This window comes from Molothrus ater, chromosome 27, assembly GCF_012460135.2.
Source record: "Molothrus ater isolate BHLD 08-10-18 breed brown headed cowbird chromosome 27, BPBGC_Mater_1.1, whole genome shotgun sequence".
In the NCBI taxonomy this organism is placed as follows: domain Eukaryota; kingdom Metazoa; phylum Chordata; class Aves; order Passeriformes; family Icteridae; genus Molothrus; species Molothrus ater.
In genome coordinates, this window is record NC_050504.2 from 5,116,472 (window position 1) to 5,245,000 (window position 128,529).

A 128,529-nucleotide genomic window follows, 5' to 3' on the forward strand; every position below is an offset into this window, starting at 1 on the left:
CTACCCGTGCGCGCTCCCGCGCTCTCTCGCTCTGTGTGTGTCACCCCTCCCAGCCCGCCGTCATCCGTGCGCGCTCCCGCGCGCGCGTACCTGCGGTCCCCGCTGCCCTCGGCCTGTGGTGCGGGGTGTTTTCCCCCCTCCTTCCTTCTCCCCCGCCCCACATCACGGTCTGTTCCCTCCCCGCCTCCGCGCGCTCCCGCACACGCGCACTCACACGCTCACTATACACCCCCATCCCCCCCCCCCCCGCAACCTTCCCGGCTCTTCAACCGCGGCCTCGGCCCGCGCGCGCTCCCGCCGGGCGGGCGCGCTCCCCCGCCTGCCCCCCCCCCCCACCTCCCCACGCCACCCGCGCGCGCTCCCGCCGCGCACCGGTCCGGGCACGGGGCGCGCCCCCGCCATCCTCCCCCCACCCCCCCCACAACGAAACCCGCGCGCGCGCGCCCCCGCGAGGACCGGCGGCGGCTGCGGCGGCGGCCACGTAGCGCTGCGGCGGCGGCCGAGGGGCAGCGGGAGCCGCGTCCGCCCGCCCGCGGCGGCAGCGCCTGGGCCTGAGCGCCGGCCCCGGGCCGAGGCAGCGGCGGCGAAGGCCACTGGAGCGCGGGGGCCGAGCGGAGGGGCCGGAGGCAAGGCAGGGAGGGAGGGCCCCGGCCGCCCTGCCCTCCGCCCTCCGCCGCCGCGCCCGCCCGCGCCCCCCTCCCCGCGCCGCCCGGCATGGACGGCGGCGGGGGCGGCCCCGAGGGCACCGGCCTGGGTGAGTGCGGGGCCGCCCGCGCGGCCGCCGAGCCCCTTCCCCCTTCCTTCCCCCCGGGCCTGGCGGCGCAGCCCGGCAGCGCTAGGCCCGGCCCGGCGGTGGGCGGCGGGGGGAGCGGGGCACGGGCGCCTCACGGCCCGCAGGGGAGCGGGGGCACCGGGGGAGCCCCGGGCAGCGGGAGGAGGAGCGGGCGGGCGGGCAGGGATGGGGCCGGGGGGCTCTGCCCGGGTCGGGGGGATCCCCTGGGGCTGGGGGCTCTGCCCGGGCTCCGGGGGCTCTGCCGGGATCGGGGGGTTGCCCTGGGGCTGGGGGGCTCTGCCCGGGATCGGGGGGTTCCCGCGGGGATGGAGGCTCTGCCCGGGGTCTGGGGGCTCTGTGCGGGCTCCGGGGGCTCTGTGCGGGCTCCGGGCGCTCTGTGCGGGGTCTGGGGGCTCTGTGCGGGCTCCAGGGGCTCTGTGCGGGCTCCAGGGGCTCTGTGCGGGCTCCAGGGGCTCTGTGCGGGGTCTGGGGGCTCTGTGCGGGCTCCAGGGGCTCTGTGCGGGCTCTGGGGGCTCTGCCCGGGGTCTGGGGGCTCTGTGCGGGGTCCGGGGGCTCTGTGCGGGCTCTGGGCGCTCCGTGTCCCCTCCCGCGGGTAGCGGGGCCGTGTCACCTGCCCGGGGGAGGGAAGGGAAGCTGAGATCCCCCAGCAGAGCGGAGGGACGGCAGCATTCCTGCGGGACCGGGGTTTGGATCGCGTCCCCTCGGCCCCTGCCCTGTCCCCGCCGGTGTCACCGCGGTGCCGCTCGGCTCTGGCTGGCAGCGGTGCCCGGTGCCGTGCCCTGGCTGTGGGTTCGGGGGGGTTTCTGTCCCTCTCAGCCTTTTCCTCCAGGTGTTTTCCCCTTTCCCCCCGCTCCCAGCTCGCGGTGCGCTGCGTGCGCCCCGGGGTTGGGATTTTGGGCGTGATTTTTTTGAGCGCCTTCCGCGCAACTTTGGGAAGAGCCGAGTGGCATCTCCTGGGCTTCACCAGAATTCCATCAGGACCTTTAATCGCAGGCCGGTTTGGTGGAAGTGGCTGAAGGGAGAAGCCCCGGAGGTGCCGCGGGCAGGGGGGGTGAGGAGAACGGGAATTTTTATCCTCCCGGGGCTGGCACGGGCCGGGGATGGCGAGAGGAGCTTTGGGAAGCACCTGGGCTCTGCCCAGCTGGAAGTTCTGCTCTGGTTCTCTCCCTCGCCGCCTGATCTGTGCTAAAAAATGGATTTTTGAGACGGTTTTGAAAGGGCCGCGGGGCTGCCAAGTGTGATTTTCAAAGGGCTTTGTGTCTGTGCTATCTGATAATTTCCCTCGCGTTTATCAGATCTGATAATTTCCCTCGGCTTGGGCGTTCTCTCTCTGGTTTTACCCCTCCATCTCCCCGCCGGTGTGCCAGGTGCATTTCCCTGCTGCTTCTGTGCCTTGTCACCCACCCCTGCCCCGGGCAGGCAGCGCTGCCCCTCCAGATGTGATCCCAAAATCTGGGTACGGCTGCCCTGCGATTCCAGATGTGATCCCAAAATCTGGGTACAGCTGCCCTGTGACTCCAGATGTGATCCCAAAATCTGGGTACAGCTGCCCTGAGACTCCAGATGTGATCCCAAAATCTGGGTACAGCTGCCCTGTGACTCCAGATGTGATCCCAAAATCGGGGTACAGCTGCCCTGAGACTCCAGATGTGATCCCACAATCTGGGTACAGCTGCCCTGCAGCTCCAGCTGTGATCCCAAAATCGGGGTACAGCTGCCCTGTGACTCCAGATGTGATCCCAAAATCTGGGTACAGCTGCCCTGCAGCTCCAGATGTGATCCCAAAATCGGGGTACAGCTGCCCTGTGACTCCAGATGTGATCCCACAATCTGGGTACAGCTGCCCTGCAGCTCCAGCTGTGATCCCAAAATCTGGGTACAGCTGCCCAGGAACTCCAGCTGTGATCCCAAAATCTGGGTACAGCTGCTCTGGAATTCCAGATGTGATCCCAAAATCTGGGTACAGCTGCCCTGCAGCTCCAGATGTGATCCCAAAATCTGGGTACAGCTGCCCAGGAACTCCAGATGTGATCCCACAATCTGGGTACAGCTGCCCAGGAACTCCAGCTGTGATCCCAAAATCGGGGTCCAAGCAGGGCAGACAGGGGCTCTGAGAGCTTTCCCAGAGGCTGTGGGAAAGGAAAGTGCGAATTCTTTTGGCTTTTTGGGTTTCCCAGCTGGGCTGTGGTGTTTCCTGGCCTGCCAGGGGGGTTGAGGGCTGGTTTAGAATTTTATCATTTCTATTTTCTGTGAGAGGAAGCTCAGAGCTGCAGGAATGGGGGTCTGGGGCCATGCCTGGCATTATTTGTTTAAACACCTTTGGAATATGGGTGTGATCAGAAGAGGCTTTGGTGTTGGAGGTGATTGTGAGTTTTGAAGGCTTTCATTGACTTTATTATCTAATAATGATACAGGGAGCCTGTAACTGATGTTTTCAGAGGAAATCTTGCTGTGGGAAGGGAGGAAATCGGGGTAAATAATGCAAAAATAGGAGATATTGGGGTGCTGTGCTTTCTTCCCCTCTGCCACAATCACAGGACGCGGGGATTTTACCCCAAGAGCCGCCACTTCACCTGAAAATGTGAAGTTTTTATCTCTCCAAAGTCCCTTTCTGGGCTCAGAGCAGGAGATTCCCTGTGGGAAGGCCTTGGGAAGGGTTCCCCGAGCCTGAGGTGGAGTTTTGCAGTAAACAGGAGGAGCAGGGCCATGCCCAGAGCACACCTGAGATGGCACAGGTGGATTTCGGGTGCTTACAAAACTCCTCTGCTCGCTGACCCATTTCTCCCTGCAGCTCTCAGGGGCCTGGCCATAAAATAAAAAAATTTTAAAAAATTAAATTAAATTTATTTTATTCCTGGTTCCACAAAAAAAAAACAAACAAAAGGCAGAACTGAAAGGAAGCAGCTGAGGAAAGGGAGATTTCTCTGATATTCTGTGAATAATTATTATATTAAAATATTTTCTAATATATACAATATATAGCATTATATATATTTTATATGTTACATATTGTATATTCATATATAGTTTGATACAGATATGTGTTATGTATCCCACATTATATACTGTATATTATATATGTAATATAATAAAATATAATGTAATGTAATATAATATAATATAATATAATGCAATATAATATAATATAATATAATATAATATAATATAATATAATATAATATAATATAATATAATATAATATAACAAATATAATATAATATAATAATATAAATATAATAAATATATAATAAATATGATATAATAAATATAATAAAATAGAATATGTATTGTATTCTTTATAATATATTATTATATGATATATGACATATAAAATTCAATATTTCTCTTGGTTCATTTCCTCCAGCACAGACTCTGCTCCCTCCTTGCCAGATCCAGGCTTTCTAAAAAGGGAGATAAAGTAAATTTTTAAAGACAATTTTACTTTTCAAAACAGCACTCGTTTGCATTTTGCTAAATCTGTGCTGTTTGTCCTTTCAGGATTTTATTAAATGAGTGTTTGTAGCTTTTCCCCCCACAGTAATGAAGGGAAAAAAATGTGGATTTTTCTGCAAAGTTCCTTTTATTCTCACAAAGTTTAAATATTGAAGCAGATCCAGGTGGGATCTCCCTGCTCTGTCCTGAGCTCCCTCAGGGGAACGTGGCTGAGTTTTTCCAGCGTTTTCCACCAAAAAAAACGTGGATTTTTTAACCCCTTCTTCCCTGGATCCCAGTGCCTCATTCCCGGCTGGAAACACAAGGCCTTGAAATCCTTCCCAGCAAAATTTGGGGAATCTCCGGAGCCCAAGGGGGTTCCAGTGGGATCTGTCACAGCCTTGAAGCCTCAAGGAGCGTTTGAATCAAATCCCGATTTTTCAAAACCCGTCCCCATGGACGCGAGGCGAATCCCACCCCGATTTGTGCCTTTCCAGGGAGTTTTCCCGGGATTTGGGGGCAGAATTCCCAACATTCTCCCAATCAGCACAGAGTTCCCCAAAACCCCAAGTTCCCCCTGCCCAATCCCCAAATTCCTGGCGTTTCCCGGCTGCTTTTGAACCTGGGGTTTTTGTGAGCTGGATTTAAAAATAAATAAAAAAATAATTAAAAAAAAAAATAAAAGCAGGGAGTGAAACCCAGGCAGGTGCCAGGAGCAGCTCCAGCTCCTGCCCTTCCCGACACCCTTCCCTCGGGAGGTTTCACACTGGGACTTCTCCCAGGAATTCCCAGCAGCTTTTCCAGCACCCTCTGCTGCGCCTGATCTCTCTGGAAATGGAGGTTTTTTCCCCCTGGAAATGGGATTTTTTCCCCCTGGAAATGGGATTTTTTTCCCCTCTAAATGGGATCTTTTCCCCCTGGAAATGAGATTTTTTTCCCTTGGAAATGGGATTTTTTTCCCCTCTAAATGGGATCTTTTCCCCTTGGAAATGGGATTTTTTTCCCTTGGAAATGGGATTTTTTCCCCCTGGAAATGGGATTTTTTTTCTCTTGGAAATGGGATTTTTTTCTCCATAGAAATGGGATTTTTTTATTCCCTAGAAATGGGATTTTTTCCCCCTTGGAAATGGGATTTGTTTTTCCCTGAAAATAGGAATTTTTTCCCCCTTGAAATGGGATTTTTTTCCCTTGGAAATGGGATTTTTTTTCCCCCTGGAAATGGGATTTTTTTCCCCTTGGAAATGGGATTTTTTTTTTTCCCTGGAAATGGAATTTTTTTCCCCCTGGAAATGGGATTTTTTCCCCCCTGGAAATGGGATTTTCTCCCCCTTGGAAATGGAATTTTTTTCCCCTGAAAATGGGATTTTTTTCCCCTTGGAAATGGGATTTTCTCCCCCTTGGAAATGGGATTTTTTTCCCCTTGGAAATGGGGTTTTTCCCCTTGGAAAATGGGATTTGTTTTTCCCTGAAAATAGGAATTTTTTCCCCCTGAAAATGGGATTTTTTCCCCTTGGAAATGGGATTTTTTTCCCCCTGGAAATGGGATTTTTTCCCCTGAAAATGGGATTTTTTCCCCCTGGAAATGGGATTTTTTCCTGCCAGGGAAATGTCCAGGTAGGAATTCCAGGGTGGCTTTGGGGCAGGATATTCACACTTCATTTACACCTCTGCATACTCAAGGACACAGGGACACCTCTGGGGCCTCTTTGAGGGGAAAAATGCTAATTTTGGGCAAGAGATCTTGATGACAAATTTCCTTTTTGGGGCTTCCACCGTTCCTGGACCTCGGGGTCAGTGGTGCTCAATGGGAAGTGCCATTTTTTTTCTTTCCAACTTCCAGAAAAACATTGATTTGGTGGCTGTTAGATCTCAAACTCCTTTAGATTGAATAAAACATTGCAAAATCCGATTTTAATGCTCGATTCCCAGATGGAAACCTCTGGAACGGATTTCTCGTGGAGATAATGCTTGAAAAAAATCCAGGAGCCACTGGTTGGAAATGCTTTGTGCCTCCCAAAAATCTGGACTCGGCCAGATCGTTCCTCTGGAAAAACGGGAAAACCCTGAGGCTTCTTCCTCATGGATTTTCACTTTTAGTGGCAGGATTTCGCAGGTATTTTTCCTGGGGTTTGGGAATCTGATTTTTCAGGAGCCTCTGGAACACTTGGAGGGAAATTCCCAGCTCCAGACAGAGCTGGGGAGATGGGGGAGAAAAGAAAATAAAAATATATAAATGTGCTGCCTGCTGAATCAGCAAAATACCCGGCCCGGGTTGTTTTGGGAATGGCCAAAAAGCAGCGGGATGAGGTGGGAGCTGCGGGAATTCCAGGATTTTTATAGGATTTATCCCCTCTCCAGGTTGTTCTGTCCCTCCTGCACCTACCCTTGGTTATTTTAGGAACACACAAGGAAAAAAAAAAAGCTGGGAAAACCCTGGAATTGCAGGATTTTTATAGGATTTATCCCCTGTTCCCCAGGGTTTTGTGTCCCTGTCCCAGGTGCTCTCCTGCACCTACCCTTGGTTATTTTAGGAACACCCAAGGAAAAAATAGCTGGGAAAACCCTGGGATTGCAGGATTTTTATAGGATTTATCCCCTCTTCCCCAGGGTTTTGTGTTCCTGCCCAGGCTCTCCTGCACCTACCCTTGGTTATTTTTGGAACACCCAGGAAAAAAAGCTGGAAAAACCCTGGGATTGCAGGATTTTTATAGGATTTATCCCCTCTTCAGGTTGTTCTGTCCCTGTCCAGGCTCTCCTCCTGCACCTACTCTTGGTTATTTTAGAACACACAAGGGAAAAAAAGCTGGAAAAACCCTGGGATTGCAGGATTTTTATAGGATTTATCCCCTCTTCCCCAGGGTTTTGTGTCCCTGCCCAGGCTCTCCTGCACCTACCCTTGCTGCTCTTGCAGCTCAGGTGGGTCCCCAGCTTTGGGAATGGGAATAGGGTCGTTAGCAGCACTCAGCGCTTTATTTTACATTTATTTTGCATTTATTTTGCATTTCCATGGGCTCAGGCAGCTCCAGCACTTCCCATGGAAATGCAAAATCACCTGGATGTGCAGAGGCTCTGGGAGGTAAAACTTCCCCACTTAAAACCAGACTTTTCAGGGTTTTTTTTTGTTTTGTTTTTGCACCTAAATCAGCCGGGATGCGCAAGAAAGAAGGGATTGAGAGCTGAGAGAAATAATTGAAATAATAATTCCCCTCGGATGTGTTTTCCCACTGTTTGGGAATGGCTGGGCCTGTTCCAGGCACCTGTGCTTCCAACTGGGAGAGTTTATTGAGGCTTTTTTATTGCAATATTGCAGATTTATTGAGCTGTTAGGGACCCGTTTATGGAATCATGGAATATCCTGGTAAAGGGACCCTCAGGGATGGAGGCCAGTTCCTGCACAGGACACCCCAAAAATGTCATTTTAGCCCTCACTTTGTGTTTTCCTGGTGCAATCTGTGGTTATTCCCTGCTGGTGCATTCTCCAGAATTCACATGACCTGGGGATTTCACGGAGTTTCAGTGGGAAAACATCTTCACATCCTCAGCTTTTCCTGAAATCTTTTATTTTCCTCACATCTTCAGTCAGTTTTTCCTTCTATTTCCCCTCACACCCTCAATTTTTCCTCAATTTTTCTCTCACACCTTCAGTTTTCTCTCAGTTTTTCCCTCACACCCTCCATCAGTTTCCCTCCAGTTTTTCCCTCACACCCTCAATTTTTCCTCAGTTTTTCTTCACACCCTAATTTTTCCTCAAATCCTGCTTCCCTCACATCCTCACCTTCTCCTGAAATCCTGGTTTTCCTCAGTTTCCCTCCAGTTTTTCCCTCAGTTTTCTTTCAGTTTTTCCCTCACACCCTCAGTCGGTTTCCCTCCAGTTTTTCCCTCAGTTTCCCCCCAGTTTTTCCCTCGCACCCTCAGTTTTTCCTCACACCCTCATTTTTCCTCAAATCCTGCTTCCCTCACATCCTCACCTTCTCCTGAAATCCTGGTTTTTCTCAGTTTTTCTCCACTTTTCCCTCAGTTTTTCCTCACATTTTCCTCCGGGCCGGCCCCGCTTCCCCGAGCCCAGGCCGGGCCGAGGCCTCCCCGGCCGAGCGCGAATCTCTCTATTTTTAGTGCCGATAACACCAAAAAATGCGGTTTTTCTTCAGAAGCTCGGTGTGAAGTTGCTCCCACACACTCACCAGCTTCCTCCACCCACTCTTTTGTCTGCAAATTGTGCTTTTTTTTTCTTAAGAGTTCGAGCTTTTCATGTCGGAGTCTTTGCAAACCTTTGATTGCTGCAGATATTCCCCAGGTTTGGGGCTTGATAAGCATCAAAAATCGCTTTGAAACTCTTGTTTCCTTTTTACATCTTAATCACGGCCTGCATCTCTCATTTGGCAGCGTGACTGGAATTTGTTCTGTGGAAAAATCTGCCTTGACAAAATTAAATTCACCTTTAAAACAACAAAAACCGCTTGGGTGTTTTGGGATTAAAAACACCCAAAGCCTGCTTTGGCATTAAAAATTTAAAAGTGAGGGGGGGAAATGTGTTTTAAGAGCGTTTTTAGGGCAGTATTTCAGAGCTGTTTGTACTAAATGGCCAAGGAGGGCTTTGCTTTTTATTTAAATAATGGTTTTGAAAGTTGTGGGTCCCTCGAGGGTGGCAGTGAAAGGTTCAAAGCCACAGCAGCCGCTGATGCTGCAGAGTGAAGTGGTTTTCAGAGCAAACAGCTTTGATAATTCAGAATAAACCCCACTGTGGGCTTGATTTGAGGTGATTCCTCATGATAAAAAGGGTTTTTTTTACACACAATATCCCATTAGTGAGCAGAGGTGAAATATTGGCAGGAATTTTTTGCCATTTGCTAAATGGTGGAAAAGGTGAAATTTCCTTTTCCTGGCCAGTTTTGTGCTTTCCTGGCTCTGCGGTGGAATTCCTGATTTCCTCCTGCAGCTTCCTAGAGAGGCTTAATCTGATGAAATCTGAGGAAATAATCTGGTATTTTCTACGTGGAACTGGAAATTTCCTGAGCTCCTGAATAGTCCATCCCTCTGCAAGGAAAAGCTAAACTGGGATTCATCCTTCCCACAGCTTCCTAGGTGTAGGACTGGGAATTCCAGCTGGCCAAAACCAGTTGATTTTATAATTTTTCCCCTCTGGATGTGAGTTGTGCCCACAATCCAGCATTAACAGCCCATCTCTGGGATTTCCTGTGGGGCTGGGAATGTGGGCTTTGAGGATGGAGCAGCGGGAATGGGCCCTGCTGTGGTGCAGTCGCTGCCAGGAACCTCCAGGAAATTAATTTGGAGTAATTTGGGAACCCCGGAGAAACACTCAAGTGTTTTAATGAAGTTCATCAGCAAGCTGGTTATTTTTTCCTTTCTTTCCCCGGTGTGGCACTTCACAAAGATTCCCTTTATTGTTAGAAATAATTAATATTACTTATTCAGGCGCTGGCTGTTTCATCTCCTGTCCAGTTAAAATTCACTCCAAAGTGGGGAAATCCTGGTGGAACAGAGATGACAATAGAGGAATCTCTAGAAGAGAGGAGGATTGGGTGGATTTTGGATAGGAATTCCTGCCTGGGATGGAATTCCCGGGGAAGCTGTGGCTGCTCCATCCCTGGCAGTGTCCCAGGCCAGGCTGGAGCACTCTGGGATCATGGAAAGTGTCCCAGGGTGGGATTTGCTGTCCCTTCCATCCCACTCTGGGATGTCCCTGTCCTTGATTCTCCTCCCCTGCATCCTCTGATCCCAGCTTTCGCTCAGGAATTCCTGATGGGATCAGCCCGGCCCAAAACCTCGGGCTCGCTGTTGCCGTCCCCGAGCTCCCAAACTGGAATTGTCCCGGTGGGAAAAAAGGAAAAAAAAAAAAAAAGAGAAATGTGAGGGATTCATTGCTTTGTGTCCATGAGGGACCACGTGGCGCTTCCTGCAGGAGGAAGTGGCAGCAAAAGTCCGGGCAAATTCCAGCTTGGAAAACCGCGGGGGAAACCCTGATGGACAAAACGAGATTGTGCCGTGGGGGTTAAGGGAAGGGGGGAAGGGAGGGAGAGACAAAGGAAGAATTCCTCAAATCCCTCAAAATCCAGGATCTCCGGGGCTGGTTCAGTGCTGCCAGGTGAGAGCGGCTCCACTGAAATTCCTCAGTGCGGGAATTTCTCCGTGGTTGGAATGTGGCTCTGGGGTATGCGAGGATGGGCTGGGGTGGAGCTGAGGCGTTTTGGGGCGGGTGTGCCCCGTGTTTGTGGGGGCAGAGCAGAGTTTGGGGCCATTGGTGCTCCCAGGAACCCAGGGTCTGGTGGGTGGAGAACATCCCTTGCCTGGATTTCCCCTCCTTGGGCACCTGCTGCCAGTCCTGCTCCCTGCTGCTTGTGGGGCTGTCAGTGCTCCCAAAAATCCAGGAATGGTTGGTGGAGAGTATCCCTTGCCTGGCTTTTCATTCTCTGGGAATTCTCCCGGTCCCTGCTGGTTTTGGGGCTGTCAGTGCTCCCAAGAATCCATGAGGAACGGTTGTGGTGATCTCTTATGGATAGAGAGTATTCCTTGCTGGATTTCCATTCCCTGGGAGTCTCTGCTGGGAAATCTCCTGGTCCTTGTTGGTTTTGGGGCTGTCAGTGCTCCCAAAAATCCAGGAGTGGTTGATGGGGAGTATCCCTTGCTGGATTTCCATTCCCTGGGGCTCTGCTGCCCGTCTGTTTGTGGGGCCATGAATGCCCCCAAAAATCCAGGAGGAATGGTTGTGGTCATCCCTGTTTGATGGAGAATATTCCTTGCTGGATTTCCATTCTCTGGGAGTCTGCTGCTGGGAATTCTCCTTGTCCCTGCTGGTTTTGGGGCAATCACTGCCCCCAAAATTCCAGCAGGAACAGTTGTGGTCATCCCTGGTTGATGGAGAGCATCCCTTGCTGGATTTCCATTCCCTGGGACTCTGCTGCCAGTCTGTTTGTGGGGCTGTCGGTGCTCCCAAAAATCCAGCAGGAACAGTTGTGGTTATCTCTAGTTGATGGAGAGCGTCCCTTGCTGGATTTCCATTCCCTGGGGCTCTGCTGCCAGTCTGTTTGTGGGGCTGTCACTGCTCCCAAAATTCCAGCAGGAGCGGCTGTGGTTATTCTCTCTGGTGGATGGAGAGCATCCCTTGCTGGATTTCCATTCCCTGGGGTTCTGCTGCCCGTCTGTTTGTGGGGCTGTCGGTGCTCCCAAAATTCCAGCAGGAACGGTTGTGGTTATCCCTGTTTGATGGAGAGTGTCCCTTGCTGGATTTCCATTCCCTGGGACTCTGCTGCCAATATGTTTGTGGGGCTGTCAGTGCTCCCAAAAATCCAGCAGGAACGGTTGTGGTTATCTCTGGTTGATAGAGAGCATCCCTTGCTGGATTTCCGTTCCGTGGCGCTCTCTGCTGTGGGAATTCTCCTGCTCCCTGCTGTTTGTGTCTCCGTGTCCCCCCTCAGCCCTCCCGGGCCGGGCTGTCCCCATCCCCGCGGTCATTCCGGTCACTCATTCCCCGCTGACCCCGCTCTCCCTCCCGCTCTCTCCCGCAGATAAGATGCTCGAGGGCTCCGCTTGCTGCCGAAGATCCCTCCCCGCCCTGCCCCTGCCGTGATCCCGACCCCCGCCCGCCGCAGCCCCGCCAGGACCCCCCCGTTCCCCGCCGGGCTCCGATGGAAGAGGCGCCGGGCCGGAGCAGCCCCGCCGGGACCGAGGGCGCCCCATGAGCCCCCCCAGATGAGCCACGCAGCCAAGGGGGAGCCCCCCGGGGCCGGCATGGCGCAGGAGGGGCCGCCTGCCTTCTACCCCAGCCAGGAGCTCGACCTGTCCACCAAGGTGTACAAGAGGGAGTCAGGGAGCCCCTTCTCGGTGCTGGTGGACAGCAAGGGGAGCAAGGGCCACCTCCACGAGAGGGAGGAGCAGCCGTTTTTCAGGGAGAGCAGAGCGGTAGGAGAGGTCCGGGCTGTGAAAGAAGACAGGGAAAACTCTGACGACTCTGAGGAGGAGGAAGAGGAGGAAGATGAAGTGACTTACAAAAGGGAGCAGATTATAGTGGAGGTAAACCTTAACAACCAAACCTTAAATGTGTCCAAAGGGGAGAAGGGTGTCCCCTCCCAGTCCAAAGAGACTGCTGTCCTTAAGAGCAGCAGTGAGGAAGAGGAGGAGGGTGACAGTGGGGAAGAGGCCACGGAAGACAGTAATGATTATGAGGAGAATGAGAGGCAGAAGAAAAAGGAGAAAAGAGTGGAGAAGGGTAGTGTTGGCCAGAGGAGAAGCAGGAGAGCCGCCTCTGCCGCGGCCGCCGCTGCCTCCCCGGCGCCGCCGCGAGCGACCCGCGGCCGCAGGAAGAGCGCGGAGCCCCCCAAGCGTAAGAAGAAAGCTGCAAAGGAGCCCAAGGCACCTGTGCAGAAATCCAAGTGCGAAGAGAAGGAGACTCTGACCTGTGAGAAGTGCCCCAGGGTGTTTAACACACGCTGGTACCTGGAGAAGCACATGAACGTCACCCACAGGCGGATGCAGATCTGCGACAAATGTGGGAAGAAATTTGTGCTAGAGAGTGAGCTGTCCCTCCACCAGCAAACTGACTGTGAAAAAAACATCCAGGTAGGTCTGCTCGCCTGCTTGCCAGGTCCCCACACCTCCTGGCGTGCCCTGGATCCGGCTGGTGGACGCTTCACAGGGGGAAAAAAAAAAAATCTCATTTTGCACAGCCCCGGGTGCTGAGCCGGGCCCAGGCTCTGCCTTATCCCACATTTTGGGGTCTCCCAAAAGCAGGGGATGGCAGGGAAAGAGTGCCCAGCTGCTCTGAGCAGCTACTCCAGGAGTAAACTGTGAGTTGGGGACGCCAAGCTCCTTTAGCAGGGTCAGAGTCTGGAGTGAACGGTCCCAAAAATCTGAAGTTCTGTGGTAAATCCTTCTCCTCCTCCTCCTGCTGAACACCCTCATCTCTCGCTGAGTTTAGAATTCCAGGGGTTTCCGTGTCCTCCAGGTGAGCTTTCCAGGGGAAGCAGAATGCCAGGAATTCCCTGGGATGGGCAATTTATGGGCAATTTTGAGCACAAGAATTGAACATTTTTCATTGTTTGTTTGCTTTCAATGCTGAACTGGGTTGATCCTCAGCTCCCACTGTGTGGGAGACGTGGAATATTTATTGCAATTTCTCTTTTCCAAGCTCTTTTCCCAGCTCTGGGTAACTCTGGGCTTTTTTCCCCTGAAGTTTCAGCTCAAGGAAGGATTTATTAATATAAATTTAATTTTTGCAGCTTTTGAAAGAAATATTTTAAAAGTTCAGTGCAGCAGGGAGGATTTAAATGGGAATTTAAGAGATGCCCCAGCAAGCAGGGGATTCATTCACAGCATAAAATTTAAGCAGGAATTAAAAAAAATAAAGGAATTAAAATTTAAGCAGGAATTCCTAAATATTTTGAACACATAAAATGGTGAAATATCCTATATCCATCTACACACGCATCCAAAAATGATAAGAAAATGAGAAATTACAGAAATTATGGTGTAAATCCAGAGGAATCTGGTCCAGAAACTTCCCAGTGCCAGCGGCACTGGCAGTCACCTTCAGGTCCTCAATATCCAGGAATAAATCCAGCAATTCTTGTTCTGTCCTGCCTTTGGGATGTGTTTTCCAGCTGCCTGTTGCTGTGTTTTTATTCCAGTTGCCAATAGGATTGAGGGAAAATTAAAATTTCCCTCAGTTCGGGGTTAAATGTGTCGAGGGGGAGCTTTGTCCTGGAATAAACCTGGTTTAATGTTGGGCTGAAAGGAAAACCGGGGCTGGCTCCTCCCAGTTTTTCCTCCTGGGGATGGAACAAATCTGTTTTTCCAGGTAATTTCTGCTTTTTCACCCATCACAGTCAGCACCTTCAGGGCATTTCTGCCCTCACCCTGGGCTCTGTGTGGTTCCTCCCTCTCAGTGCTGGAGTTTTAATCCTGAATTCTGGTGTGGCCTTGGCCCCTCCAAGGGCTCCTTTCCCTGTAAAATCCAAGGATCTGGGGATCGTTCCATGGAATTTCTTTGCTCTCCGGGAATTTTTTTCCCTCCCAAGGGGGGGATCCCAGCGGGTGCTGTGGGGCAGAGCCCCCTGGGTGCCTGCAGGATTCCAGGTGAGAATTCCCAACCCTGCAGAGATCCCGGTGGAGAGGAAACATTCCCAACGAGCAGAGCTCGTTAATTTGCTCATTAATCAGCACCCAGCCCTTCTGACTGACGGGGAGAGGGTGGGAATGGCTGGGCTGGGAAGTGGAGACATCCCAAAAACCCCAAACATCCCGAAAAAGCCCCAGGACAAGGCGCGGTTCCTCCCCGTGCGCTCCGAGCTGAAGATGGTTTGGTTTCCTCGCGCTCCGGGATTTCCAGCCGGGATTTCCACACGGGAATTTTTTAACTGAAGTTTTTGGGAAGAGCTGCTGGGAAAAGGAAGAGCTGAAGCCTGAAATCCCTGAGGGGGATGATTGCTCGGACGTTCCACGGGAGTTTTGGGAAGGAATTCTCAGCCTCCAGTGCCACTTTGGACTTTCCACGAACGAAGAGAGGAGGAGCCGATCCCGGCGTGTCCAGCGGGATGGGAGCTGCTTCCCATGGAGATCCAGAGGGATGGGAGAGCCTGGAGTGGCCACACCTGGGTTTGGGGGGGCAGCAGGGGCTGGATGGGGCTTTGGGAATTCAGTGGTGTCAGCCTCCTCCAGCTCTGTCGGGTTCTTCCCTCTCCGTGAGTTTGGATTTTCCCACTCCAAGGGTTTGGATTTTCCCACTCCAAGGGTTTGGATTCTTATCTCACCGAGGGTTTGGATCCTTCTCACTGAGAATGTTTGGATTCTTTCTGCTCCAAGGGTTTGGATTCTTCCCTCTCCAGAGTTTGGATTCTTTCTGCTCCAAGGGTTTGGATTTTTTTTCAGCACCACGGGTTTGGATCTTCCCTCTCCAAGGGTTTGGATTTTTCCACTCCAAGGCTTTGGATTCTTTGCCCTCCAAGAGTTTGGATTCTTCCCATTCCAAGGGTCTGGATTCTTCCTGCTCCAAGGGTTTGGATCCTTCTCACTGAAAATGTTTGGATTTTCCCACTCCAACAGTTTGGATTTTTTCCATTCCAAGGGTTTGGATCCTTCCCTCTTCAGGGGTTTGGATTTTCCCACTCCAAGAGTTTGGATTCTTCCCTCTCCAAGGGTTTGAATCTTCCCACTCCAAGGGTTTGGATTTTTCCACTCCAAGGGTTTGGATTTTTCCATTCCAAGGGTTTGGATCCTTCCCTTCTCACTGAAAATGTTTGGATTTTCCTGCTCCAAGGGTTTGGGTCCTTCTCCCTCCAGGGTTTGGATTTCCCTTCTCCAGGGTTGGACTCTCCCAGCCCAGCAGCCCCAGGGCCTGTGGAGCTGCCCCTGTGCCCCTCCCGTGCTCTTGGGTTTTGGGATCAGGAGGCACCAGAACACCAGCACTGCCTCCATTCCCCTCAGGTGTAATCCCAAAATCCACATTTTTACCACCTCCATTCCCCTCAGGTGTAATCCCAAAAATCCACATTTTTACCGCCTCCATTCCCCACAGGTGCAATCCCAAAATCCACATTCTCAGACACCTTTTTCACTGCCTTCCTTCCCCTCAGGTGTAATCCCAAAAATCCACATTTTTACCACCTCCATTCCCCTCAGGTGCAATCCCAAAATCCACATTTTTACCACCTCCATTCCCCTCAGGTGCAATCCCAAAAATCCACATTTTTACCGCCTCCATTCCCCTCAGGTGCAATCCCAAAAATCCACATTTTTACCACCTCCATTCCCCTCAGGTGCAATCCCAAAAATCCACATTTTTACCGCCTCCATTCCCCGCAGGTGCAATCCCAAAATCCACATTCTCACTGCCTTCCTTCCCCTCAGGTGTAATCCCAAAATCCACATTCTCACTGTCTTCCCTTCCCTGAGGTGCAATCCCAAAATCCACATTCTCACTGCCTCCATTCCCCTCAGGTGCAATCCCAAAATCCACATTCTCAGACACCTTTTTCACTGCCTTCCTTCCCCTCAGGTGTAATCCCAAAATCCACATTTTTACCGCCTCCATTCCCCTCAGGTGCAATCTCAAAATCCACATTTTTACCACCTCCATTCCCCTCAGGTGCAATCCCAAAATCCACATTTTTACCGCCTCCATTCCCCACAGGTCCAATCCCAAAATCCACATTCTCACTGCCTCCATTCCCTTCAGGTGCAATCCCAAAATCCACATTCCCAGGCACCTTTTTCAACATTTTGGGGCCTTTTTTTTTTTTTTTGCCAAACCTTCCCCCCAGCCCAGAACCCCCCTAACCCAGCTCCCTCTGTGTCCACCCCAGTGCGTGTCCTGCAACAAATCCTTCAAGAAGCTCTGGTCGCTCCACGAGCACATCAAGATCGTGCACGGCTACGCCGAGAAGAAATTCTCCTGCGAGATCTGCGAGAAGAAATTCTACACCATGGCCCACGTGCGCAAACACATGGTTGGTGAGTGGCCGGGCACCGGGAAATTGGGGTCACCTGGGGATATTGAAATGTTCAGGGGAATTGAAATTACTGGGGAAATCGAAATTATCGGGGAAAATTGAAATAATCGGGGAAATTGAAATTATCAGGGAAATTGAAATGATTGGGGGAATTGAAATTGGGGAAATCGAAATTATCGGGGAAAATTGAAATAATCGGGGAAATTGAAATTATTGGGGGAATTGAACTGTTCGTGGAAATTGAAATTATTGGGGGAATTGAAATCGGGGAAATCAAAATTATCGGGGAAATTGAAATTGTCAGGGGAATTTAAATTATCGGGGAAATTGAAATGTTCAGGGGAATTGAAATGATTGGGGGAACTGAAATTGGGGAAATCAAAATTATTGGGGAAATTAAAATAATAGGGGAAATTGAAATATTCATGGAAATTGAAATGTTCATGGAAATTGAAATTATCAGGGGAATTGAAATTATCAGGGGAATTAATTTTTATTAGGGAAATGAAAATATTCAGGAGAATTTAAATTGTCGGAATTGAAATTATTAGGGGAATTGAAATTATCAGGGGAATTTAAAATATTCAGGGAAATTAAAATTGTTATTAGGGAAATTAAACTATTCAGGGGAATTAAAATTATGAGGGAAATTAACATTATTGGGGGAATTGAAATTATTGGGGAAATTAAAATTTTTGGGGAAATTGGAATTATTGGGGGAATTAAAATTATCAGGGGAATTGAAATTATTGGGGAAACTACAATTATTGGGGGAATTGAAATTATTGGGGAAATTAAAATTATTAGGGGGATTTGGAATTCTCGGGGGAATTAAAATAATCCTGGAAATTTAAATAGGGGAAATTGAAATCATTGCGGGGAATTGAAACAATCAGGGGGAAGATCAGGCTGGGAGAGCTGGGAATGTTCCCCTGGAGAAGGGAAGGACCCAGGGAGAGCCCAGGGCCCTGAATTTCTGCGGTCACCCTCAGCTCTGTGCTTCCTCTCAGCATCAGCTTCAATCCTGAATCCCATTAATTCCATCCCTGGCCGCGCCCACGCCCAGCTGGGGACAGTCCGAGGTGTCCCTGCCCAGGGCAGGGGCTGGGAATGGATCTTTAGGGTCCTTCCCACCCCAGAATTTGGGGATTCCACGGAACCCAGCCCGAGTTTGTCCTTGGCCCAAAACCCCCTGAGCTGAAGAAGGAGAAGCCCGGCCCTGTGCTCACAGAGCACCCCAGGAGCCGCTGCCCCGCGTGGAATCCTCAGGAATGTTCCTCCCCTGCTGGTTCTCCCGGGATTTGCCCCTTTTCCGTGACCGCTTTTCTGTGCTGCAGCCCACACCAAGGACATGCCCTTCACCTGCGAGACCTGCGGCAAGTCCTTCAAGCGCAGCATGAGCCTCAAGGTGCACTCCCTGCAGCACTCGGGGGAAAAGCCCTTCCGCTGCGAGGTGAGCGGGAATCGTCCCCGGGGAACCCCGGGGAACCCCTGGGAATGGCCTTGGATGGGCTGGGAACCATCCCGGGAATGGGAATGGCCTTGGATGGGCTGGGAACCGTCCCGGGAATGGGAATGGGAATGGCCTTGGATGGGCTGGGAACCGTCCCGGGAATGGGAATGGGAATGGCCTTGGATGGGCTGCGAACCATCCCGGGAATGGGAATGGGAATGGCCTTGGATGGGCTGGGAACGATCCCGGGAATGGGAATGGGAATGGCCTTGGATGGGCTGGGAACCATCCCGGGAATGGGAATGGGAATGGCCTTGGATGGGCTGGGAACCATCCCGGGACTGGGAATGGGAATGGCCTTGGATGGGCTGGGAACGATCCCGGGAATGGGAATGGGAATGGCCTTGGATGGGCTGGGAACCGTCCCGGGAATGGCCTTGGATGGGCTGGGAACGATCCCAGGAATGGGAATGGCCTTGGATGGGCTGGGAACGATCCCAGGAATGGCCTTGGATGGGCTGGGAACAATCCCGGGAATGGGAATGGCCTTGGATGGGCTGGGAACCATCCCGGGAATGGGAATGGGAATGGCCTTGGATGGGCTGGGAACCGTCCTGGGAATGGGAATGGCCTTGGATGGGCTGGGAACCATCCCGGGAATGGGAATGGCCTTGGATGGGCTGGGAACAATCCCGGGAATAGCCTTGGATGGGCTGGGAACGATCCCAGGAATGGCCTTGGATGGGCTGGGAACCATCCTGGGAATGGGAATGGCCTTGGATGGGCTGGGAACAATCCCGGGAATAGCCTTGGATGGGCTGGGAATGAGGGGAGTGAGCGATCCTGGGAAGGGGAATGGCCTTGGATGGGCTGGGAACAAGGGGTGATTCCATCAAAGTTTGGGAATTCTCTGCATGGGGGAATGACGAGCACAGGTCCCTGCTCAGGAGGGGTTATCCCATGGGATAAATCCATGGGAATGGCCTTGGATGGGGTGGGAATGAGAGGAGGGAATGCTCCTGGGAATGGGAATGGCCTTGGATGGGCTGGGATCAAGGTGGGCGTTTATCAGAGTTTGGGGATTCTCTGTGTGGGGGAATCACTGAGGGGTGGTGCCAGCACAGGGGTCTCTGGAGGGATTGAGGGGTTAAATCCATGGGGTAAATCCATGGGAACTCTCCCGGGAAGTGGGAATGGCCCTGGATGGGGTGGGAATGAGGGGGGGTTTTATCAGGGTTTGAGCAGTTGGGATCCCCAGGTGCTGATCCCAGCACGGGTCCCTGCCTGGGGGGAGGCAGAGTCCTCGAGTGGAGAGAGACCCACAGGAACCCTTTGTTCCCATCCCTGCCAGGCTTTTCCCACTCGATTCCAGCTTTTCCCACTCAGTTCCAGCTATCCTCACTCAATAATTCCAGCTTTTCCCACTCAATTCCAGCTTTCCCCACTCAATTCCATCTTTCCCACACAATTCCAGCTTTCCCCACTCAATTCCAGCTTTCCCCACTCAAAAATTCCAGCTTTCCCCACACAATTCCAGCTTTCCCCACTCAATAATTCCAGCTTTCCCCACACAATTCCATCTTTCCCACTCAATTCCAGCTTTCCCCCACAAAATTCCAGCTTTCCCCACTCAATTCCAGCTTTCCCCACTCAATTCCAGCTTTCCCACTCAATTCCAGCTTTTCCCCACACAATTCCAGCTTTCCCCACAAAATTCCAGCTTTCCCCACAAAATTCCAGTTTTTCCCCCCTCAGTTCCAGCCCTTCCACCCTCCCGATCCAAACCCTCATCCCACCCCTCAATAAATCATTTCAATCCCTTCTTTCTCTGAGGTGTTTCTGCCCAGCCCCAGCTCCCTCCCAGCCCCTCCAGGGCTCATCCCCAGTTTCCCAAAGCCCCAAAATTCCCGGTTTTTCTCCCCAGAACTGCGACGAGAGGTTCCAGTACAAGTACCAGCTGCGCTCGCACATGAGCATCCACATCGGGCACAAGCAGTTCATGTGCCAGTGGTGTGGCAAGGACTTCAACATGAAGCAGTACTTCGATGAGCACATGAAAACCCACACTGGTGAGGGCTGGGAGGGCATTCCCAGGGGGTTCCCTCGGGATCTGGGGGTGTTCTCCCCCTGGGAGAGCTTCATTCCCTGCCTGGGATCCCTTTCCTTGCTGGTGTGACACTTGGAGCTGGGATTTCCTGGGGGGGAAGTGGGAATTATTGCCTGGGTGTCTTGGTCTGGAGGAGCCTCTGGCCCCAAACCCTGAGGGGAGCCAGGATTTCAGAGCCTTTTGGCCCCAAACCCAAACTGAGCCAGGATTTCAGAGCCTTTTGGCCCCAAACCCAAACTGAGCCAGGATTTCAGAGCCTTTTGGCCCCAAACCCTGAGGGGAGCCAGGATTTCAGAGCCTTTTGGCCCCAAACCCAAACTGAGCCAGGATTTCAGAGCCTTTTGGCCCCAAACCCTGAGGGTGAGCCAGGATTTCCTAAACGCCTGTTGATCCCTAAAGGCAGTGCTGTTTCCCAGGCCTCTGGTGATTTTTCCAGGCAGGCTTAGCTGATTTTCCCAGGGGTTCTCCAGGGCTCAGGGGAGCTCACAGAGTTCTCCATGGCTCAGGTGATTTCCCAGGGGGTTCTCCATGGCTCAGGGGGTTCTCCCAGGTCTCAGGTGATTTTTTCAGGGGTTTCTCCATGGCTCAGGTGATTTTCCAAGGGTTTCTCCATGGCTCAGGTGATTTTCCCAGGGGTTCTCCGTGGCTCAGGGGGCTCTCCATGACTCAGGTGATTTTCCCAGGGGTTTCTCCATGGCTCAGGTGATTTTCCTAGGGGGTTTCTCCATGGGTCAGGGCACTCTCCATGGCTCAGGTGATTTCCCAGGGGGTTCTCCATGGCTCAGGGGGTTCTCTATGGCTCAGGGGGCTCTCCATGCCTCAGGAGATTTTCCCAGGGGGTTCTCCATGGCTCAGGTGATTTCCCAGGGGGTTTCTCCATGGCTCAGGTGATTTCCCAGGGGTTCTCCATGCCTCAGGGAGGTTTCCCAGGATCTCTGAGCCCCCATCCCTGCGTGTCCCTGGCAGGAGAGAAGCCGTTCATCTGCGAGATCTGCGGCAAGAGCTTCACCAGCCGGCCCAACATGAAGCGGCACCGGCGCACGCACACGGGCGAGAAGCCGTACCCGTGCGACGTCTGCGGGCAGCGCTTCCGCTTCTCCAACATGCTCAAGGCGCACAAGGAGAAATGTTTCCGTGTCACCAGCCCCGGCACCAGCCCCGGCCCCGCCGGCGCCGCCGGCCCCGCGCTGCTGCCCGGGCCCTGCCCGGCCCCTCCGGCCGCGGGCGCCGCGCTGGGGCTGGGCCCGGCCGCGCCGCCGCGCCCCGTCCCGCACCCCTACGGAGCCCTGGCCCTGCCGCCCCACGGGCACCACCCGCACGGGGGGCACCACCCCCAGCACCTGCCCGTGCCCCCCGTGCCGCACCTGCCGCCGCCCCCCGCCCTGTTCAAGAGCGAGCCCCTGAACCACCGCGGGCACGGGCACGGGCACGGCAGCGACGGCTTCCTGCGGCACCTGGACAAGGGCGGCCCCGCGCAGCCGCACTGACACCGCCCGGCACCTGGCACCTGGCATCCAGGTTTGGGAGCTGGGACACGGGGAGGGAGCTGGGAGGGGAGCTGGGAGGGGATGGAGGCGCTGTGAGCACGGGCACGGCTTCCTGCGGCACCTGGGTGAGAGCACCGGGCACGGGCGCACTGACTCCGGCTGGCACCCAGGTGTGGGAGCTGGGATCCAGGTGTGGGAGCTGGCACCCAGGTGTGGGAGCTGGCACCCAGGTGTGGGAGCTGGGAGGGGATGGAGGTGCTGTGGGCACAGCCATGGGCACGGCTTCCTGCGGCACCTGGGTGAGAGCAGCCTGGCACAGCTGCACTGACACCGGCTGGCACCCAGGTGTGGGAGCTGGGATCCAGGTGTAGGAGCTGGCACCCAGGTGTGGGAGCTGGCACCCAGGTGTAGGAGCTGGGATCCAGGTGTAGGAGCTGGCACCCAGGTGTGGGAGCTGGCACCCAGGTGTGGGAGCTGGGATCCAGGTGTGGGAGCTGGCACCCAGGTGTGGGAGCTGGCACCCAGGTGTGGGATTTGGGACCCAGGTGTGGGATGGGAGCTGGGGTGGGATTGGACTGGCATGGCCCTGGGCACGGCTCCCTGTGGCACCGGGACAAGGCCAGCCTGGCACAGCCCCACTGACACCGGCCGGCTCCTGGGGCCCAGGTTTGGGCTCTGGGATGGCACCGAGAGCCTGAGCCACAGCAAGGGCTTCCTGTGGCACCTCCTGGGTGAGGCCAGCCTGGCACAGCCCCACCGACCTGGGCTGGGATCGGGGACCTGAGAGCCGGGTTTGGGGTCCAGGGTCTGCTCTGCTGCCGCCCCACTTCGTGTTTGGGGTCAGAGTTTGGGATCTGGGACGGGGTTGAGCCCCAGAACCACCACGGGCACACCTGGGCAAGGCCAGGCTGGCACAGCTGCACGGACACGGGGTGGGACCCAGGATGGGATCTGGGATCCAGGATGGGATCTGGGCCTGGAATCCAGGATGGGATCTGGGATCTGCCCTCCTGCCACCCCACACCGCGCTTGGGACCTGGGTCTGGGATCCGGGATCCAGCTTTAGGATCCAATCTGGGTCTGGGATCCAGGATCTGGGTCTGGGATCCAGGATCTGGGTCTGGGATCCATTCTGGCTCTGGGATCCGGGTTCCAGCTCTGGGACCCATTCTGGGATCTGGGATCCATTCTGGCTCTGGGGTCCATTCTGGGATCTGGGATCCATTCTGGTCCTGGGATCCATTCTGGCTCTGGGGTCCATTCTGGGATCTGGGATCCATTCTGGCTCTGGGATCTGGGTTCCAGCTCTGGGATCCATTTTGGTCCTGAGATCCATTCTGGGATCTGGGATCCATTCTGGCCCTGGGATCCATTCTGGCTCTGGGATCTGGGATCCATGTTCCAGCCCTGGGATCCATTCTGGCTCTGGGATCTGGGATCCAGGTTCCAGCCCTGGGATCCATTCTGGCCCTGGGATCTGGGATCCATTCTGGCCCTGGGATCCATTCTGGCTCTGGGATCTGGGATCCATTCTGGCCCTGGGATCCATTCTGGCTCTGGGACCCCCTCCCACCACCCCACCCCTTTCCTGGGCTGGGCTCTGCCCCACCTTCCCCCCCCCGGGTCCCCTCTCGAGGACCCCCCAGGACTGAAATCCCCACTTTGTGTTTTCCCGGTGACTTTTCTAAGCCCCGGCTGCCGAGCCTGGTGGAATTTTCTAATTTCATATCAGCTGACGAGGTTTGCTTGGCTTTTATATCCTGGCCCTCTCCTCAAAGAGGAGGCGGGCCCGGGCTCTTTGTACTAATGGGAAAGGCTGTGAGTTAATTAATACAGAGCATTAATGATCACTGTGTACGTAATGATTCCTTTCAGCACCCCGAGCTCGGAGCATTCACCCAGAAAAGCAAAAAAAAAAAAACAAAAAAAAAGGAAAAAAGCAAAAAAACAAAACCCAAAAAACAAAAAAAACCCCTCCCGTTGTTTTTGTGTAGCTCTCCTAACACACTTCTTTATTTTACTACAGAAATTATTTTAGAGGTTTTTTGTATAGATCCTATTTAGTAGAGTCTGTTTCTAAAACAAAAAAAAGCCAAAAAAAAAAAAATTGATGATGATGATGATAATAATAATAATAATTGTATTTCCATAAACGGTGTAATTTTTTTCCGTGTAGCTGCACCTCTGTTGTACAATAGAGAAATTTTTATAATCAGCCCCAATGTGATTCCTCAAAGATGCTTTTCCCAAATTCCCCGACCCCACGACTCCAAGGTGCTTCGGAGAAGAGAGGAGAAAAAAAAAAAAATCCCCAAAAGTTTCTGGAAAAAATCATCCCAAACCCGTGGCGATTTCTGGATTTATTTATTTTTTAGGACTTTTTTTTTTTTTTTGGGTTATTTTTGTTGTTTTTTTTTTTTTTTATTTCTTTCCCTTTTCCCGGTTTCCCTTCAGCTGTCGGGGTCAGATATTCCCGCTGGGTGCGGATCCAGGAATGAACGGACGGGAATTTGATTGGGAGGGAGATTTTGTCCTGCAAGTTGGGGAAATTTGGGAACGGGAGGTGCGGGATCAGCCAGCAGGGGGAGGCGAGGGCTCCGAGCCTGGCCGGGAGCGCGGCTGGCGCGGGGTTCGGCGGCTTCCCCACGGGATCGGTGAATTTGGGGATGGATCTCCGGATTTAGGGAATTCCTGGGGTTCCTGGGAGCAGGGAATGCAGTGGGATCAGGGATAGAGAATTCCTGGAATTCCTGGAGAGAGGAATGCAGTGGGAACAGGGATAGGGAATTTCTGTAGAGAGGAATACAGTGGGATCAGGGAATTCCTGGAATTCCTGAGAGGGGAGTGCAGTGGGATCAGGGAATTCCTGGGAGAGGAATGCAGTGGGATCAGGGATAGAGAATTCCTGGAATTCCTGGGAGCAGGGAATGCAGTGGGATCAGGGATAGGGAATTTCTATAGAGGGGATTGCAGTGGGATCAGGGAATTCAGGAATTCCTGGAATTCCTGAGAGGGGAATGTAATGGGATCAGAGAATTCCTGAGAGGGGAATGCAGTGGGATCAGGGATAGAGAATTCCTGGAATTCCTGGGAGCAGGGAATGCAGTGGGATCAGATCAGGGAATTCCTGGGGTTCCTGAGAGGAGAATGCAGTGGGATCAGGGAATTCAGGAATTCCTGGGAGCAGGGAATGCAGTGGGATCAGGGAATGCAGTGGGATCAGGGAATTCTGGAATTCCTGGAATTCCTGGGAGCAGGGAATGCAGTGGGATCAGGGGATTCAGGAATTCCAAGGAGAGGATCAGACCAAGGGAATCCCTGGAATTCCAGGGAGCTCCTGCCTGGTTTTTTGGGACATTTTGGGATGGAGCTGTCCCACAGCCCTGGCAGCTCCATCCCAGGAATCCGGGGTGGTTTTTAGGGCCAGAGTTGGGGATTTTGGGCAAACCCAGGGCCGGGATGGGGAGCTGGAGCTGTTCCCATGGGAATTGCCCCATTCCAAGGCTGGGATCCCACGGGGCTCCCTTGGGACCCCTCAGGTTGGATTTTTTCCCCCCTGGATCCAGGAATTCTCTCCCCCTGCCAGAGCAGCGCCCAGCAAATCCCGAATTCCTGGGAATTCCCGGGAATTCCTCCTCTTTGTGCCGCTTTCCCGCCCCAGTCCCACCGAACCCAGGGATCCCCCGGGGGCTCTGCCCTGCTCGTGGATTCTGGGATTCATTTTCAGCCAGGAAGGGCAGAATTCTCCGCCAGGACAGAGCTGGGTTGGGAAAACCTCTGGAATTTGCTCCTCCCTGGATCTTTTCCCAGCCTTTTCCTAATCCCAGAGTTGGGTTTTCCGTAACATGGGAAGTTTCAGGGCCGTTTTGGGCCCAAACCCCTCGGTTTTGGCTGAGCTGAAAGCCCCTCCTGATGAAGGAAATGCCATTTTGGAACCATTTCCTCCAGAATATTTAAACCCCCCCCCTCTTCCCCTCTAGCAGGAAAAAAAATTCCAGTCCTGAATTCCCAACGTTGCAATTCCCTGGAATTCTCTGCATTCCCCCCCTTGCAGCCTCCAGTGGTGCCACAATTTCCTGCTCAGGATAATCCGGGATAATCCGATTTTTAAATGCCGAAAAACCCCAAAATGAGCGATCCACAATTTGTTTTCCAGGTTTTCCAAAGCCATTTTTTTTCCCTCCTCAATAAATTCTCCAGCATTCCAGGCTGCTCTTCCAAGAATTCCAGAATCTGGGATGGTTTTTGTTGGTTTTTTTTTTTTTTTTCCTGCTCTTCAGCTCCGCTCTGTATCGGATCATTCTGAGAATTTATGAACTTCCTTTCTGTGGAAGAAGATTAAAAATTCCAACCCCTCTTCCCGGGTCTGGCCGTGCTGTGAGATGCTGGGAGGGCGGGGTGGGATCCTTTCCAAAGAATAAAAAATACGGGAAAATGGGAAAATTTGGTTTAAAAGGCAGGGAGTTCAAGGCTGGGATTTGCTGTGGTTTCTTAATCCTTGGATTTCCATTTTCGCCGCACCCACAGAATTCCACAGGGATGGGAAACTCCAAGGGGTTTGTCCAGGTGTTCCCTCCTTTCTGCACCTGCCACTTCTGCTTTATTTTCCCATTTCATTTTGCTTTCTTCTCCTATTTTATTTTGCTTTTTCCCTATTTTATTTTGCTTTATTTTCCCATTTTACTTTGCCTAACTGTCCCCGTTTATTTTCCTTTTTTTTTTTTTTTTTCCCCTCCCCATTTATTTTGCTTTTTTTCCCCATTTTATTTCTCTGTTTTTTTCCATTCCTCGGTGGAACCCGAGGGATCGGCGCCCCCAGAGCTGCGCGCTTTTCCCGGCAATTCCTTCCCGAGGCTTTGGGCTTTAACCCGAGCCACGTTTGGGGGAGGCGGAGCCAGGAGAGGGCGGCGGAGCTGCCGCAATCCCAAAATCCAGGACGAACCTGGAGCCAGCGGGGCTGGCCCGGCCCCTGCGGGAACCGGGCGGGTCCGGGGGTCGGGAAAGGCGCCCGTGGGTGCCCCGGGCTCTGCCCTCGCCTCCTCCCCGGGGCTCTCGGCAGTGGAAAATCACCGGGAGCGTCCCCAACAACCCCCGGGGTGGGATGGCCCGGGATGGAGCCGGGATGGGCCCGGGATGGGCCCGGGATGGGTCCGGGATGGGTCTGGGATGGGTCTGGGATGGGCCCGGGATGGGTCCGGGATGGGCCCGGGATGGGTCCGGGATGGGCCCGGGATGGGCCCGGGATGGAGCCGGGATGGGTCCGGGATGGGTCCGGGATGGATCCGGGATGAGCCCGGGATGGGTCCGGGATGGATCCGGGATGGGTCCGGGATGGGTCCGGGATGGATCCGGGATGAGCCCGGGATGGGTCCGGGATGGATCCGAGATGGATCTGGGATGAGCCCGGGATGGGTCCGGGATGGATCCGGGATGGGCCCGGGATGGGCCCGGGATGGGTCCGGGATGGGTCCGGGATGGGCCCGGGATGGGTCCGGGATGGGTCCGGGATGGGTCCGGGATGGGTCCGGGATGGGTCCGGGATGGATCTGGGATGAACCCGGGATGGATCCGAGATGAGCCCGGGATGGGTCCGGGATGGATCCCGGATGGGTCTGGGATGAGCCCGCGATGGGTCCGGGATGGGCCCGGGATGGGTCTGGGATGGATCTGGGATGAGCCCGGGATAATCGCGGGATGGATCCGGGATGGTCCGGGATGGGCCCGGGATGGATCTGGGATGAACCCGGGATGGATCCGGGGTGATCCCGGGGTGATCTTTGCCCCGCTGGGAAGCGGCAGGAGCCCCTGGGGAATTCCCCCTTTGGATTCTCCCGCTCGGAGCGGCTCCAGGGCGGGGAAGCGTCCGGGGAGAGCCGGAGAGTCTCAGGCTGGGGAGGGGAGAGAAGAATTCCCTGACAGGATTCCCTAAAAGAATTCCCTAAAAGAATTCCCTGACAGGATTCCCCGACAGGATTCCCTGACAGGATTCCCTAAAAGAATTCCCTGACAGGATTCCCCGACAGGATTCCCTGACAGGATTCCCTGATTCCCTGACGGGATTCCCCGGCGTTCCCCAGGAGGAGCCGCTGGGGCAGGGTCGGCACCTCCGGCCCGGGCGAGGCCAGGAAAGGTCCCGGGAGCGCCCCGAGCTCCGCTCTGCGACAGAATTTTACCGAAACGAGCAAAAATCCCGACGTTTGGGGCTCGGGGACAGCGTGGCACCGCCGGCTCCTCCCGACCTTTGGAATCCCGGCCGCGCCTTTGCATTCCGGGACGCTTTTAATTAAAAGCCACCCAAAAGCCCCGAGCTCCGCCGGGGTTTGGCCGTCCCGGCGCGGTCCCGGGCGGGCCCGGTGTCCCGAGGGCGCTGCCCCGGTGTTTTTATCTCGGCGGCTCCTGCGGCCCCCGCGATAGCGGCGGAGCCCGGGCGGGGCAGCCCTGGCACTGCCACCCTGCAATTGCCCGTCCCGGTTCCTAAAATTACCGGGGGGCCCCGCCCGCTGCGGCCGCCGGGCCCCCCCCGCCCGTCCCCGCCGCTATTTTGGGGACAATTCGGGCGTTTTTCTCGCTCGGCGCCGCGCTTGGTTTCGGGGCCAGAACCTCCCCCCCCCAGACGGGTTCGGTTACACAAGCCCGGAGCGGTCACCGGGGGGGGCACCGGGGTTTTTGTTGGTTTTTCCCAATTTGGCAACTTTGGGCAGCGGGGGGGGCGGCGGGACCCGTGTGCGGCGCTCCCCCCGCCCCTCGGAAAGGGGGCGCGGCCTGAGCTGGCCCCGCCCCTCCGTGGCGGGGAAGCTGCGCCGCCATTGGCTGCGCGGGCGATGACGTCGGCGCACTGCGGAGGCTCCGCGCGGCCCCGGCGGCGTCGCTTTAAAGGGGCCGCGCTAGCGGCAGCGCCGGCGGCGGCACCGGCCCCGGAGCGGCCCCGAACCGGCCCCGGAGCGGCCCCGAACCGGCCCCGGAGCGGCCCCGAGCCCGGGCTGCCCCCGCGCCGCCCCCGCACACTCCGGCACCGGGGCGGACCGGGCGCTCCCGGCACGTTCCGACCCGGTAAGGAGGCGAGAGGCGGCACCGCGGCGGTACCGGGAGATGCCGGATCCGCAACGGCTGCTGCCGGTACCGGCGGGTTTCCCCCCGGCTGGACCCTGCCGGGATCGGATGGTGCCGGTGCCGGGGGTCTCCACCCGGCGGGAACCTGCCGGGAGCCGGGCGGGTGGTGCCGGTACCGGGGGGTGCCGGTACGGTTTGACCCTGCCGGTACCGGGGTGGCTCCTGCCGGTACAGGGGGGGGGTCCTGTTTCGGTTGGACCCTGCCGTGCCTGGGGCGGATGTGCCGGTACCGGGGCGGTCCTCACCCGGTTGGACCCCGCCGGTACCGCTGCGGCTGCTGCCGGTATCGGGAGGTGCCACCCGGGCACGGAGCGGCCGCGATTCAGCCCCGCCGGTACCGGGAGGAGCCGCGGAGCTCGGGGAGGGGCTGTGCCGGTACCGGAGCCGCTGCCAGCCCGGCGGTACCGGGGGAGAGGCCACGGGATCCGGGACCCGGGGCTGGATCCCCCGAACCGCCGCGTTCCGGGGCCGAACCGGGGCTGCGGTAACGCCGCGGATCCCGGCAGGAAAAACAAATCCCGGGAAAAGCCGGAGCAGCCCCGTCACCCGAGGTGACCCGGAACGCTCCGCCCGTGCCCGTGCCCGGGAATTCGGGGGGAAAGCGGAGCCCGGGGAGGGACGAGGGGACCCCGGGGCTGGCGGGACCCGCTCCGGGCGCTCCTTAACGGGGATTCCCGTTAATTCCCGCATTTTCGGCTCTTTCGGGAGCCGGGGCTCGCAGCGGGTCGGGTTTAATTCCAGCGGCGGCGGGATCGTGTCCCGGTCCCGGTTCTCCCCCCGCTCGGTTTCCCGGGAATTCCGCCCCGGAGCTGGAACTCGCTCGAGGGCAGAAGTTGGGTTGGAGTTGGTTAAAAACGCGAATATTCCGCGCTCCAAAATCGGCTTTGGGGTTAAAAACCTCCGGACCGGGCACGGTCAGAGAGCGCCGGTGCCCCGGGAACGCTCCCGGTACCGGCACTTGCAGGGGCGGCACCTCCCGGTCCCGGCTCCCCGCGGCCGCTCCTCTCCGGTGCCGGGCGGGACCGGGCGCGGCGGGGACGATTTCGGCCCCTCCTCGCTCGGCTCTGGGCACAGAGATCCCCAAAACCCCGAAACCCGGGGCGCAAACGGCGCCGGGAAACGATTCCCGGCATTTCCGCGGCGTTTTCCCACCCGCAGCCCAAACTCGGCGAGTTGAAACCTTTATTCCGGAGCAATTATCCCGTTTATTTCCCGTCCCTCCGGATGCGCTTTTTTGGGAAAACGCGGCCGCTTCCCTTCCCAAGGGACCCCCTTTTATTTGGGGAAGGCGCCCCCGGTTCTCCCATCCCGCACCAAAATTCGGGATCCGCTCCCGCCGGGATTTCCCATCCCGCACCAAAATCTGGGATCTTCTCCTGCTGGGATTTCCCCTCCCTTTGCCCCATTCCTCACCAAAATTCGGGATCTTCTCCTGCCAGGATTTCCCCTCCCTTTGCCCCATTCCTCACCAAAATTCGGGATCTTCTCCCGCCGGGATTTCCCATTCCTCACCAAAATCCGGGATCTTCTCCCGCCGGGATTTCCCTTCCCTTTGCCCCATTCCGCACCAAAATTCGGGATTTTCTCCGGCCGGGATTTCCCTTCCCGCTGCCCCCCGGGCCCGGCTCTGGGTGTCCGTGGATCCATTCGGGTCCGGCAGATTTCCTAAATTAATTTTTCCCCTCCCGTGGGATCAGGGGTGGAGTTGGGAACTGCAGATCCCTGGCCGAGCTCGGCTTTATTGGGGAGGGATTTCCTTGCCCGTATCCCGAGGATTTTGGGGTTTTTTGGGATGCCAGGAGCCCCCCAGCCCTCAGAGGATTTCAGTCCCAAAATAATCCACAGGAACTCAATCCCCGAATAACGCTGGCTCCGGTTCTGGGGCCTGTTTTGATCCCATTCATCGCGGGTTTGGGACCGGTTTGGGGCCGGGTTTGGGGCTGGTTTTGGGGCGGGTTTGGGGCAGTTTTGGGACAGGTTTGGGGCCAGTTTTGGGGCTGGTTTTGGGGCGGGTTTGGGGCAGTTTTGGGACAGGTTTGGGGCCAGTTTTGGGGCTGTTTTTGGGGCGGGTTTGGGGCAGTTTTGGTACAGGTTTGGGGCCGGTTTTGGGGATGGTTTTGGGGCGGGTTTGGGGCAGTTTTGGGACAGGTTTGGGGCCGGTTTTGGGGCTGTTTTTGGGGCGGATTTGGGGCTGGTTTTGGGGCGGGTTTGGGGCAGTTTTGAGAGAGGTTTGGGTCCAGTTTTGGGACAGGTTTGGGGCCGGTTTTGGGGCAGTTTTGGAACAGGTTTGGGTCCAGTTTTGGGGCGGGTTTGGGGCTGATTTTGGGGTGGGTTTGGGACAGGTTTGGGGCCGTTTTTGGGGGAGCAGCTCCTGCAGCCGCATCTGGGGATGCTCCGAGCTCCTGCCCCTGGAACTTTTCCCACCCCACAAACCCCAACCCCTCGGGCCCAGAGGAGTTTTTGGGGCAGTTTCACTCCCCAGTGTCCCCAGTGTCCCCAGGGCTCTTTCCCTCCCTCCCAGCCCCACCGACTCTCCCTGAGGCTTCATCCCAAATCATTTCCTCGCTGCTGGCGGTGACCAAGCAGTGACCAAAATTCCAGTTCCTCTTTCCTGTTTAATCCCATTTTTTTTTTTTTCCTTTGGAAGCCGCTCCCAGCCTGGCTGTGCCGTTGTTTGGCTCCGGATTCTGTCTGTAAATAAACCCTCCAGTTCTGACGGCTTTTTTTTTTTTTTATTTTTGTAGCAAATAAACACCCAGCGTGTGGTTCCAGGCCTCACAAAAAAAAAAGGGATTTTCCCACAATTTCCAGCCCGGCTTCCAGCTCCGTTTCCCTGCGCCAGGTGCCGCAGGGTTTTTATTCCAGCCGAGTCATGGGTGGCGTTTGTGCCCAAAATAGCGGCGAGCGGGCCGGGATCCAGCGCAATCCCCACAAATCCCCTTCCCGCAGCCGGGGACGAATCCCCGCTGTCCTCCCGGCCCGGCTGAGCCCAGCTCGCCCTGCGCGGCTCCAATTCCCGGCGGGAATTGCCCAATTTCCAGCCGGCGGAGGGATTTTGGGGAGGGTTCCCCTCGCCGGGGACCACCAGGGGTCGGCAGAATTCCGAATTCCGCTTTGCTGTCACTCGCGGGGAATCTCCATCCATCCATCCACGAATTTCCCTGGAAAAAAATCGGGGTGGGGGGGTTGGAGCAGGGCCGCTCTTCCCGGGTTGTTTTTGCTGTTCCCAGGTTTTTTTGCTATTCCTTTTTTTATTCTTCTTTTTTTTTTTTTTTTCTTTGCCGTTCTCGGGTTTTTTCTTTTGTTGGTTTGGTGGGGTTTTTTTGGTTTTTTTTGGTTTTTTTGTTTTTTTTTGTTTTTTTTTTGTTTGTCTGTTTGTTTGGGTTTTTTGGGTTTTTTTATGTTTGTTTGGGTTTGGGTTTTTTTTGTTGTTTTTTTTTTTTTTTCTGTTTTGCTCTTCCCGTTTTTTTTTTTTTTTTTTTATTTTTCTGCTCGCTGTTCCCTCGCTGCCCTCACGGGGACTCGGGAGGGCTCTGCGGCTTTGAACGGGCTCTGCTCCCCCCTCCCAGCCTTGGAACAGAAACTCCCGAGCTCGGGAATCCCGCGGGAAAAGCCCCGGGATTGACGGAATTCCCGCTTTTCTGTGTCCCACAGCCCCGGGCCCGCGATGGTGCCAGCATGAGGAGGTGCTGCCAGGGCGTGGGGCTGCCATGCCTGTTTAAGGTCAGTGCCACTGCCGGGGGCTGGGGTCCCCGAATTCCAGAATTCCAGAATTCCACCCTGGAGCGGCCAGGAAGGGCTGAGGGCAGCGGGGGCTGCCAGGCCCGGCTGATTTGGGGTTCATGGAATGCCCTGAGCCGGGAGGGATCCCCCAGGACGGTCCAGCCCAGCTCCCGGCCCTGCAGGACACCCCAAAATCCCACCCTGGGCATCCCCTGGGAACGGGGGCATCGCTGGCGCTTGTTCCACCCTCTGGGGGAGGAACTGGTCCCTAAAATCCCACCTGGAGCCCCTGGGCTGTCCCCCCTGTCCCAGAGGTGGCACAGGAGGAGGAGGGTGGCCTGTCCCCGCCCAGGTGTCCCCCCCAGGTGTCCCCCCCAGGTGTCCCCCCCAGGTGTCCCGGGTCCGAGGTTGATCCCGGAGCTCTTTCCCAAGGCCGGAAATTCCGTGATCCGGGCCCGCGGTCCCCTCTGGGCACAGTGGTGACCGCAGTGACCCCTGGCCCGGATCAGCCTCAGGGCGATCCCTTCATGGGCAGGATGAGGCTCTGGGGCCTGGCACGGGATTAACCCCTCCCGGCCCGGCGGGGATCGTCAGCCCCGGCTCAGGTCCCGGGGCCAGCGGGGTTTGTCCTCCCTGGGGGGACTGGGAACGGACGGTGCCACCAAGGCCCAATGACAGCGGGGTCTGTCTGTCCATCCCACACCCCAATGACAGCGGGGTCTGTCTGTCCGTCCCACACCCCAATAACAGCACGGTCTGTCTGTCCATCCCACACCCCAATGACAGCGGGGTCTGTCTGTCCGTCCCACACCCCAGTAACAGCGGGGTCTGTCTGTCCATCCCACACCCCAGTAACAGCAGGGTCTGTCTGTCCATCCCACACCCCAATGACAGCGGGGTCTGTCTGTCCATCCCACACCCCAGTAACAGCGGGGTCTGTCTGTCCATCCCACACCCCAATGACAGCGGGGTCTGTCTGTCCATCCCACACCCCAATGACAGCGGGGTCTGTCTGTCCCACACCCCAATAACAGCATGGTCTGTCCGTCCCACACCCCCCTGACACCACTGTCTGTCTGTCCGTCCCACACCCCAAGAATAGCAGGGTCTGTCTGTCCATCCCACACCCCAAGAATAGCAGGGTCTGTCCGTCCCACACCCCAATGACACAAGGGTCTGTCCCAATTACACCAGGTTCTGTCCATCCCACACCCCAATAACACCAGGTTTTGTCCGTCCCACACCCCCCTGACCCTGCTGTCTGTCTGTCCGTCCCACACCCCCTGACCCCGCTGTCTGTCTGTCCATCCCACACCCCACTGACACCAGGTTTTGTCCGTCCCACACCCCCCTGACCCCGCTGTCTGTCTGTCCGTCCCACACCCCCTGACCCCGCTGTCTGTCTGTCCGTCCCCTGCAGGGCGTGGGCATGGCCGGCCCGCGTCCGCCGCGATTCCTGCTGGTGTTTGACTTTGACGAGACCATCGTGGACGAGAACAGCGACGACTCCGTGGTGCGGGGCCGGGCGCTGCCGGAGCCGCTGCGCCAGAGCCCGCGCGGGGGCAGCTACAACGAGCACATGCAGCGCGTACTGGCCTTCCTGGGCGAGCAGGGCGTGCGCCCCGCCGAGCTCCGCGCCGCCTACGAGAACATCCCGCTGGCCCCGGGCATGGCCGAGCTCTTCCAGCTGCTCTCCAAGCACCAGGAGCTCTTCGAGCTGGTGCTCATCTCCGACGCCAACACCTTCGGCATCGAGGCCAAGCTGCGCGCGGCCGGCGCCCGCTCGCTCTTCCGCAAGGTCTTCAGCAACCCGGCCAGCCTGGACCGGCGCGGGGTGCTCACGCTGGGGCCCTACCACAGCCACAAGTGCCTGCGCTGCCCGGCCAACATGTGCAAGGCCAAGATCCTGGGCGAGTACCTGGCGGAGCGGGCGCGCGAGGACGTCGAGTTCCAGCGCGTGCTCTACGTGGGCGACGGCGCCAACGACTTCTGCCCCGCCGGGACGCTGACGGCGGCGGACGTGGCGTTCCCCAGGAAGGGCTACCCCATGCACAGGCTGATCCAGGAGAGCCAGGAGAAGCAGCCGGGGGCGTTCCAGGCCGCCGTGGTGCCCTGGGAGTCGGCGGTGGAGGTGGCGCGGTACCTGCAGGAGCTGCTGCGCAAAAAGTGCTGAGGGAGGGAGGCGGCTCCGGGCCCGGCCCCGCTCCCGGGATGTTCTCCCGCCTTTCCCGGCTCCGTTCCCGGGATGTTCCTCTGCCTTTCCCGGCTCCATTCCCGGCTCTGGGCCCGGCTCCGTTCCCGGGATGTTCTCCCGCCTTTCCCGGCCCCGCTCCCGGGATGTTCTCCCGCCTTTCCCGGCCCCGTTCCCGGGATGTTCTCCCGCCTTTCCCGGCCCCGTTCCCGGCCAGTGAAGCACTTTCTGCAGGCCCCCGGCCCTGCCCAGCCTCGCAGCCACGGCCCCTGCACCCTTTGCCGACCTGACGGGGATTTCTGGCGGAGTTTTGCTTCCTTCCCCTTTTGACCTCGAAAGGGAATTCCTAAAAATGCAGCAGCCGGCTCCCCACGGGCTGGGCTCGGCCTTGCTCCTGCCATCCTACCCTGGCCTGCCTGGCCCTGGGCTCCTGATCCCGCTGGGAATTCTGGCTGGGAATTCCCTGCCCCGAGCCCTTTCCTGGATCCTGCAGGGCCCCTCCTATGCCAGGGAGGGTCAATTCCCCCTGACCTGGGCACCTCCGAGGTGCCCCAATCCCCCCTGGGACGCTTCTGGCACCGGGTCCCCAGAGGCCAAACCCCCCCTCCCCACTGCAGTATTAATTAATTAATTCCCCCTTCTAATTGCACTCTGCAGGGGCACCTCCAGGGGTTGGCTCCTCCTGGATTTATCCCGGGTTTATCCCGGGTTTATCCACAGCCTTACCGGCCCCCGAGGGCGGCCCTGGCTCCCCCAAACCCGGCAGGAATTGACCAAAGCAGCCCCGAGTTGTTCCTCCTCCGTGCCACCCCCTCCCTCGGACTGTGTGGAACTCAAAGCCATGGAATTAAAGACACAAATCTGTGTAAGATGGACAGAGCTCTGTATTGCAGACAGACAGACAGACACGAGCCTGGCTGGACACAGCTCTGAGCTGCACCGAAGGGGGCTCCTGCTCTGGCTCCTGCTCGGGCTCTGCCCCTCGGGCCCTGGAGTCTGGGCGACGGACAGGGGATGGACACAGGATGGACAGGGGATGGACAGGGGATGGATGGACAGGGGATGGACACAGGATGGACAGGGAATGGACAGGGGATGGATGGACACGGGATGGACAGGGGATGGATGGACAGGGGATGGATGGACAGGGGATGAACAGAGGATGGATGGACAGGGGATGGACAGGGGATGGATGGACAGGGGATGGACAGGGGATGGATGGACAGGGGATGGACAGGGGATGGATGGGCAGGGGATGGACAAAGGATGGACAGGGGATGGACAGGGGCTGGACAGGGGACACTCTGGGGACACTCTGGGGACACTGGGGACACTCTGGGGACACTCTGGGGAGCGGTTTTGGGACTGGAGCATCCCTGGAGCCCACAGGGACAGTGGGCTCTGCTCTGTGCCTGGGGTTCTGTTCTGGGCTGGGATCCAGGGCTGGGATCCAGGGCTGGGATCCAGAGGTGCCCCCTGGGATCAGCTCCTGCCCTGCTGCGTTCCCAGCTCAGTGTCCTCCTCGGTGTCCTCCTGCCGCGGGTCAGGGAGCGGGGCCACCACTGCAGGACAGGGACACGGACATGGAGCCACCTCTGGGGACAGGGACACGGTCATGGAGCCACCACAGGGCACGGGGGACAGGAGCGGCTTTGGCACCGCAGAGCGTGGCAGGGGGGGCTCTGCGTGCTGGGCAGGGGCTGGGCCAGGGGACCCAGGGGGTTTGGGACCCTCTGTAAGGGGATTTGGGACCCCCATGCCTCTCCCCAGGGGTTTGGGACCCTCTGTACCCCTCCCCAGGTGTTTGGGACAACCCTGTACCTGTCTACAGGTAGCTCTGCGGGTCCCACGGGGGGTCCTCTGCGTCTGGTGGCGGTGGCAGGGCCAGGTCCCCAAAGTCAGGCTCGGCCGGGGGCGGCGGCGGCAGCTCGAGGTCATCGGGGGCTGCGAAAACCCCAAAAGGGCGAGGGGTGCAGGGCGAGGGATGGGGGGGCTCGGAAGGGATGGGGCCGGGTCAGACGCTGCCCCTGTCAGCCCCGGAGCCCTGAGCACTCACCTGGGGGCGGGGGCACGGCCAGGTGCCCGGGGGGAGGTGGCAGCAGGTGCCCGGGGAGGGGTGGCGGAGCTGGGATGGCAGCGGCGGGCGGGGGCGGCCCCACGGGCAGGGGTGGCGGGGCAGGAATTCCGTCCCCAGGAGCGGCCGGGGCCCCGCTGGAGCTGGGGGCGAGGAGCAGCAGCAGTGTCAGGGCGGGGGTCCCTGTGTGCCCGTCCTGGGCACAGACACGGGGCCGTGCCAGGACGAGGTGGCACCGTGTGGCCTCTGCAGCTCTGCAAACCCTTCCCCACCCCGTGCCCCATTTCCCATCGCTCCCATCAATCCTACAATTCCCACAATTTCCCATCATAATTTCCCATTATTTCCCATCCTAATTTCCCATTATTTCCCATCATAATTTCCCATTATTTCCCATCCTAATTTCCCATTATTTCCCATTATTTCCCATTATTTCCCATCATTCCCATCACTATTTCCCATCATCATTTCCCACCATTCCCCCTCTCCCTAAAGGACACCCTTGCCCTGCCCACGAGCCCTGCCAGGGCAGCAAATCCCCCAAAACCCCATTTCTCCCCCAAACCCCTATTTTTCCCCCAAAACCCCATTTTTTCCCCCAAACCCCGAGCACAGGAGCTGCCCCGGTACCTGAGTGGGGAGGAGCTGCAGGAGCTGCTCGGGAGCTTCCCCGTGGGAACCACGGGCGGCTGCACCGGCTCCGGGACACGGCTGCTCCTCCTGCGGGACCGACAGGATCGGTGGGGTCAGTGGGATTGCATGGAATCCATGGGATCAGTGGGGTCAATGGGGTCAATGGGGTCAATGGGGTCAATGGGATCAGTGGGATGGGATCAGTGGGGTCAATGGGATTGATGGGATTGGATGGAATCCATGGGATCAGTGGGATGGGATCAGTGGGGTCAATGGGGTCAGTGGGGTCAATGGGATCAATGGGATTGGATGGAATCCATGGGATCAGTGGGGTCAATGGGATTGATGGGATGGGATTGATGGGATGGGATCAGTGGGACCAATGGGATCAATGGGATCAATGGGATGGGATGGGACCCATGGGATGGGATCAGTGGGATGAGATCCATGGAATCCATGAGATCCGTGGGATCAATGGGTTGGGATCAGTGGGATGAGATCCATGGAATCCATGAGATCTGTGGGATCAATGGGTTGGGATCAGTGAGTTGGAATGGGATCAGTGGAATCCATGGGATCAATGGGATCAGTGGGATGGGTTGGGATAGGACAGGATGGGTTGGGATCAGTGGGATGGGATCAGTGGAATCCATGGGATCAATAGGATCAGTGGGGTGGGTTGGGATCAGTGGGATGGGTTGGGATCAGTGGGTTGGAATGGGATCAGTGGAATCCATGGGATCAATGGGATCAATGGGATGGGTTGGGATTGGTGGGATGGTCTGGGATCAGTGGGATGGGATCAGTGGGATGGGATCAGTGGAATCCATGGGATCAATAGGATCAGTGGGATGGGTTGGGATCAGTGGGACGGAACGGGAGGAGATGGGACTGTGCCAGAGCCCACCCCTGTGCCAGAGCCCACCCCTGTGCCAGAGCCCACCCCTGTGCCAGCACCCCCGGTGACCCAGCAGGGCCCCTCTCACCCCAGCGTCCCCGCAGCCTGGGCCGAGGAGCATTTGGTGCTTTTGCGAGCCAGGGTGCCCGTGCGGGACAGCTGCGTGCTGGTGTCCTGTGACACACGGACACGGGGACACACGGACACACACAGACACACGGACACACACGGACACACACAGACACGGGGACACACGGACACACATAGACACGGGGACACACGGGGACACACGGACACACGGACACACGGACACACGGACACACACGGACACACGGACACACGGGGACACATGTGGGTGCCATCCCTGCCCCGTGACCTCCGGGGCTGCGTCTCTCCTCCCCAGGGAAGCGGACTCAGGCTCGGGCGGCGCCGGGGCCGCGGGGGCCGCGGGGAGGGACCGGGGGATGCGGGAAGGGACCGGGGGATGCGGGGAGGGACCGGGGGCTGCGGGGAGGGACCGGGGGCTGCGGGGAGGGACCGGGGGCTGCGGGGGCGGCCCCGAGGCAGCAGCGGCACCGTGGGAACCGCGGCCCCGGCGGCCCCGAGCCCTGCGCGGGTGTTTCCGGAGCGGGGGAGGATCCGCGGGGCTCGCAGGAACCCGAACCCGCCCGTGCGGGATTTCTGCAGTGGGGGAGGATCCGCGGGGCTCCAAAGCCCATCCCGGGGGTGCCTTCTGCAGCGGGAAAGGACCCAAGGAGCTGCGAGGCTTCCCAGCCCCTCCTGTGCGGGGATTTCTGCAGTGGGGGAGCATCTGTGGGGCTCGGAGGCCTCTGAACCCCTCCTGTGGGGTTTTCCAGAACGGGGCAGGAGCCGTGGGGCTGTGAGGACTCCAGAACCCTTTTGTGGGCACCTTTCAGAGCTGCCAAAGGCTCCACGGGGCTCTGGGGCTCCCAAACCCCTCCTGTGGGGGTTTTTCTGAGGCGGGGAAGGATCTCTGGGGTGCCAGAGCCCCACGGCTGAGAGGGCACAGACAGAGCCCAGTTCTCCATGGAGGAGGGGTCTGAGCCACCCGTGCCCCGCTCAGGGGACACCGGGGACACTTGGGGACACCGGGGACCCAGAAATGCCACCCCAGCCCCTGTGGGACCCACCTTGACGCCGTGGCCGACGCCGTCCAGGACGCTGAAGTTGAGGGGTCTCCTGTAGTAGGGCTCCAGCACGGGGGGCTCCGGGGGGGGCAGAACCTTCTGGAAGCTCAGGCACCTCCTGGTGACGGTCAGGGCCCCGATCTCGCGGCGGGACACCTTCTCCTTGTGGATGTCCACGCTCTGCCGAGGTGACGCTGTCCCCAAAGTGCCACCGCGGGCTGTCCCCCCCTCCCCCGGGTGCCACCACCCCTGCCAGCCCCGGGTCCCTGCCCGGGAGGGAGGGGACAGGATTGCCAAGGGGCGGGTCCTGCTCTGGAATGGGGACAATGGGGACAATGGGGACAATGGGGACAACCCGTCCACAGCAGGGAATGGGGACATGGCCCTGGGGTGGGGACAGGAGGGGCTCAGCCACCCCGAGCTGCTCTCCTGCTGCTTCCACAGGGCCCTGTCCCCTCTCGTGGCTGCTCCAGGTGGCTCCCAGGTGCCAGGGAGAGCCCAGGTGCCCACAGGACCCCTCAGCAGTGTCCCCAAGCCTGGGTGCCCACAGGGCCCTGCAGCAGTGTCCCCAAGCCCCGGGAGCACAGGGCCCTGCAGCAGTGTCCCCAAGCCCCGCGAGGACAGGGCCAGGCCCCTCAGCAGTGTCCCCAAGCTCAGGGTCCCCACAGGACCCCTCAGCAGTGTCCCCAAGCTCAGGGTGCCCACAGGACGCCTCAGCAGTGTCCCCAAGCCCCGGGAGCACAGGGCCAGGCTCCAGCTGGGGACAGTGTGGCATTCAGGCAGTGCCATTCAGGCAGTGCCATTCAGGCAGTGCCGTTCAGGCGAACGCTCTGCGCTCCCCCTCGCAGATTTGGGGACACTTTGGGATGGGCAGGTGTGACCGGGAAGCGCCCCCGAGGCCAATCCCTGCCCAGCCCGGGGCTGGCTCTGCCTCCCGCCCCCCGCAGCCCCTGTCCCCTGTCCCCCCCGGTGCCCCGCGGTCCCACCTGTGCCACGCAGGTGACATCGGCCTCCAGCTGGCGCAGCTGGGCCGCCTGCAGGTCCATGAGGCGCAGGAAGGCTCTGGCCAGGCTGCTGACCTGGTAGGTGACGCTGGCCAGGGACTGCGTGCTCAGAGCCATCGTCTCCTGCAGCGCCTTCCTCTTGTCGCCGGCCTGCAGGGGACAGAGCCCAGAGCCGTGGGACGAGCCCTGCCCGCCCGGAACCCCCCGAGGAGTTTCCTTCTGCTTTCCAGATGCCACGCACTTCCCCGGGCAAGTGCAGGGATTCCCCGGGATTCCTGCCGGGAATGAGATCCCGGGGGGCTCCGGAGGTCACCGAGGGCCCGGCTCAGCCCCCGGGGACAGCCAGGGGACCACGCGTGGCACAGCTGGGGTTTGCTCTGAGCCGTGCTGGGGCTCCCAACCGTGCCGGGGCCGTGCCGGGGCTCCCAACCGTGCCGGGGCTCCCAACCGTGCCGGGGCCGTGCCGGGCTTTGCTCTGAGCCGTGCCGGGCTTTGCTCTGAGCCGTGCCGGGGCTCTGAGCCGTGCCGGGGCCGTGCCGGGCTTTGCTCTGAGCCGTGCTGGGTTTGCTCTGAGCCGTGCCGGGGCCGTGCTGGGTTTGCTCTGAGCCGTGCCGGGGCCGTGCTGGGTTTGCTCTGAGCTGTGCCCGGGCCGTGCTGGGTTTGCTCAGAGCTGTGCCGGGCTTTGCTCTGAGCCGTGCCGGGGCCGTGTCGGGGCTCTGAGCTGTGCCGGGGCCGTGCTGGGTTTGCTCTGAGCCGTGCCGGGGCTCAGCTCCCGGAATAGCTCACCCCATTTCCTCTCGGTTCTGCCCCGCTGGCTCCGGGCCCCGCGATGGCGGAGCCGCCTCGGGGCCGGCAGCAGCCACGGGCCGGCCCCGGTGGGCGCCCGGGGAGCCCTGCCCGGCAGGGAGAGCCAGGATGGGCATTTTCCTCCTGACTCCATCTCCTACGCTCCTGTCGCGGCCCTCGGTGAGCCAGGCAGGCAGGGAGGAGGAGGAGGAGGATGAGGACAAGGAGGATGGGGTGAAGATGAGGATGAGGAAGAGGACAAGGAGGATGAGGATGAGGAGGAGGACAAGGAGGATGGGGCGAGGATGAGGAAGAGGATGAGGAGCATGGGGTGAGGATGAGGATGATGATGAGGATGAGGAGGACGGGGTGAGGATGAGGATGAGGATGATGATGAGGAGGACGGGGTGAGGATGAGGATGAGGATGATGATGAGGATGAGGACAAGGAGGATGGGGTGAGGATGAGGACGAGGACGAGGAGGATGGGGTGAGGATGAGGACGAGGAGGACGGGGTGAGGATGAGGATGATGATGAGGATGAGGACGAGGAGGACGGGGTGAGGATGAGGATGAGGGCACCAGCAGAGCTCCACGCTCGCCCCGCGCGCGCAGGCCCTGCCAGGTGCCCCCTCCCAGCCCCTGTGACACTCACCTGGCCCCAGCCCCCTCCCAAGGTTTCTCCAGCGGCCCCAGCCCCCGGGAACCCCCCGCACCCCAAACCCCCCAAACGCGGGAGCTGCTGGGGGGCGGAGGAGCAGCCGAGGCGCGGGAGGGGCGGCGGGGCCGCAGCCAGGGCAATGCTCGGGCTGCCGGGCACCGCTCCAGCATCGCCACCCCGGCCCCGCTGACCTGCAGGTAGCTGCTGTGGCAGTACTCGGCCACCCTGAGCAGGTTGTCGTGCTGCTCCCGCAGCCGCTGCCGGCCCGCGGGGATCTCGCTCAGCCGCAGCCGCTCCAGCTCCGACATCGCCCCGGCCCCGGCCCCACTTCCTCCCGGGGCGCGTTTTGAAGCCGCTGCCGGCGCTGACGCAGGGCCCGCGGGCGCCGCGGTGTCCCCGTCCCCAGCAGGGACACCCCGCCCTGCCCGCGGCAAGGGGGGACCGGCGGGGAGGAACCCGCGGGGATGGCGGCGGGAACAGCCCCGGGATGGCAGCGGGAGAGGATGTGAGTCACGGGAACCGGGGCTGCAGGGCCGGGAGGGACCCCACAAGGATCCCGACCCCACAAGGATCCCGACCCCACAAGGATCCAGACCCCAGAAGAATCCCAAACCCAGAAGGATCCAGACCCCAGAAGGATCCCGACCCTAAAATCATCCTGACCCTAGAAGGATCCAGACCCCACAAGGATCCAAACCCTAGAAGGATCCCGATCCTGAAGGGACTCTGACTCCAAAAGGATCCAGACCCTGAAAGGATCCAGACCCCAGAAGGATCCAGACCCCAGAAGGATCCAGATCCCAGAAGAATCCTGACCCCAGAAGGATGCAGACCCCACAAGGATGCAGAGCCCAAAAGGACCCCAACCCTAAAATCACCCTCACCCCCACCTGTGCCACCTGTGCCACCCTCCCCGAGCCGCCACCGCCCTCCCGGGGCCGGGCACGTCCCGGGTCCCGCGGAGCTCCCGCCGCCCTCGGCTGCACACCCTGGAACGTTCCCGAACAGCCCCGGGGCTGGCAGGGCACAGCGGGACGTGCCCGGTGAGCGGTGCCCGGTGATCGGTGCCCAGTGATCGGTGCCCCGGGAGCCCCGGGAGCCCCTGGCAGGGCACAGCGCGTCCTTGGCCGGGCGCGTTTCGCGCCCCGCGGGTGAGGCCGCAGGAAATTCCCGCTCGGAAAGCCCCGGCAGCCTCTGCCCCGCTCCTGCTCCGCCCCAGGTGCTGCCCTGGGGCCTCCCGGGCTCCGTCCCAGCCCCGGGCCCGGCCCTTCCTGAGCCCATCCCGAGGGAAGTGATGAATTTCCGCCGCTCCCGCTCCTCACGGCACCGGCACCGGCCCCGAACAAACCGGGGGGAACCAACGGGACCCCAGGGGTCAGCCCCGGGGTCAGTCCTGGGGTCAGTCCCGAGGTCATTCCCGGGGTCAGTCCCGAGGTCATTCCCGGGGTCAGCCCCAGGGGTCAATCCCAGGTTCAGTCCCGGAGTCACTCTCAGGGGTCATTCCTGGGGTCACTCCCGGTGTCACTCCTGTGGTCACTGCCAGAGGTCACTGCCAGGGGTCACTCTCAGTGATCACTCCCGGGGTCACTCCCAGGGTCACTCCCGTGGTCACTCTCAGTGATCACTCCCGGGGTCACTCCCAGGGTCACTCTCGGGGTCACTCCCGTGGTCACTCTCAGTGGTCACTCCCGGTGTCACTCCCGTGGTCACTCCCGGGGTCACTCCCAGGGTCACTCCCGGTGTCACTCCCGTGGTCACTCTCAGTGGTCACTCCCATGGTCACTCCCGGGGTCATTCCCGTGGTCACTCCCGGGGTCACTCCCGGGGTCACTCTCAGTGGTCACTCCCGGTGTCACTCCCGGGGTCACTCCCGGGGTCACTCCCTCGCTCCGGGCAGGATCCGGACACTCCCCGGGCAGGATCCGGACACTCCCCGGGCATCCCTGGGGGCTCCCCGGGTGCCGGACCCCACCCAGCCCGGCCGCCCCGCCCCGGCCCGATTAGGCCGGGCTTTGGGGCTAATTCCCAACACCTGACCGGCTTAGGCTCCTGAGTCCATTATCAGCTTAGCAGCAAAGACATCTGCTGCAGGCGCCCGGAGCCGCAGAGCAGCCTCGCCTCTCCTCTCCTGTCCCCTCCTGTCCCGTCCTGTCCCTCCATGGGGCTCTGAGCGGCCCCAGAGCACACAGGGGCGGCCCCCGGCCCCCAGGTGAGTCCCTCTGCCCCTCCAGGCCCGTTTGGGGACCAGGAGTCGCTTCCCCCCGGCTTTGGGAGCATCCCGGTGTCCCCAGGGATGTGTGGGCACGGGGAGGAGCACGGGGCACGCGCGCCACGGGGGTTTTTGCGAAAAAAGAGTTGGATTTCCTCAGCTTCCACGGTCCCAAAATTTCGGGGGGAGTGGAAGTGGTGATGGAGGAGCCGTGGTGTAAAAAGCTGGGGGAAAGGAAAGCTGAAATGTGTTGAATTCCTCAGGAAAGCTGGGCAGGCGTTGCCAGGCACTGCTCGGGGGGTCACAATCCCGCACAGCAATAATCCCGATAACCAGCTGTCCTCCAGTTCCAGGGCACCATGGCTCAGGACATGACCGAGAAGGAGCTGCTCAAGATGGAGCTGGACCAGCTGAAGAAGGAGGTGAAGAACGAGAGGCAGATGGTGAGTTCCGCACTGCAGGGCGGCCGCCCGAGGGGGGCTGCGCTTCCTCGGGGGGACGGGAAGAGCCCCGGGGCCTGAAATCCACCCACGCTGCCCCCAAAACACCGACACCGCCCCCACAGCACCCACGCTGCCCCTACAGCACCCACGCTGCCCCCAAAACACCAGCACCGCCCCTACAGCACCCACGCTGCCCCTACAGCACCCACGCTGCCCCCAAAACACCAACGCTGCCCCTACAACACCCACGCTGCCCCCAAAGCCAGGCAGGAGCCCCCACAGTGCCCCTAAAGCTCTAGGATGCTCTGGCACGCCCCAGGGGTTATTTGGGATTTCTGGCACATCCCTAGGGGTGGTTTTGGGATGCTCTGGTTTTGGGATTCCCCAGGGGTTATTTGGGATTTCTGGCACATCCCAGGGGTGGTTTCAGGATGTCCCAGGGATGGTTCACGGATGCCCCAGGCGTTATTTGAGGTGCCCCAGGGGCGGTTTAGGGACGCTCCATCCCGGGGCCGTGTCCTGCTCCCCTGCCCCGGTGCAGATCCCCCGGTCCAGATCCCCCAGTTCAGTTCCCCCAGTTCAGATCCCCGGTCCAGACCCCCCTGGGCAAATCCCTGGTGTTGGATCCCCAGTTCAGATCCCCCAGTTCAGATCCCCCAGTTCAGATCCCCCAGTTCAGATCCCCAAGTTCAGATCCCCGGTGCCGTTCCCCAGTGCCGTTCCCCAGTTCAGATCCCTGGTTCAGATCCCCCGGTTCAGATCCCCGGTGCCGTTCCCCGGTTCAGATCCCCCCATTCAGATTCCCCGGTGCCGTTCCGCCATTCAGATCCCCAGTTCAGATTCCCCGGTGCCGTTCCCTGGTTCAGATCCCCGGTTCAGATTCCCCGGTGCTGTTCCCCGGTTCAGATCCCCGGTGCCATTCCCGGTGCCGCTCCCCGGTGCCATTCCCTGGTTCAGATCCCCCCATTCAGATCCCCGGTGCCGTTCCCCAGTTCAGATCCCCAGCGCCATTCCCCGGTTCAGATCCCCGGTGCCGTTCCCCGGTTCAGATCTCCCCATTCAGATCCCCGGCGCCGTTCCCCGGTTCAGATCCCCGGTGCCGTTCCCGGTGCTGTTCCCCGGTTCAGATCCCCGGTGCCGTTCCCGGCGCCGTTCCCTGGTTCAGATCCCCGGTTCAGATCCCCAGTGCCATTCCCTGGTGCCATTCCCCGGTTCAGATCCCCAGTCCAGATCCCCGGTTCAGATTCCCCGGGGCCATTCCCTGGTCCAGATCCCCCCGTTCAGATTCCCCGGAGCCATTCCCTGGTCCAGATCCCCCCGTTCAGATCCCCGGTGCCGTTCCCCAGTTCAGATCCCCCCATTCAGATTCCCTGGTGCCGTTCCCTGGTTCAGATCCCCGGTTCAGATTCCCCGGTGCCGTTCCCCGGTTCAGATCCCCGGTGCCGTTCCCGGCGCCGTTCCCCGGTTCAGATCCCCGGTTCAGATCCCCAGCGCCGTTCCCCGGTTCAGATCCCCGGTGCCGTTCCCCGGTTTAGATCCCCCCATTCAGATCCCCGGTTCAGATCCCCGGTGCCGTTCCCCGGTTCAGATCCCCGGTGCCGTTCCCGGCGCCGTTCCCGGTGCCGTTCCCCGGTTCAGATCCCCGGTGCCGTTCCCGGCGCCGTTCCCCCCGCACTGTTGCGTCTCGCCCCGGGCAGGTGTCCAAGACGGGCAAGGAGATCAAGGAGTACATCGAGTCCATGGCGGGCGAGGACCCGCTGCTCAAGGGCGTGCCCGAGGACAAGAACCCCTTCAAGGAGAAGGGCGGCTGCACCATCAGCTGACCCCGGGCCGCCGCCAGCTCCTGCTTCCCCTCTAGTCTGACCCCGGGCTGCCCGGAGCCAACCCTAGCGCGCTGAAACGGGAGGAAAAGAAGAAATAAAAAAAAAAAAAAGCGTGAACAAAGGAAAAAAAAAAAATAACCCCGAAGCTCCCCCCCCGCTGCCGCCGGGGCGCCGCGGCTGAGCTTTGGTGGTTTCCCACGAGCAAAAAAAGCAAAACTTCTGCATTTTCAGCAGCCGGAGCGAGTGGGGGGGGTGGGGGAACACCGAGCTGGGGCTGCTCCGAGCCCCCCCGAGCCCGGATTTGTCCTTTATCCCAAAAATCCCAGAGCTGCCTTCCCTGGGGATTCCGGCTGGGATGGGCTGGGGAGGACGGAGATGCCACCAGCGCCTCCTCCAAGGTCTCGCCTGCCCCTCTGGAAAACCCCAGGGAGATCAGCGTGGTGTCACCTGGAGCCGTCCCGAGCACTGCTGCTCCCTTTTGGGGTTTTTTTGGGATAAATTGAATCCCTGCTTGACAGAGAAACCCCGAGGCACAGCCAGCTCCCGAATTCACTGGGGTAGGTTCGCTGTTTGGAGCCGTTTTGCTTTTTTAAAAAACCCGTTCCCAGGATTATTTTTTTTTCCATTTAATTTCGGGGAGAACTCTCCCCAAACTGCCCCAATGCCAACGACCCCAAAAGGGAGGCAGCAATAAATTTGAATTTCTGAGTCCCTCGGGGCGCTGTCCCCGGCCCTCTCCCACTCCTCCTCTTCTCCCAGCCCGGTTAAATCCCAAGGAAATCCCTCTGGATCCCACCTGGAGTGGTTTTCCTGCCCCTCGATCCCAAGGAAATCCCTCTGGATCCCACTTGGAGCGCTTTTCCTGCCCCTGGATCCCACCTGGAGCACTTTTCCTGCCCCTGGATCCCAGGAAATCCCTCTGGATCCCACCTGGAGCACTTTTCCTGCCCCTCGATCCCAAGAAATCCCTCTGGATCCCACCTGGAGCACTTTTCCTACCCCTGGATCCCTGCTCAGCCTCACCACGGGGCAAAGGCGCTCCCGACACCCTAAAATCTGGAGGAGAAGACAGAAAAAGTGGATTTTCCTCAAGCAGGGGGTCCCCCCTGCAGCCAGAACCCCCTCCCTGCACTCCCTGGCCTCAAAAAAAAACCCCACAAACTGCCCAAAACACCCCAAAATCGAGGTGGTTTTGTTCTTTCTCGCAGATGCTCAATAAACCCGCCAGCACCGCCACGGCCTCTGTTTCTTGCAGGAAATACTCTCCAAAAATTAGAATTGATGGGTTTATTTTCACTCTAAAGTGAATTTTATTTGCCTTTTAAAATTTTATTTAGCTGCAGACCTCACAGTCCCAAGAGCTGGCTTGTGACTGATGTTATTCTTTTAATGCTCCAATAATATTTTTTTTTTTGCCTTTAAAACACAGGTGCACAGTGGGGCTGAACCCTCCTTTTTGGTGGGGTTTTTGATGGTTCTGCTGGGTTGTTTTTGGTAGAATCCTATTTTTTGATGGAGTTGGTTGGTGGGGCTTTTCTGGGGGGTGATGGAGCTGAATGTGAGATGCTCCATAATTAATGTGGAGATTAAGAAGCAACCCAAAGGTGCTGCTTCTTCTCCTGGCCACAACTCCAAGACAAATTCAGGCTATTTAGGTTAAAAAATTAAAAATAATAGTATATTCTTGGCCTTGAGGAGATCGGCTCCTCCGGGGCCTGAGCTGCCCCTAATCCGGGGCGATAACCAGGCCGCGGCCGGAGTGGATTGACCCGTTAATCGATGTTAAAGGGCTGGGAACGTGCGTCAGAGCCGGATAAGCCGCCTCTGAGGGGATTCGGGACAATGCCGGCCACACAGCGCCTCAGGGCAGGGCCGCAGGGGCCGCGCAGCGTTGCGAGGGCTCGAATCCGCCATGAGGGCTCCCGCCGTGAGGGCTCCGGGCTGCTGAGGGGGAGGCGGGCCAAAGGCCGCTCCCAGCCAATAGCAACGCGGGATCGGCAGAGTGACATCAGCTCAACCAATCAGCGGTAGAGAACGGAGGGCGCGAACAGGCTCCTGGGGGATTGGTGAAGTGGGAGGCGGTACAAAGGAAGGTAGCAGCCAATAGAAACGCGATGTTGGGAGAGAGACACTAGATATAGCAAATCAGCGATGGAAAACGGAGAGCGCGAAAACCCCCTCGGGAGATACGGATTGCGGAAGAAGGAGGCGGTGCAAAGAGCGCTCTCAGCCAGTAAAAATAAGAGCTTCTGAGAGTGACAGGCCGAACAGCCAATCAGCGATGGAAAACGGAGATGGCGGGTCTCTCCGGAGGGCTCCGGGCCTCGCCGGTAGAAGGCGGGGCGAAGCTCAGGGCCAGCCAATAGAAATACAGGATTGTCAGAGTGACGTCCTGCCCAGCCAATCATCGGTGGAACACGGAGAGTGCCCTCCGGCTGCTATCAGCCGCCTTTTCCCGCGCCTGCGCCGTGAAGCGCGGGCGCCCACGCACAAAATGGAGCACGGCGGGCTCCGGGGCGGGCTCGGCGCTCCCAGTGCGGCCCCCGCAATCTCTCACCCTCCTCCAGTCCTCTCCTGTCCCCTCGTCAGCCCCGGGCAAAAAGAAACACGAGGTCCCACCGAGATTTGAACTCGGATCGCTGGATTCAAAGTCCAGAGTGCTAACCATTACACCATGGGACCGCTGGGTGTACCGGGAGGTGCCGCGCGCCCTCCCTATCCCTCCGCCCGCGGGAAATAGTCCCGGGTCCCGCTGTCCGGGAATTGCGGGAATTCGGGAATTCCGAAACATTCCCGGCCCTCAAAACCTCCTGGAACCCCGGTACCGCCGCCCTTCCACCCGCTGGGCCAGCCCCCAGCTCCGCTGCTCTGATTTCCACTTTTATTTATGGGTTTTTTTTACTTATTTTTAGATTTTTAAACTTGTTTTTGCCCTTATTTCTCTGGGGTTTTTCCCTTATTTCTCCCCCGTTCTTTATCCGTTTTCCTCTATTTCCCACTTTATTTATTTCCCACTTAGTTGTATGTTTCTCCTCTATTCCCCCTTTCTTTCTCTATTCCGCTTTTATTTCTCCTTTTCCCACTCTATTTCCCCTTATTTCCCTATTTTCCTTCTATTTTCCTTAATTTCCCTTTCCCCCTCTCTATTTCCCTTTATTTATTTAATTTTCTCTTTCTCCTTTAACTTTTTCCCGTTTATTTTTCCACTGCTCTCTGTGTTCCCCTTAATTTCTCTATTTCCCCTCCATTTTCCTCTTTTTATTCATTTTTCTCCTATAGTTCTTATTTATTTTCCTATTTATCCTATATTCCCCCTTTTCTTCTTGCTTTCCCCTTATTTTTTTCCCTTCTATTTCCCATTTTTCAGTTTTATCCTCTACTTTCCTTTATTTCTCTTCCCTTTCCCCCTCTATTCCCTAATTTTCCCCTTTTATTTACCCCTTTTCCCTTTATCACCTACGTTATTTCTCTTTCCCCTCTATTTTTTCTTTATTTTCCCCTCAATTTCTTTTTTGTAATTTCTCCTTTTTTTTTTTCTTCCTCCCATTTTTTCCTATCTTCCCTTTATTTTTCTTCCTCCCTATTTCCCCTTTAATTCTCCCATTTTCCCCATTTCTTTTCCTATTTCCCCTCAATTTTTTCCTCTATTTTCTCCCTTTTAATTTCAAATTTCCCCTTTATTTTTTCTTCCCTCCTCATTTTTCCCTAATTCTTCAATTTTACCCTTTTCCCCCCCTCCCCAAACCCACAAATCCACACAAACACTTGGAATTTTTTTTTTTTGCTTCTTTCTCTGTTTTTGCTTTTTATTTTTTCACAGCGAAACAGTGGAAATAAAGCGAGTTGTGGCCAAAAAAAAAAAATTTAAAAAAATTAATAAAATAAGGAAAACCCTCCTCCCTGGAAAAGAACTGGAGCCCGCATCCATCCCAAATCCCAGGACAAGGGAAGGACGTGGGTCAGGAGAGGTTAGAGGGGCAAAAAAGGTGAAAACAACTCAAAAAAGAGGCAAAACAACATCCCAGAAATCACAATTTTTACCTAAAGAGCCTGAAATTTCCTGGGAAAAGCAGCACCTGTGGATGCTCCCAAAATTCAGCTCCGTCCCCCCTCCCTCCCCTGCTGCCATCACCGCCCCCAAAAAAAAAACCCCAAACCATTGGAAAAATAGAAAAAAAACCCCAAATTATCGACGTGGATTCCCCCAGCCCCGCGGGGAGGCCGGAGGGGTGAGAGGGAAGGAGGAAAAAATCCAAGGAAAAGCAGAAAAAAAAAAGAGGAAAATTGAGTATTAAAAATAAAAATAAAAAATAAAAATAAAATCAGTCACAGCCCAAATCTGGGGCTGGTGAGGTCTGGAGCTTCCAAGGACTCAAAAATCACTTTCCTCAAGGGAAAGCAATCCCATAAATCCTATTTTTTTTAAATCTTTTTTTTTTTTTTTTAAAGAACGCGTTCTTTGGAAAAATGTAAATTTTTTATTTTTTTCTATTTTAATTTTCTTTCCTTTTTTTTTTTTAAAAAAAAACCTTTTTTTTCTTTCTACCTTTTTTTAATTTTTTTTTTTTTTTTTTAATTTAATTTTCCTTTTCTCCCTAAAACTACGCCCGGGGAGTCGCCCCTACCTAGAGTCACCTATGGCTAAGAGGTAGATAAAAAAATCGGGATTGGTTGGGGATGAGGATTCCTGGGATCGTTCCTGGGATCATTCCCAGGGTTTTTCCTGGATCGTTCCTGGGATTTTTCCTGGGATTATTCCCAGAGACGTTCCTGGGATCATTCCTGTGATAATTTTCAGGATCGTTCCTGGATCGCTCCCAAGATTGTTCCTGGGATCGTGCCCGGGATCATTTTTGGGATTTTTCTTGGATCGTTCCCGGGATCATTCCCAGGGTTGTTCAGGATCGTTCCTGGGATTGTTCCCGAGGTCATTCCTGGGAGCATTTTCGGGATTGTTCCTGGATTGTTCCTGGGAGCATTTTCAGGATCATTCCCGGGATCATCTCTGGGATCATTTCCAGGATCGTTCCCTGGGATCATTCCCGGGATCATTCTTGGAGTCGTTCCTGGGATCGTTCCTGGGATCATTTTCAGGACCATTTCCAGGATCATTCCCGGGATAATTTTCGGGATTGTTCCCGGGATCATTCCCAGGGTTGCTCAGGATCGTTCCTGGGATTGTTCCCGAGGTCATTCCTGGGATCATTTTCGGGATCATTCCTGGATCGTTCCTGAAATCGTTCCTGGGACCATTTTCAGGGTCATCCCTGGGATCATTCCCAGGATCATTCCCGGAGCCGTCCCTGGGATCATTCCGGGATCATCCCTGGGATCATTCCTGGAGCCGTCCCTGGGATCATTCCTGGATCATTTTCAGGATCATTCCTGGGATCATCCCTGGGATCATTCCTGGAGCCGTCCCTGGGATCATTCCTGGATCATCCCTGGGATCATTTTCAGGATCATTCCCGGGATCATTCCTGGGATCATCCCTGGGATCATTCTTGGAGTCGTTCCTGGGACCATTTTCAGGGTCATCCCTGGGATCACTCCCGGGATCATTCCCGGATCATTCCCGGGATCATTCCCGGAGCCGTCCCTGGGATCATTCCGGGATCATCCCTGGGATCATTCCTGGAGCCGTCCCTGGCATCATTCCCAGCGCTGTCCCCGAGGCCGTTCCCGGCTCCGTGGCCGCGGCGCGTTCCGGACTCTCGGGATCGCCTCCCGCTCCCCTCCCGTTTCCCCGATCCCAAACCAGGAGCAGCGGGGTCGTGGGTTAAGGCTGAGTTTCCTCCTGGAATTCCGTGGAATTCTGGATCCAAGTGAAGCTGAGGAGCCTGAGGATTCCTGAGGATGAATTCCCGCCCCGGTCCCGGTCGATCCCGTGGAGTTCCTGGGATCAGAGCCATGGGAGAGGCGGCGTTCCCTGCTTGGGATCAGCTCTTCCCACCCTGAAAATTCCCTGCCCTAAAAATCATCCCATCCCCAGGATCCCAAAAAATCATCCCGACGCCGGGATCCAGGAATTCATCCCATTCCCAGGACCCAGGAATCCCTTCCAGGAATCCCCCACACGTTCTGCTGGAGCATCCCAAAAATCCTCGGGATCCATCAGAGCATTCCCAAAATCCAGCGGAACATCCCGGCCTGGCTCATCCCATGATGTTTTTTCCCCCATCTCATTCCACGATTTTGTCTCCAAGAGCTCCTGGGAATTCCTCTCCCACAAAAAAACCAAAAAAAAACCTGGGAATTCCAAAAAAACCTGGGAATTCCTGCCTGTGGACGAAGAGCCGGGATCCAGCAGGCGCTGGAGACTTTTCCAGGGGGATTCTTGGAAATTCTCCGTCACCCACCTGGAATGTTCCAGAGCCTTCCCCGTGGCTCCCTCCTTGGAACCATCCCAAAATTCCTCCTCCAGCGGGAAGATCCCTGCGGCTCCGAGGTAGTTCCAGGCGTGTGATCCCAGCTGGAATCGCTTCCGAAAACAAAAACCAGGGAAAAAAAATCCAGCAGGGAAGAGCCTCGGGATGGTTCTGGGATCTCACCCGCCAGAAAACGTGGGGAAAAAATCCAAACAAGCTTTTCCCTGGATTCCGCTTTTCCCTGGATTTCTTGGCACCGAGGGAGCAGATGGAAGAGTCCTGTGGGGCTGGGAATTTTGGAATTTTTTTCCTGGTTTTTCCATTCCAAACCGGACCCATCTCATTCCCGTTTTCCGTTTTGCAGAATTTTCCCTGGTTTTGGGGAAATTTTCCTGGTTTTTGGGAATATTTCCTGGTTTTTTTCCATTCCAAGCTGGATCCATCTTGTTCCCATTTTCCTGCTGTTTTTTGGGGGAATTTTTCCTGGTTTTTCCATTCTACTCCGGGTCCGTCTCATTCCCATTTTCCTTTTTGGGGAATTTTTTCTGGTTTTGGGAAATTTTTCCTGTTTTTTCCATTGGAGTCCGGATCCATCTCATTCCCATTTCCCTGCTTTTCCCAATTTTCCAGATTTTCCAGAAAAAAAGCAGGAGATGCTCCAAGGTCTCTTCCTTCCCACGAACCTCTTGGATATCAATGGAATTTCCCTCTTGGAATTCCCTTGGGAATTCCGACAGCGCCGACGGCCCCGGGAATGGGAAAAGGGCGGGAAAAGCACCAAAGGTTCCCTGAATTTTGGGGATTTTAGGTCAAAAAATCCCAGAGATGGGATTGGGGAATGGCTGTTCCTGGTCTTTAGGGGCGGGATGGGAAATTTTGGGATCCCCGAGGTCGGGATTTCAAGTATTCCAAACCGCCTTTCCCTGGCAAAAATTCCAGGGAAAACCGGGAAAACGCCCCCAAGGGACGGGAGCATTGCTGAGCCCAAATCCGGCTCCTTTCACCCCAAATTTTTTTGGGAATAAAAGTTCAGCATTCCCCCACCCCCTGAGAGGGGGAATCCCACATTCCCCAATCCCAAATATTCCGGATGGGGAGGAGTCGTGGGGCGATGGGATTGGGGGAAAAATCGGCACCAAAATTTGGCTCGTTCGGACCATTTTGGAATCTTTTTTTGTTGAATGTTTCATCCAAAAAATTGGATTTTCCCGCAGGGACAAAACAACGGGAAATAACGGGATTGTAGCAAGGGAAAACAAAGGATTTTACCGGGAAAAATTGGGATTTCACCAAGGAAAAAAAAATGGATTTCATCAAGGAAAAAAAGAGATTTTACCATGAGAAATTGGGATTTGACCAGGAACGATCACCCTGTGGAGGTTTTGGAGCAGGGAGAGGCCGATCCCTGTTCGGGCTCGGGTTGGGAATTCTCCTCTCCCTCCTCCCTGTGCGTTTGTAGGGAATAAAAATCGGCTCCCACTTAATGAAGGAATTCATTCATTAATTTCTCTCCCTCCTCCTCCGTTTTTTAAAGTTATTTTGAATATTTTTAAGCTTTTTTTTTCCTTTTTTTTAAAAATTATTTTTTCCTTTTTTTAAATAAATTTTTCTTTTTTAAAAATTACTTTTTTCCTTTTTTTCTCTATATTATTTTTTTCCTTTTAAAAATTATTTTTCCTTTTTTAAAAATTATTTTCCCTTTTCTAAAATCAATTTTTCCTTTTGTTAATTAGAGTCGTTAATCCATTTTCTTTTATTCATTTCTTAATTAATTTTTTTTTTCCCTCGGTAAAACGGAGGCAAAAAAAAAAAAAAATCTCTTTTAAAATAAATTTTTTTTTTGTGGTTTTTGTGTTTTTTTACATTTTTTATTTTAAATTTCACAGCACCATAGTGGAGAAGATGGATCGACACCACCCCCCTGGAATTCCGGGAAGGTCGGGATCGCCTTGGGATTCTGGGATCTTTAGGAATTTTCTATCAAATATAGAAAAAAAAAAAATCTCTTTATGGCTTCCGAGAGTGTGAAAATAAAACCAGCACAAAAAAACCCCTTTTTTTTACCCCACTTTGCATAGAAAACGCTGCCCAGGAGTGGAAAAATTCCCAAAAATTCCACGGATTTGGCTGGATCTGATTGGGAAAAATCCTTTCAGCCAGCGCCAGGTTCAGGTTTGGTTTTTACCCCTTGAAATTCCCAGAAAAAAAAAAATTAAAAAATTAAAATAAAATAAAATGAAAACAAAAAAGGGAAAAAATTCAAGTTTTTCCCACTGGGAAAACCAAATTTGGAATTTTCCCGGATTTTTTTTTTTTTTTCTTGGAGAGCGACGATGCCTGAGAGCTGAAATTCCTCGGCTGGCTGGGAAAGGGCACAAAAATTCCATTAAAAATATCAAAGCTAAGGAAGCTGCTGCCATCTTTTCCACTAGGTCCAGAATTCCCGGCGTTCTCTCCGGAACGCCCGGATTCTTCCATTAAAAAAAAAAAAAAATTAAAAAAAAAAAAATTTCTCTTTTTTTTTTCTCTCTTTTTCATTAAAAAAATAAAATCTTCCCCGTTAGCACCTCTTATATAAAATATCAGCGAAAAAGCCCCCGAAAAAAGAAAACAAACCCAAAATAAAGTGAAAACAACCCAAAAAAAATCAGAATATTCCATAGCTGAGGTAATCACACCTGAGGTAGCTTTTTTTGAGCTTTTTTTGTGGTTTTTTTGTCATTCCCGGGGTTGTTTTTTTTTTTTTTTTTCCCCTGGATTTGCAGAATTCCAGGGAATTCCCTCTGCCGCCTTCCCTTCCCTAAATCTGCTTTTCCTGCTGTTCCAGGAGGGGTTTTGGAGGATTTTCCCCCAAAATTCCTGCTGGGAAGGGCTGGGCTCCGTGAAATCGATGGCAAAAAACGTCAGGGCCGGGTTTGTCCCAAATTCCCAATTTTTAGACTCATCCCAGTTTTCCTCCCATCACTCCCGGCCCTCGAAATTCATCCCAATTTCAATTTTTTTTTTAATCCCAAATTCCCCTCTTTTTAACCTCATTTGGGAACCCTTCCTTCCTCCTTCTCCCTCAAAATTCATCCCGATTTCACTTTTTTTTCCCGCATTTTTCACATTTTGCCCCAAATTCCCACTTTCTCGCATCCCAGCTTTCCTTCCACTATTCCTGCCCCCTAAACTCAGCCCGAATTTTCCCTTTTCCTCCCAAATTCCCATTTTTTTCTCTTGGGGTCACTCCCAGATTTTCCTCCACCCCTCCAAATCCATCCCAGTTTTCCTTTCCCGCCCTCCCCTTCCCGTTTTGGGGGAAAATCCTGGATTTTGGGGCTGGAATTCCTGGAGCCCAGCCCTTGGTGGGAATCAGCAGCTTCGGACCCTTCCCAAAATATTCCCAAAATCCCAAATCCTTTCAACGCCCCCGGAGTGCCGGGAATCAGCGCCCGCTGACATTCCTGAAATCTGAAATCCGCTTTTTTCTCTCTTGGGAACAGGGATTTTCCTGCAGAAATGAGGAATTCGGGGATCTTTTTTTTTTTTTTTTTCCCCAATAAATCAGGAAAAAAAAAAAATTCAATTTTGGGCCCCCGATCTCCAATTTTTTGGGGGAATTTTTTCCCCGCTGGAGGGGTTTGGGAATGAGGAGCCCCGGATTTGAGTGGATTCAGAATTCCCGGGGGGGGGGATTTTCCTGCTCTTTTCAGCTTCCCCCCAACCCCTCCCCTGCACGGAATTCCCAAATTCTGATGGTGGAGATGAGGAATTCCATGGGGGGGGGGGGGTTTGGTTTTTTTTTGGGGGGACGCAAATCCCGATGGAATTCCCAGTTCTGCTGGGGGATGAAATTCCCAGTCCCTGTGGAAGTGATTCCCAGTCCCTGCGCATTCCCGATCCCTGCACATTCCTGATCCCCAGGGATTCCCGATCCCTGCATATTCCCAATTCCTTTGGAAGTGATTCCCAATCCCTGCACATTCCCGATTCCTGTCCATTCCCGATCCCTCCGCGTTCCCAATCCCTGCACATTCCCAATCCCTGCGCATCCCTGATCCCCAGGGATTCCCAATCCCTCCACATTCCCAATCCCCGTGGCAGTGATTCCCCATCCCTGCACATTCCTGATCCCCACGGATTCCCAATCCCTGCATATTCCGAATTCCTGTGGAAGTGATTCCCAATCCCTGCACATTCCCGATCCCTCCACATTCCCAAACCCTGCACATTCCTGATCCCTGTGCATTCCTGGTCCCTGTGGAAGTGGTTCCCAGTCTCTGCACATTCCCAATCCTTGTCCGTTCCCAATCCCTGCACATTCCCCATCCTTGTGGATCGATTCCCTGTCTCCCTGCGGATTCCCGTTCCCTGTGGATTGATTCCCTGTCTCCCTGCACATTCCCACTCTCCCTGCGGATTCCCGCTCCCTGTCCATTCCCTGCGGTTGCTGATTCCCAGGCACTCGGAGCCCGGCCTGGCCGTGCCGTGTCCTGGTTTTCCCGGGATTTGGGATCCCTATTTCCTCCGGGATTGGCTCTGGCCGCCCTGGCCCTTCTGGTGCTGCTGCTTCACCTGCACCAGGATGTCCCGGATCTTGCGCTGGGCCATCTGCAACGACAGCCGGGGACCCATGGAATGAGAGCCAGGGACCCATGGAACGACAGGGATCCATGGAACGCTGCCAGGGACCCATGGAATGCTCCCGTGGATCCATGGAACGCTCCCATGGATCCATGGAATGTTCCCATGGATCCATGGAACGACAGCCAGGGATCCATGGAACGCTGCCAGGGACCCATGGAACGACAGGGATCCATGGAACGACAGCCAGGGACCCATGGAACGACAGCCAGGGACCCATGGAACGCTCCCGTGGATCCATGGAACGCTCCCGTCCCGCCCTCCTGGCCCTCCCAGCCCCGTCCCAAATTCCCCGTGGAACCCAAACCCAGCCCCTGTCCCTGGATTTCCACCCAAATTTCCACCCAAATCCAAATTCCCGATCTTTTAGACTCATCCCAATTTCCACCCAAACCCAGCCCCTGTCCCTGGATTTCCACCCAAATCCAAATTCCCGATCTTTTAGACTCATCCCAGTTTCCACCCAAACCCAGCCCCTGTCCCAGGATTCTCCTGTGCTTTTTTTCCGGGGAATAACGGACGGGATTCAGGGGATAACGACCGGAAATGTGCGGCCTGAGCAACACAGCTCTGGAGAAGCCCCGGAAAACGCTTGGAGAACCCCTGGAGAACCCCTGGAGAACCTCTGGGGAAGTCCTGGACAACCCCTGGAGATCCCCCGGAGAACATCTGGAGAACCCCTGGAGCATTCCTGGACAAGCCCTGGAGAACCCCTGGAAAAGCCTTGGAGAACCCCTGGAGCATCCCTAGAGAACCTCTGGAGAACCCCTGGAGAACCTCTGGGCAAGTCCTGGAGAACCCCGGGAGCACCCCTAGAGAACCCGTGGAGAAGTCCTGGAGCATTCCTGGACAAGCCCTGGAGAACCCCTAGAGAAACCCTGGAAAAGCCTTGGGGAACCCCTGGAGCATCCCTAGAGAACCCCTGGAGAACCCCTGGAGAACCCCTGGAGCATTCCTGGACAAGCCCTGGAAAAGCCCTGGACAAGCCCTGCAGAAGTCCCAGAGAAGCCCTGGAGAACATCTGGAGAACGCCTGGGGCATTCCTGGACAAGCCCTGGAGAACCCCTGGAGAACCTCTGGAGAACCCCTGGAGAACATCTGCAGAGCTTCTGGAGAAGCTCGGAGGAGCCCCCGGGTGCCCCCTGGGTGCCCCCGGCCGTACCTGGCTGGCGTAGAAGTGCCCGATGATTTTGACGATCACCTGCTCGTTCTCGTCCGGCGTCTGCTCCCGCGGCACCACCACCTCGGCCGCCGTCAGGTTCTGCAGCTCGTTCACCTGCGGGACACACGGCATGGACCCTCCGGAGCGTCCACCGGGAATCCCGGCACCAGCATCTCCCGGGAATTCCAGTTCCAACATCTCCCAGGAATCCCGGTCCCAGCATCTCCCAGAATTCTGGCCTCGGTATCTCACGGGAATTCTGGCCCCAATATTTCCTGGGAATCCCAGCCCCAGCATCTCCTGGGAATTCTGGCCCCAGCATCTCCCAGAAATCCCGGCCCCAGCATCTCCCAGGAATTCTGTCCCCAGTATCTCCCGGGAATCCCGGTCCCAGCATCTCCCAGGAATTCCAGCCCCAATTTCTCCGAGGAATCCCAGCCCCAATATTTCCCGGAAATCCCAGCCCCAACATCTCCTGGGAATTCCAGCCCCAATATCTCCCAGAAATCCCGGCCCCAACATCTCCTGGGAATTCCAGCCCCAACATCTCCCAGGAATTCTGGCCCCGGTTTCTCCCGGGAATTCCGGCCCTAGTTTCTCCCGGGAATTCCAGCCCCGGTTTCTCCCGGGAATTCCGGCCTCGGTTTCTCCTGGGAATTCCGGCCTCAGTTTCTCCCGGGAATCCCGGCCCCGCTCCCACTCACGGTCTTGCCGCCCTTGCCGATGACGCGGCCGGCGGCCGAGGCCGGCACTCGGATGTGCGTCTCCAGCTTCACCTCCTCCTTGGGCCCGAAGAAATTCTCCTCCTTCAGCTTCCCGTAAATCCTGCCCTGAGCCTGGGGAGGGACGGAGTCGGGAATGTCCCACCCCAATCCATCCCCATCCCTGGATCTGGGATCCCGTAAAATCCCGGTTCTTTGGAATTCCGAACCCCAATCCCCATCCATGGATCTGGGATCCCGGAAAATCCCGGTTCTTTGGAATTCCAAACCCGTTTGGCCTCTAGGAGCTGGGAGTCGGGAATGTCCCACCCCAATCCCGATCCCTGGATCTGGGATCCCGGAAAATCCCGGTTCTTTGGAATTCCAAACCTGCCCGGCCCCTGGGAAACCGGGAATTCCCCATGTGTGGATTTGGGCTCGGTCGGGGTCGCCCCCTGCCCTCCCTGCCAGGGTCACCCCAATGTCCCCAGGGCGGTGACAGCGGCGACAACCTTGAACTGCGCCTCGGGCGGGCCGGTGATCACCACCATGCGCACCTTGGAGTCCGGCGTCTCCGGGGGCGCGATCTGCAACGGGACGGACACGGGATGGACATGGGCCGGACATGGATGACATGGGATGGACACAGGATGGACACGGGATGGACATGGGACGGACATGGATGGACACGGAACGGACATGGATGACATGGGACGGACACAGGATGGACACGGGATGGACATGGGATGGACATGGATGGACACAGATGGACATGGGGTAGTCATGGATGGACACGGGATGGACATGGATGGACATAGGACGGACATGGATGGACACAGGATGGAGACGGGATGGACACGGGACAGACACAGGACGGACACAGGACGGACATGGATGGACATGGATGGACACGGGATGGATGTGGGATGGACACGGGACGGACATGGGTGGACATGGACGGACATGGATGGACACAGGATGGAGACGGGACAGACACGGGACAGACATGAAGGGACATGGGACAGACACGGGATGGACACGGGATGGACACGGGATGGACATGGCATTACAGCGCTGCCCAGGCTTCCCAGGGCTTTTCCGAGGAAAAACAGGACAGTTGGGGACAGAGGGCCACCCAAGGGTCACCGAGGGCCACCCAAGGGTCGCCGAGGGCCACCCAAGGGCCACCCAAGGGCCACCGAGGCCATGCCCACCTTGATGGAGGCGCTGGCGAAGCGCGAGAGCTGCTTGATGTGCTGGCCCTTCTTGCCGATGATGGCCCCGACCGCCTGCGCCGGGATGAACACGTGCACGGTCTCCTGCTCGGGGGGCTGGGGACGGGAGCGGGGCCAGGGTCACCCTTGGGGTCACTGCCACCATTTCGGGGCCAGGGTGTCACCTCTGGGGTCACTGTAACTCTCTGGGGTCACTGCCACCATTTCTGGGCCAGGGTGTCACCCTTGGGGTCACTGCCACCATTTCGGGGCCATGGTCACCCTTTGGGGTCACTGTCACTATTTTGGGGTCACTGTCACCATTTAGGGTCACTGTAACTATTTGGGGTCACTGTCACCATTTTGGGGCCATGGTCACCCTTGGGGTCACTGCCACCAGGTCGGGGCCAGGGTGTCACTCTCTGGGGTCACTGCCACCATTTCTGGGCCAGGGTCACCCTCTGGGGTCACTGTCACCATTTCGGGGCCAGAGTGTCACCCTTTGGGGTCACTGTCACCATTTAGGGTCACTGTAACTATTTGGGGTCACTGTCACCATTTCGGGGCCAGGGTCACCATTTGGGGTCACTGTCACTATTTTGGGGTCACTGTCACCATTTAGGGTCACTGTCACTATTTGGGGTCACTGTCACCATTTCGGGGCCAGGGTCACCCTTTGGGGTCACTGTCACTATTTTGGGGTCACTGTCACCATTTAGGGTCACTGTCACTATTTGGGGTCACTGTCACCATTTCAGGGCCAGGGTCACCATTTGGGGTCACTGTCACCATTTAGTGTAGCTGTCACTATTTGGGGTCACTGTCACTGTTTGGGGTCACTGTCAACATTTTGGGGTCACTATTTGGGGTCACTGTCATTATTTTGGGGTCACTGTCAACATTTTGGGGTCACTGCCCACCCCAGGGGCTCCATCAGGATTGTCCCCCTGTCCCAGGGTCACTGCCCACCCTGGGGGCTCCATCGGGATTGTCCCCCTGTCCCCGGGGTCACTGCCCACCCCGGGGGCTCATTGGGATTGTCCCCCTGTCCCAGGGTCACTGCCCACCCCGGGGCTCATCGGGATTGTCCCCCTGTCCCCAGAGTCACTGCCCACCCTGGGGCTCCATCGGGATTGTCCCCCTGTCCCAGGGTCACTGCCCACCCTGGGGGCTCCATCAGGAATGTCCCCCTGTCCCAGGGTCACTGCCCATCCTGGGGGTTCATCAGGAATGTCCCCCTGTCCCCAGAGTCACTGCCCACCCCGGGGGCTCCATCGGGATTGTCCCCCTGTCCCCAGGGTCACTCACCAGGAAGGAGCTGTAGGGAGCGGCCCCGGAGACGCCGCTCGGGGGTGGCGGCACCGCCGTGGAGGAGGCCGGGAAGAGCCCGACCGCAGCCAGGTTCAACCCGGGGATGAGGTGGGACTGCAGCTGGGGGGACAAAAAGTGTGGGGATTGGGATTGGGAGAAACCAAATATGGGATATGGGGACTGCAGCTGGGGGGGACAAAGTGTGGGGATTGGGATTGGGATTGAGAGAAACCAAATATGGGATATGGGGACTGCAGCTGGGGGGACAAAGTGTGGGGATTGGGATTGAGAGACACCAAATATGGGATATGGGGACTGCAGCTGGGGGGACAAAGTGTGGGGATTGGGATTGGGACTGAGAGACACCGAATATGGGATATGGGGACTGCAGCTGGGGGGGACAAAGTGTGGGGATTGGGATTGGGGTTGAGAGACACCAAATATGGGACATGGGATATGGGGATAGGGATTGAGAGAAACCCAGATATGGGATATGGGGATGGGGATTGGGATTGAGAGAAACCTGATATGGGATATGGGGATGGGGATTGAGGGAACCAAATATGGGATATGGGGATTGGGATTGGGATTGAGAGAAACCAAATATGGGATATGGGGATTGGGATTGAGAGAAACCTAATATGGGATATGGGGATAGAATTGAGTGAACCAAAATGTGGGGTCAGGGGGGATTGGGATTGGAATTGAGGGGAGAAATAGGATTGGGACAAGGGGGATTGAACTGAGGAGAGAAAAGGGATCAGGGACAAGGCGGGATCATGCTCAGGATGAGAGGGGCTCTGGTTTTATGGGATCCCTGGTGGGGTCATGCTGGGGATGAGAGGGGCTCTGGTTTTATGGGATCCCTGGTGGGATCATGCTCAGGGTGAGAGGGGCTCTGGTTTTATGGGATCCCTGGTGGGATCATGCTGGGGATGAGAGGGGCTCTGGTTTTATGGGATCCCTGGTGGGATCATGCTCAGGGTGAGAGGGGCTCTGGTTTTATGGGATCCCAGGAGGATTGTGCTGGGGATGAGAGGGGCTCTGGTTTTATGGGATCCCTGGTGGGATCATGCTGGGGATGAGAGGGGCTCTGGTTTTATGGGATCCCTGGTGGGATCATGCTCAGGGTGAGAGGGGCTCTGGTTTTATGGGATCCCAGGAGGATTGTGCTGGGGATGAGAGGGGCTCTGGTTTTATGGGATCCCTGGTGGGATCATGCTGGGGATGAGAGGGGCTCTGGTTTTATGGGATCCCTGGTGGGATCATGCTCAGGGTGAGAGGGGCTCTGGTTTTATGGGATCCCTGGTGGGATCATGCTCAGGATGAGAGGGGCCCTGGTTTTGTGGGATCATGCTCAGGGTGAGAGGGGCTCTGGTTTTATGGGGTCCCCGCCAGGCCGGCCCCACTCACGCTCATGGCGGCCACGTCGTTCTCGTAGGCCTCGCGCACTTTCTTCATGATCTCCTGCTCGGCGCGGCAGCAGCTCTCGGGACAGCCCTTGACCGTGATGGTGCGCTCGGGGTTGTACAGGGTCAGCTCCTGCAGCCTGGGGACAGCGCCCATGGGGACGTGGGGACACCCAAGGGCGCCCCAAAGGCGTGGGAGGGGACCCCAAAGGGGACGGGAAAAGGGGAGCACAGAAAACCCAACCCCGAGGGTTCCCGGGAGAACTTTGGGGGCTGAAACCTCTCCCCTGATCCCCATCCCCATCCTCCTCCATGGGGACACGGATCGGGACACCCAAGGGCGCCCCAAAGCTCTGGGAGGGGACCCCAAAGGACAGAAAGGGGAGCACAGAAGGCAGGAAAAGGGGAGCACAGAAAACCCAACCCCGAGGGTTCCCAAGAGAACTTTGGGGGCTGAAACCTCTCCCCCCATCCCAATCCTCCTCCTCCTCCTCCTGCTCCCGCCCCGGTCCTTACGAGGAAATGGTGATTTTGGTCTCCGTGTCCTGCTCCACCTTCTTGAGGTTCCGGCCCTCTTTGCCGATCAGGCGCCCCACGAAGTTGTTGTGGGCCAGGATCTTCAGGGGGACCTCGTCAGCCCTGGGAACGGGAGCGAGGGGGGAAAAACCCCACAGGAGGGATTAGGGCAGCTGGGAAAAGGGAAAAACCCCCACAGGAGGGATTAGGGCAGCTGGGAAAGGAGGGGAAACCCAAAAAGAGGGAAAACCCAAAAGGAGGGATTATGGGAATGAGGAAAAGGGAAAAAACCCAAAAGGAGGGATTGTGGAAACTGGGAAATGAGGAAAAACCCAAAAGGAGGGGTTATGGGAACTGGGAGAGGAGATGAAAGCCAAAATAAGGGATTGTGGGATCTGGGAAAGGAGGGAAAGACCCAAAAGGAGGGATTATGGGAATTAGGAAGAAAAACCCAAAAGGAGAGAAAACACAAAAGGAGGGATGTGGAACCTGGGAAAGGAGGGGAAACCCAAAAGGAGGGAAAACCCAAAAAGGAGGGATTGTGGGATCTGGGAAAGGAGCGAAACACCACAGGAAGGATTCTGGGAAAGGAGGGAAACGCCACAGGAAGGATTCTGGGATCTGGGAAAGGAAGGAAACGCCACAGGAAGGGTTCTGGGATCTGGGAAAGGAGGGAAACGCCACAGGAAGGATTCTGGGAAAGGAAGGAAACGCCACAGGAAGGATTCTGGGGTCTGGGAAAGGAGGGGTGGCACAGAGGGCCGGGGGAAGCCGAAACCCCAAGGTTTGGAATCCCCGAATTCCTGGGGCGCAGGGCGGGAGGACGCCGGGGTGGGGTCTGTGGGGCTCTCACGTCTTGGTGTCCTTGGCCTCCTTGTGCATGATGTCCAGGATCATCCTGCAGGCGGCCGAGCAGCCCTCGGGCGTGGAGTGGATGCTGATGGCCTTCTCGGCCGCGCCCGCGTTCTCCTTCCGGTGCACGTCGATCCTGAAAACCGCGGGAAGGGGCTGGGAGGGGCCCCGGAGCCTCCCCGGAAAGGACATCCCAGCAGGAGGAGGGAGAGCTCTGGAGAACCCCTGGGGGAACTCTGGAGAACCCTTGGATCACCCCTGGAGAAACCCTGGAGAAACCCTGGAGAAACCCTGGAGAAACCCTGGAGAAACCCTGGATCACCCCTGAAGAACTTCTGGAGAACCTTTGGATCACCCCTGGAGAACCTTTGGATCATCTCTGGAGAACCCCTGGAGATCCCCTGGAGAACTTCTGGATGACCCCTGAAGAACCTCTGGAGAACTTCTGGAGAACCCTGGAGACCCCCTGAAGAACCCCTGGAGATTCCCCGGAGATCACCTGGATCACCCCTGGAGAACCTCTGGAAAACTCCTGGATCACCCCTGAAGAACTTCTGGAGAACTCTGGAGACCACCCTGAAGACCCCCTGGAGAACCCCCTGGAGAACTTCTGGAGAAATCCTGGAGATCTCCTGGAGAACTTCTGGAGAACCTTTGGATCAGCCCTGAAGGATCCCTGGAGAAGCCCTGGAAAACTCCTGGATCATCCCTGAAGAACTCCTGGAGAACTATGGAGACCCCCCTGGAGAACCCCTGGAGAACCCCCGGGAGAACTCCTGTAGATCCCCTAGAGAACTTTTGGAGAACCCCTGGAGAACCCCTGGAGAAGCCCTGGACCACCCCTGAGGAACCCCTGGACATCTTCTGGATCCGCCCTGGGCGCCCCTGCGTGTCCCCGCTGCACGGTGATGGGGACTCACTTGGACTGCGTCTGCTTGGTGATGTTGCGGATGGTGGCGCCCTCCTTGCCGATGATGGCCCCCACGAACTGCGTGGGCACCAGGAGCCGCAGGGGGACGTCGGGGGGCGGCGCCTTGGGGGGAGCCCCCGCGGGCAGGGGGGACCCCGGGCGGGCCCCGCCGCGCGCCCCGGCCCCGCCGCGCCGGCCCTGCTCGGGCTGCTCGTCCGGGATGTAGGAGACCTTGAGCGCGTGGCTCTCCAGCTGGTGCCCGTTCAGCTTCAGGATGGCCCTGGGGACACCGGGAAATGGGGATGGGGTTTGGGGGACACCGGGAAATGGGGCTGGATTTAGGGGGACACTGAGAAATGGGGCTGGGGGACACCGGGAAATGGGGATGGGGTTTGGGGGACACCAGGAAATGGGGCTGGATTTAGGGGGACACTGAGAAATAGGGCTGGGGGACACCGGGAAATGGGGATGGGATTGGGGACACTGGGAAATGGGGATGGGGTTTGGGGGACACCGGGAAATGGGGCTGGGGGACACCAGGAAATGGGGATGGGACTGGGGGACACCGGGAAATGGGGCTGGATTGGGGGGACACTGAGAAATGGGGCTGGGGACACTGGGAAATGGGGATGGGGGACACCAGGAAATGGGGCTGGGGTTTGGGGGACACTGGGAAATGGGGCTGGGGGACACCGGGAAATGGGGCTGGGGGACACTGGGAAATGGGGACAGGGTTTGGGGGACACCGGGAAATGGGGCTGGGGGACACCAGGAAATGGGGATGGGGTTTGGGGGACACTGGGAAATGGGGCTGGGGACACCGGGAAATGGGGATGGGGTTTGGGGGACACCGGGAAATGGGGCTGGGGGACACCGGGAAATGGGGCTGGATTGGGGGGACACTGGGAAATGGGGCTGGGGACACTGGGAAATGGGGATGGGGTTTGGGGGACACCGGGAAATGGGGCTGGGGGACACCAGGAAATGGGGCTGGGGTTTGGGGGACACTGGGAAATGGGGCTGGATTTAGGGGGACACTGAGAAATGGGGCTGGGGACACCGGGAAATGGGGATGGGGTTTGGGGGACACCGGGAAATGGGGCTGGGGGACACCGGGAAATGGGGATGGGACTGGGGGACACCGGGAAATGGGGCTGGGGTTTGGGGGACACTGGGAAATGGGGCTGGGGTATGGGGGACACTGAGAAATGGGGCTGGGGTGGATTGAGGGGACATTGAGAAATGGGGCTCGGGGACACCAGGAAATGGGGCTGGGGTTTGGGGGACACCGGGAAATAGGGCTGGATTGGGGGGACACTGGAAAATAGGGGTGGGGGGACACCAGGAAATGGGGATGGGGTTTGGGGGACACCGGGAAATGGGGCTGGGATTGGGGACGCTGGGAAATGGGGCTGGGGTGGGGTGCAGGGAGCAGGGCAACCCCAAAAGGGCCAGGTTTGATGTAGGAGGGGTTGGATCCCAAATCCCCATGGGTGATCCCAAATCCTCAATTCCCAAATCCTCAAATCCCAAATTCCTCAGGTTCCCGAATCCCCGTGGGTTCCCGAATCCCTAAATCCTCATGGGCAATCCCAAATCCCTGCAGGATCTCAAATCCCCACGAGCGTTCCCAAATCCCTGCGGGTTCCCAAATCCCTGTGGCTGATCCCGAATCCCCGCGCGTTCCCCGGTCCCGCAGCGCCGGCCGCCGTCGGCAGATGGAGCCGGCAGCGAGGGCAGCGCCTCGGCCCCGCTTCCGGCCCCGGGAATCCGGCACCGAAGGAAACTCCCCAAATTCCCCCAAATTCCCCCAAAAGCGCCAGCCCCGAGCCGAGCCCGGTGCGAGGGGAGCGGGGAACGAAGGGAAAAGCTGGGAATGAGCTCCGGGTCTCCCCCTGGCAGCTCCGGGATCTTTCTCCCCATTTTTTAGGGAGACGGAATTCCCAAAATCGTGGAAGCCCCAGGAAATCCCAACTTTCCCTCGAGTTAAATTCAGCTTTCGCTCCCTGAGCTGCCGAGAAAACTCCAAAACCTTGGAATTCTGTCCAAGGGTGAAGGAAAACCCGACAGGATTTAAGGGGCGTCCTCAAGGATTTGGGGGAACGGGGAATCCCGTTTCCTGCAGGTGGGGAAGGGAGGGAATTCCCGAAACGTTCCCAGAGAATTCCCGGGTGATTCCCGGGGCACTCACTGCCGGGTCTGCTCCCGGCTGGCGTAGGTGACGTTCACCACGGCGGTCTCACTGTCCGTGTTCACTGCGGGAATTCCGGAAAAGGAGTCAGGAATTCGGGAAAGAGACAGGGATTAGGGAAAAGGAGACGGGGATTCGGGAAAAGGAAGCAGGAATTCGGGAAAGAGACAGGAATTTGGGAAAAAAGAGACAGGGATTAGGGAAAAGGAAGCAGGAATTTGGGAAAAGGAAGCAGGAATTTGGGAAAGAGACAGGGATTAGGGAAAAGGAGACGGGGATTTGGGAAAAGGAAGCAGGAATTTGGGAAAAAGAAGCAGGAATTTGGGAAAAGGAAGCAGGAATTTGGGAAAAGGAAGCAGAAATTTGGGAAAGAGGGATTAGGGAAAAGGAATCAGGAATTCGGGAAAAGGAAGCAGGAATTTGAGAAAAGGAGTCAGGAATTCGGGGAAAGGAAGCAGAAATTTGGGAAAAGGAAGCAGGAATTTGGGAAAGAGGGATTAGGGAAAAGGAAGCAGGAATTTGGGAAAAGGAATCAGGAATTCGGGAAGAGGAATCAGGAATTCGGGAAAGAGACAGGGATTAGGGAAAAGGAGATGGGGATTAGGGAAAAGGAATCAGGAATTCTGGAAGAGGAGTCGGGAACTGGGGAAAAGGAATCGGGAGTTCGGTAAAAGAGGCATGGATCAGGTTTTTATTCCCTTCCATTCCTGAAAAGGGGCAGGAATTCCCAAAGCCCAGGTTTCGTTCCCTGCACAAATCCCCCCAAATCCAGGTTTTGTTCCTTCCTCTCCCTGAAACGGGGCAGAACCCTGAAATCCAGATGGAATTCCCGAAATCTGGGGTTTATTCCCTTCTCCCTCTGAAATGGGGCAGAAACTCCAGAAATCTGGATTTTATTCCCTTCTCGGGAGCAGAAGTTCCCGAAATCGGGATGAAATTCCCCAAAATCCGGATGAAAATCCCCAAATCCGGATGAATTTCCCCAAATCCGGATGAATTTCCCCAAATCCGGGTTTCCCCCTCCTACCCTGCTCGCAGCTCTCCACGGTGCCGTACTGGGCCAGCAGCCCATCCAAAACCTGGGAAAAAAGGGGAAAAAAGGGGGAAAAAAGGGGGAAAAAAGGGGGAAAAAAGGGGGAAAAAAGGGGGAAAAAAGGGGAAAAAAGGGGGAAAAAAGGGGGAAAAAAGGGGGAAAAAAGGGGGAAAAAAGGGGGAAAAAAGGGGGAAAAAAGGGGGAAAAAAGGGGGAAAAAAGGGGGAAAAAAGGGGGAAAAAAGGGGGAAAAAAGGGGAAAATCAATCCCAGTTGACGCCGGGATGTCCCGGGGAGCCCCATCCACACCTCGGGGTCACTGGGATCGTTAATAATTCCATCAGGATCATTAAGAATTCCCGAGTAATTAAGGCTGGGGAGCTCCCGGCCGCCCGGAGCCAGCGGGAGGGGAAGGCAGAGCAGGGAATTCCCAGCGGGAAGCGAGGATCCGTTTTATTCCCCGTACAATGGGAATGAAAATCACAAATTAACGGGAATTCACGGGAATCCCGGAATCCCGGGGGGGCTCCGGGCGGTGTCGCTTTCCCGGGATTTCCAGGGGGCGGCCCGGGGTAATTCTGGGGTAATTAAGAGCCAATTAATGACAAAGGGGAGGAAAATCCGGCCTCACCTCCCATCGCAGCTGCGGCGGAATGTTCCGGATCTGGATCTTCCGGCTCCTGCAAGGATGGGGAAAAGTCGGGATTTGGGCCGGGGCCGGGGCACGGATCCGAGCCAGCCCTGAAATTCCAGGTGCTCCCTCCCGGGCGGATCCCAGCTGGTTTTGGGGCTGGAATTGCCCCGGAGTTCCGCCAGGAGCGGAATCCCGGGATCCCTCTGGGATCAGAACCCCAGGATCCCGCTGGGAGTGAAATTCCAGAATCCCGCTGAAAGCAGAATTCCAGGATCCCGCTGGAAGTGAAATTCCAGAATCCCACTGAAAGCAGAATTCCAGAATCTCCCCAGGAGCAGAATCCCAGAATCCCGCTGAAAGCAGAATTCCACTGGGACTGAAATTCCAGAATCCCTCTGGGATCAGAATCCCGGAATCCTGCTGGGAGTGAAATTCCTGAATCCCACTGAAAGCAGAATTCCAGGATCCCTCTGGGATCAGAATCCCAGAATCCCATGGGAGGGAAATTCTGGAATGGCTCCTGAGGCAGAATTCCAGAATCCCCCCCAGGAGCAGAATTCCAGAATCCTGCTGGAGGTGAAATTCCAGAATCCCGCTGAAAACAGGATTCCAGACTCTCTCCAGGAGCAGAATTCTTCTGGGAACAGAATCCCGGAATTCCTCTGGGAGGGAAACTCAAGAATCCCTCCAGGAACAGAATTCCAGAATCCCTCCGGGAGGGAAATTCTGGAATCCCACTGAAAGCAGAATTCCAGGATCCCTCTGGGATCAGAATCCCGGAATCCCACGGGAGGGAAATTCTGGAATGGCTCCTGAGGCAGAATTCCAGAATCCCAGAATCCTGCTGGAGGTGAAATTCCGGAATCCCGCTGAAAGCAGAATTCCAGACTCTCTCCAGAAGCAGAATTCTTTGGGAACAGATTTCCAGAATCCCTCCAGGAACAGAATCCCAAAATCCTTCTAGGAGTGAAATTCCAGAATTCCCCCTAGTTGGGAAATTCCAGAATCCCTCTGGGAATGAAATTCCAGAATCCCCCCAGGAGCGGAATTCCCGAATCCTGCTGGAAGCAAAACTCCAGAATCCCCCTGGGAATGGAATTCCAGAATCCCACTGGAAGCAGAATTCCCCTCGGGACCAGAATCCCAGAACCCCTCCAGGAACAAAATCCCAGATTCCTTCTCCCTCCCGGTTTAATCCCGAGCTTTTACGGGAAGGTTTTTTCCAGGGTGGTTCCTCACCCCAGCACAGATCCCAGAGCACTTCCCAGATCCCCCCAGAATCCCTGGATTTCCCCCTCCGCTTCTCAATCCCCGGGAAAACCCGGGATTAAACCCGGAATGTTCCGGATTTTCGGGGAATTCCGTCCATTTGGGAGCAGCTGGGCTGAGCTGGAGCAGGAAAATCCCAAACCTGGATCCTGCCCGGTGCCTCCCTCCGGGAAGGATCCCAAAATCCTGGAATTCCCGGCTAATTGGGCCTCATTATCTGGGTGATTGACAGCTGTCAGTCACGCCTCACTCAGATTTACGATTCCTGGCATTCCGCCCGCCATGGGGAATTCCCTTCTTTATTCCCTTCTTTATTCCCATTTTTATTCCCTTTATTCCCCATTCCCAGCCCCTGCACAGGCAGAACAATTCCACCAAAATTCCACCAAATCCATGGGGATTTTCCTGCTCGGGGATCCCAATCCCCCCTCCGGGGGATTTTGGGGCTCCTTTGGTCAATTCTGGGGAGATTTTTATGGGGAGAGGAGCCACAGGAGGATCCCAAAACTCCCCTGGAAAAAAGAGAGAACGCAAATCCCAGAAATTCCCACCTCAATCCCGAGGAATATTCGGGATAAGGACGGACGGCCCCGGAGAAAAGGGAAAATCCCAAATTCCAGCCCCTTTTCCCAACCCCCCAGCAGGTGAAGGCTCCAGGAGTTTGGGGGTCCCTCAGGCTGGGAATGATTAGGATTGATCAATTAGGATTGATCGATTAGGATCGGTCAATTAGGATTGGTCAATTAGGATTGGTCAATTCGGATTGGTCAATTCGGATTGGCCAATTAGGATCGATCAATTAGGATCGGTCAATTAGGATCGGTCAATTAGGATTGGTCAATTAGGATCGGTCAATTAGGATCGGTCAATTAGGATTGGTCAATTAGGATTGGTCAATTAGGATCGATCAATTAGGATCGATCAATTAGGATTGGTTAATTAGGATTGGTCAATTAGGATTGGTCAATTGGGATTGGTCAATTAGGATTGGTCAATTCGGATTGATCAATTAGGATTGGTCAATTCGGATTGGTCAATTAGGATTGATCAATTAGGATTGGTCAATTGGGATTGGTCAATTAGGATTGAATAATTAGGATTGAATAATTAAGATCATTGAACTGCAGGGAGCTCCCTGCACACCCAGGGCTGATCCCACCGCTCCGGAATTCCGCGGGAACTGAGGCAAAGCCGGAGCTCAGCTGAGGAAATTCCAGGGAAATCGCGGAGCTGGGATGGAGACCGGGGCCCCCCCTGTGCCGGAATTCCCAAAAATTTCTGGAGCCCCCACACCCAACATTGCCTGAGGCAGCCAGGAGGGGAAATCGGGAATTCTGCTGGATCCGCTCGGCGGGGAGGGAGCGGGAGCCGGAAAGAGCCGGAGCTTCCCTGTGGGGACAGGCGGATCCCAAATCCCAAATTCCCAAATCCCAAATCCTCAGGGATCCAGGGAATCCACAGTCTGGGATTTCCGGGAGTGCTCTGAGCCTGTGGGGACAGGCGGATCCCAAATCCCAAATTCCCAAATCCTCAGGGATCCAGGGAATCCACAGTCTGGGATTTCTGGGAGCGCTCTGAGCCTGCAGGGACAGGCGGATCCCAAATCCCAAAATCTCCTGAGATCCCAGGAATTCCAGCAGTTTGGGATTTCCGGGAGCGCTCGGAGCCTGTGGGGACAGGCAGCTCCCAAATCCCAAATTCCCAAATTCCCAAATCCCCTGGGATCCCAGGAATTCCAGCAGTTTGGGATTTCCAGGAGTGCTCGGAGCCTGTGGGGAGAGGCGGATCCCAAATCCCAAATCCCAAAATCCCCTGGGAATTCCCAGGAATTCCACAGTCTGGGATTTCCGGGCGCGCTCAGGGGATCGAGGAGCTTCGATCCCGCTCTGATCCCGACTGCGGGATGGAAACCTGGGAGCCTTTTTGGGAATGGGACACCAGGAATTCCCTGACGGGAATGGGATATGGAGAATTCCCTGTGGGAACGGGACACAAAGAATTCCCAAAGGGAACGGGGCACCGGGAATTCCCAACGGGAACGGGACGTGAGGAATTCCCTGTTCCCAATGGGAAAGAGACGCCAGGAATTCCCTGTGGGAATAATGGGAATGAGGATTAATATGAGGATTAATATTAATATTAATTCCTCATTAATATGAGGAATTCCCGACAGGAATGGGGCGCCAGGAATTTCTCCATTTCTTCCTTGAAATCAGCGGAATCCCTAAAAAAAAAGTAAAAAAGGCGGGAAAAAATTCCCAAATCCCTCCTGGATCGGAGGCAGCCCCCACTCCCAAATCCAGCAAACCTGGAAAAGAGGCGGAAAACCCCGGAAAAATCAGGGAAAACTCAAAAAAAAAAAAAATCACGGGGAAAACCCAGAAAAAATATGGGAAAACCCCCAAAAATCGGGGAAAACTAAAGAAAAGCTGGAAAAGGAGCAGGGATCCCTCATCCAACCAGAATTCCCCCCAAAATCCCTGGGAAAATCCCTGGGAGCTTCAGCATCGCTGGGAGTTGGGGCTGGAAGGGGCAGAAATTCCCCTTTTTTTGGGGGGGAGTTTTTCATTTAAATCCCAAAATTCCCGATTTCCAAAGGAGGAATTTTCCCCCCCATTCCCTGCCTGGATTCGTCTGCCCGAGCTTGAACCCGAATTCCCGCAGAAATCCCATCGGAAATGCCGGGATCGACCCCAGGAATTCCCTCTGCAATTCCACAAATTCAATTATTTCTCATTTTCTCCCCCGTGGCTTCAAAATTCCCAATTTTCCCTGAAATTCCCTTTTTTTTGGGGGGGGGGGGGGGGAGGTTTTCCCACATTTCCCACAGGAAATGAAGGAAATAAAAGGAAATTTTCCTCACTTTTGGCCATTCCCAAATTGAATTTTCTCTCCCCGAGGGCCGGAATTTGATGGAATTCCCAAAGTTTCCAAACCTCAGGGATGAGATTAAAGGAAAGATCATCCAGGATTCGTTGAATTTTTTTTTACTTTTTTGGGCTAAAAATCCTCAAAAACCTCAGAATTCCCCAATATTTTTGTCCCCAGAAGTGAAAATCCGGGAGCAGCTGGAAACTGGGAGCTCAAAGGAATAAAAGAAATTTAAATTTTAAATTTTTTTTCTCTTTTTTCTGCTCCTCAAAATTTCGATTTTCCGGCTTTTTTGTTTTTTTTTTTTTTTTTATTAAAACTCCCAACCCAGCCTCGTTTGAATGGAAAAATCAAGATTTTCAAAATTGGATTTAAAGCAGAATTTTAGACCCAAAATCCACCTGGCTTCTCATTTTCCATGGAAAAGAATTTTCCAATTTTTTGGGTTCGTTTTTGGGGTTTTTTTGGTTCATTTTCGGTCCCGTTTCCAGCAAATCCAACCCCAAAAGAAAAGGGGGGGAAAAAAAGCAAATTTTGGGGTGAAAAGTGACAAAAAAAAAGGAACCTCCACCTGGATTTGGATATTTTTCATTGGGAACGATGAATTCCAGGATTTTCCCTGTGGAAAATGAGGATTTTTCCTGATGGGAATCCCCAGATTTGAAGGAAAATCCAAGAGAATTTTAGGATTTTTTTTTTCCCCAGCATTTCTCTGCCCTGAGCCAAACTTTGACACCGCTAAAATAATGAAAAAAATATTGATTTTTTAAATAATTATAATCAAAATGAATGCCCTGAGCACAACCCCAGGAGGGGCTGGGGGTGAAAATCCCTTTTCATTCCCATTTTTGGGTTCGAATCCATCCCAAATCCATCCCAGCCCCGAAATCCCAACCCCAAACGCCTGAATTTGGAATTTTTATTTCCTTAAAAAATAATTTCATTTGAGATGAAATTTAAAAATCTTCCCTGGTGACTCCAACAAGGAGAATTTCGGAGATTTTGGGGTTGGAAATCCCGAGTTTCTCCCCCAGTTTTCCCATCAACAAAATCCAAGGAAAAACAACTCCCCAAACCCAACAAAATGCTCAAAATGACCCCCAAATCAACCCAAAATCTCATTTTCGTTCATAAAATCCCATTTTTATCAATATTTCTTCACAGTTTATGACTTTTACAGAATTCTGCTGCAGTAATTCCCCAAATCATGAAAACAATTGGGAAAATCCCAGGAATTAATCCCAAATAAATAAATTTATTCCTCTTGGGGCCACACACCCCAAATCCCCTTTTTTGGTGCTGTTTTAACCCATTTTGGGGTTTTTTTAAAATTATTTTCGAATTTTTTTGTTCAGGAGAGGTTTGAAAAATTTGGGGATAAGCCAAGAGGAAAGAATTCCTTGGGAATTTTTTTAAGCATGAATGAATTAAAACCACCCAAATTCAGGGGTTTTTTTTACAGCATTATTTCCACTTTAAACTAATTTTTTTAAAAAATTGGGTTTTTTTTTTTTTTTGCTGTTTTTTTTAAAAAAAAAATAAATTAACTGGGAAGGGAAACCCCCCAGGTCCTGACTCGTTTTCCCACATTTTTAAAGGGATCAAAAAAAAAAAAAGGGAGGAAAAAAAAAAAGAAAGAAAAAAAGAACCTGAGGTTCTGGGGGAGGGGAAAGGGGAGGAATTTCACTTTGGATCCCGAAATTCTCCCCCTCTTTAACCCTTTCCTGCTCCCCGCCGCTCCAAACTGGAAATTCCAGCCTGGAAAACTGAAATAAACCCCCAAAAAAATCCCCCCCCCCCAAAAATTTTCGTTTTTAAGGGATCGTCTCCCGCCCCCCCCCAAAAAAAAATTCCATTTGCAGCTCCCAGCTGAAGGGAAATGCCCCAAAATCGCCTTTTGCACACCCAAAATCGCCAAATCCCTGCCCAGAGTGTCCGGGACGGTCCCGAAATCCCCCAAAATTGCCCCAAAATCTTCCAGGAGGGCGGGGAGGGAAAAGCGGCGCTGGCCCTTTAAGAGCAGCCCGTGAGGGAGGCGCGGATTTTAACCCCAAAAAATCCCCCAAAAAACCCCAAAATTGGGATTTTCCAGCCCAACCCAAGCATTTTTAGGGACGCCCAGGAGGAAAACAAATCCAAATCCCAAAAATATTTAAAGGGTTTTTTTTTTTTCCCCCGCTTTTTTTTTTCCCCAGCAATTTAAATCCCAGATCCCAAAGGAATATTCTCATTTTTAAAGGAATTATTTTGGGGCAAAAAAAAAGGAGGAAATCTGCTCCTCCCTCCCCAAATTATTCATTATCCGATATAGGGGAGGAAATAGGATTTTCCAGGCCTTTTTTTTAAGGGATTTTTTAAAACTTTTCATGGAATTTCATCCCAATATTCCCCCCATCCCCGGACACCGGAGCCACAGCAACAAAAACCATCAGGGAGGGAGGAAAAAAAATTAATAAAAATTATAAATATTGCCCTAAAGTCCGGGAATTTGGGCCGGGAAAACGGGGCTGGATTTGGGATCGCCCTTTTTGGGATCAGCCCCCTCCCGAGGTTTGGGAATTTTGGGAATTTTGAGGCGAGGCCAAAGGGGGCGATCCCAAAACGGGGCAGGGAAGGGTCGGGAAAAGGATTTGGGGAAAACTGGGATGGGATTTTGGGAATTTGGAGCTGGGATTTTTGGGGAGTTCGGGATGGGATTTTGGGGCAGTTTTGGGATGGGATTTTGGGGAGTTTGGTTGGGATTTGGAGAAATTTGGGGGTCGGGATTTTGGGAAGTTTCGGGATGTGATTTGGGGAGTTTGGGGTTCGGATTTTGGAGAGTTTGGGGCTGGGATCTGGGGAAGTTTTGGGATGGGATTTTGGGAATTTGGGGCCGGCATTTGGGGAAGTTTCGGGATGGGATTTTGGGAATTTGGGGCCGGGATTTTGGGACTGGGATTTGAGGAAGTTCTGGGGTGGGATCTGGAGAATTTGGGGAAGTTTTGGGATGGGATTTTGGGAATTTGGGGAAGTTTCGGGATGGGATTTTGGGAATTTGGGGCCGGGATTTTGGGACTGGGATTTCAGGAAGTTCTGGGGTGGGATTTTGGGAATTTGGGGCCGGGATTTGGGGAAGTTTTGGGATGGGGATTTTGGGAATTTGGGGCCGGCATTTGGGGAAGTTTTGGGATGGGATTTTGGGAATTTGGGGCCGGCATTTAGGGAAGTTTCGGGATGGGATTTTGGGAATTTGGGGAAGTTTCGGGATGGGATTTTGGGAATTTGGGGCCGGGATTTGCCGGCCTCGCTGCCTCCCCTCCTTTTTCCCCTTTGGAAAAGGCGCCTCCGTCACGTGGCGATGGATTCGGGTCCAACGTGGACTCTTTGGGATCGGGAATTCCGGGAATTCCGGGAATTCCGCGAGTTTGGGGGGGCGAAAAATGGCGGGGAAAAAAGGGGGGGGGTTTCAGGGGGAAACCCCAAGCGCGGGCGGGACGGGGCGGATTTCCCGGGAATTGGGGGCGCGGGGAGGAATTTCCAGAGCGCTCCCGGCCCCAGCCGGGAACAACAAAGGCCGGGGAAGATGGAGAGGGATGGGATGGGCTGGGCGGGAGAGGCAGGTCCTGGGAAACCCCAAAAGCGCCGCTTTTCACCCCAAAAAACCCCCGGAATTCGGCCGGGATTTCATCCCTGCCCGCCCTCAGCAGCAGCGCGCTGGTTTTGTTCTTTTTATCCCAGCAAAAAAAAAAAAAACCCACTTTTTAAATCAGATTTTTTTTTTTAATTAATTTTTTTCGATTTTTCTTTGAATTTTCCGTCTCCCAAAACAAAGGATTTTGCCTCATTTCCCAGCCCAGGCGCCAAAAGGAGCCGGGAAATTCTTCCACGAGTTTGGGAATCCCAGCCCAGAGCCATCCATCACCTCAGGCAGCGCCTGGAGAATTCTTGATTTCACCTCTTTCCCCCCCCTTTTAATTTAATGAAAAACTCGCAGATTGAGTTTTCTTTGGGAAAAAAAAAAAAATCAATTAATTCATGAAATGTTTAATGAATTCATTAAACTCAGCTCGCTGGGGCAAATCCCAGCCTAAAATCTCCGACGCTTCTTAATTTTTCACGTTTTTAGGTGGAAATTTTTGGCTTTTTCCGTCTCCTATTTCCGCCCTCGTCACAAATTAATAATTCCGACGATAACGATTAAAAAAAAATCAATTAAAAATCAATTAAAAATCAGTTAAAACTCCGCCTTTACCTTTGCTTTTTGGGCACCGAGTGTTCGATCTCCAGCTGCTTCCCATGGAGCTCCACTTTCCCTACAAAACAAAACCCGGGGTTGGAAAAAAATCTGGGAGGGAAAACTCGGGATACAAAGGGGGAATTTTCACAAATGGGAATTTCCCCGCCGAATTCCTCCCCGAATTCCACCCAGACGCCGTCCCCCGGCTGCTCGCAAGCGGATTTTGATGGAATGCGAGGTTCCAGAGGGGGAGTGGTGCCTCTGGAATCGTTCCTCGGGAATATTTCAGCCCGGAAGGATTCCAGGGATGAGATTTTTTGGTTTTGGGGTTTTTTTTTTGGGGGGGATTTGGAGAATTCCCCCCCATTTTCTTTCAGCCCTCCAGGAAAAGCCTTTGGAGAAAATTCCCTCCCTTTTTTCTCCCCCGCCGGAAAGCTCCGAATTGGGGATTGCACAGGGATGGAGGATTTCTCCCGGAAAATGGAGAGGGATTCCCCTCGCTGCGGGCTCGGTCCAGGATTTATCATTTAATTTTTTTTTTATTTTTTTTTAGGAGGGAATAGCGAATAAGGAGAAGAATCCGACGGGTGGAAGGAGACGGACAGGAAAGGGAAAAAAAAAAAATTTAAAAAGCCTCAAAATTCCCGATTTGCCCCCAAATTTGCCTCTCGCCGAGCTCTTCCCCGGCTGCTCCCAGCATGGCGACCTCGCCCCCGGACGGGCAAAGTCCGCGGGGCCCCGGGAGCGGCTCCGGGGGGACCCCGGGGCTTTGGGGACCCCCGGGGGGGGGGGGGGGGGGCAGATCCTGGGGACCCCCGCGAGTTCGGGGTCGCTTCGTGTCCCCGTCCCGGCCGCGATTTCGGGGAAGGGACAAAAAGCGGGGATTGGAGGGGGAGGGGCTGGGGGTCGGGACTGGGGGGTCCGGGGGCTTTGGGGGTCGGGAGGGATTTTGGGGCTCGGGATTTTCGGGATTCGGGAGGGATTTCGGGGTCTGAAGGGATCGGGAGGGGTCGGGATTTGGGGGATCGGGATTTAGGGGGGGATTTGGGGGGTCGGGATTGATGAGGGGGCTCAGGAAGCTCTGGGGGTCCGGGAGGGATCGAGTGAGGGTCGGGATCGAGTGAGGGCCGGGAGGGATCTCGGGGCCGGGATTTCGGGGTTTGTGAGTTTGGGATTTGGGGGTTTGGGATTGGGGGGATTTGAGGGTTTGAGATTTCGGGGTTTGGGGATTTCGGGCTTCGGGGATTTGAGGGTTTCGGGGTTTGGAGGTTTGGGGGTTTGGGGATTTGGGATGTGGGGGTTTGGGAAGGGCTCGGGCTGGCTGGGCGCCTCACCCGAGAAAGTTTCGATGGCTTTCATGGCCCACTGCTCGTCGGGGCAGTCCACAAAGGCATAGCCGGACTTGACGAGGAACTGGCCGCTGAAGGAGATCTGGTGCTCGGCGAACACTTTCTCCAGCTCGGCGGCGGTGACGCCCTCGGGCAGGTTCCCGATGTACAGCTTGTTCATGGCTCCGGGGCTCGGGGGGCTCCGGGGCCTCGGGGGGCTCCGGCCGCGCGGTGCCGGCGCGGGGCGGCTCCGCTGCGCCCCCCGAGCTTCGCCCCGGATTTTTTTCCCCCTCCGGTTGGTTTTTTGTTTTCCTTTTTTTGGCCTTTTTGTTGTTTTTTAAGGGTGTTTTTTTTTCCCCCCCTTCTGCCGAGCGGATTTCGGTGCCGTTGGGGAGGGGGGCGGCGGCCGCTGGAGGAGGAGGAGGAGGAGGAGGAGGAAGGAGAGGAGGGGAGGGGAGGGAGCGGCCCCGGCGGGCAGGGCGGTGGCGCCGGTGGCTGCGGGGCCCCCGAGGCGGCCCGGAGCGGCACCGGACACCGGGAGGGGGGCGCCGAGGGGAGAGGGCGAGCGCGGAAACGTTCGCGGGGCGAAGCCACGTGGTGGGGAGGGGGGAGGGCCGGGGGAGGGGCCGGGCCGGGGGGAGGGGAGGGGGCGGCCGCCGCTCGGCTCGTTTCCATTTATTTATTTATTTATTCGTTTATTTATTTATTCCGTCGTTTATCCGTGTGTTTGTTTGAATCCCGGCCCGTTGTTCCTCCTAGGGATGAGGGCGGGGGGGGCGCGTCCACACCCGGAATCCCCCCCCAGACCCCCCCCAAATGCCCCCCAACCCCCACCGGGGGCTCGGTCCCATCTGCTGCGCCCCCGCCCCCACCGCGCCCCTCCCCCCCCCCCCATGGCCGCCCCCTCCCCTCCCTCCCCTCCCCCCGGAGCCTCAATGGGATTTTTCTGGGTGTAAAAAACTTCGGCATCAAAGGGGCCGGGAGGGCCCTGGCGCCAGCCCCGGGCTCGCCCCCTCCCCCCGGGGCTGCCGGGACCCCCGGGCGGGTTCCGGGGGCGGCGCGGGCACAAAGGGACCCCCCCACACACCCCCCCCCCCGGCCCCTCCGTGCTCCCCCGCTGCCTTTTCGGGACAGTTTTTATTTTTAGCTCGGAGCTGGGTTGAAAATAGCAGCGAGCCCACCCCGAGCCCACCCCCCAAAGCGGCACCCCCGGGCCCCGACCCCGCGGGGCGGCGGCGGCGGCACCGGGGCTGGGCCGGGGGCTCGGGGGGCACCGGGGGCACCGGGGCTGGGCTGGGGGCACCGGGGGTTCTGGGGGCACCGGGGCTGGGCCGGGGGCTCGGGGGGCACCGGGGCTGGGGGCACCGGGGGTTCTGGGGGCACCGGGGGTTCCGGGGGCACCGGGGGTTCTGGGGGCACCGGGGCTGGGCTGGGGGCTCGGGGGGCACCGGGGGCACCGGGGCCGGGCCGGGGGCTCGGGGGGCACCGGGGGTTCCGGGGGCACCGGGGCTGGGTCGGGAACTGGGCCAGGGGCTCCGGGGATTGCGGACCAAGAGCTCGGGGGGCTCCGGGGGTTCCGGGGGCAGCGGGGGCTCGGCTGGGGGCTCTGGGGGTCCTGGGGGCTCCGGGGGCTCCGGGGCTGGGCTGGGGGCTTGGGGGGTTCCGGGGGCACCGGGGCTGGGTCGGGAGCTGGGCCAGGGGCTCCGGGGATTGCGGGCCAAGAGCTCGGGGGGCTCCGGGGGCTCCGGGACACCGGGGTTGAGTTGGGAGCTCGGGGGGCTCCAGGGCTGGGCCGGGGTCTCGGGAGGCTCCGGGGGCTCTGGGACCCCACGGCTGAGCCGGGGTTTCGGGGGGCACCGGGGGCTCGGGGGTTCTGCGGTATCGGGGGCACCGTCGGGGGCTGCGGGGCTGGGCCGGGGGCTCGGGGGAGCTCCGGGGGTACGGTCGGGACTGGGCTGGGGGACACCGGGGGGCTCGGGGGGCTCCGGGGCTGGGCCGGGGGCTCGGGGGAGCTCCGGGGGCACCGGGGGCTGAGGGTTCGGGGGGCACCGGGGGCTTTGGGGCGCTCGGGGGCTCCGGAGGCTCGGGGGACACCGGGGTTGGGTTGGGGGCTCAGGGGTCCGGGGGTCTCCGGGGTCTTTGGGATATCGGGGTCTCCGGGGGGGGTTTTGGGGTCTCCGGGGTCTTTGGGGGGCTCCGGTGGTACCGAGGGCTCTGGGGGGAATCTGGGGGTCTCCGGGGGGGTTTTTGGGGTCTCCGGGGTCTTTGGGGGGCTCCAATGGCGGCTCCCCCGGTGCCCCCGAGGCGGGAGCGGCCCCCGCGCTCTCATTAACTCTTAACGAGGGCAGCGCTTAATGAGCGCGGCTCGTAATGAGCGCGGGCAGCCCCGCCCCGGGCCCGCCCGTGAGGGAGCGGGAAAATGGGGGGAAATCCTGGAAAATGGGGGAAAATCCTGGAAAATGGGGGAAAAACCTGGAAAATGGGGGAAAATCCTAAAAAATGGGGGGAAAACCTGGAAAATGGGGGGAAAATCCTAAAAAATGGGGGGAAAATCCTGGAAAATGGGGGGGAAATCCTGGAAAATGGGGGGAAAATCCTAAAAAATACTGAAAAAAAAATTGGGGAAAAGTCCTGAAAAATGGGGGGAAAAAACCTAAAAAATGCTGAAAAAAAACCCCCTGGGGAACACTCCTGAAAAATGGGGGAAAAAACTTTAAAAATAGGAAAAAACTCCTAAAAAGGGGGAGGGGGGGGGGAACCTTTAGAAATGGGGGAGGAATCTTTAAAAATGGGGGGGAAAAATCGAAAATAAATGGGAAAAAAATTTTAAAAATATGTGGAAAAATTCTTAAGAAATATAGGAAAAAAATTCCTAAAATTATGGGGGAAAAAATCTTATAAAAATGTGGACAAATCCCTAAAAAATGTGGGAAAATTAAAAAAAAAATGAAAAAATCCTTAAAAATTGTGGAAAAATTCCTAAATAATGTGTGGGGAAAAAATCCTAAAAAATGTGGGAAGAAATAAAAAAAAAAAAGTGGGAGAAGTCTTTGGAAATGTGGAAAAATTCTTTAAAAATGTGGAAAAATAAAAGTTTTTAAAATCCAGAAAAATGCGAGAAAAAAATCTTGAAAAAATGCGGGAAAAAATCCTAAAAAATGTGGGAAAATTCCCAAGTTAGTGGTGGAGGATTGGGCTGGGCTCGGGCTGGTTCTGTGCCCCCAAAAAATCCAAGCGGATTTTGGGGTTCCCTCAGTGCTGCCCCCGTGGGACATGCTGGGTTCCAGGGGCAATTCCTTTTATTTTATTTTATTTTATTTTATTTTATTTTATTTTATTTTATTTTATTTTATTTTATTTTATTTTATTTTATTTTATTTTGGAATTTATTGGTGATTTAAAAAAAAATTATATAATCTTCATTTTGGGATTTTTTTGGGTTATTTTATTTTATTTTATTTTATTTTGGAATTTATTGGTGATTTTAAAAAAAATATATATAATCTTCATTTTGGGATTTTTGTTTGGTTATTTTATTGTATTTTATTGTATTTTATTTTATTTTATTTTATTTTGGAATTTATTGGTGATTTTAAAAAAATTATATAATCTTCATTTTGGGATTTTTGTTTGGTTATTTTATTTTATTTTATTTTATTTTATTTTGGAATTTATTGGTGATTTAAAAAAAAATTATATAATCTTCATTTTGGGATTTTTGTTTGGTTATTTTATTGTATTTTATTGTATTTTGTTGTATTTTATTTTATTTTATTTTATTTTATTTTGGAATTTATTGGTGATTTTTAAAAAAAATTATATAATCTTCATTTTGGGATTTTTTTTGTTATTTTATTGTATTTTATTTTATTTTATTTTATTTTATTTTATTTTATTTTATTTTATTTTATTTTATTTTATTTTATTTTATTTTATTTTATTTTAATTTCCCCCCCCCCCCCGGCTGAGGGGGGAATTCCCCGCCCAATAAATCAATTTACCCTCACTCGGGACACCCAAAAATGATTTTTTTTCAACCTCAAAAAGGAGACGCAGCCGCGCCCCCCCTCGGACCCGCGCTCGAAGGAAAATTCATCCAAAGGAATCCCGAAAATCCCGGGATTTGTGGGAAAACCCCTCCCGGGCTGGAATCCCGGGAATTTTTGGGTTTAATTCTGGGAAATTCGGGATCCCAGCGCTCCAAGCCCATCCCAGGCTGTGGGGGCGTTCCTGGGAATTCCAGGTGGGGGGAAATTCCTGGATGAAGAAATTAAATTAAAAAAAAAAATTAAAAAATCAAGTAAAAAAAAAAAAAAACCTCAAAATTCAGATTTAAAACCCCTCGAAATCCAATTAAAAAAAAAAAAATCAAAGTTCAAATTTAAAAAATCTCAAGGTTCAAGTTAAAAACTCAACATTGAAATTAGAAAACTTAAAATTGAAAAAAAAAAAAAGAAAAAAAACCAAACTCAAAATTCAATTAAAAGCACACAAAATTCAATTAAAACCACACAAAATTCAATAAAAATCTTCAAAATTCAATAAAGATCCCTCGATATTCAGTGAAATCGCCCCTTCCCAAAAAAAAAAAACCAAAGTGGGGATAAAAATCCATTCCCAGCTCGGGATCCATCCCCGATTCCCAGCTGGGATTTTTTGGGATTGGGATTTGCTGGATGAGGGGCAGAACGCTGAGAAATGAGAGGGGGAAAAAACCCCAAAAAATAGGGAAAAAACCACCCAAAAATGGGGGAAAAAATTCCAAAAATTGGGAAGAAAAACCCAAAAATGGGAAAAAAATCCCAGAAATTGGGAAGAAAAACCCCAAAATGGGAAAAAACTCTCAGAAATTGGGAAGAAGGACCCAAAAATGGGGGAAAAAATTTTAAAAAATGGAAGGGGGGGGAGGGAAAAAAACACCCCAAAAATGGGGGAAAAGCATCCAAAAATGGGGGGGTAAAACCACCTCAAAATTGGAATTTTTTTTGTTTCCCGCAGCTCCCAAGAGGTTTTGGTGCCGCTTTGGAAATTCCTGAAGGGAGGAATTTGGGGATTGGACCCCAAAATTGGGAATTTCCTGCCGTTTTCCTGAGGTTTCGGTGATGTCGGAGGGGAAAAAAACAACCTAAAATTCCAATTATGGGAAGGAAGGAAGGGATGGATCCATCCCTAAATCCCCGAGGTCGTTCCCAATCCCGTTTTCCCTGATTCCGGCTCCCGAATCCCTTTGGGATCCGAACTTTCCCGGGATTTTCTCCGGGCTCTGCGCGAGGCGCTCCCGGATTCCCGGGATGGAGACCCCGGGGCTGGGCGGGGTTTGCGCCGGGATTCGGGACAATTCCCGCTTTTTTGGGAATTCCCGGGGTTTGCGCCGGGATTCGGGACAATTCCCGCTTTTTTTGGGAATTCCTGGCAATTCCCGGGGTTTGCGCCGGGATTTGGGACAATTCCCGCTTTTTTTGGGAATTCCTGGCAATTCCCGGCGTGTGGAGCCGGGATTCGGGACAATTCCCGCTTTTCTGGAATTCCTGGGATTTCCCGGGGTTTGCGCCGGGATTCGGGACAATTCCCGCTTTTCTGGGATTCCCGGGGTTTGCACCGGGATTCGGGACAATTCCCGCTTTTCTGGCAATTCCTGGGAATTCCTGGGGTTTGCACCGGGGTTTGGAACAATTCCCGCTTTTCTGGGATTTCCTGGGAATTCCCGGGGTGTGGAGCCGGGGTTTGGAACAATTCCCGCTTTTCTGGGAATTCCCGGGACTTCCTGGGGTTTGCACCGGGATTTGGGACAATTCCTGGGATTCTCTGGGATTCCCGGGGTTTGCGCCGGGATTTGGGACAATTCCCGCTTTTCTGGCAATTCCTGAGAATCCCAGGAAGGAGCCGGGGTTTGTAACAGGATTTGGGACAATTCCTGTTTTCCTGGGAATTCCTGAGAATCCTGGGGCTGGGGAGGGACGAGGTTTGCACCAAGATTTGGGACAATTCCGGCTTTTCTGCGAATTCCTGGGATTCCCTGGGATTCCCGGGGTTCGCACCGGTTTTTGGGACAATTCCCGCTTTTCTGGGATTTCCTGGGAATTCTCTGGGATTCCCGGGGTTCGCACCGGTTTTTGGGACAATTCCCGCTTTTCTGGGATTTCCTGGGTTTTCCTGGGATTCCCGGGGTTCGCACCGGTTTTTGGGACAATTCCCGCTTTCCTGGCAGTTCCCGGGATTCCCCCCGCGCACATCTGGCGCTCCATCCCGCCCCTCCCCGCTCCAGATGTTCCGGGATCGCCGGGAGCGGCCGGGAATTGCTCTCACCCCATTAATCCCCCCCTAATGAGGGGGAAAATCGGGAATATGGCCCCGAGCGATGCCATAAACGGGGTGATTGCCCCCGGAGCACGCACCGTGAAGATCCCGGGATAAGAATTCCCGCTTTTCCCGGTGCTCCCGGTCACGGCCCGGCCGGGAGCGGGACGGGAACGGCGCTAATTGGCCCCCCCCGGGTGGGTAATTAGCGCCTAATGGCCCTAATGAGCACTAACGGCGGCGGCTTATGGGGAATAATGGGGAACAATGGGGGAATGGGGAATAATGGGGAATAATGGGGGAATGGGGTATCCATGGAGCAGGGAATGGGAAATAATGGGAATGGGGAACAATGGGGAAATGGGGAATAATGGGAATGGGAATGGGGAACAATGGGGGAATGGGGTATCCATGGAGCGGGATATAGGATTGGGATTGGGAATGGGGTATCCATGGAGCGGGGAATGGGGAATAATGGGAATGGGGAACAATGGGGGAATGGGGTATCCATGGAGCGGGGAATGGGATTGGGAATGGGGTATCCACGGAGTGGGGAATGGGATTGGGATTGGGAATGGGGTATGGGGTATCCATGGAGCGGGGAATTGGGAATGGATATGGGGAACAATGGGGGAATGGGAATGGGGAATGGGAATGGGGTATCCATGGAGCGGGGAATGGGAATGGGGAACAGTGGGGGAATGGGAATGGGGTATCCATGGAGCAGGGAATGGGATCTGGGAATGGGGAATGGGGTTGGGAATGGGGTATCCCTGGAGCAGAATGGGATTGGGATCTGGGAATGGGGTCCATGGGGCAGGATGAGATCTGGGACTGGGAATGGGATGTGGGATTGGGGTATCCACGGAGCAGGGAGAGCCTCTCCTGGGATGGGATCTGGGAATGGGGTACCCATGGCAATTCCTAAATGAGATTTGGGAATCCCAAACTGGGATTTGGCAACCCCAAACTGGATCTGCCCCTCTCCATCCCAAATTTCCTCTTGGAGGTCCCATTTTTGGGGAGCAAATGCTGGATTTGGGGCTGGCAGGCGCCTGAAATCCAAGGATTTCACCAAAGAAGGAGCAGGTTGGGGTTTTTCCATGGCAAAAATGGGAATTCTGGGGGGTTTTTCTGTGGAGTCAGGGCTGGAACGGCCCCATTAATGCCCCGATGCAGAAATGTTTAATTGCCATTAATGTCAATATTTTCCGAGGTGATTTCCTGCTGGGAATGGCCCCAGTTCCCGGCTGGATTTCCTGGATACCCTCAGGAGTCGGGATAAAAACGGCCCCGAGCGGCCCCGGGGCTGCAGAGGCGCTGGGAACCCGCACAGGGAGGTGAGAAATCCCGGGAAAAGGGGAATTTGGGGGAGAAAGGCTGGAATTGTGGGGGGAAAATGGGAGCTACAGGGGAAAAATGGGAATTTCTGGGGGAAAAATCGGAATTCCACGGAAAAAAATTGGAACTACAGGGGAAAATGGGAATTTCTGGGGGAAAATTGGAATTCCAGGGAGAAATGGGAACTACAGGGAGAAATGGGAATTCTGGGGGAAATTGGAATTCTAGGGAGAAATAGGAACTACAGGGGAAAATGGGAATTTCTGGGGAAAATTGGAATTCCAGGGAGAAATGGGAACTACAGGGAGAAATGGGAATTCTGTGGGAAATGGGAACTACAGGGGAAAATGGGAATTCTGGGCAACACGTGAATTCCAGGGAGAAATGGGAATTTTGGGAAATACGGGAATTCCAGGGGAAAATAGGAATTCCGTGGGAAAAAAAAAAAAAAAAAAAAAAAAAAAAAAGGGAATTTCTGGGAAAATTGTTATTCTGGGGAAAATGGGAATTGCACAGGGCAAATGGGAATTCTGGCTCTCTCTCTCCGTGGCCCTGGGGCTGGGAAGGGGAATTGTCCCGGGGCGTCCCAGAGCCGCTCCCGCCGCGAATTCCAGAGCTCGGGGAGCGGAGCGGGGCCGGGATCGCATCCCGAGGGTGCCGCAGGTGCCGGAGATCCCGGAGATCCCGAGGGAATCCCGGCCGGGAAGAGGAAAATGGCCCCGAGGGCACTGCGGGCGCTGCCGCTGCTGCCGCTGCTGCTGCTGCTGGCCCGGCCAGGAGCGACGGGCGCGGAGGAGAGCGCAGGGTGAGCGGGGAACGGGAACCGGGAATGGGAACCGGTAATGGGGAACGGGAACAGGGAACGGGAACCGGGAACGGGGAATGGGGAACGGGAATCGGGAATGGGAACGGGAACCGGGAATGGGAACGGGGTGAGCGGGGAATGGGGAACGGGAACCGGGAACCGGGAACGGGAACGGGGAATGGGAACCGGGAATGGGAACCGGTAATGGGAACGGCCCCGGGGTGAGCGGGGAATGGGAACGGGAACGGGGAACGGGAACGGGGTGAGCGGGGAACGGGGAACAGGAACTGGAACCGGAATGGGAACCGGTAATGGGAACGGCCCAGGGTGAGTGGGGAACGGGAACAGGAACCAGGAATGGGGAACGGGAACGGGAATGGGGTGAGCGGGGAACGGGGAATGGGAACTGGAACCAGAACGGGAACCGGTAATGGGGAACGGGAACCGGGAACGGGAACCGGTAATGGGAATGGCCCGGGGTGAACGGGGAACGGGGAACCGGAACAGGAACGGGGAACGGGAACGGGGTGAGCGGGGAACGGGAACGGGGAATGGGAACGGGAACGGGGAACGGGAACAGGGAATGGGAACGGGGAACCAGGAATGGGAACCGGGAACGGGGTGAGCGGGGAGCGGGGAACGGGAACGGGGAACGGCCCAGGGTGAGCGGGGAACGGGAACGGGAACCGGGAATGGGAATGGGAACGGGAACGGGAAGGGGGAACCGGGAACGGGGAACCGGGAACGGGAACGGCCCCGGGGTGAGCGGGGAACGAGAACAGGAACGGGGAACGGCCCCGGGGTGAGAGAGGGACCAGGACCGGGAATGGGAACCGGGAACGGCCCCGGGGTGAGCGGGGACCGGGACCGGGGAGCCCGGAGCCTTCTCGTGCCCCTCGGGGCGGAGTCCATGGGTTTGGGCCGGGCTCCCTGGATCAGCCCCAAATCCAGGGAATCCGCCCCAAACGCACGGGATCAGCCCCCGTCCCCCTGTCCCCCTGAGCCCGTGTCCCCCCGCCAGCCCGTCTGTCCCCGCTGTCCGTCTGTCCCGCCGTTACTCCGAGGCCACCCTGGCCAGCGATTACAGCCGCACCATGGACCACGTCCTGCGCAAGAACTTCGTGGAGTGGCTGCTGGCCCGGCGCGAGAGGAAAAGGCAGTGAGCTCCCGGTCCCAAAGCCCCGGATCCCACATTCCCCAGCTCCGCAGCCTCTGGGTCCCCGATTCCCCCAATTCCCAATCCCTGAGTCCCTGAATCCCCACATCCCCCAATTCCTCAATTCCCGAATCCCTGAATCCCAAACTCCCCGATTCCCAAACTCCCCACTTCCCATATTCCCCAGTTCCCAATTCCTGAATCCCCAAAGTCCCCGATTCCCCGAACTCCCAAATCCTGCAAATTCTCGAATTCCCTGAGTCCTGAATTCCCCAATTTCCCGAATCCCCAATTCCCCAAATTCCCCCAATTCCAGAACCCCCAAACTCCCCAATTCCCCGATTCCCGAACCCCCAAAATCCCCAATTCCCGAACCCCCAAACTCCCCAATTCCCCAATTCCAGAATCCCCAATCCCAAATTCCCCCAATTCCCCCAAACTCCCCAATTCCCGAACCCCCAAACTCCCCGAATCCCCAATTCCCGAACCCCCAAACTCCCCAATTCCCCAATTCCAATATCCCCAATCCCAAATTCCCCAAATTCCCAAACTCCCCAATTCCCCAATTCCCGAACCCCCAAACTCCCCAACTCCCCAATTTCCGAATCCCCAAACTCCCAAATTTCCCAATTCCCGAACCCCCAAACTCCCCAATTCCCGAATCCCCAATTCCCAAAACCCCAAACTCCCCAAATCCCCAATTCCCGAATCCCCAATCCCAAATTCCCAAATTCCCCCAAACTCCCCAGTTCCCAAATCCCAGCGTCCCTGGTGTTTTTCCCCCTTTGCAACGCCGGCTTTGGGATTTTCCCGTCTTTTCCCCAGCCCCTTTCCCATCCCTCCCTCCCTCCGGGATTTCTGGCGCAGCGGGATCCTGGCACCCTCTGCTGGATTTTTGGGATCACCTCGGGAATTTTTCCATTTTTTTTCCCCCCCTTTTCCTTTCCCAGCGACAGCGCGGAGCTGCTCAGGAGGGAGGCAGAGACCCCAAAAGGGGCCGGGGGTGGGGAAAATTCGGATTTGGGAACACTCGGAGCCAAAGGGTTCCCGGGATGGCTCGGGAAAAACCGGGAAAAGCAGAGGTGAGGCGGGAAGGGAAACCGGGATGGGGGAATTTGGGGTGGTTTTATGGAAATTCGGGGTATTTGGGGGTTTTTTAAAGGAAATTTAGGGTATATTTGGGGTTTCTTTAAATGGAATTTGGGGGAGCAGTTGGGTTTTTAATGGAAATTTGGGTTATTTTTGAGGGTTTTTTTAATGGAATTCAGGGATTTGTTGGGTTTTTAATGGAAATTTGGGTTATTTTTGAGGGGTTTATTAATGGAATTCAGAGATTTGTTGGGTTTTTAATGGAAATTTGGGTTATTTTTGAGGGGTTTATTAATGGAATTCAGGGTTTTGTTGGGTTTTTAGTGGAAATTTTGGGTTATTTTTGAGGGGTTTATTAATGGAATTCAGGGTTTTGTTGGGTTTTTAGTGGAAATTTGGGTTATTTTTGAGGGGTTTATTAATGGAATTCAGGGTTTTGTTGGGTTTTTAGTGGAAATTTGGGGGATTTGGGGGATTTTTTTAAAAATTGAATTCGGGGATTTGTTGGGATCCGTGCAGAATTTGGGGGTGTTTTGGTGGGTTTTTTATGGAATTCGGGGGATTTGTTGGGTTTTTAATGGAAATTTTGGGTATTTTGGGTTTTTTTTAAATGGAATTAGGGGGTTTGTTGGGATTTGTACAGAATTTCAGGGTGTTTTGGGGTTTTTGATGGAATTTGGGAGGATTTGTTGTGTCTTGTACAGAATTTTGGGGATTGGTTGTGTTTTGTACACAATTTCGGGGATTTTTTTTTGCTGTTATTTTTATGGAATTTGAGGATAATTGTAATTTTTACACTTTTCCATGAAAGCACCCCCAGAAATGAGGTTTGGAGGTGGGGGACAGGAGCCGATTTTGGGTTCCCAGAGGATTTTGGGGCCTAACCCTCAGAAAACCCCATACCAGGACTCCCAAAACCCAAAGAATTTCCCCATTTCCAGACGAAATTCAACCTTTTGGGGTCTTTATCCCATCAGGAAATATTAAAACCCAACAAAATTGAATTCAGGACTGGGAGAAGGGGATGCTAAACCAGGATATTTTTTTTTCCCTTTAACTCTGTTTTCACTGAATTTTTAAATATTCAATTAAATTAGTTAAAATTAAAATGAATTAAAATGGATTAAAATATTAATTAATATTAAAATATTAATTTTTTTTTTTCAGTTTTCCAGCTCTGGAAGGCTCCGAGGGCCTGAGGGAATTTTGGGAGCAGGAATTCCTGACGTGGCTGATGTCAGGCGAGCTCTGCAGGGCCACGTGAGTCCCTGGAAAGCCCAAAAATCCCCCAAAAGTCTGGGGTTTTTTGGGATCACATTCCCAGAGAAATCCCCAGGGGGAATTTTTAGGAATTTTGGGGTTTTTTTTTCCCTGCCAGGGCTGCGTAGCTCCAGGATTTCCATGGAATTACCACAGGCACGGAGGGAGGAGCAGGATTTTACCCGTGGTGAAATAAAGGAGAAATAATAATAACAACAATAACAATAATAAAGGAGTCATTATAGTAAAAAAAGGAGTTTAACCCCGAGCTGAAATGTGACGTTTCTGACCCCACTGAACCCTTCCTGGTCCTACAGAACCTTCTCTGATCCCAAAAAATCCTCCCAGAACATTTCTGGACACAAAAATCCTTCCCAGATCTCACAGAACACTTCCCGGTCCCACAAACCCCCTCTAACCCCACAAACCCCCTCTAACCCCACACGCCCTCTCCCCACCCGGCCTCTTCCTCCCTCCGGACTCTCCCTCACCCCAAACCCTCCCTCAGAGCCACGGGCCCCGCCCCTTCCCGCCCACCGCCAGATTGACAGCTGCCTCACCCAATCACCGAGCGCTCCCGTCCTCAACCCACCAATCACCACCCGCGTCCCCGCCCCTCCCCACCCTCCTCCTTCCCGCCATGGCCGGATGCGGGGAGGCGGGGTTTCCTCGGCGCTCGGCCAATGGGGAGGGCGGGCGCGGGCGCGCGCGCGCGGCGGCAGCCAATGGGCGCGGAGGACGCCGGGGGGACACGGCCAAGGTGACGCTGCCCACAGAGCCGCCGCCGCCGCCGGCCCGAGCGGACCTCGCGCAGGTGGGACCCGGCCCGGCCCGGCCCGCCCGTCCCGCGGCTCCCGGGGCTCCTGGACAGAGCCGCGGGCCCGGCCGGTGCTGCTGGGGTGGTGCCCTTCGCTGCCCGGCGGGCGGTGGGGCCTGCGCTGCCCTCGGGGGGTCGTGAGGGCGCCGGTGTGGGAGGGAATGGGGAGGGAGCTGCCCGGGGCAGGCACCGAGCGGGGATTAACGGGGAGGGAGGGAAGGAGGACACGGGGCCGTGCGAGGGCTGAGGGGACAGCCGGGGACACGGAGGGGACGGGGGGGAAAAGCCTCGGGGACACGGAGGGGTTAAAGCCTTGGGGACACAGTGAGGACGAAACCTTGGGGACACGGAGGTTAAAGCCCCGGGGACACAGTGGGGCTAAAACCTTGCGGACACGGGGCTTAAAGCTTTGGGGACATAGTGGGGTTAAAACCTTGGGGACAATTGAGGACACGGGAGGTAAAACCTTGGGGACACGGTGGGGTTAAAACCCTGGGGACGCGATGGAGTTAAAGCCTCGGAGACAGTTGGGGACACGGTGGGGTTAAATCCTTGGGGACAGTTGGGGACAAAGTGGGGTTAAAGCCCCAGGGACAGTAGGGGACACCGTGGGTTAAATACCTGGGGACACAGTGGGGTTAAATACTTGGGGACATTTGGGACGCGGTGGGGTTAAATCCTTTGGGGACACGGTGGGGTTAAATCCTTGGGGACACGGTGGGGTTAAATCCTTGGGGACAGTTGGGGACACGGTGGGGTTAAATCCTTGGGGACACGGTGGGGTTAAATCGTTGGGGACAGTTGGGGACATGGTGGGGTTAAATCCTTGGGGACAAGGTTGGGGTTAAAGCCCGGCACGGTCAGTGGGACAAAGCCCTGGGGACACAGAGCCGTGCTGGGGACACAACCTTGGGGACAGTGCCCCGTGCTGGGGACACAGAGGAGCTCAGGGGTGTGTGACCCCGCGGGGCTGGCCTGGTCACAGCAGCGCCTGAATCCTGCTGGTTTTGTTTAAATTTATTTATTTGTGGTTTTGTGTTGCAGATCCAGCACAATGCAGGCTCCCGTGGCGCTCCTCAGCTCCCCGGCGCTGGTAGGTGCTGCCCTGGCAGGGAATTCCCAGTGGGAATTATTTGGGATTTGGGGATTTGGGGGGTTCCTCCCCTCCGTTCCCCTGGCTGGGCTGGGATCTGGGCGGGTTCAGGCTGGCTTTGAGCAGGGAGGGGACAAGGTGACCTCTGGTGACACATGTGAGTGGCTGGCACCGAGCTCAGCCCCGGGGCTGCTCCCAGCAGCAGGGCAGGGTTCCCTTGGGTCGCTCAGGAATCCCCTCCTTTCCTGGGAGAAAATGGGGGGGGAAAATGGGAATAATGGGATTTCTGGGGCTGGCACCTCGCTGCGCTCAGCCTGGGGGGTGTGGGATTGGTCCGAGGGGCTGGAACAGAAACAGCCCCATTGATAACCCCTTATTGTCCAGTTTTGGGTACATTTGGGATGTTTGAGGGGGATTTCAATGCTGGAACAGAAACACCCCATTGATAACCCCTTATTGTCCAGTTTCGGGTACATTTGGGGTGTTTTAGGGGGATTTCAGTGCTGGAACAGAAACAGCCCCATTGATAACCCCTTATTGTCCAGTTTCGGGTACATTTTGGGGTGTTTTAGGGGGATTTCAATGCTGGAACAGAAACAGCCCCATTGATAACCCCTTATTGTCCAGTTTTGGGTACATTTGGGGTGTTTCAGGGGGATTTCAATGCTCCATAGACCACCTGGTTCTGCTGAGGGTTGGGGATGCTGAGCTGTGCTCCCAGGCAGGGCTGCAGGGTTTGGGTTGGGCTGTGGGGAAGGCTGGGGGCGGTTGGGCTGGGCTGGTGTCCCCAGGTGTCCCCAGGTGTCCCTGTCCTGTCCCTGCAGTTCCGCTGCTGCTCCAGGGCTCTGGCCAGGCCCGTGTCCATGGCTGTGTTCAGCAGGCCTGAGGAGAGCGCGCAGGTGAGGCGCCCTGGCCTTGGGCCTCGTCCTCACCCTTCATCCCCACCCTTCATCCTCATCCTCACCCTTCATCCTCATCCTCACCCTTCATCCTGATCCCCATCCTGCTCCTTCATCCTCACCCTTCATCCTCACCCTCACCCTTCATCCTCACTCTTCATCCTGATCTTCATCCTGCTCCTTCATCCTCACCCTTCATCCTTATCCTGCTTCTTCATCCTCATCCTTCATCCTGCTCCCTCATTCCCATCCTGCTCCTCATCGCGATCCCCATCCTGATCCTTCATCCCCATCCTGATCCTTCATCCCCATCCTGCTCCTTCATCCCCACCCTCATCTTCCATCCTCATGCTGTCGATCAGGACTCAACGCCCCCCTTCCCATGCTTGGTGCCAGCCCTGAGGTGTCCCTGCCCTGTCCCTGCCCTGTCCCCATGTCCCCGAGCTGTCACTGCCCTGCCCTGTGCAGCCCTGGCAGCAGTTCCGCTGTCCCCGTGTCCCCCTGTCTGTCCCTGAGCTGAACCTGGCTGTCCCTGCCCTGTCCCCTGGTGTGTCCCCATGTCCCTGATGTGTCCCCATGTCCCTGATGTGTCCCCATGTCCCTGATGTGTCCCCATGTCCCTGATGTGTCCCCATGTCCCCATGGCTGTCCCCTGAGCTGTCCCCGGTGTGTCCCGCAGGTGTCGCTGGCCGCGCCGCAGCCCCGGCGGCAGTTCCGCAGCTCGGCGCTGTCCCTGCCCTGTCCCTGAGCTGTCCCCTGATGTGTCCCCATGTCCCTGATGTGTCCCCATGTCCCTGAGCTGTCCCTGTTGTGTCCCGCAGGTGTCGCTGGCCGCGCCGCAGCCCCGGCGGCAGTTCCGCAGCTCGGCGCTGTCCCGGGACATCGACACGGCCGCCAAGTTCATCGGGGCCGGCGCCGCCACCGTGGGCGTGGCGGGCTCGGGGGCGGGGATCGGCACCGTGTTCGGGAGCCTCATCATCGGATACGCCAGGTACGGGCACAGGGACGGACAGGGGGACAGGGACAGACAGAGACAGACAGGGGGACAGGGACAGACAGGGGGACACGGGGCACAGGGACGGACAGGGCGACAGGGACGGACAGGGGGACGGGGACAGGGACAGACAGAGACAGACAGGGGGACAGGGACAGACAGGGGGACACGGGGCACAGGGACGGACAGGGCGACAGGGACGGACAGGGGGACGGGGACAGGGACAGACAGAGACAGACAGGGGGACAGGGACAGACGGGATTGGCGCCGTGTTCGGGAGCCTCATCATCGGATACGCCAGGTGGGACTGCCCCCAGAACTGGGATTTTGGGCCATTCCCCGGGGTTTGGGGCCATTCCCAGGGGTTTGGGGCCATTCCCTGGGATTTGGGGCCATTCCCTGGGATTTAGGGCTATCCCCAGGGATTTGGGGCCATTCCCTGGGATTTGGGGCCATTCCCCGGGGTTTGGGGCCATTCCCTGGGATTTAGGGCTATCCCCAGGGATTTGGGGGCATTCCCTGGGATTTAGGGCCATTCCCAGGGGTTTTGGGCCATTCCCTGGGATTTGGGGCCATTCCCTGGGATTTGGGGCCATTCCCAGGGATTTGGAGCCGGCTCTGCATGGGGGTGTGGAACAGGATGGGTGTTAAGGATATCAAATGGGTGTGTGGTGCAACATTCCCTTAAAAATGGTCCCCATTCCCTTAAAAATGAATCCCCTATTCCCTTAAAAATGAATCCCCTATTCCCCAAAAACTTGTCCCCCATTCCCCTAAAAATGGTCCCCTCTTCTCTTAGAAACCCCCATTATTTTATTAAACTAACACATTCTATTGAAACAGTCAGTTTTTCTCTTACAATAATCCATTTATTTAAGTAATCCCTTCTTCTCTTAAAGAGAATCCACTGTTCTGTTAGAAACAATCCACTCTCTTAAAAACTTTATTCTAACAAAACAGTGCTATTGTCTTAGCATAATCAATTCTATTAAAATAATCTTTATTATTCTATTAAAATAATTACTTTGTTAGGGTCATCCATTCTATTAACATGGTTATTCTCTTAAAATAATCCACTGATATTCAATTAAATATTCTATTAAAATAATCCAATAATATTAAAAAAAATTAATTCTTCTATTAAATTAATCCATTACTCTATTAATTGTTTGAATGCACCCTCCAACTGATTCCCAACTCCCCTCTGGAAGGAATTGCAGGAATTGCAGCTTGGAGCCACCAGGTGCCAGCCAAATCCAGGGTTTAACATCCCTGGAAAGAGAGAAAACCCCGGATACCCCATCCCATCCTGTGCCATCCCATGGATCCCATCCCACCCCATCCCATCCCATGGATCCCATCCCATCCCATCCCATGGATCTCATCCCATCCCATCCCATCCCATCCCATCCCATCCCATCCCATCCCATCCCAATGATCCCATCCCATGGATCCCATCCCACCCCATCCCATCCCATCCTGTGCCATCTTAACATCCCTGGAAAGAGGGAAAACCCCGGATACCCCATCCCATCCCATCCCATGGATCCCATCCCATCCCATCCCATCCCATCCCATCCTGTGCCATTTTAACATCCCTGGAAAGAGGGAAAACCCTGGATACCCCATCCCATCCCATCCCATCCCATCCCATCCCATGGATCTCATCCCATCCCAATGATCCCATCCCAATGATCCCACCCCATGGATCCCATCCCATCCCATCCCATCCCATCCCATCCCATCCCATCCCATCCCATGGATCCCATCCCATGGATCCCATCCCATCCCATCCCATGGATCCCATGGATCCCATCCCATCCCATTGATCCCACCCCACCCCATTGATCCCACCCCATTGATCCCACCCCATCCCATCCCAGCTGCTCCTGCACGGCCACGGCTCGGGGCTGCCCTGGGGCTCGTTCCCTGCATTTATTCCCTGGTGTTATTTCCTGGATTCATTCCCTGGAGTTATTCCCTGCCTTCATTCCCTGACTCTGGGCTGGTTTGGGACATGATTCCCTGTTTTAATTCCCCATGTCCATTCCCTGGTTTGGGGCATCATTCCCCATTCCCCATTCCCCATTCCCCATCCCCATTTCCCTTCCCCATCCCCATTTTCCCATTCCCATTCTCTGTTCCCATTCCCAGGAATCCACCCCTGAAGCAGCAGCTCTTCTCCCCCATCCCCATCCCCATTTTCCCATTCCCATCCCCATTCCCATTTTCCCATTCCCATCCCCATTTTCCCATTTTTTTCTCACTCTATTCCCATTCCCATTCCCATTTTTTCTCACTCTGTTCCCATTCCCATTCCCAGGAACCCCTCTCTGAAGCAGCAGCTCTTCTCCCCCATTCCCATCCCCATTCCCATTTTCCCATCCCCATTTTCCCATTTTTTCTCACTCTGTTCCCATTCCCAGGAACCCCTCTCTGAAGCAGCAGCTCTTCTCCCCCATCCCCATTCCCATTTTCCCATTCCCATCCCCATTCCCATTTTTCTCACTCTATTCCCATTCCCATTTTCCCATTCCCATTCCCATTTTTTCTCACTCTATTCCCATTCCCATTCCCATTTTCCCATCCCCATTCCCATTTTTCTCACTCTGTTCCCGTTCCCAGGAACCCCTCTCTGAAGCAGCAGCTCTTCTCCCCCATTCCCATCCCCATTCCCATTTTCCCATCCCCATTCCCATTTTCCCATCCCCATTCCCATTTTCCCATTCCCATTCCCATTTTTCTCACTCTGTTCCCGTTCCCAGGAACCCCTCTCTGAAGCAGCAGCTCTTCTCCCCCATTCCCATCCCCATTCCCATTTTCCCATCCCCATTCCCATTTTTTCTCACTCTATTCCCATTCCCATTTTCAGGAACCCCTCTCTGAAGCAGCAGCTCTTCTCCCCCGTTCCCATTCCCATTCCCATTTTCCCATCCCCATTCCCATTTTCCCATTCCCATTTTCCCATTTTTTCTCACTCTGTTCCCGTTCCCAGGAACCCCTCTCTGAAGCAGCAGCTCTTCTCCTACGCCATCCTGGGCTTCGCTCTCTCCGAGGCCATGGGGCTCTTCTGTCTGATGGTGGCATTCCTCATCCTCTTCGCCATGTGACATCCCAGGGGACAGCCCCTGCTGCTGCTCCTCCTCTCCTGCCAGTAAACCACGGATTTCTCTACACAATTCCCTGCTCTGGGCTGCTTTTTGGGGGGGGGGGTTTCTGCCTTTATTTTTCACCTTCCGGGGTGGAAAATCCCCAGCTGTGGGGTGGGAGTGGGAACGGGGAGAGAGGAAAATGGAAACGGAGCCAAATCTGGAAAAAATCCCCGGAAAAAATCCAAAATCCCCCCCAAATCTGGGCCTTGGGAAAACAGAGATTTGGGGTTGGGTGTTGGGATGGAATTCCCAGAGGAAACTCCATGGATTTCTCTATGGAATTATTCCCTGTTCTGGGCCTTTTTTTTGCCTTTATTTTTCACCTTCCGGGGTGGAAAATCCCAGCTGTGGGGTGGGAGTGGGAACGGGGAGAGAGGAAAATGGAAACGGAGCCAAATCTGGAAAAAATCCCCCCCAAATCTGGGCCTTGGGAAAACAGAGATTTGGGGTTGGGTGTTGGGATGGAATTCCCAGAGGAAACCATGGATTTCTCTATGGAATTATTCCCTGCTCTGGGCTTTTTTTTGCCTTTATTTTTCAACTTCCAGGAGAGATCCAGGGTGGAAAATCCCAGCTGTGGGGTGGGAATGGGGAGAGAGGAAAATGAAGGTGGAGTCAACTCAAATCTGCAGAAATTCCCCCCAAATCTGGGCCCTCTGAGAAAACAGAGGTTGGGGTTGGGTGCTGGGATGGGATTCCCAGAGGAAACCACAGATTTCTCTACAGAAATCGCTGTTTTGGGGGTTTTTTTTTGTCTTTATTTTTTACCTTCTGGGGGAGATTTTGGGTGGAAAATTCTCAAGTGGAACCCGACGATGGAGTGAACTCAAATCTGCAGAAATGCCCCCAAATCTGGGCCCTGGGAAAACCAAGCTCCATGAGGAGAGGTTGGGGTGGATACTGGGGAGAATTCCTGGGAATCCCATCCCTGGAATGTCCCTGGGTGGGACATTCCAGGTCCCTCCCCTCCCAAATTCCCGGGAATCCCGGGAATCCCGGGAATTCTCAGCTCTGGAGCTCCCCAGGTCCCTGCTCAGAGCAGAATTCCCACAAATCCCCGGAGCTGAGGGATTTCAGCCCCGGCTGGTCCCTGCCTCATCCCCCTGAAAGCCTGGGGCCGGTCGGGGAGGAGAAATTCCCATATCCCACCCAAATCCCACCCAAATCCCAGGATTTTGGGGGAGGCCGAGTTGGATTCCCACCCAAATCCCACCCAAATCCCACCCAAATCCCAGGATTTTGGGAGAGGCGGCCGCGCCCTTCAGGAAAGGGAGCCCGGAGCGAGCTTGGCTCGTTACCTGCTTGGAGTAATTAAATTAATTAATGCAGCCACTCCTCTGCCCAGAGCCGCGGGGCAGCGGCTGTGACCTCCCTGGGAATGGGAACGCGTTCCTGGGAATGGGAACGCGGGGATTGGTGGCTCTGTTTGGGGGCATTCCTGGGGACATTTCTGGGAATGGGAAGGGGACACGGGGAATGGGACACAGGGAATGGGACACAGGGAATGGGACACAGGGATGGGTGGCTCTGTTTGGGGACGTTCCTGGGGACATTTCTGGGAATGGGAACACAGGGATGGGAATGGGACACAGGGAGTGGTGGATCTGTTTGGGGACATTCCTGGGAATGGGAATGGGACACGGGGAATGGGACACATGTAATGGGACATGGGGATGGGTGGCTCTGTCTGGGGACATTCCTGGGGACATTCCTGGGAATGGGAAGGGGACACGGGGAATGGGACACGGAGAATGGGACACGGGGATGGGTGGCTCTATTTAGGGACATTCTTGGGGACATTCCTGGGAATGGGACACAGGGAATGGTGGATTGGTTTGGGGACGTTCCTGGGAATGGGACACGGGGATTGGTGGCTCTGTTAGGGGATGTTCCTGGGAACGGGGCGCAGGGATGGATGGAACTCCTGAAGGAGAACTGGGCTCAGCAATCTCTGAGGTTTGGAGGAAGGTTTGGCTGAGGAAACAGAAGGGACTGGGAGAGGGACGATTCCCTGGATTGTGTGTCCCCAGAACAACAACAACAACAACACCACTGTTACCTGGGCTGGGTTACAGTAATCCTCCCTCCGAGAGCGGGATACAGAACTCCTGCGAATGGGAAACAGAATTCCCAGGAAATGGGGGAAAACAGAATTCCTGGGATACAGAATTCCTGCTGTCCCCAGGATGGGATGCAGCCCTGGCACAGCTGCCCAGGCCCCTGGAGGGGCCAAAAGCCAGAGGGGAGGTGACACTTGGGGACACGGTGAGCGGTGGCTGGGGGTGGTGATCCTGGGACCAGCGAGACTCCCGGCAGGAAAGGATCGCGCAGGATGATCCCGGCCCTGCCGGACCCCCCCAGTCCCACCCTGCCGTCCCTCAGAGTTGTCCAAAGGCTCTTGGAGCTCCAGCAGCCCCGGGGCCGTGCCCGTTCCCCGGCGAGCGCCGATCCCGGAGGATTTTCCCACCCTTTTTGCTCCTATAACCCCGCCGTTCCCACAAAACGACAAATTCCCCCAAAACCCCAAATCCCCCAAAACCCCGAATTCCCCAAAAACCCAGAATTCTCCAAATTCCCCCAAATTCCCCAAAAAAGGCCAAATTCCCCAAACCCCCCCCAACCTCCCGTTCCCCCCTCCGGCTCCCCGGGCCTCCCGCTCACCAGGGGGCGCTGTGGCGGTGTCTCCCTCCCCGTCCCCCCTTGCGGAGGAGCCGCTCCCGCCGCCGCTCGGTGGTGCCGGGGGCGGGGAGCGTGGGCGGCGCGGGGCCGCTCTGGCCGCGCGCCTCGGTGGTGCGGAGTCCCGGAAGCGGCGCGGGCCGAGGCCGCAATGGCGGAGAGCCCGGCGGCCGAGGACGCGGCCCCGGCCCCGGCCGCGGTGCTGGCGGCGGGCGGCGGCGGCAGCGCCTCCCCCAGCGCCGCCGGCTCCGCGGGCACCCCCGGCGTGTTCATCCCCGCCGAGCTCTGGGCGGCCGCGGGCTTCGGCGCGGCCGCGGCGCCCGGCACCGGCGTGGCCCCCGGTAGCGGCGGCGCCCCGATGGCGGCGGCGGCGGCGGGGGCCGCGCTCCTCACGCACTCCGCCTTCTGGGACCCCACGGTCAGCGGCGACTGGGACAGCGAGCGGCCCAGCCCGGCCTGCCTGCTGCGGATCAAACGGTGAGCGGAGCGGGACCGGAACCGGCAGCGGGACCGGAACCGGCAGCGGGACCGGGACCGGCAGCGCGGGGCCCGGGCACGGAGCGCGGCGCGGGCGTTCGGCTCGGCCCCGCGGCCGGTAACGGGCCCTGCGCCGCACCGGGTACCGGGCACGGGCCTGGGGACAGCGCCGGGCCCTGCCGGTGTCCCGGGACAGACACGGAGACGGGTCCCGGCCCTTCCCGGTGCTCCGGGACAAACACGGAGACGGGTCCCGGCCCTTCCCGGTGTCCCGGGACAGACACGGGCACGGGTCCCGGCCCTTCCCGGTGTCCCGGGACAGACACGGGCATGGGTCCCGGCCCTTCCCGGTGTCCCGGGGCTCTCCCGTAGAGGTTTGGGTTGGGAGGGTCCTTGGGCAGGGACACTTTGCTCTGTCCCAGGGAATTCCCACCCGGGATCTTCCTGGAATTCCTGCCTGGATCCTCCTGGAATTCCCACCCGGGATCCCCTGGAATTCCCGGCCCGGGATCCCCTGGAATTCCCGGCCCGGGAATATCCCGGGAAAGGCCGGGCAGGGAGAGGTGAAACCCCCCCCTCACCTGAGGGAACCCGGGACGAGCTCCCGGCGGAATTCACGGCCGGAACTTTGTTGGATTTTCAGTTTTATTGGAGTTCCTGGTGCTGGAGGTGGGGAAATTCCATAGGGGAAATTCCAGGGGGGATTCCCGAGGATTCTGGCCAGGATTCCCGAGGATTCCAGGGGGCATTCCAGTCAGCCTTCCTGAGAATTCCGGCCAGGATTCCCAAGGATTCCAGTCATGATTCCTGAGGATTCCAGCCAGGATTCCCAAGGATTCCCGAGGGTTCCAGCCAGGATTCCTGCTGGGATTCCCGAGGATTCCCGGGAGTGCTCTGGAATGCCTGGGCTGCCTTCGGGGCTCAGCTCAAGGATCTCACCCAGAGCCGGCACCAAAGCTCCCCAGTCCCGGTTTAACTCTCAGTTTAAATCCCCATTCCGGGCCCATTCCCGGCCCATTCCCGGCTCATTCCCGTTTCCCTTTCCCAGGGATATCATGTCCATCTACAAGGAGCCGCCCCCGGGGATGTTCGTCGTGCCCGACCCCCACGACATGACCAAGGTGAGGAACCCTCGGCTGCTCCCGTCCCCAAACCCCGGCTGGAATCGCCCTGGGCAGCCTGGGGAGGGCCCGGATTCCCGGGATGGGGGTGGGATCCAGGGGTTTGGGAATGCTGGGGGGTTTGGGAATGTTGGAGCCATGGAGGGTTTGGGAACGCTGGAGGGTTTGGGGAATGCTGGAGCCATGGAGGGTTTGGGAATGCCAAAGAGTTTGGGAACGCTGGAGGGTCTGGGAATGCGGGAGTCATGGAGGGTCTGGGAGCACCAGAGGGTTTGGAAACACTGGAGGGTTTGGGAATGCTGCAGGGTTTGGGAACTCTGAAGGGTCTGGGAATGCTGCAGGGTTTGGGAACTCTGAAGGGTTTGGGAACTCTGAAGGGTCTGGGAATGCTGGAGGGTTTGGGAACTCCAGAGGGTTTGGGAGCACCGCAGGGCTCGGGAATGCTGGAGGGTTCAGGAATGCTGCAGGGTTTGGGAACGCTGGAGGGTTTGGGAGCTCGGGAGGGTTTGGGAGCCGCAGAGGGTTTGGGAGCTCGGGAGGATCCGGGAACGCCGCAGGGCTGGGGTGTCCCCGCAGATCCACGCACTGATCACGGGCCCGTTCGACACCCCCTACGAGGGCGGCTTCTTCCTGTTCCTGTTCCGCTGCCCGCCCGATTACCCCATCCACCCGCCCCGCGTCAAGCTCATGACCACGGGCAACAACACCGTCAGGTTCAACCCCAACTTCTACCGCAACGGCAAGGTCTGCCTCAGCATCCTGGGGTAAGCTGGGCCTAAGGGGCTGCCTCAGCATCCTGGGGTAAGCTGGGCCTAAGGGGCTGCCTCAGCATCCTGGGGTAAGCTGGGCCTAAGGGGCTGCCTCAGCATCCTGGGGTAAACTGGGCTTAGGGGCTGCCTCAGCATCCTGGGGTAAGCTGGGCCTAAGGGGCTGCCTCAGCATCCTGGGGTAAGCTGGGCTTAGGGGCTGCCTCGGCATCCTGGGGTAAGCTGGGCTTAGGGGCTGCCTCGGCATCCTGGGGTAAGCTGGGCCTAAGGGGCTGCCTCGGCATCCTGGGGTAAGCTGGGCCTAAGGGGCTGCCTCGGTATCCTGGGGTAAGCTGGGCCTAGGGTAAGGCTGAGCTCAGGCTCTTGCTCCCGGGTGAGCACGGACAGAAGGACAGCGCAGTTTAGGCCGTGCTGGGGAAGTTTAGGTCCAGCTGAGGTGCCAGGGTCAGGCCCAGCTGTGCTCCCCAGGTTCCTGGGTTCTGCTGCGGGGGGGGGACAGTGCTGCTGGTTAATTAGTGACTCAGTTAATTGGCCCAGCACGTGGACAGGCCCGGCCTGGAGCCCGGCCCAGAGCATCTCGTCAGTGCTGATCTCCATCCAGTCCCTGATGACCGAGAACCCCTACCACAACGAGCCCGGCTTCGAGCAGGTCAGACTGGGCTGGGACCGGCTGGGAACCCAGGCTGGGACTGGGATTGCAGCCTGGAACTGGGATTGCAGACTGGGACTGACTGGGAACCCGGGCTGGGACTGGGATTGCAGACTGGGACTGACTGGGAACCCAGCCTAGAACTGACTGGGATTGCAGACTGGGACTGACTGGGAACCCAGCCTAGAACTGGGATTGCAGACTGGGACTGGCTGGGAACCCAGGCTGGGACTGGGATTGCAGCCTGGAACTGGAATTGCAGACTGGGACTGACTGGGAACCCAGGCTGGGACTGACTGGGAACCCAGCCTAGAACTGGGATTGCAGCCTGGAACTGGGATTGCAGGCTGGGACTGACTGGGAACCCAGGCTGGGAATGACTGGGATACAGGCTGGGACTCAAACTCCAGCCTGGAATTGACTGGGATCCCAGCCTGGAACCGGGCTCTGGACCGGTCAGGGACCGGTCAGGCCTGGTTAGGCCGGGCTCTGCCCTGTCCTGACCCTCCGTGTCCCCAGGAGCGGCACCCCGGGGACAGCAAGAACTACAACGAGTGCATCCGGCACGAGACCATCCGCGTGGCCGTGTGTGACATGCTGGAGGGAAAGTGCCCCTGCCCCGAGCCCCTGCGGTACGGACGGACAGGGGGACACTGGGGACAGACACCAGGGACATGGGGACATGGGGACACTGGGGGGAAAGTGCCCCTGCCCTGAGCCCCTGGGTACAGTGAGACACTGGGGGAGTCTGTCCCCCCTCCCTGGCTCTGTCCCCTCCCTGGGCTCTGTCCCTGCCCTGGGCTCTGTCCCTGCCCTGGGCTCTGTCCCCTCCCTGGCTCTGTCCCCTCCCTGGCTCTGTCCCTGCCCTGGCTCTGTCCCTGCCCTGGCTCTGTCCCTGCCCTGGGCTCTGTCCCCTCCCCAGGCTCTGTCCCCTCCCCGGGCTCTGTCCCCTCCCTGGCTCTGTCCCTGCCCTGGGCTCTGTCCCCTCCCTGGCTCTGTCCCCTCCCTGGCTCTGTCCCCTCCCTGGCTCTGTCCCCTGCCCTGGCTCTGTCCCCTCCCTGGCTCTGTCCCCTGCCCAGGCCGTGCCAGCAGGACAGGGGTGGCACCCCTGTGTCCCCACGGGCCATGGTGACCGTGTCCCCTCTCTGTCCCCAGGGGTGTGATGGAGAAATCCTTCATGGAGTACCTGGACTTCTACGAGGGCGTCTGCAAGGAGAGGCTGCACCTGCAGGGCCAGACCATGCAGGTGAGGGGGGCACAGCTGGGGCACAGCTGGGGACACAGCTGGGCATGGGGACACAGCTGGGCACGGGGCTGAGCCTGGACAGATGTGCCTGGACAGATGTGCAGCACTGGGGCAATTCAGGGATGGGATCCACGTTCTCCTGGGGGAGTTTGAGGATCTTGTCCAGGGGAATTTCAGGATCCTCTCCAGGGGGAATTCAAGGATGGGATCCATGTTCTCCTGAGGGAATTCAGGGGTCCTCTCCAGGGGAATTTCAGGATCCTGTCCAGGGGGAATTTCAGGATCCTTCCCAGTGGAATTTCATCATCCTCTCCCCACAGGCTGGGATTTCCCTGTGGAATTCTCCCCATCCCCTCTCCCAGAGCCCCCCCACCCCTCACCCCTGTCTGTTTATTCCCCTTTTCCCCCTCACCCCTATCATTTTTTCCCCTTTCCCCCTCACCCCTGTCCGTTTATTTCCCGCTTTTTCCCCCTCTCACCCCTGTCCATTTTCCCCCTTTCCCTCTCCCCCCTGTCCATTTTTCCCCTTTTTCCCCCTCTCCCCCCTGTCCATTTTTCCCCTTTCCCCCTCACCCCTATCCGTTTATTCCCCTTTCCCCCTCTCCCCCCTGTCCATTTTCCCCCCTTTCCCCCTCTCCCCCCTGTCCATTTCCCCCTTTCCCCCTCTCACCCCTGTCCATTTCCCCCTTTCCCCCTCTCACCCCTGTCCATTTCCCCTTTTTCCCCCCCTCACCCCTGTCCATCTTCCCCCTTTTCCAGGACCCTTTTGGGGAGAAGCGCGGGCACTTTGATTACCAGGCGCTGCTGGGGCGGCTGCAGGCGCTGCGGGCGCGGCTGCAGGAGCGGCAGCAGCAGCAGCAGCAGCAGCAGGACAGCGCCGAGATGGACTCGGAGAGCAGCTCCTCGGAGCCCGAGCCCGAGCCCCAGGGCTGCCCCCGGGCCTAGGAGGGCCCGGCCCGGCCGGGACTGCGGCGGCACAGCCGGGCCGGGGCGGGGAGAGCCGCGGGCTCCTCCCTCCATCCCTGCCTCCGGCCCCGAGGATTCCCCGAGGAGAATTCCCAAAAAAGAGACAAAGCCCAGCTCGGGACAGGCTCCTCTTGGACAAAGGTACTTCCTGGCATGTGGCATCAGGTTGTTTTTGGGGTTTTTTGGACAACACCTACACTGGCTGGGGTTCTTTTGGTTTTTTAGTTTTTATTTTTTTTTGGTCTTTTTGTTTTGGTTTGTTTTTTTTTTTTTTTCCAGGTTTTTTTTTTTTTTTTTTTCCCTCCGTTCGATTAAAGAATGAGCTCTAGACTGCAAATCCTTGAGAGCTTTTGTGCTCCTGGGCAGGGAGGGAGCCTTTCCCTGGAGCTGTGGGAGTGCTTGGGTCGCCCAGGCCGCGTCCAGGTGGAGTTTGGGAGAGCTGGGGCCTCCCTGGTGTCTTTCTTCTAGGCAGACCAAAGATAAAGGAATTCTCCCTGCTGGAACTGGGGCTCCTTCCCCAAAGCTTTACTGGAGCCCCGGGGCCCTTTGGAGACTTCATGTGGCAAGTGGGAACTGCAGGAATCCATGGATTTGTTCGCCCTGGAGGTTTGGGCAGGGGAGGATGAGGAGGAGGAGGAGGCAGCGCTCAGATCAGTTTGTTTGTTTCTGTACTATCGAGTTTGAGCCTTTTAGGAGGGGTTTTCTCCTGCTGGAGCCGTCCCTTCCTCACCTGGAATTCTCTGCTTCCCCGCCTTGGCTCGGCGTCACCTCCGATGTCCCCTCCTGTCCCCTCCCTCCCTGCGCCACCGCACGGGGACGATCCCGGCTGGGCTCTGGGACAAACTCCTCGGCCCAGCCTGGTGAGATTGGGCATTGCTGGGAGCGGGCTCGGCGCCGTGGGCGACACGGGGAGGTGGCGGTGGCAGCGCCGCCCCCCAGCCCAGCTGCAGGTGACAATTCCCACCGGGCTTGGGGTGAGCAGGAGCTCCGGGTTTCGCTTCGCATTGTAGGGACACAAAATTGCCCAAAATTGCCCAAAATCCTGCCCGAAATCCTGCCCGAAATGCTGCCCTTCACACCAGTTCAGCCCAGTTTGGATCCTGCTGGTGCTGGGAGAACTCCCCAGCCTGGATCCTCATCCCGAGGGGCAGGAGGAGCCCAAATCCCACAAATCCCCTGGGAGAGGGGCAGGAGGAGCCCAAATCCCACAAATCCCCCCTGGGATTATTTGGGATTGCAGCAGCAGCAGGAAGGTGGGAAATGGGGAATTTTCCAGGTGGGAAATGGGGAATTTCTCAGGTGGGAAATGGGGAATTTTCCTGGTTGGAAATGAGGAATTTTCCTGGTTGGAAATGAGGAATTTTTCTGGTTGGAAATGAGGAATTTTCCAGGTGGGAAATTGGGAATTTTTCTGGTGGGAAATTGGGAATTTTCCTGGTGGAAATGGGGAATTTCCCTGCTGGGAAATGGGGAATTTCCCTGCTGGGAAATGGGGAATTTTCCAGGTGGGAAATGGGAATTTTCCAGGTGGGAAATTTTCCTGGTTGGAAATGGGGAATTTCCCTGGTGGGAAATGGGAATTTTCCTGGTGGAAACGGGGAATTTCCCTGCTGGGGAATGGGAATTTCCTTGGTGGGAAATGGGGAATTTTCCAGGTGGGCAATGGGACATTCCCGTGCTTTTCCCAAACTCCCAGGGAATCGTTTCCCCTCTCTTTACCCAAAGCCCCGGGGCTGGTTTGGGTTCAACCCTCGGGGAGCCTTTCCAGCATTCCCAGGGCTGGGAATTCCGGGTCCCTCCCCGGCCCCAGGGACCTTGGAGCAAACGGAATTGTAGGGCCTGGAATGGAGCTGGAAAACAAAAAAAAAAAATGCACTCGAGGCCCTGGCAGATCTCTGCTGGTTTCTGTTGTACAGAAGAATTTCCAATAATTCCCATTTTATTTTTTTTGGTTTGGGTTTTTTTTTTGGGGGGGAGGGTTTCTTTTTTTTTGGGGGGGGGGAGGTTTTCTCTTTTTTTTTTGGTTTTTTCTTTGTGCAATAAAGTTTTGTTTTGGCAGAACGGAGCCCGTGGTGTCCCTCAGTGGGAATTCTTATGGAATGACAACACCCCAGGGCAGCTTTCCCAGTTTTCCCAAATCCCATTTCCCGCTGCAGATCCTCCCAAGCCTCCGCCCTCAGCTCCTTTCCCTCATTTTCCCCAATCTGGGGCATTTCCACCCAGAGCAGGCAGCGCTTCCAGCGGGGGCCGATCCCACAGAACTCCCCAAACTCAGGAACTCGGTACAAAATGTTTATTCCCAGCGCTGCCGTCCCTGGGATCCGCAGGGGGGATTCCTGAGGATCCTGGGGGGAATTCGACCTGGGAATTCTGAGGATTCCAGCTGGGATTCCCAAGGACTCCAGGGGAGATTCAAGGGGAGATTCCTGAGGATCCTGGGAGGGATTCCCGAGGACTCCAGGAGGGATTCCCAAGAACCCTGGCAGGGATTCCCGCCAGGATTCCAGGGGGGGATTCCCAAGGGTTCCAGGAGGGATTCCAGACAGGATTCCTGGGGACTCCGGAGGGGATTCCAGCCGGGATTCCCGAGGATTCCAGGATGGATTCCAGGATGGATTCCAGGGGGGATTCCCGAGGATCCTGGCAGGGATTCCAGCCGGGATTCCTGAGGATTCCAGCTGGGATTCCTGAGGATTCCAGGACGGATTCCTGAGGATTCCAGGAGGGATTCACGAGGATTCCAGGAAGGATTCCAGGGGGGATTCCTGAAGATCCTGGGAGGGATTCCCGGGTATCCCAGGGGTTATTCCCAGGTATCCCAGGGTTATTCCCAGGTATCCCAGGGTTATTCCCGGATATCCCAGGGTTATTCCCGGATATCCCAGGGGTTATTCCCGGGTATCCCAGGGTTATTCCCAGGTATCCCAGGGTTATTCCCGGGTATCCCAGGGGTATTCCCAGGTATCCCAGGGGTTATTCCCAGGTATCCCAGGGGTTATTCCCAGGTATCCCAGGGGTTATTCCCGGATATCCCAGGGTTATTCCCAGGTATCCCAGGGGTTATTCCCGGATATCCCAGGGTTATTCCCAGGTATCCCAGGGGTTATTCCTGGATATCCCAGGGGTATTCCCGGATATCCCAGGGTTATTCCCGGCTCTCCGGGGCCCTCAGGTCCCGGCCGTGCCCTCCTGCCCGTGCAGCTCCGAGAAGAGCGCGGGGAGCCAGAACTGCGGCTCGGCCGGAGCCTGCGCGTCCAGCCAGGCCATGCCCTCCTTCAGCAGGTGATCCTGGAACGGGAAAAATGGGAAAAATGGGAACGGGAACCAGCCAGGCCATGCCCTCCTTCAGCAGGTGATCCTGGAACGGGAAAATGGGAAAAAAAATGGGAAAAATGGGATTGGGAATGGCACTGGGATCCAGCCAGGCCATGCCCTCGTTCAGCAGGTGATCCCGCATGGAAAAATGGGAAAAACGGGAAAAATGGGACTGGGAATGGGAATGGGAATGGGATCTAGCCAGGCCATGCCCTTCTTCAGCAGGTGATCCTGCATGGAAAAATGGGAAAAAAAACTGGAAAAACGGGAAAAATGGGAATGGGAATGGGATCTAGCCAGGCCATGCCCTCCTTCAGCAGGTGATCCTGGAACAGGGAAAATGGGAAAAAAATGGGAAAAATTGGATTGGGAGTGGGAACGGAACTGGGAATGACTGGGGATGGACTGGGATGTGCTGAGTTGCTGTTGCTGTTCCCAAGTTCCCATTCCCAGCTTCCCATTCCCAGCTTCCCATTCCCAGTATCCCTGGTTTCCATTCCCAGTATTCCCAGTCCCACCTACCAGCACCTGCTTCGCTCTCTCCGTCTCCCACTTGAGGCTGTCCCGGATCTCGCTGACGGTCACAAATCCCTTTTTCTGGGGGAAAAAAAACCAGGAAAAACCAGGAAAAATCCCTCTGGGCCTCATCCAGGGTGCAGCAGAGCAGGGACCCTTGGCTCTCATCCCGGATTTTTATGGAAACAGCAGAAATTCCCGGCTCTTTGCACCCAGGTTTAAATCCACATTTCAGCTTTGCCCACGAGCCGGATCCAATCCCAGTTCCCCATTCCTGGGTGCCATTCCCGTTCCCAATCCCAGTCCCAGTATTCCCAGTCCATTCCCAGTTCATTCCCAGTATTCCCAGTGCATTCCCACCTCAGCCAGCTGCAGCACCACCATGTGCTCCATGTTCTCCAGTATTCCCAGTATTCCCAGTGCATTCCCAGTGCATTCCCACCTCGGCCAGCTGCAGCACCACCGCGTGGTCCATGTTTTCCCAGTCCATTCCCAGTTCATTCCCAGTTCATTCCCAGTCCATTCCCAGTATTCCCAGTTTCCCAGTTCATTCCCAGTCCATTCCCAGTCCATTCCCAGTCCATTCCCAGTTAATTCCCAGTGCATTCCCAGTTCATTCCCAGTCCATTCCCAGTTCATTCCCAGTCCATTCCCAGTATTCCCAGTTCATTCCCAGTGCATTCCCACCTCGGCCAGCTGCAGCACCACCGTGTGCTCCATGTTTTCCCAATCCCAGTCCATTCCCAGTCCATTCCCAGTCCATTCCCAGTCCATTCCCAGTCCATTCCCAGTCCATTCCCAGTTCATTCCCAGTATTCCCAGTGCATTCCCAGTTCATTCCCAGTTCATTCCCAGTATTCCCAGTCCATTCCCAGTCCATTCCCAGTATTCCCAGTTCATTCCCAGTTCATTCCCAGTGCATTCCCACCTCGGCCAGCTGCAGCACCACCGTGTGGTCCATGTTCTCCCAGTCCATTCCCAGTCCATTCCCAGTTCATTCCCAGTCCATTCCCAGTCCATTCCCAGTATTCCCAGTTCATTCCCAGTATTCCCAGTCCATTCCCAGTCCATTCCCAGTCCATTCCCAGTGCATTCCCAGTGCATTCCCACCTCGGCCAGCTGCAGCACCACCGTGTGGTCCATGCTCAGCTCGGCCGGCACCGACTGCACCAGCACCGTTCCCCCCACGGGGATGATCCCAAATCCGCTGCCCAGCACCTTCAGCTTCCTGATGGCCCGGAGCAGATCATCCCTGGGGACACACACACCCCCCAGGGGGCTCCCCAGGCCGTTCCACATCCCGGGAATGCCCCCAAAAAACGGGAATTGAGCCCAGCCAGGGATTCGGGGTTTTGGCGTTCGGGCGGCCTTGGGGGGCTCAGCCCCAAAAATGGGAGGTTTGTGCTAAAAACGGGATTGGGTTGGGATTGGGGGGGCCCTTCCTCAGCTCCAGTGGGAAATCTGTGGGGGAAATAATCCTAGGTTGGATTTGTGGGGAAAATAAAATAATCCTAGGGGTGGATTTGTGGGGAAAATAAAATAATCCTAGGTTGGATTTGTGGGGGAAATAAAATAATCCTAGGGGTGGATTTGTGGGGGAAATCACCCTGGGGTGGATTTGTGGGGGAAAATCCTCCCAGGATTGGATTTTAGGGAAAAATTCTCCTGTGGTTGCTTTTAGGGAAAAATCCTCTAGGGTTGGATTTTTTTTAAGGAAAAATCGTCCTAGGGTTGGGTTTGTAAGGGGAAAAATCACCCTGGGGTTGGATTTGTGGGGAAAAAAATCATCCTGGGGTTGGTTTTTAGGGAAAAACCATCCTGGGGTTGGACTTATGGGGAAAAATCCTTCCGGGGTTGGATTTGTAAGGGAAAAATCCTCATGGGGTTGGATTTTTTAGAGGAAAACCATCCTGGGGTTGGACTTTTAGGGAAAACCATCCAGAGGTTGGACTTTTAGGGGAAAACCATCCAGGGGTTGGATTTTTAGGGGAAAACCATCCTGAGGTTGGATTTTTTAGGGGAAAACCATCCAGGGGTTGGATTTTAGAGGAAAACCATCCTGGGTTTGGATTTATGGGGAAAAAATCATCCTGGGGTTGGATTTTAGGGGAAAACCATCCAGGGGTTGGACTTTTAGGAAAAAGTCCTACTGGGGTTGGATTTTAGGGGAAAAACCATCCTGGGGTTGGACTTTTAGGGAAAACCATCCAGAGGTTGGATTTTAGGGGAAAAGCCATCCAGGGATTGGAGTTTTTAGGGGAAAACCATCCTGGGGTTGGATTTTTAGGGGAAAGCCATCCCAGGAGCAGCAGCAGAGCTCTGGCTGCATCTGCGGGCCTGGGACAGCTGGAACAGCTGGAACTGCAGCCCTGGCCTCCCCAGGGGTTCCCCAAAAGATTCCCGAGGTTTTTCCCAGGAATTCCCGAGTTTTTTCCCAGGAATTCCCGAGGTTTTTCCCAGGAATTCCCGGGGTTTTCCCGGAATTCCCGAGGTTTTTCCCGGGAATTCCCGCCCGCACTCACGCGCTGACGTCCTGAGCGAATTTCCCGCGGCCCTTGAGCACCTGGGCCTGCAGCTCCTCCAGCGTGATCAGCCCTGCAGCAGAGCCCGGGCTGGCATCTCAGGGGGTTTTTTGGGGATTTTTATGGGGTTTTTTGGGGATTTTTAGGGATTTTTGGGGGGTTTTTTATGGGATTTTTCAGGGATTTTTCGGGATTTTTTTGGGTTTTTTTATGGGACTTTTCGCGGATTTTTAGGGATTTTTTTCGAGATTTTATGGGATTTTTTTTTCGGGAGTTTTAGGGATTTTTTTTTTTGAGATTTTATGGGATTCTTTGGGGGGGGGGGTTATGGGATTTTTCGGGGATTTTTCGGGGATTTTTAGGGAGTTTCTTTTAGGATTTATGGGATTTTTTTTATTATTTTAATGGGATTTTTGGGGGGATTTTTAGGGATTTTTTTTTTTTGAGATTTTATGGGATTTTTGGGGGATTTTTAGGGATTTTTTTTGAGATTTTATGGGATTTTTTTGGGGGGGGGGATTTTTGTAGGATTTATGGGGTTTGCGGGATTTTTAATGGGATTTTTTTTTTGGATTTTAACGGGATTTATGGGTTTTATGGGCTTCAGGCCCACTCCCGGTGTGAATTGCCCTTTTGGGATGAAGAACGGCCCCGCTGGGAATCCCCATCCTCTGGAGATGGCCGGGATCCCTGGGATTGTTCCCTGCTCCCACAGAGTGATGGGATCGGGGAGGGATCCCTGGGATCAGGGGTGGATCCCGGGATCAAGGATGGATCTCTGGGATCAGGGGTGGATCCCTGGATCAAGGATGGATCTCTGGGATCGGGGAGGGATCCCTGGGATCAGTGGCCCATCCCCGTGCCCACCCCCGTGCCCACCCCCGTGCCCACCCCCGTGCCCACCTCCGTTGCGGTGCCGCAGTGCCAGGCACACCTCGATGATCTGCACCCCCAGCTCGTAGTAGAAATCTCCGACCCCGAGCACCTCGGCCCAGAACCCCTTTCCAGCTGGGGGGGCAGGGACAGAGCTCTGACCCCAACCCGAGCCCATCCCGTTGTGTCCCTGCTGTGCCCCCATTGTCCCCTGCTGTGCCCCCATTGTCCCCTGCTGTGCCCCCATCGTCCCCTGCTGTGCCCCCATTGTCCCCTGGTGTCCCCCCATTGTCCCCCTGCTGTCCCCATTATCCCCCCCTTGTCTCCCCTTGTGTCCCCCCATTGTTCCCCCATTATCCCCCCATTGTCCCCCTGTTATCCCCCCACTGTCCCCCCGTTATTCCCCCATTCCGCTCCCGTTGTTCCCCCATTCTCCCCACTGTCCCCTCCACTGTCCCTCTGCTATCCCCCTCATTGTCCCTCTGCTGTCCCCTGTTATCCCTCCTTGTCCCCCCACCTGTCTCCCCATTGTTCCCCTACTATTCCCCCATTGTCCCCCCACCTGTCTCCCCATTGTCCCCCTGTTATTCCCCCATTCCCCTCCTGTTCCCCCCCGTTATCCCCCCTGCTGTCCCCCCCACTGTCCCCCCGTCTGTCCCGCCGTCTGTCCGTGCTCACAGGCCAGCGGGTCGACGCCGATGGCGGCGCACATGTGCTGGAACTGCAGCCGGAACTCGGGGCTGCGCCGGATCTCCTGCTTGTGCTTGCTGGCAAAGGCCTGCAGGTGCGTCCGGAACGTCTCCAGCTGCTTCGACATCTGGGACAGACGGACGGACGGACATGGGGACACAGAGACACGGGGACAGTGGGATTGGGACTGGGATACAGCAGTGGGAATGGGAAATGGGCTGGGAATGGACGGGGAGGGACAGGGAAGGGGGACCCCGAGGCCAGGGAGGGAATTCCCACCTGGGCCAGCTGATCCTCAGCCAGGACCGTGCCGCGCTCCTTGTACTTGGCCTGGGGGGGCAGAGCGTGAGGGCACGGCCGGGATGGGACAGCCCCGGACCGGGACAGCCCCGGACCGGGACAGCCCCGGACCGGGACAGCCCCGAACCGGGACAATCCCGGACTCAGAGAATCCCAAACTCAGAGGAGCCCGAACCGCCCATCCCCGGCGGGAGTTTCTCCCTGTGGGCTCTGGCCCCGCTCCCCGGGCCGGGGCTCTGGGGGTCCCCTCACAGCTCCCACCGCCCCGGACCGAGCCCCGACCCCTCCAGGCCCCGCTGCGCTGCCGTGCCCCGGTCTGTCCCGTGTCCCCCGTCCCGTGTCCCCTGTCCCATTCCCTGTCCCCCGCCCTCTGTCCCGTTCCCTGTCCCGTTCCCTGTCCCGTATCCCCTGTCCCGTTCCCTGTCCCGTGTCCCCTGTCCCGTTCCCTGTCCCCCGCCCTCTGTCCCATTCCCTGTCCCGTGTCCCCCGTCCCGTGTCCCCTGTCCCATTCCCTGTCCCGTGTCCCCCGTCCCGTGTCCCCTGTCCCGTTCCCTGTCCCCGCCCTCTGTCCCGTTCCCTGTCCCGTGTCCCCCGTCCCGTACCCCCTGTCCCGTTCCCTGTCCCCCGCCCTCTCTCCCGTTCCCTGTCCCGTGTCCCCTGTCCCGTTCCCTGTCCCCCGCCCTCTGTCCCGTGTCCCCCGTCCCGTGTCCCCTGTCCCGTGTCCCCCGTCCCGTGTCCCCTGTCCCGTTCCCTGTCCCCCGCCCTCTGTCCCGTTCCCTGTCCCGTGTCCCCTGTCCCCCATCCCGGTGACCTCGGTCAGTTTCTTCCTGGCGATCGCCCCCGCCCCCACCCCCCGCCGGTGCATCCCGGCCCCGCCGCCGCCGCCGCCGCCGCGGACACGTCATCGGGCGCGACGGCTGCGTCATCGGGCGCGACGCGTGACGCGTCCAGCGCGCCGGGTGACGCAATCGAGAGAGCGACGCGTGGAGTTTCGGGCGCGCCGCCTGACGTCATCGAGCGGCGCCGCGTGCAGTAAAGGCTCCGCCCCCCTCGGGAAAGATGGCGGACGCGCCGGGAGGGAAAGGATAAAGGGTTAAATAAAGGATAAAGGGTTAAATGGCATTGTTATTCTTTTTAATTTTTGAATTTTTATTTTTATTATTTTATTAGTGTTATTCCTGTTATTATTAGCGTTGTTATTATTATTATTATTATTATGTGCTTTTATATATTAATTATATTACACTGTACTACGTTGTATTCCATTGTATTCTATTGGTTTTAGGCTATTGTTGTTATTTTGATTTTTAAATTTCTGTTCCCCATCCCCCTGCCGCTCCCGGCCTCTCTTCCCTTTTTCTGGGAATGTTTTGGCTCGGCCGGCAGAGGGGGACAGACACCGGGAATGGGAACGGGACAGACAGACAGACACCGGGGATGGGAACGGGACAGACAGACACCGAGAAACGGGACAGACAGACAGCGAGGATGGGAACGGGACAGACAGACAGCGAGGATGGGAACGGGACAGACACACACCGGGAATGGGAACGGGACAGACAGATAGACAGCGGGGAACGGACAGACAGACAGACAGACACCGGGGATGGGAACGGGACAGACAGACAGACAGACACCGGGGATGGGAACGGGACAGACAGACAGACAGCGGGGAACGGACAGACAGACAGACAGACACCGGGGATGGGAACGGGACAGACAGACAGACAGACACCGGGGATGGGAACGGGACAGACAGACAGACAGCGGGGAACGGACAGACAGACAGAGAGACACCAGGAATGGGAACGGGACATACAGACAGACACCGGGGATGGGAACGGGACAGACAGACAGACAGACACCGGGGATGGGAACGGGACAGACGGACAGACAGCGGGGATGGGAACGGGACAGACAGACAGACACCGGCAATGGGAACGGGACAGACAGACAGACAGCGAGGATGGGAACGGGACAGACAGACAGCGGGGAACGGACAGACAGACACCGAGAAACGGGACAGACACCGGGGATGGGAACGGACAGACAGACAGACAGACACCGGGGATGGGAACGGACAGACAGACAGACAGCAGGGATGGGAACGGACAGACAGACAGACACCGGGGATGGGAACGGGACAGACAGACAGCGGGGAACGGACAGACAGACAGACAGACACCGGGAACGGACAGACAGACAGACACACACACACACACACCGGGGATGGGAACAGGACAGACAGACAGACAGACACCGCGGAATTGGGAACTGATTTGGTTTCATTTGATTCGATTCCCTTTCCAATCCCAAAATCTTCATTTCCTCCCTGAGCCCAGGACTCCAGAATTTTTTATTTCAATTCCAGGCCTTTAAAAACCCCGATTTCTTTTCTAATTCCAGGCCTCCACAAACTTCACTCCCTTCCTAATCCCAAGCCCTAAAACCTCAATTTGCTTCCTAATTCCAGCCCTAAAATCTCAAATCCTTTCACAATTCCAGGCCTCTAAAATATTTTCTTTTCATTCCAGCCCTTAAACCTTGATCCCTTTCCCAATCCCAGCCCTGAAACCTCGATTTATTTTTATTTCATTTTATTTTAATCATCTATTTTCATTTATTTTCATTCCCTAAACCCTGGGTTTTCCCCAATTCCAGCCCTAAAATCTCGATTTATTTTAACTCCATTTTATTTTAATCATTTATTTTAATTCCCGAACCCCCGGATTTATTTTAATCCCATTTTCCCAATCCCAGCCCAGGAATTTGACCCTTCCCAGTCTCTGCCCTGGGGACCCCAACCCGACCAACTCCAATCATTCTGATTTTCCCTTTTTCCCCACCCTCCATTCGTTATCCCAAGGAAAAACAAAAACCACAAAAAGCCCCAAAATCGCTGAATTTCATTTCCAGCCCTTGTGGGGTGAAGGATTCGCTCCTGCCGGGGCTGATCCACGGGAACGTCCCGGGAGTGACAAATGGGGGCAGGAAAATTGAATTTATTGTCAGCAAAATTGAATTTATTGCCAGCAAAATCCTTGACAAGGAGCTGCAGCCTTGGATCCGGCGGCTGGAGATGAATCTGCTGCCAAAAATGAACATTTTGGGCTCTTCTTTGAATTATTTGGCACCTGGGGGAGGAAAATCCGGGTTTTATTTATTATTTTATTTTTATTTTTATGTATTTTATCTTTCTTTTATATTTATTTTTATACTACATTTATATTTATTTTATTTATTTATATTTTACTTCTTTTTATTGCTATTTATTATTTCTATTTATTTTTTATCATCTATATTAATAATTTATTTACATTATATAAAAATATATATAATATATAATATATAATATATAATATATAATATATAATATATAATATATAATATAATATATCTTATATATAAATATTTATTTTATATAAATATATATTTATATAAACAAATCTATTTGTTATTTATATTTCTTTTACAATTATATTTACTTTATAATATATCTTTATTTGTTTTTATTTTAATTTTTATTTCTATGTATTTTTATATTTTTATTTCTATTTGTTATTTATTTTTTTTATATTTTACATATTTCTTATTCATTTCTATGTCTTTTTCTATTATATTTCTATTTATTTCTATTTATAATAAATTGGGAAGAAGTGGGATGGGAAAGGTCTGGGAATGATCCCAGAAGGAAAATTTGGATTTTTTTTCCAAGCGGATCCCATTCCCTCCTTCTTGTCAGGAAGAAGAAAAAAAATTTAAAAAAAAAAGAAGAAAATGAAAGCAAAATAATGAAATAATTAATTAATGAATTAATGAAATAATGAATTAATGAATTAATGAATTAATGAATTAATAAAATAACGAAATAATCCCGAGTTTGGGCGTGGGGTGGCGCCGCAAATCCCGAAAATCCCGAAACCCACGGAGCCTTTGGGGGCATTTGGGGGAATTTTTTTGGCGTTTTTAGGGCATTTTTTGAGCTGTATTGGGGAATTTTTGCGGCACTTTTGGGGCACTTTGGGGACTTTTTGGGGGCATTTTTTGAGCACTTTTGGGGCCTTATTGGGGCACTTTTGGGGAATTTTTTGAGCATTATTGGAGCACTTTGGGGGCATTATTGGGGCACTTTGGGGGCATTATTGGGGCACTTTTGGGACATTTTGGGGGCACTTTTGGGACATTATTGGGGCCCTTTGGGGGGCATTTTTGGGGCACTTTGGAGGCATTTTTGGAGCACTTTTGGGGCATTATTGGGGCAGTTTTGGGGCATTATTGGGGCACTTTTGGAGCATTATTGGGGCCCTTTGGGGGGCATTATTGGGGCATTTTTGGGGCACTTTGGGGGCATTTTTGGGGCACTTTGGGAGCATTTTTGGGGCATCCTCGGATCCCCTGGAACCCCCGGAACCCCTGGAATCCTTGGAGCCCCCGGAGCCCCCCAGCCCTGGCTGCAGCCGAGCAGGGAATGGGGAGACCCCCGAGCGTCCCCCCCGTCCCCTCCTGTCCCCCCCTGTCCCTCCTGTCCCCCCCTGTCCCCTCCTGTCCCCTCCTATCCCCTCCTGTCCCCCCCTGTCCCTCCCTGTCCCTCCCTGTCCCCCCCTGTCCCTCCCTGTCCCCTCCTGTCCCTCCCTGTCCCCCCCTGTCCCTCCCTGTCCCCCCCTGTCCCCCCCTGTCCCCCCCTGTCCCTCCCTGTCCCCTCCTGTCCCCTCCTGTCCCCTCCTGTCCCCCCCTGTCCCCTCCTGTCCCTCCCTGTCCCCTCCTGTCCCTCCCTGTCCCCTCCTGTCTCTCCCTGTCCCTCCCTGTCCCTCCTGTCCCCTCCTGTCCCCTCCTGTCCCTCCCTGTCCCCCCCTGTCCCCTCCCTGTCCCCTCCCCCGCGATAAGGAGGCACCAAAGGCACCGAGCGCTGGCACCGCGCGGACTTTGCCCCCCCCCCGCTCCCTGTGCCCGTCCCTGGGGAGGGGCAGGGCGGGGGTGGCACCCGGGGTCACCCCGGGAGGGGACACGGCCGGGACACCGAGGGGGCACCAACAGGGACAGCAACAGGGACAGCACAGGGACACCATGGGGACACCACGAACAGGGACAGTGCGGGGACACCACGGGGACACCCCAGGGACACCAACAGGGACAGCACGGGGACACCGGTAGGGACACCATGGGGACACAAACAGGGACGCAACAGGGACACCAACAGGGACACCCTGGGGACACCACGGGGACACCACGAACAGGGACAGCATGGGGACACCGATAGGGACACCCCAGGGACAGTGTGGGGACACCAACAGGGACACCCCGGGGACACCAACAGGGACACCAACAGGGACAGTGCGGGGACACCGATAGGGACACCCCAGGGACAGCATGGGGACACCAACAGGGACACCCCGGGGACACCACAGGGACACCGTGGGGACACCAACAGGGGACACCAACAGGGACACCATGGGGACACCATTGGGACACCAACAGGGGACACCAACAGGGGACACCAACAGGGACACCAACAGGGACACAACAGGGGACACCAACAGGGACACCAACAGGGACACCCCAGGGACACCCTGGGGACACCGCGGGGACACCCCGGGATGAGGCTCAGGGTGCCCAGGGGGCCCCGGGGCTGTGCTGCCCCCCCAGCCCATTCCCAGTTCCCCGGGAGGGTGGGACAGGGACGAGAGGGGGATCAGGGGCTCTGCTGCCCCAGTCCGTTCCCAGCCCGTTCCCAGTCCATTCCCAGTCCATTCCCAGTCCATTCCCAGTCCGTTCCCAGTCCATTCCCAGTTCGTTCCCAGTTCATTCCCAGGGACAGGGATGGGACAGGGACGGGGACAGGGATGGGACAGGGACAGGGACAGGGCCCTCCTGCAGGGCACATCTGTGGGTAAGAGGGACAAAATTCAGCTGATTCCACCCAAAACCGTGGCTGCTCTCCTGTCCCTGGGAGCCACAGAGAGCAGGGGAGGGATGGAGGGATGGACGGACAGATGGACGGAGGGATGGATGGATGGATGCAGGGATGGATGGATGGATGGATGGATGGATGGATGGATGGATGGATGGATGGATGGATGGATGGATGGATGGATGGATGGATGGATGGATGATGGATGGATGGATGGATGGATGGATGGATGGATGGATGGATGGATGATGGATGGATGGATGGATGGATGATGGATGGATGGATCATGGATGGATGGATGGATGGATGGATGGATGATGGATGGATGGATGGATGGATGATGGATGGATGGATGGATGGATGGATGGATGGATGATGGATGGATGGATGGATGGATGGATGATGGATGGATGATGGATGGATGGAGGATGGATGGATGGATGGATGGATGGATGGATGGATGGATGGATGGATGGATGGATGGATGATGGATGGATGGATGATGGATGGATGGATGGATGGATGGAGGATGGATGGATGGATGGATGGATGGATGGATGGATGGATGGATGGATGATGGATGGATGGATGGATGATGGATGGATGGATGGATGGATGGATGGATGGATGGATGGATGGATGGATGGATGGATGGATGATGGATGGATGGATGATGGATGGATGGATGGATGGATGGATGGATGGATGGATGGATGGATGATGGATGGATGGATGGATGGATGGATGGATGGATGGATGGATGGATGGATGGATGGATGGATGATGATGGATGATGATGGATGGAGGAATCCAGGGATGGATCCATGGATGGGTGGGTGGATCCATGGATCCACCCCAAAAGGGATCCAAGAGAACCCCAGTTCTGGAATCACCCCCATCCACCCCAAAAACTCAAAAACTGATCCTACAAAATCCCTGGGTCTGGAATTGCCCCCCTTCATCCCAAAAGGGACCCAAGAGCCCCCCCGGCTCTGGAATCCCTCACATCCACCCCAAAGCTGACCCTACAAACCCCCAGATCTGGAATCCCTCACATCCACCCCAAAGCTGACCCTACAAACCCCCAAATGTGGAATCCCCCACATCCACCCCAAAGCTGACCCTACAAACCCCCCAGATCTGGAATTCCCTCACATCCACCCCAAAGCTGACCCTACAAACCCCCCGAATCTGGAATCCCTCACATCCACCCCAAAGCTGACCCTACAAACCCCCAGATCTGGACTCCCCCACCCCGGCAGCGGCGCCGGGGCCGCCCCGGGCGAGGCTGCGGGAGCCGGGCCGGGCTCTCTGTTCCCCTGCCAGGACCCGTTCAAAGGATCCCCCAAAAAACGCGCTGGAAAACCCAAATTCGGCCCCGGCCGCGAAACCTCCGCACCCCCGACCCCCTCTGCCCCGGGAGGGGCCGGAGCCCAGCGGAGAACTGGGGCAAAAAAATGAAATAAAAGATCAAAAAGACCCAAAATGTTGGTCTTGATTTGGTTTTTTGCTGCCCAAATCTCGCCAGAACGAGCGAGCGAGGGGCTGGGCTCCCTTCCAGAGCCAGAATCCAATTTTCCAGCCATTGATTATTTCCAAACGTGAACTCTCGTGGTCGTTCCAATTTATTTTGTTTTAATCTCCTCTTCAAGCCTCTTTGGGGTTTGGGTTGGGTTTGATTTTCTTTTTTTTTCTTTTCTTTTTTCCCTCCCTTGTGTTTTGTGGTGATGGTTCCGATTCAATCGCTTTCAAAATGAAATAAAATATAAAATGAAATCCCAGACTTTTAAAAAGTTGTTCCAGAGATTTATTTTTTTTTTTCAGGCTCCAGATGGGATAAATATTAAATGGATCCTGTGGAGAATGAAATAAAAGAACGTCTGCAAACTGATAAGGGCGCTTGATAATTTTCGTGTAGGTCACTGAGAGAGGAGCTGGTGAAAAATTCAGTTTTTTTTTTTTTTTCCTTTAAGACAAACCCGTTGATTTTGCTTTCAACACTGAAATTTTCTCTGAAATCCTCAAAGAAGGAAAATCTCATTGTCGGGTTGGAAATCGCGGTTTTAAACTGGATTAAATCGCGTTTTTAAACTCGATTAAATCCCGGTTTTAAACTCGCTTAAATAGCGTTTTTAAACTCGCTTAAATCGCGTTTTTAACTCAATTAAATCCCGTTTTTAAACGGCAGAGCCCGCGCGGAATTTTCCGCGGTTTAAAAGGAATTTGGGGGAAATTGTAACAAATGAAGCCGAGTGCGTTTTTGGGGTGAAAAAGGGAAATTCGTGCCCCGGGGGCCGGGACAAAGCCCCGCTCACCGCGGCTCCTCGGGAAAGGGAAAAAAAATCCGATTTTTTACCCAATTTTAGCTCCGTTCCCGGGTGTTTCGGGGCGTCCGAGCGCGGCCGATCCTTCTCCAGCTTTTCCTCCTTTGTGCGTTAAAAACAGGAAAAAAAAATCAAAGGCACCGAAAGGGCTGAGAATCCCCAGCGCTAAAAACCAAATAAATCCAAGGGAATTCAAGGGCTGGAACCAGGCAGGAAAATCCTCAGCGCTGAAAATCGAACGAATCAAAAGGAACTGAAAAGGGTCGAAAATCCGCAGGGAAATCCCTCCCGAGGGCTAAAAATGAAAGAAATTCAAATGAATCTCAAGGGTTGAAAAACTCGCAGGGAAAATCCACAGCGCTGAAAATCAAATAAATGAAAAGGGTTGGAAAACTCGCAGGGAAAATCCACAGCGCTGAAAATCAAATAAATTTAAAGGGTTGAAAAACTCGCAGGGAAAATCCACAGCGCTGAAAATCAAATAAATGAAAAGGGTTGAAAACAGGCGGGGAAATCCTCAGCGCTGAAATTCAAATTAATTTAAAGGAATTTAAAGGGTTGAAAGCTCGCAGCGAATTCCTCCGGCCGCAGATCCAAATTTGGGACAAATCCGGGGTTTTTTCCCCCAAAATCTCGGCCAGGAGCGAGGGGGTCCCAGCGGCTCCGGAGCTCCCGGAGCCTTTTTAGGGTTTTTAACTTTCAACTTGGCCTTGACCTCGGCTCCTGGCCGACCTTTCCCGCCCGGAATGGGGCGAGAGCCTCGGCAAACAGCGAGGGGTGCGGGGCTGGGAGGGGAAAAATAGGGGGAAAAAATAGGGGAAAAAAGGGGGGAAAATAGGGGGAAAAATAGGGGAAAAAATAGGGGAAAATAGGGGGGAAAATAGGGGGAAAATAGGGGGGAAATAGGGGGAAAAATAGGGGGGAAAATAGGGGGAAAAGGGGAAAATGAAAGGGGGAAAAAGGGGGGAAAAATAGGGGAAAAAACCGGGGAAAAATAGGGAAAAAAAAGGGGGGAAAAGGGGGAAAATAGGGGGAAAATAGGGGAAAAAAACGGGGAAAAATAGGGAAAAAAGGGGGAAAATAGGGGGGAAAAAGGGGGGGCAAAAGGGAGGGAAAAAAAGGAGGAAAAAAGGGAACAAAAAGGGAACAAAAAGGGAAAAACAAAGGGGGAAAAAAGGGGAAAAAGGGGAAAAAAAGGGAAAAAAAGGGGAAAAAAGGGAAAAACAAAGGAGGATAAAAGGGAACAAAAAGGGAACAAAAGGGGAAAAAAAGGGAAATAAAGAGAAAAAAAAAGGGGAAAAAAAGGGGGAAAAAAAGGGGAAAAAAGGAGCTTTGAGAGGTTGGAACGGAGCGGGGTTTTGGGGTTTATTCCGGGTTTTTGGTTTTTTTTTCCCCTGCGGAAATTTAATTTTTGATTTTTATGTGAATTTTTTCTGCCAGTGAGAGATCGCGTATTTTTGGGGTTTTTTGGGGCATTTTGGGGGGTTTTTTTTGTGGTTTTTTGGGTTTTTTTGTGGTTTTTTGGGGGTTTTTTTGTGTTTTTTTGGGTTTTGTTTTTTGGGGGTTTTTTAGGGGTTGTGTTTGGGGTTTTGGGGATAATTGGGGGATAATTGGGATTTTCCCCATCTTCCCTCCCAGCCCCCATTTCGGGTCGCGCTTTGGCGGCCCCAAAGAGCCGCAGAAAAGGGGAAATTTATGAATTTTATTGCGGTTTTGGGGCAGAAACCTCCGGGGGAAAAGAACCGAAGGTGCCTTTTGAGGAGGGGGGATTTGGGCAAAGCTTTTCCCGAGCGTTTCTTTTTTGGGGAGAAAACAGAGGGGGGAAAAAAAGGGGAAAAAAAATAAAATTAAAAATAAATCTGTTTGTACCACAGCCAATTAAAAACATCGGGATGGCTTCGAGCGGGGGGGGCCATGAAATCAGCGCTTTGTTCACCCCAAAATCTTCCAGACCCGTGGGATCCCTCACCCCACGTCCGTCCGTCCGTCTGTCCGTCCGTCCGTGTCTCCACCTGCCCTCAGAAAATCCAAAGGGATTTTCTGGTTCCTTTTCCCACCTCTCCTTTTCCCCAAAACCCTTTTTTTCCTTTGGGATGTTTGCAGGGAAGGAATTGGAGGGGGGAAAAATAAAAATGAAATGAAATGAAATGAAATGAAATGAAATGAAATGAAATGAAATGAAATGAAATGAAATAAAATAAAATAAAATGAAATGAAATGAAATGAAATGAAATGAAATGAAATGAAATAAAATAAAATAAAATAAAATAAAATAAAATAAAATAAAATAAAATAAAATAAAATAAAATAAAATAAAATAAAATTGAAATGAAATGAAATGAAATGAAATGAAATAAAATAAAATAAAATAATATAAAATAAAAGGAATTGCCAGAAATTGGAAGGAATTGGGGATAAAAAAAAATGGGGGGGAGTTGGCAAAAATGGGAGGGATTGGTAAAAAAATGGGTGGAATTGGTAAAAAATGGGAGTGGGGGGGAACTGGCGAGAATGGGAGGAATTGGCAAAAATGGGAAGAACTGGGGAAAATGGGAGGAATTGGTAAAACTGGGAGGAATTTCCCGATTCCGGCTGAGCGCTGGGGCGGGACCAAGGCAGGCCCTGGAAATTCGGGTATTTCAGGTGCGGACGCTCACGCAGCGCCAGGAAATTCAAATTTTCCTCTCCCTCCTGACCCGCGGGGCCCTGAGGGCGAAGCGGGGCCGAATTTGGGGATTTTGGGGCTTTTGGAGGGCGGGAAAGGCCCGAGGAAGGGGAGGCGAGGCTGGGAGGGGGCTCGGGCCCCGTTCCCGGGTCCGGGTGCGAGCAAACAACGCAGAAAATGGAAAATGGAAAAAGGAAAATGGAAAATGGAAAATGGAAAATGGAAAATCAAAAATGGAAAATCAAAAATCAAAAATCAAAGATCAAAAATCAAAAATCAAAAATCAAAGATCAAAGATCAAAGATCAAGGCGATTTCAACCCCAGCCCGGATTTTTCCACTCTGGGCCCGCCACTCCCGATTGTCCCGAGCTTTGCCTTTTCTCCCTTCTTTTCCCCCATTTCCCCACCTCTGCCTTCCCCGCAGCATCTTTATTTTTTATTTTTTACGTTTTATCTTTTTATGTCTTATTTTTTTATGTTTTATTTTTTATGTTTTATTTTTTATTTTTATGGGGGTTTTTTCTATGTTTGATTTTTTATTTTTTATGGTTCATTTTTAATGTTTTTTTCTTTATTTTTTATTTTTTGGGGTTTTATTTTAAATCTTTATTTTTTATATTTTATTTTTTATTTTTTAATCTTTATTCTTTATTTTTTTTAATTTTTCAATCTTTATTTTTTATTCTTTATTTTTAATCTTTATTTTTTATTCTTTATTTTTAATCTTTATTTTTTAATCTTTATTTTTTTAAAAATTATTTTTAATTTATTTTTTTATTTCTATTTTTTATTTTTTATTTCCGAGTCCCCGCCCGCTGCCCGAGGGGGGGTTCCCCCTCCTTCTCCTCCTCCTCTTCCTCCTCCTCCTCCTCTCCCCAGGCAATAAAACCATTTTCGCAATTTCTCCAGCTCTTTATTGACACCGACTGATTTTTTTTTTTTTTTAATTTTTTTTTCCCCTTTTTTTTTTTTTTTTTTTTTTCCTCCCCCCTCCCTCCCTTTTCTCCCCCAGCCAATGAGCGCACCCTCCTCCCGTTGCGTCAGGCCGGCCGAAAAAGCGGCTCCGGGGGGCGGCCCGAGGCCTTTTAACGGGAGCGGGGACCCCCGTCGGGCAGCGCCGGTGGCTCCGCCGCCTCTCCCCATGCCCCGGGCCCCGCGCCGCCCCCCATGCAGCCCCCGGGCCTCGAGGGGCTCCTGGCTCCGGGCGGCTTCGGGGGCGCGCAGCCCCGGGGGCTCCTTCCTCCCCCTCCTCCTCCTCCTCCTCCTCCTCCTGCCGCTCCCGGTGCTGCTCCCGCCGGGATGAACCCCGCTTTCCCCCCGGAGCCGCCCCCGGAGCCCCCCAAGGCCCCGCCGGGCTCGGCCCCGGCCCCGCTGCCCTACGGCTGCTTCGGCGGCGGCTTCTACTCGTGCCGCGTGGGCCGGGGCTCGCTCAAAGCCGCGCCGAGCCCCCAGGGACCCTTCCCGGCCACCCCCGACAAGTTCCTGGAGCCGCCCGGGGGCACCGAGGAGTTCCAGAGCCGCCCGGCCGAGTTCGCCTTTTACCCGGGTTACGGCGCTCCCTACCCGCCCGTCCCGGGCTACCTGGACGTGCCCGTGGTGCCCGCGCTGGCCGAGCCCCGGCCCGAGGCGCTGCTGGGCCCGGAGCCCGGCGGGTTCGGGGGCTGCCCCCAGCCCTGGGCGCTGGGCGGGGGCTGGGCCGGCCAGAGGTGCTGCCCCAAGGAGCAGGGCCCGGCCGGATTCCTGCTCAAGCCGCACTTCGCAGGTACCGACAGCACGGGCACCGAGGGGTTAAACCCGGCCGGGGTTATGGGGTGCGGGGAGCGAGGGGTTAAACCCGGCCGGGGTTATGGGGTGCGGGGAGCGAGGGGTTAAACCCGGCCGGGGTTAGGGGGTGCGGATAGAGAGGGGTTAAACCCGGCCGGGGTTATGGGGTGTGGGTAGAGAGGGGTTAAACCCGGCCGGGGTTATGGGGTGCGGGGAGCCAGGGGTTAAACCCGGCCGGGGTTATGGGGTGTGGGTAGAGAGGGGTTAAACCCGGCCGGGGTGCGGGGAGCCAGGGGTTAAACCCGGCCGGGGTTAGGGGGTGTGGGTAATGAGGGGTTAAACCCGGCCGGGGTTGGGGGGTTTGGGCGCCGGGTCCGGGTTAAACCCGGCCGGGGTTAGCGCGGGTTTGGGGGCCGGGATTAACGAGAACCAGGCGCGGGCAGCCAGGGGTTAAACCGAGCCGGGTTTGGGGCGGGTTTGGGGTCCGGGCAGGGGTTAAACTGAGCCGGGTTTGGGGCGGGTTTGGGCTCTGGGTTGGGGTTAAACTGAGCCGGGTTTGGGGTCCAGGTCGGGGTTAAACCGAGCCGGGTTTAGCGCGGGTTTGGGCTCTGGGTCGGGTTTTGGGTTCGGGATGTGCTGGGGGTTTGGTTGAGAGGCAAAGCGGGTTGGGGATCACAAAATAATGATAATAATGATGATAATAATGATGGTAATAATGATAATAATAATGATAATAATAATAATGATGATAACAAGGACAATAACAATAACAATAATAATTCAATTTAATTTAATTTATCACGGCCATTTCTAACTCCGAGCAGGGAGGCAGCGGGTGATTGATGGGGGTTCGGATGATCGTTTATCGGAATTCAGGCGATCATTTATCAGAATTTAAATGACCATTTATCCGAATTCAAGTGATCATTTATCGGAATTCAGGCGACCATTTATCAGAATTCGAATGACCACTTATCAGAATTCGAGTGATCTTTTATCAGAATTCGAGTGATCTTTTATCAGAATTCAAATGACCATTTGTCGGAATTCAAGTGATCATTTATCAGAATTCAAATGCTCTTGTATCAGGGTACAGATGATGATTTATTGGGATTTCAATGCCGTTTATCGGGGTACAGATTTATTGGGATTTCAATGCCGTTTATCGGGGTACAGATTTATTAGGATTTCAATGCCATTTATTGGAGTACAGATGATAATTTATTAGGATTTCAATGCCGTTTATCGGGGTACAGATGATGATTTATTAGGATTTCAATGCCGTTTATCGGGGTACAGATGAGCCATTACGGGGTTCAGAAAATGACATTCGGGCTCCAGCCCGTGACATTCTCGGGGGTCCCCCGTGACATTTCCGGCTCCCCAGGACGGAAAAGTTAAAAAATGCGGGGAATTAAACCCAAACCTTGAAATACAGAACACAGAACTGCAAAAAATTTAAACATCGAGAGGGAGAACACAGAGCTTCAAAAGGGAGAATATGGAAATTAAAAATGTTTCAATAGCATAAGGGAGAATATAAAACTTTAAAATCTTTATATACCAAGAGGGAGAATACAGGCTTAAAATTTCTTAAATATCGAAAGGGAGAATACAGAACTTTGAAAACTTTCAATACCAAGAGAAAGAATATAGAATTTAAATGTTTTTAAACACCAAGAGGGAGAATGTCGAGCTTTAAAACCTTTCAATATCAAGGGGAAGAATACAGAAAACAGATTTTTTTTAAAGAGGGAGAATAGAGAATCAAGAGGGAGAATAGAGAATTTCAAAACCTTTCA

The 128,529-nt window shown here is 55.3% G+C and overlaps 8 protein-coding genes, 2 long non-coding RNA genes and 1 other non-coding gene across 20 annotated transcripts; 6 read left to right on the forward strand and 5 right to left on the reverse strand.

Annotated features, from left to right (window-relative positions):
- Positions 1-515: 515 nt before the first annotated feature.
- ZNF652 (zinc finger protein 652) lies at positions 516-23,948 on the forward strand. Of its 6 annotated transcripts, none has more exons than XR_008508857.1 (7): positions 516-754; positions 11,749-12,799; positions 16,540-16,687; positions 18,024-18,139; positions 20,064-20,208; positions 21,213-23,031; positions 23,177-23,948. XR_008508857.1 is itself a non-coding variant. In XM_036398857.2 (6 exons), exons 2-6 carry the CDS (start codon positions 11,933-11,935, stop codon positions 21,731-21,733), a joined length of 1,797 nt encoding a protein of 598 aa, XP_036254750.1. In that variant the 5' UTR covers positions 516-754; positions 11,749-11,932; the 3' UTR covers positions 21,734-23,948. The 6 variants fall into 6 exon arrangements, 1 of the variants encoding a protein (XP_036254750.1); XR_004981665.2 differs by having other exon boundaries at positions 21,213-21,963; positions 22,079-23,948; XR_004981668.2 differs by having other exon boundaries at positions 21,213-21,943; positions 22,079-23,948.
- Positions 23,949-28,654: 4,706 nt separating this feature from the next.
- PHOSPHO1 (phosphoethanolamine/phosphocholine phosphatase 1) lies at positions 28,655-35,628 on the forward strand. The gene is made up of 3 exons (XM_036398626.2): positions 28,655-28,783; positions 32,498-32,566; positions 33,987-35,628. The coding sequence occupies exons 2-3, from the start codon at positions 32,522-32,524 to the stop codon at positions 34,737-34,739; spliced, it is 798 nt and encodes a 265-aa protein (XP_036254519.1). The 5' UTR covers positions 28,655-28,783; positions 32,498-32,521; the 3' UTR covers positions 34,740-35,628.
- A 25-nt stretch (positions 35,629-35,653) lies between these two features.
- Positions 35,654-42,268, reverse strand: ABI3 (ABI family member 3). The gene is made up of 8 exons (XM_036398674.2): positions 42,152-42,268; positions 40,497-40,664; positions 39,514-39,690; positions 38,451-38,536; positions 37,462-37,551; positions 36,814-36,974; positions 36,579-36,701; positions 35,654-36,319 (listed from the first exon to the last, which is right to left on the reverse strand). Exons 1-7 carry the CDS (start codon positions 42,266-42,268, stop codon positions 36,583-36,585), a joined length of 918 nt encoding a protein of 305 aa, XP_036254567.1. The 3' UTR covers positions 35,654-36,319; positions 36,579-36,582.
- A 2,260-nt stretch (positions 42,269-44,528) lies between these two features.
- Positions 44,529-46,508, forward strand: GNGT2 (G protein subunit gamma transducin 2). The gene is made up of 2 exons (XM_036398962.1): positions 44,529-44,612; positions 46,310-46,508. The coding sequence occupies exons 1-2, from the start codon at positions 44,529-44,531 to the stop codon at positions 46,433-46,435; spliced, it is 210 nt and encodes a 69-aa protein (XP_036254855.1). The 3' UTR covers positions 46,436-46,508.
- A 2,537-nt stretch (positions 46,509-49,045) lies between these two features.
- Positions 49,046-49,117, reverse strand: TRNAQ-UUG (transfer RNA glutamine (anticodon UUG)). The gene has a single exon. It is a non-coding gene; the product is annotated as a tRNA-Gln (tRNA).
- Positions 49,118-57,303: 8,186 nt separating this feature from the next.
- IGF2BP1 (insulin like growth factor 2 mRNA binding protein 1) lies at positions 57,304-79,225 on the reverse strand. Of its 2 annotated transcripts, XM_036398886.1 has the most exons (15): positions 79,051-79,225; positions 77,732-77,792; positions 69,358-69,406; positions 68,723-68,774; positions 67,696-67,759; positions 65,515-65,784; positions 64,596-64,730; positions 63,743-63,865; positions 63,231-63,366; positions 61,815-61,937; positions 60,507-60,623; positions 59,805-59,879; positions 59,296-59,427; positions 58,592-58,705; positions 57,304-57,396 (listed from the first exon to the last, which is right to left on the reverse strand). In XM_036398886.1, the coding sequence occupies exons 1-15, from the start codon at positions 79,223-79,225 to the stop codon at positions 57,304-57,306; spliced, it is 1,719 nt and encodes a 572-aa protein (XP_036254779.1). The 2 variants fall into 2 exon arrangements, with proteins under 2 accessions (XP_036254779.1, XP_036254780.1); XM_036398887.1 differs by lacking the exons at positions 64,596-64,730; positions 65,515-65,784.
- A 12,464-nt stretch (positions 79,226-91,689) lies between these two features.
- On the forward strand, positions 91,690-97,974 carry ATP5MC1 (ATP synthase membrane subunit c locus 1). 2 transcript variants are annotated; one of them, XM_036399100.1, is made up of 5 exons: positions 91,690-91,806; positions 92,854-92,902; positions 93,727-93,801; positions 94,623-94,792; positions 97,791-97,974. In XM_036399100.1, exons 2-5 carry the CDS (start codon positions 92,864-92,866, stop codon positions 97,903-97,905), a joined length of 399 nt encoding a protein of 132 aa, XP_036254993.1. In that variant the 5' UTR covers positions 91,690-91,806; positions 92,854-92,863; the 3' UTR covers positions 97,906-97,974. The 2 variants fall into 2 exon arrangements, with proteins under 2 accessions (XP_036254993.1, XP_054373430.1); XM_054517455.1 differs by lacking the exon at positions 97,791-97,974 and adding an exon at positions 97,119-97,513.
- Positions 97,975-98,720: 746 nt separating this feature from the next.
- LOC129046952 (uncharacterized) lies at positions 98,721-100,313 on the reverse strand. Its single transcript, XR_008508862.1, has 3 exons — positions 100,007-100,313; positions 99,246-99,339; positions 98,721-98,806 (listed from the first exon to the last, which is right to left on the reverse strand). It is a non-coding gene; the product is annotated as an uncharacterized LOC129046952 (long non-coding RNA).
- Positions 100,314-100,705: 392 nt separating this feature from the next.
- UBE2Z (ubiquitin conjugating enzyme E2 Z) lies at positions 100,706-107,836 on the forward strand. 3 transcript variants are annotated; one of them, XR_004981677.2, is made up of 8 exons: positions 100,706-101,100; positions 102,149-102,221; positions 102,798-102,985; positions 103,526-103,637; positions 104,157-104,269; positions 104,793-104,883; positions 105,643-105,990; positions 106,318-107,836. XR_004981677.2 is itself a non-coding variant. In XM_036398864.2 (7 exons), exons 1-7 carry the CDS (start codon positions 100,775-100,777, stop codon positions 105,826-105,828), a joined length of 1,089 nt encoding a protein of 362 aa, XP_036254757.1. In that variant the 5' UTR covers positions 100,706-100,774; the 3' UTR covers positions 105,829-106,120. The 3 variants fall into 3 exon arrangements, 2 of the variants coding, with proteins under 2 accessions (XP_036254757.1, XP_054373405.1); XM_036398864.2 differs by lacking the exon at positions 106,318-107,836 and having other exon boundaries at positions 105,643-106,120; XM_054517430.1 differs by lacking the exons at positions 100,706-101,100; positions 102,149-102,221; positions 102,798-102,985; ... (1 more) ...; positions 104,157-104,269; positions 104,793-104,883 and having other exon boundaries at positions 105,824-105,990; positions 106,318-107,125; positions 107,355-107,836.
- A 292-nt stretch (positions 107,837-108,128) lies between these two features.
- On the reverse strand, positions 108,129-114,930 carry SNF8 (SNF8 subunit of ESCRT-II). The gene is made up of 8 exons (XM_036398865.2): positions 114,877-114,930; positions 114,045-114,095; positions 113,754-113,892; positions 113,106-113,210; positions 112,203-112,275; positions 110,791-110,932; positions 109,687-109,761; positions 108,129-109,137 (listed from the first exon to the last, which is right to left on the reverse strand). The coding sequence occupies exons 1-8, from the start codon at positions 114,928-114,930 to the stop codon at positions 109,018-109,020; spliced, it is 759 nt and encodes a 252-aa protein (XP_036254758.1). The 3' UTR covers positions 108,129-109,017.
- Positions 111,032-111,283, forward strand: LOC129046949 (uncharacterized). Its single transcript, XR_008508856.1, has 2 exons — positions 111,032-111,162; positions 111,196-111,283. It is a non-coding gene; the product is annotated as an uncharacterized LOC129046949 (long non-coding RNA).
- Positions 114,931-128,529: the final 13,599 nt, after the last annotated feature.

Bases quoted from the DNA above. Each gene is read 5' to 3' on its own strand.
- ZNF652 (XM_036398857.2), top strand. From the start codon at position 11,933: ATGAGCCACGCAGCCAAGGGGGAGCCCCCCGGGGCCGGCATGGCGCAG. The intron at 16,688-18,023 runs GTGAGTGGCCGG...TCTGTGCTGCAG, and splicing joins CGTGCGCAAACACATGGTTG to CCCACACCAAGGACATGCCC. The intron at 20,209-21,212 runs GTGAGGGCTGGG...TGTCCCTGGCAG, and splicing joins GCACATGAAAACCCACACTG to GAGAGAAGCCGTTCATCTGC.
- PHOSPHO1 (XM_036398626.2), top strand. From the start codon at position 32,522: ATGAGGAGGTGCTGCCAGGGCGTGGGGCTGCCATGCCTGTTTAAG. The intron at 32,567-33,986 runs GTCAGTGCCACT...CGTCCCCTGCAG, and splicing joins GGCTGCCATGCCTGTTTAAG to GGCGTGGGCATGGCCGGCCC.
- ABI3 (XM_036398674.2), bottom strand. From the start codon at position 42,268: ATGTCGGAGCTGGAGCGGCTGCGGCTGAGCGAGATCCCCGCGGGCCGG. The intron at 38,537-39,513 runs GTGGGTCCCACA...CGTGTGTCACAG, and splicing joins GCGTCGGCCACGGCGTCAAG to GACACCAGCACGCAGCTGTC. The intron at 36,975-37,461 runs GTACCGGGGCAG...CCTCGCCCCCAG, and splicing joins TGCAGCTCCTCCCCACTCAG to CTCCAGCGGGGCCCCGGCCG.
- GNGT2 (XM_036398962.1), top strand. From the start codon at position 44,529: ATGGCTCAGGACATGACCGAGAAGGAGCTGCTCAAGATGGAGCTGGAC. The intron at 44,613-46,309 runs GTGAGTTCCGCA...CGCCCCGGGCAG, and splicing joins TGAAGAACGAGAGGCAGATG to GTGTCCAAGACGGGCAAGGA.
- IGF2BP1 (XM_036398886.1), bottom strand. From the start codon at position 79,225: ATGAACAAGCTGTACATCGGGAACCTGCCCGAGGGCGTCACCGCCGCC. The intron at 61,938-63,230 runs GTGAGTGGGGCC...TTGTCCCCCCAG, and splicing joins ACGACGTGGCCGCCATGAGC to CTGCAGTCCCACCTCATCCC. The intron at 58,706-59,295 runs GTGAGTGGGAGC...TGTGTCCCGCAG, and splicing joins TCGGCAAGGGCGGCAAGACC to GTGAACGAGCTGCAGAACCT.
- ATP5MC1 (XM_054517455.1), top strand. From the start codon at position 92,864: ATGCAGGCTCCCGTGGCGCTCCTCAGCTCCCCGGCGCTG. The intron at 92,903-93,726 runs GTAGGTGCTGCC...CTGTCCCTGCAG, and splicing joins TCCTCAGCTCCCCGGCGCTG to TTCCGCTGCTGCTCCAGGGC. The intron at 94,793-97,118 runs GTACGGGCACAG...TCCCATTCCCAG, and splicing joins CTCATCATCGGATACGCCAG to GAACCCCTCTCTGAAGCAGC.
- UBE2Z (XM_036398864.2), top strand. From the start codon at position 100,775: ATGGCGGAGAGCCCGGCGGCCGAGGACGCGGCCCCGGCCCCGGCCGCG. The intron at 101,101-102,148 runs GTGAGCGGAGCG...TCCCTTTCCCAG, and splicing joins TGCCTGCTGCGGATCAAACG to GGATATCATGTCCATCTACA. The intron at 104,884-105,642 runs GTGAGGGGGGCA...CCCCTTTTCCAG, and splicing joins TGCAGGGCCAGACCATGCAG to GACCCTTTTGGGGAGAAGCG.
- SNF8 (XM_036398865.2), bottom strand. From the start codon at position 114,930: ATGCACCGGCGGGGGGTGGGGGCGGGGGCGATCGCCAGGAAGAAACTG. The intron at 112,276-113,105 runs GTGGGCACGGGG...GCTCTGCTGCAG, and splicing joins ACTGCGGCACCGCAACGGAG to GGCTGATCACGCTGGAGGAG. The intron at 109,138-109,686 runs GTAGGTGGGACT...TTCCCGTTCCAG, and splicing joins AGAGAGCGAAGCAGGTGCTG to GATCACCTGCTGAAGGAGGG.